This window comes from Ovis canadensis, chromosome 3, assembly GCF_042477335.2.
Source record: "Ovis canadensis isolate MfBH-ARS-UI-01 breed Bighorn chromosome 3, ARS-UI_OviCan_v2, whole genome shotgun sequence".
In the NCBI taxonomy this organism is placed as follows: Eukaryota; Metazoa; Chordata; class Mammalia; order Artiodactyla; family Bovidae; genus Ovis; species Ovis canadensis.
In genome coordinates this window covers 96,836,561-96,980,739 of record NC_091247.1, presented here as the reverse complement: position 1 = coordinate 96,980,739, position 144,179 = coordinate 96,836,561, and the positions used below count along the sequence as shown (strand labels likewise).

Sequence of the window (144,179 nt, the reverse complement as noted above, 5' to 3'; positions counted from 1 at the left end):
AAATTTATTTTAGAGTCAACTGTTATTAGAAACAAGTCATTTGTGAATGATGTATCAACACATCTATATCATAATTGAGAACAGCTGTTTCACAGTGGGGTTTGAAGACGTAGTATCAGTCACCTCTTCTGGAGGCAATGAAAGTTTCCAGAGTAGAAATCCTTAAGGTCTGGGAGATGACTGTCTTTGACTTGAGGTGGGTACTTTATCTTAATTTCTTCTGGTTGGAATACAACCCTCCTTTCTCATACTCACGACTTTTGAGTCTCCATGAATACATTACTGAAATACTCATTTGGATCAGAAAAATGTACTCTCGAGTAGTTCTCCTTCCATGTTCCCATGTCCTGGAGGATCAGAATGGACCTATTCATCTCAGCATCTGTGCTACACAAAAAAGTGTTTGGTGGATTGTACCTTTGGTTCCCTTCTAGCTCTTCCATTTTCACTCAGTCTTTCATGGTATTGCAATGGTCTTTCTTTTCCCAACATTTTATTTTGAAATTTTTTAAAAAGAAAAGTCAACTCACTGCTCAGATTCTATAATTGCTAACATCTGTTTTATCACATATTTCTTCATCTATCAATCCCTCTTATCTATGACACATTTCAAAGCAGATTATAAATACCATTACATATTGCCTCTAAACACTTCAGTATGCCCATCATTAACTAGAATACAAAATTTGCTAATGGGCTTTTTTAAGGTAAAATTTACAAACAATGAACTGCAATAAAGTCAAGTGTACCATTTACTGAATTTGACAAACACAAGCCTCCATATGACCCACACCTCTATGGAGATAAAAAACACGGGGCTACCCTGGTAGCTCAGCTGGTAAAGAATCCGCCTGCAATGTGGGAGACCTGGGTTTGATCCCTGGGTTGGGAAGATCCCCTGGAGAAGGGAACAGTTACCCACTCCAGTATTCTGTCTAGAGAATTCCAAGGACTGTATAGTCCATGGGGTTGCAAAGAGTCAGACACAACTGAGTGACTTTCACTTCACTTCTTCCCAGGCAATTCCCACCTCCATCCCTAAGAGACAGTAATGTTCTGGTTTTTTTCTGCCATAGGGAATTTTTGCTGATCTAGAGCTCTATATAAGTGAAATTATATAGTATTACTCTTTCGTGTAACACAGATAAGACAAAATATAATCTGGCTTCCAGAAAATTGGGATATTTTATCACTCTTGGGAAATTTTAGGCAACACTGGGACAAACAATCTCAAGCCCAGATCAGAGATTTTAGTGGTTAGTCCCAACCCAATATCAAAAAAGCTCCTAGTTCTGATCCCTCCTCACATCATAACTTGCATATCATAATAAGGAACACAGAAAAAAAAAAACAGAGATGAAAGCTTTAAAATTTTTTCCACCATCTAGAAATAGCCATTATTAATATTAGGTAGAGAATCACAACAGTCATATTTCCATGAGAAAGTGGGTAGGATGAAGGACACATTCATGATACAAATAAATCCTATACGCCCCAGGTGGGTGACCCACAAACTGGAAAGTAATTACATTGCAGTTTCGCCCACAGGAGTGAGAGTTCTGAACCACACATTAGGCTCCCAGGCTGGGATTTGGCATTGGGAAAAGGAGCTCCCATAGCATTTGGCTTTGAAGACCAGTGGGACTTGACCACAGGAACTCCACTGGACTGAGGGAAACATAAATACCACTCTTAGAGGGTACACATAAGGTTCAGTGCCCACTGGGATCCAGTGGGGGAAAGTTGCGACTTCATAGGAGCCTGGGCCAAACCTAGTTGCTGGTCTTGGAGGGTCACCTGGGAAGCAGAGGCAAGGGGCAGCTATGGCTCACTGTGGAGACAAGGACATTGGTGGCAGGGGTACTGGGGAGTGCTCATTGGCATAAGCCGTCCTGGAAGCCGCCATTTTGACAAGGTCAAATGCACCAACATTTGCATTGTAGGGGTCTGAGAAAGTGAATGAGCAAATATTTGAAGAGATAATAGCTGAAAATTTCCCTAGTTGGGGAGAGAAAATAGTCACTGAAGTTTAGGAAGTGCAGAGCCCCATATAGGATTCACCCAAGAAAGAATGCACCAAGACAAATATTAATCAAATTGACAAAAATTAAAGACAAAGAGAAAAATATTAAAAGCACCAAGGGAAAGCAATAAATAACATAAAAGGGAGTCTCCATAAGGTTATCAGCTAATTTTTCAGCAGAAATTCTACAGACCAGAAAGGAGTGGCAGGTATATTTAAAGTGATGAAAAGGAAAAATCTATAACCAAGAATGCTCTACCCAGCATAGCTCTCCTCCAGATTTGATAGAGAAATCAAAATCTTTACAGACCAGAAAAGCTAAGAGAATTCAGCACTACCAAACCAGCTTTACAACAAATTCTACAGGAAATTTTCTAGATGGAAAAGACCAAAAGTAGAAACAGGGAAACTACAAATAGAAAAGCTCATCAGTAAAGGCAAACATACAGTAAAGATAGAAAAATCATCTGCACACAAATATTATATCAAAACCAATCATGAGGAAAGTACACATGCAGGGTGTTGGAAATGTATTGGAAATAAGAGACCAGCAACTTAAAACAGTCTTATATGTATATGTATATGTATATGTGTATATATATATATATATATATATATATATATATATATATATTGCTGTATCAAAACCTCATGGAAACTGCGAATAAAAAATCCACAATAGATATACCTACAAAAAAGAAAAAGGAATCAAAACACAACACTAAAGATGGTCATCAAACCATGAGAGAAGAGAACAAAAGAGGAAGGGAAGGAAAAAGCCCTATAAAAACAAACTTAAAACAATTAACAAAATGGTAATAAGAACATACATATTGGTAATATATTGCTAATTACCTTAAATGTAAATGGATTAAATGCTCCACCCAAAAGACACAAATTGGCTGAATGGATACAAAACAAGACCTGAATATATGCTGTCTACAAGAGAGCCACTTCAGATCTAGACTGTGATGGAATGGAAAAAGATATTCCATGCAAATGGAAATCAAAAGAAAGCTAGAGTAGCAATATCAGACAAAATAGATTTTAAAACTATTACAAGAAAGAAGGACATGCATAATGATTAAGGGTTCAATCCAAGAAGAAGATATAACAATTACAAATATACATATACCAAACTAGGAGCACCTCAATATAAAATGCAGCCATAAAGGAGAAATCGACCATAATATAATAATAATGGGGGACTTTAATAATCTACTTTCTTCAACGAACAGATCATCCAAACAGAAAATTAATAGGGAAACAAAGGCCTTAAATGACACATTGGAATCAGTTCAGTTCAGTCGCTCAGTCATGTCCGACTCTTTGCAACCCCATGAATCACAGCACGCCATGCCTCCCTGTCCAACACCAACATCCGGAGGTCACTCAGACTCACGTCCATAGAGTCAGTGATGCCATCCAGCCATCTCATCCTCTGTCATCCTGCCATCTCATCCTCTGTCGTCCCCTTCTCCTCCTACCCCCAATCCCTTCCAGCATCAGAGTCTTTTCCAATGGGTCAACTCTTCACATGAGGTGGCCAAAGTACTGGAGTTTCAGCTTTAGCATCGTTCCTGCCAAAGAAATCCCAGGGCTGGTCTCCTTCAGAATGGACTGGTTGGATCTCCTTGCAGTCCATGGGACTCTAAAGAGTCTTCTCCAACACCACAGTTCAAAAGCATCAATTCTTCGGCGCTCAGCTTTCTTCACAGTCCAGCTCTCACATCCATACATGACCACAGGAAAAACCATAGCCTTGACTAGACAGACCATAGTTGGCAAAGTAATGTCTCTGCTTTTGAATATGCTGTCTAGGTTGGTCATAACTTTCTTTCCAAGGAGTAAGCGTCTTTTAATTTTATGGCTGCAGTCACCATCTGCAGTGATTTGGAGCCCAAAAAAATAAAGTCTGACACTGTTTCCCCATCTATTTCCCGTTGAGCTTTAAGCCAACTGTTCCACTCTCCACTTTCACTTTCATCAAGAGACTTTTTAGTTCCTCTTCACTTTCTGCCATAAGGGTGGTATCATCTGCATATCTGAGGTTACTGATATTTCTCCCGTATATCTTGGTTCCAGCTTGTGCTTCTTCCAGCCCAGTGTTTCTCATGATGTACTCTGCATATAAGTTAAATAAGCAGGATGACAATATACAGCCTTGACCTACTCCTTTTCCTATTTGGAACCAGTTTGTTGTTCCATGTCCAGGTCTAACTGTTGCTTCCTGACCTGCATATGGGTTTCTCAAGAGACAGGTCAGGTGGTCTGGTATTCCCATCTCTTTCAGAATTTTCCACAGTTTCTTGTGATCCACACAGTCAAAGGCTTTGGCATAGTCAAGAAAGCAGGAATAGATGTTTCTCTGGAACTCTCTTGCTTTTCCGATGATCCAGTGGATGTTGGCAATTTGATCTCTGGTTCCTCTGCCTTTTCTAAAACCAGCTTGAACATCTGGAAGTTCACAGTTCACATATTGCTTAAGCCTGGCTTGGAGAATTCTGAGCATTACTTTACTAGCATGTGAGATGAGTGCAATTGTGTGGTAGTTTGAGCATTCTTTGGCATTGCCTTTCTTTGGGATTGGAATGAAAACGGACCTTTTCCAGTCCTGTGGCCACTGCTCAGTTTTCAAAATTTGCTGGCATATTGAGTGCAGCACTTTCACAGCATCATCTTTCAGGATTTGAAATAGCTCACCTGGAATTCCATCACCTCCACTAGCTTTGTTTGTAGTGATGCTTTCTAAGGCCCACTTGACTTCACATTCTAGGATGTCTGGCACTAGGTGAGTGATCACACCATCGTGATTATCTGGGTCATGAAGATCTTTTTTGTAGAGTTCTTCTGTGTATTCTTGCCACCTCTTCTTACTATCTTCTGCTTCTGTTAGGTCCATACCATTTCTGTCCTTTATCGAGCCCATCTTTGCATGAAATGTTCCCTTAGTATCTCTAATTTTCTTGAAGAGATCTCTAGTCTTTCCCATTCTGTTGTTTTCCTCTATTAGAATAGATGAAGCTGTATTTGTAAAGCATTGGATCCAAAAGCAGCAGAATACACTTCCTTCTCAAATACATATAGAATATTATCTGGGATAGATCATATCTTGGGTCACAAATCAAGCCTCAGTAGATTTAAGAGAACTGAAATCCTATCAAGCATCTTTTCTGATCACAACACTATCAGATTAAAAATCAACAAGAAAAAAACTGTATGCTATGTGTGCCGGATGTGCCAAGTCAATTCAGTTGCATGTGACTCTTTAAAACCCCGTGGACTGTAGCCTGCCAGGCTCCTCTGTTCATGGGATTCTTCATGTAAGAATACTGGAATGGGTTGCCGTGCACTCCTCCAGGGGATCCTCCCAGCCAAGGGATCAAACCCGCATTTCTTATGTCTCCCGAATTGGCTGACAAGTCCTTTACCGCTAGCACCGCCTGGGAAGCCAACAATATGCTACTAAGCAACTAGTGGATCCCTGAAGAAATCAGAGGGCAAATAAAAACACCTAGAGAAGAGCGGAAAGAAAAACACAACGATCTAAAACCTATGAGACACAGCAAGAGGAACTCTAACAGACGTTTATAGCAACCCAAGCGCTAACAAGATTGCGTGCATGTAAGTCACTTCAGTCCTGTCCTACTCTGTACAACCCCATGGACTGTAACCTGGCAGGCTCCTCTGTCCAAATACTGGAGTGGGTTGCCATTTCCTTCTCCTGGGGATCAAACCCTGTCTCTTAGGACCCTGCATTGGCAGGCAAGTTCTTTACCACTAGCGCCACCTGGGAAGCCCAACAAGGATGCAGAACATTCTCAAACACTGCTGGGATACATGCCCAATGGTACTGGTACTACGGAAAACAGTTGAGCAGTTTCTTCCCAAGTGGTACTAGCAGTAAAGAATCTGCCTGGCAATGCAATAGACACAGGAAACACGGATTTGATCCCTGGGTTGGGAAAATTCCCTGGAGTAGGAAATGGCAACAAGCTCCAGTAGCCTTGCCTGAAAAACCCCATGGATGGTGGAGCCTGGAGGGCTACAAACCATGGGGCCACAAAGAGTCAGACGTGACTAAGCGACTGAGCACGCGCGCACACACACACACACACACACACACACACTTTAGAAAACAGTTGAGCAGTTTCTTCAGAAAGTAGACATATGTTTACAGGAGGATCCCACATTCCCACTCCTATGTATTTACCTGCGAGACATGGAAACCTGCATGCAAATATTTACAGCAACCTTCATTTATGATCACCAAAAACTGGCAAGTATCCTTCAACAGGGGAAGAGTAAACAAAATGTGGTACATACACCCCATACAATGGAATGCTACACAGAAATTTAAAAAAGCTACTGCTAAATGCAAAATAAACGTCAAGTGCATTATGCTAAATTTATGAAAGCGTCACTCAGTCGTGTCTGACTCTTTGTGATCCCATGGACTATACAGTCCATGGAATTCTCCAGGCCAGAATACTAGAGTATAGCCTTTCCCTTCTCCAGGGGATCTTCCCAACCCAGGGCTTGAACCCAGGTCTCCCCCATTGCAGGCAGATTCTTTACCAGCTGAGCCACAAGCCAAGCCCAAATTAAGGAAGCCAGACTCAAAATCTACACACTGTATAATTCCATTTATTAAGGCAAACTACAGGGGCAATAAATAGATCAGTGGTTGCTGGAGCACTGTTTGGGTGGGAGAGGACCTTAAGAGACAGCATGAGGGAGTTTTTGTAGTGATGTAACTTTTCTAATCCTTGAGATGGTAATTACCTGCATTTATCAAAACTCATAAAACTATATACTAAAAGGGGTGAATTTTGCTGAAACAGAAAGGCAGTTCATAAAGGAAAAATATGTCACATGGAAGAAACTTTATAATAGCCCACTCAACTGATAAGAGGGAAAACTCAGGAAGGGGAAGTGATTAAGTTTTATCTAAGGGAGTAGGAATGAGGTGAGAACCAAACTCTCCTGACCTGTCTAGGATCCTTTCCACTATAGCAATATTTTCCAATGTTGTTTTACTTTGATCCTTAGTAAGAAATACATCATTACCACAAATTTGGCAGCTTAAATCAATACTTATTATCTCACAGTTCTGCAGTTTAGAAGTCCAGCACACCATGACCAGATTATCTGTTCAGGGTCTCACCAGGCCAAAGTGAAAGTGTCAGCTGGCCTGGGCTTTATCTGGAGGCTCTAAGGGACTATCCACTTCCAAGACTAGGCAAGTTACTGGCAGAATTCAGTTCAACACAGTTGTGGGACTGAGGTCATGTCCCTGCTGTCAACCAGAGGTTGTTCTTGGCTTCTGAAGGCTGCCGCATTCCTTGGCTCATGACGCTCTCCACCTTCAAAGCCAGCAGCAACAGACCATGTACTTTTCATGCGTTCACTCTTTCTGACATCCTCTCCTGCCACATCTCTAACTTTTACTCTTGACCAGGACAAAGCTCTGTTTAAAAGTTCGTGATTGCATTTGGCTGGCCAGATAACTCAGGATAATCTACTTTAAAGTCTGCTGATTAGTAACCTTAATTACAACTCCGACATCCTTCTTGCCACGTAACACACTCATAAGCATGACAGCAGGGGCAAAGGCCACAGGGGCAAAAACTGTGCCCACGATATAGATTTTACACAATGACCTAGTATACACACATATAAATGAAACAAAAATACTAACCTTTCATTCAGGTGAACACTCTGGTGCTTTTAATAACAACAGCAACATATTACATTGATGTCATGTCCTATTAATGGGCTGCAACCTGTTTATGTTGAAAAAAGGCCCACATTCCTTTTCTTTTTCATAATTTGTGAAATGAACGTTAAAAAAAATTCTAATTTTTATCACTTGCTTTAATGCACATCTTCTTGAACAACTCTTCATTTTTCCCTAGAAAATGTTATATGCCACACCTTTGAGACAATGATGAATTTTTAAGCACCACTGCTAAAGACTTGACCATTCATGTGCAGGTACTTATCTGCTTGTTACATGCACAGCAGTGGTCCTGGTGTTTTCACAGCCATCCTCTATGACAAGTTTTTGGAAAACATTTATCACAATGATCTTCAACCCATAGTCTCTGCTGCACAGAATGCAGTTGAGAAAGGCATGGAGGAGAGCTCGAGGCGGCATCAACCGGGTTGGGGAGGGGAAGGTGGCCTCCTGGGATGACTTGGAGGCCTAGGCCTCGCTGACTGCTGGGCTGTGCCTGGCAATGGACGAAGGCCACCAGGATGGAGTTCCCGGGGGTGGGACCCAAAGGGCAGAAGGGCCCGACTTATAGACCCTGGCACGGAGTTCAGGTCCCGAGAGAAATAAGAAAATGATCTACCTCTGCGGGGACTTCCCCTTCGAACAGCCAGGCCCTGCATTCCCTTTTAAATTCCTATCTAGAGTAATAAAATAGAAGGCCCATGTAAGGGCTTCAGGGGCCTGTGCAACCCCTGAAATTATATGCAAAGCTCTGGAACTAATCATAACAAAAACACACAAACCCATGATGGGGACAGTCTATAAGATACCTCCCCAGTGCTACTGAAAGCTATCAGTCATGAAGAGAGAACAGACTGAGAAATTGTCATAGACCAGGAGACTGGGGAGACAGGACAAGTAATGTATTGGATTGGATATTAGAATAGGAAAAGGATATTAATGGGAAAATTAAAGAAACCCAAAATGCCTGGACTTAACAGTGATATATGTCAGTTTCTTAGTTTTGACAAATGTACCTGGTAATGTAAGGTGTTAGAAATGGGGAACTAGCTGAGGAGTATACAAGTCTCTACTACCTACGCAGCTTTTCTGTAACATTACAGGATTAAGCATCTGTACATTTTCTAGGGAGATTTAGACTTTGTACCTTTCATTCATGATCCAAAAATACTTAACCTCCGCTGTTCAAAGCTTCCTGCTTTTCTTAACAACTACCTTCTAAGTTCTCTGCCTCCTTCCTCCTATGACACCCACACCTTCCATCAAAACACAAAATTTAGCCAGGGCCTGGGGAAGGAAAGAATAGGGGATTTTTTTAACGGGTTCAGTTTCAGTATGGGAAGATGAAAAATGCTCTGGAGATGGATAATGGTGATTACAATGGGAATATACTTAATACCACAGAATTGTATACTTAAAAATCACTAAAATGACACATTTTATGTTCTGTATACCACAATTTTTAAAATAAAGGAATGGGTACTGATATATGCTATAAAACATCACAAAGATTATCTTAAGTGAAAGAGGCCAGACATAAAATACCACCTATAATTCCCTTAACAATGTTCCAAAATTGACCACAGCAGCAGTTGTATGCATCTATGAATAAACTAAAATCTACTTAAATGTACACTTTAAATGGGTAAACTGTACGGTGGTTGTTTAGTCGCTAAGTCGTGTTTGACTCTTCTGCAACTCTATGGACTATAGCCTGCATCTGGTGGTAAAGAATGAACCTGCTAATGCAGGAGACAAGTCCAATCCCTGGGTCAGGAAGATCCCCTGGAGAAGGAAATGGCAACCCACTCCAGTATTCTTGCCTGGGAAATCCCATGGACAGAGGAGCCTGGTGGGCTAGAGTTGGACATGCCTTAGCAACTAAACAACAACAAATGCTATTAAAATATTTTAACTGATTTTATATCTAGGATTGCATTTATTGACCTCTGAAGACCTTAAGTGACATCCTGTAAATTCTGGAGTCACATTTTGCTGATGTGCTAAAAAAAAAAAAAGATAAATGAAAGACTGAGGTTTACAACAGCTATCAAGAAAGAGCAGAAAGATCTGTGGCTCTCCAGTCATGAGGCAAGAATACAGACAAGATTATAAAACACATAAGGCTAAAGTTGATCAGAAACCTTTATTTGATCCTTATCATTTATTAACCAACCTACACACACCATTTTCTATATTTCTACCATAAGCAGCTGCATCCAGGCCAGAAATGGAAGACCCAAGTAGTGGAAGACCTTGTAGATTAAAGCTAACAGGCTTGTTCAGGCTTAGGTGAACGTAGAACAGAAAAAATGTGGAAGTTCAACATGTTAAAGACTCTTCTTCAAAGCTGAGGCCTGCAGAGGGTCTAGCTGAAGGATGCAGGTCCAGGCTCACCAAACTGCCCAGCTCAGCAATCAATCCAAAGTACCTAAAAATACAAAGAGCGATGCTTAAAGCAAGGTGCTTCAAGAACTGGATGAATGTAGCAAAATGGGCCAAGTGAAAGATGCTTTGGTACTAGCAGTGCTTCTAAGGCCAAAATATTAATTTTGAGAAACACCCATCCAAAAGATCCTTGGGGAAAAAAACATGTCATTATGAGGGTGGGCAGTTGAGTCTAGACAATTCAAATTAGTGGTGGGAAAAGGGCTAAGAAGTTGTGTTACTTGATGAGCATCTGTGGAGACTACACAAGGGGTGAGTGATACAAAATAAGTAAGTTCTCTAAGTAGAGTTTATAGTCTTTTGAAAAAGATGATAAACAAAATCAGCAAGCTTTCTTCTAAAGAACTAAATGAATTATCTGGGGAACTAGCGTAGCTTCTGAAAAATTCTAGCTTCCCACAGTCAAGCTTTCTGCAATTCTGACCTCTGAAGGCCCCCAACATAACATCTGGTTCCACCTCTACCCACACTCATATAAAATTGCAAGGCAAAAACCACCCTCCACACAGATACATACATAAGTTCCAAAGAGCCTTCTTATTCCCACATTCTAAAATAGAATAAAAATTACAAGGCATCTGAAGAATGCCCATCTAGTAAAAGGAAAGTAAAAAGAATAACTTGGGGAAAGAACATGTAAGGAAACAACAAAACAAAGAAGAAATACCTCAAATTTTTTAATAGCCTCTGCTTTTGATAATGGCAAGTTCCTGCTGAGATCAAACTGATACAGCTGATTTAAAATATTTTTAAAAAGAAAATCCTTCAGGCATTAAACAGGCCTCATGAAAAGGCAAATCCAAAACCTAGAGAGGGCAAGAACACAAAGAAAACCTAGCCTCCAAAACTGCTGTGACTTCAGGGGAACCTGCCAACCCAAAAGAGAGCCAAGAAACTGTGTTGTGATTTGATGAAGGCAATGAAGAGTCAAACATGAGAACGTGCCCAACTGGAAAGGTTTGATAATCGCCCCCTCTTCAAAAGCTGGATTCCCAAAAGGCTACACCCTCAGAGTAAGGCTGAACTAGAATTAAATCAGTCCCCTCACAGACCTGACATCACACATTATATCAACACAGTGATCAAGAAATCCTCAAGTCCTGGATTCAAGAAAAAGGTCCTGCACTGATACCTGCCTCTATATGCCTTGCAGAAACAAATAAAAATCTTTGGAGAAAGGTCTCATTATAAAGGCGTCAAGTGATCATCCAACAAGTAACTTTTTCAAATACCAAGACCAAATATACCAAGACAACTAGGCATATAGGGGAAAAAGACCATGATACAGTACCAAGAGAAACAATAAAACCAGAAAAGTAAGTAAACCAGCCTTAAAGGGCTTTGAATATTAGATTGGACATAGACTATAAACACGGAGAAGGCAATGGCACCCGACTCCAGTACTCTTGCCTGGAAAATCCCACAGACGAGGAGCCTGGTAGGCTGCAGTCCATGGGGTCGCTAAGAGTCGGACACGACTGAGCGACTTCACTTTCACTTTTCACTTTCACGCACTGGAGAAGGAAATGGCAACCCACTCATGTTCTTGCCTGGAGAATCCCAGGGACGGGGGAGCCTGGTGGGCTGCCGTCTACAGGGTCGCATAGAGTCAGACACGACTGAAGCGACTCAGCAGCAGCAGCAGCAGCAACTATAAACAAGTGTACATACTATGGGTAAGGAAATGAAAGACAACCTTCAAAACATCCGCAGCAAATACAAACAAAAAATGACAGATATTTCAAAAGTAATGAAATGGAATTCACAAACACTAAAAACTACAGAAACAAGAAGTGAAAATAATAACTCAAGAGAAAAAAATTTAAAGAAGACAAGACCACTGGAGAGAGAATTATAAACTGTAAAGTCAGGAAAATTACACAGAATACATCATGGAGAGACAAAATTATGGTTAACTTTTAGCATATGCTTAATGCAAATCCCAGAGAGAAAGCAGAAAGAACGAGAGAAAGGAGAGAGGAAGAGACTTCTCCAGGAGAGGAAGACCTCAATCCATAGATTTAAAAAGCGGTGTTCTTCAAAAGGAATGATGCTGAAGCTGAAACTCCAGTACTTTGGCCACTTCATGCAAAGAGCTGACTCATTGGAAAAGACTTTAATGCTGGGAGGGATTAGGGGCAGGAGGAGAAGGGGATGACAGAGGATGAGATGGCTGAATGGCATCACTGACTCGATGGACGTGAGTCTGAGTGAACTCCGGGAGTTGGTGATGGACAGGGAGGCCTGGCGTGCTGCGATTCATGGGGTCGCAAAGAGTCAGACACGACTGAGCGACTGAACTGAACTGAACTGAAGCAAACTTAGGAAATTACTCCTGGATACATTGGAGTGAAACTACAGAAAAATCAAAGACAGAGAAAATCTTCAAAACCAGAAAAAGGGGGCAAATTAGCTTCCAAAGAAGCAACAGAGGCCCAAAAAGAGAAGAAGGAGCATTCAGTGTGCTAAAACAAAGAAAGTTTCACCTAGAATTCTATATTCAGCAAAACACCTTTCAATAAAGAAAGTAAATCAGTGAGCCAGAGCAGGTAGGAAAAAAAAACTTTTAAAAAGGTACTTTTAGACCCCCCAAAATACAAAAACAAAAAAACAAAAGCAGAGTTTGCTACCACCAGACCCTTTATGATTTATTTCGGAAAGAAAATGATCACAAATGGAGAAGAAATATAACGAGCAAAGACAGTATAAATATATGGATAGATTCATGTATCGCTGCCTGTACAACACAGCAATAATAATGCCTTATGTGAAGTAACAAAGACAAAACAGTGACAATAACAGCATGAGTGTGGGATGCGGGCCTGGTACATTGAGCTAATGGATTCTAAGATCCTATTGTTTTGAGGATAAAGGGAAAAGTATTAACATTAGGCTCTGATAAATTAAGGATGTATGTAATAACTGGTAGGATAACAAAAAAGAGATTATAATTCCCAAAATAATAGGGAGAATGCTGAATAAATTATACTTAAAAGGCAAAAAACAGAAAAAACATAAAATAAGGACAAATAGCACAAAATAAGATGGTACATTTAACCCATATACATTAATTACATTAAATTAAATGCTCCACTTAAAGACAAAGACTATAAGCCTGAGGGTTTTTTTAAACAATTCACATCATACACACCAAAAATACGTCCGCATGTAGAGAAAGTCTCCCTGAAAACTAACTGGAGACTGGCAGAAAAACTCCTGTACAGTCAAAGCTGTAAGAAAGATCCCCACAGAGTCAGGAAGGGAAGGGAAGAGGCCAGGTCAGGGCCTGTACCCCAGGAGTAGATACAGAAGATAAGGCGGATCGATGGTGGAGCTCCTCCCTGGGTACTGAGCAGTCTGAATCTCAACAAGGGCACCCCAGCTCTGGGGCCTAACACAGGGAGGATGAGTCCTGCTTAGCTGGTCTGAAATCTATGGGGACTGACAAGATGGTTGTAAAAAACCTGGACTCCACTCACGACGAATGTACACACACACGTGCTTACTCCCCAAACATGGCAGAAGCAGCAGACTGGAACCGTGACTACCCAGTGCACCTCAGCCCATGCCAAGCGCCTCCCCCGCCCCCACCTGCTCCAGAGCGCAGCTCCATGCTAGGGCAAAGGCTGCCACAGCTGAGCAAAACACTCGGCCGTGAGGGACAAAGCCAGCTTGGATCTGGCGGGGCATCTGAGAACAAGGGAGCCCATCACTGGTCACAGGGTGGTAAATCAGGGGTGCTCTGGAGTTCTGACTGGTGCTGGGACCACCGCTGCATGCACCCCAGTCCGTGTCAAGCCTCTACTCTGGTCCTCTTGCCCCACAGGACAGCTCTCCACTAGGCAAAGGCTGCCACTGCTGAGGAACATGCACAACTGTGGGGGACAGGGCAGGCTCAAGCCGAGCACAGCGTCCAAACAAGGGAAGGGCACCACTTCTAGCATTCACAGCAGCAGGAGCTCACCAGCAGCCTATAGCTCCGCCTGATGCCAGGACCACCCAACCACAGGCCCCCGCCTCCACGAGGTACCCAATTTAGCCCTTCTGGTTCTAGCACTGCACTCCTTTGGAGCAACCGTGCTGATGCCTGGCGGAAGAAAGAACACACACTCAACATCAACAGAACCAAGCTGGACCTTCCTCTAACGGCTTCTGCTCCAGCAGTTTGGGACCTGACATCACTCATGATAGGGCAGTGCTGGCAACTGATGAGTGAAGAAGACCCAGGTCATACCTCTCTTCGGCTCTGGCCCCTCCTTGTCCGGCCCCACCTTCTACTAAGGCGATAGCTGCCAGCACACTGAGGTAAGATGTGACTCGTGTTCACTTAAAATCCAACTCTCCCATCCAAATCACTGAGCACACAGACTATAGAGATGCTCCCAAATAAGCACTCCCCTTCAGACCAGGATGGGTAACTGTTTCACCTAATTTCACAGAGACAGAGAAATCTTAAGCAAAATGAAAAGAGAGGAATTTCTTTAAAAATGAAAGAATAAGGGAAAAAACCCTGAAAGAACAACTAATGAAACAAAAATAAATAATTTACCAGATAAAGAGTTTAAAGCATTAGTAATAAGAATGCTAACTGAACTAGGGGAAAGAATAGACGAACCGTGAAAATTTTAACAAGGATACATTTCTACTAACAGACAACATTCCAAGACTGAATGAGGAAGGAAAAATAATCTGAATAGCTGGACCACCAGTAGTAAAACTGAACCAGTAATCAAAAAATATGCAGCAAACAGAAGTCCAGGACCAGACAGCTTCAGAGAAATTCTACCAAACATACAGCAAGAGCTTAATACCTATCCTTCTCAAACTATTCCAAAACCTGCAGAAGGAAATACTCCCAAATTCATTCTACAGTAAGACCACCATTATTACCCTGATACCAAAATGAGACAAACTAAAAAAAAAAAAAAAAAAATTACAGCCCAATACCACTGATGAATATCAATACAAATATTCTCAAAAAATATTAGCAAACCAAATCCAACAATATATTAAAAAGAATCATATGCCGTGATCAAGTGGACTTTATTCCAGGATACAAGGACAGTTCAATATTCACATTAACAAAAGAAAAGATTAAAAACCACATGATCATTTTAACAGATGCAGGAAACGCATTTAACAAAATCCAACACTCTTTCATGATAAAAAGTCCCACCAATGTTGTTCCTACCAAACTTGCAAAAATAAAACTCCGATAATACCAAGTATTGGTAAGAATGGGGAGCAATGGGAACTGTCATACACTCCTGGTAGAAATGTGAATCAGGTATACAGGATGTTTGACAGAATCCACAAAAGAAAAGATACATATTCTGTGCTATATTCTTTCATAAGGGAAGGTTTTTAGAAAAGAATACATACACACACATAAACATATCTACATAAAATATCCAGAAGCTTACAAAAGAGATGAAAAACAGTGGCCTGAAAGGAGGGGACCTATATAAGAGATTAAAGGACAGAGAGGTTGAAGGAAGACTGTTCTTAATACTATTTTTCAACTTCTAAACTCAACCTATTAAGCACGGAAGATTTAATTATGATAAGGAGGTATGTTTTCAGCCTTGACACAAAGTTAGAGCCAGAAGTGAGCTAATAACGGGAAAGGAAGGGAAAAGTGCACCAACAGTCCTACCTTACAAAGTGAGTTGTCAACAAAAAATACATATTTTAGTATGTTACGTAAATTGTAAAGGTAACAGAGGAACTAAAAATAATGGTAAACCTGCCAAAAACAAAAAAGAGGGAAAGGATTGATGGGGTGGTATAGGTTTACCAAAACTTCCTTTATCTTCGCTGGAAGTCAAAAGACAACATCTAGAGTTGATAAACCAACAACAAAGCATACTATTCAAAAATAGAAGAAACCACCTGGAAAGCTAAAAATAGAAATAATGACAAGATGAGGGGCAGCAGCTACATTGCATTGTAAGTCATAAGGTAACTATCTGACTTTTAATCATGAACATATACTGACTCGATTTAAAAAAAAAATTCCACTTAGAACATACACATCTAAGGACTTAAGAACATTCACTTTACCAAGTACAAAATAACATAACACTGACTAAATCCCAGGGGGCTAAAATGACCTGCCAAAGGGATTCAACTACTGAGATTACTGAATCCAAAGATGAAAATGAACACATCCACCACTTATTATATGGCCATTTATTAAAAATCCAAGCTAAGCATTAGGCACCGTATAGGCTAAAGTGGAAAACTTCGTAAGTTTTCTACACTCCTATTCCTAGTACTCTCCAATTTATCATCCTGGCACCACAGGTTGGTACTCTTATGTCTTTAAGGCAGAAACTTAAATAAATTGCTCATCTCTTTGAAAAGATGGTAATTAAAAATAAACAGAGTGCTCACTTCAGCAGCACATTTACTAAAATTTAACAATACAGGGAAGATTAGCGTGGCCCCTAAGCAAGGATGACACACAAATTCATGAAGTGTTCCATATTTAAAAATAAAAACAAACAGCTAGTTAGGCTCCAAACATTTCTGACTGAGGAACTGACAGCATGTCAATCACAAGCAGGTGCCCACCTTAGGCAGACAGCCAACAAGTTATTTTTTAGATGAGTATGCAGAAAAGATCTACAAATTAAGAGAATACTCAATAATCTAGGCTTAAAGCTAGCCATAGGAATGTATCTTAAAAGACATTTAAAATAACATATCCATACATTCAAAGCTACAGTTTTTTCAGTAGTCATGCACAGACGAGAGAGTTGGGCCATAAAGAAGGCTGAGTACCGATGAATTGATGCCTTCAAATTGTGGTGCTGGAGAAGACCCTTGCGAGTCCCTTGAACGGCAAGGAGATCAAACCAGTCAATCTTAAAGAAAATCAACCTTGAATACTCATTGGAAGCACTAATGCTGAAGCTCCAATACTCTGGCCATCTGAAGTGAAGGGCCAACTCACTGGAAAAGATCCTGAGGCTGGAAAGATTGAAGGCAACAGGAGAAGGGGGCGACAGAGGATGAGATGGTCAGATAGCATCACCAATTCAATGGACATGAATTCAAGCAAACTCCAGAAGTGGAGGACAGAGGAGCCTGACATGCTATAGTACGTGGGGTCGCAAAGAGGTAGACATGACTTGGTGACTGAGTAATGACAACAACCAAAAGGGCCAGAGACTAGGCTGATTACAGTTGCAAAACAAAGGGGTGTAAAAAAAAAAAAACTGAAATAATTCAAAAAAAGATTTCTGAAAGTGATAAGGCTTCAGTGAGGTAGAGAGAACATCCTGGTACGGTAAAGGTGAGAATGAACTGAAGGTACACAGCTTTCACAAAGCTCTTCAATCAGAATACACACAGGAACTAGAAAGACAATCAAATTTAGGAATTAAGTAAGAGTTAGAGCGCTAAGAAAAGTTAGCTAAAATAAGGAATTTCAAATATTTTCTATTTCTATGAGATTTAGTCAGAAAACAGGAGTTAACCTGAAATTCCTAAGGAAAAAATAACACAGGCCAGAACAGTATCTCACAGCAACAAAATAATTACACAGATTGCTGAAGAAGATACAAGAACAAGAAACAACCCTTTAAATGCTGGCAATCACTTCTGATCTCCAGCATTATGATGAGGGGTAAGATTGATATCTAAGAAGGGCAAAGTAAGGCTCAAACTTTTGAATCTACCTAACTCCACTGGGTTCTTCAGAGTCCCTCCCATTTTCTATGGTTAAGCAGTTTTCAGGAGGAAGTTCTAATTATTCAAGGGCATTTGAATTAGAATTTGTTTTTCCTATCTGAAATAGCAAACAGGGAGAAAAATTATTTCTACATGAAGAAAGAACCAGGCCATTCGTTTTTATAAGGTTTTGAACTCAGATCGTTAGCACAGGAAAGACAGATGGAAACGATTCCCTACTGATAGAGAACTCACCTTCCAGAAAAGCAAATTCATCCACAGCTTCTATTGCATTATCTGAAACACAGAGTAAAGGGACATCTGACTAACTTCAGTCATTTGGGCATCAATCTCTTACAAAAGCACGACCCACACAGTGACCGGCATGAGGCTTTATGCAATGAGGGCATTCATAAAATTTGCCCCTTGCTACCTTGAAATACAAATCTACTCCACCATCAAATCCTACATATCAGCTATCTCTCTACAAGAGTAATAAAAGGGACTTCCCTGGCTGTCCAGTGGTTAATTAAGACTCTGGGCCCCAATGCTAGCAGCAAGGGTTTGATCCCCAGTCAGGGAACTAAAATTTTTTTAAAAGAGTAAGAAAATAAGAAAAGCCTGGGTAATTACTGTTCATGGAGGGAAACATCTTTGCTCTGAAAGTTATCAGAGAAGAGTCTGGCTATGTAGCAGGCCAAGTGAGATTATGGCATATAAGTTTACACATGTTCTAGTGTTACTGGCTACAAGGTGGAGTAAAAAATCGAACACCTACGTGAAAAAAAAGTCACGCCTGGTACATGGCTGAAGGTATAAAGGGATCTAGTCAGCTTTGGCAATGCCCAGACTCCTTTGGTTCTCTATCCCAGCACTTCTCTAGCCACCCAAAGCATACCGATTAGAAAAGCATTTCTGGCACTGCGGCAGCCCAACAGAAAACATCATAGGATGAGACTTGGGGCACCTCTCATCCTATAGTGATGCCATCGCGACTGGCTTAAGGGAAAGCCTCGACGGGCCCAGCCCAGGCCTCCCTTGTCTGCCTCCAGATCCAAGATACCACAGTGACACTCTACCCAAATCTCTCCTCTGAAGAGTTTTCCTCTTCCCTTGTTGAGCACAACAGTAGGCATCTTTTGCAATGGTTTCCACAAACAGTTCCTGTGAAGAAAATAAGCAGGAAAAAAACTGAAAAAGTTATAATAAACGAAAATTTGAAAACAAAACAAAAAAACAGAGAACTGTTTCCATGAGCTCCAGCACAATTCGTGTGCGTGCATCTTTGGTGGGGGTGGGGGCGGGGGTGAAAGGGAGGTTCTCCGGGAAGCTGAAGGTTTTCCCGGACTTGATGAAGGTCTATTCCCCTTCCCCCTCCCACAATTGCTGGAGATGCATCCGCCCCTCCCTCACTCGTGGATCCACCCCACTCACTCACTTGAGACTCCTACAAGTTCTGTTAAACTAGAGATGCAAGTTATAAAGTCGCGTCCAGGCCCTCTTGAAGAGGTAGGTGTGTCAGCAAACCAGTACAACTACTGTATCGACATGGGATCCTTTTCCTGTCTTCTCTTCCTATACTCACCATCTCAGAATCTGCCCTAGCATTTTTCTCACCTCCCGGGCCTCAGAACACCCCGCCCTACGCTCCCGACGCTCCCCAAACCAGGACCAAAGGATCGCTAAGCCCCGCCCTTCGGAGAAGCCCCGAGCCCCGCCCGTCGCCACGCACCGTGCACCCCCCCATCCCCGCCCCATCCCCGCCCCATTGTGCCCCAGCCGCACCGCGGCGCGTGCCAGAATGAAGATGGCTTCCTGTCCCGCGAGAGTCACGTCGGGGTCCGCCTTCACCAAGGCCTTCACTCGCGCCAGAGGCAGCCTCGAGAGACGAGCTCCGGGCGCACTCGTCGGGGCTGGGGGCTGCGGCGTGGCTGCGTCCCCACCGGTGCCCTCCTCCTCCCGGGAAGCCCCGCTTCCAGGCGCCACCGCCGCCATCCCGGCCCTGAGCGTCCTGCGCGCGGCCGCCAACTGTGTGCGCGCAGGCGGCGCCGGCCCCTTTCCCGCGCGCGCTGGAAGCCACGCCCTCTACGGGCGTGTGACTCCGCCCCTCACGCTGCCGAGCACATCAGCGAGTTCTAGGCACCTGTCGAGTCTTTAAGCACAAGTCCCATCTTCTGGGGTCTGGGACTCTGTCTTACTGCGCCTGATGACTCTCACGCGCCATCTTGCCTCCTCTGAGAAACTTGATTGAAAAAGTAAATACAGCAGTAATAGAAATATATAGGAGAAACTTGAACAAATTTATATGCTACTGGAGGAGACTAAAATAGAAGCAATAAAAATGTGGGAGGGAAAAGTGATGGACAATATTTTAACAATTCTTCCCACTTTCTGTGATAAAACCTCATCTGTAACAGAGTCCAATTAGGAGAAAGAAATCACACAATTTGAACAGTTAAGTTTAAAAATTCGTAATTATAATAGGGGATTGACTATTAAGGTGCAAAGAGAACGGTAAAGAACAGAGGAATTAATTACATGTATGCTCCCAAGCTGAGGTAGAAAATCCAAGGATGAAATGAACACGAAAGAGCAGCCCATCCCACCAGAGCTGCGATCAAGGTCTTGTTGCGGAGGACGCAGCCATGACTCCCTGAGCCCCAGAGTCACTTAAGTGCCCTGTGGCTGGACTCGGGCAACTCACCTAGGGTGCTTCGGAAACACGCCTAAGGAGAGGTGCTGCACACTGCTGGCACCTACAAAACACTACACTACAAAAACGTGTTCTCAAAAAAGCACACTGGGACCAAGAAATATCCCCTTTTGTCCTCCAATGCGCTCTACTGATATAGCATAAAATCATAATCAAGTGGGTGAAGAGAAAGCTTCCGATCTTGCCAGCAAGCAGTGAAGGTGGATCTGGTACTAAAAAGCAATCGGTTGATAATGGCACACCAGTTCCGTCACTCGGTCATGTCCGACTCTTGGTGACCCCATATACTGCAGCATGCCAGGCCTCCCTGTCCATTACCAACTCCCAAAGCTTGCTCAAACTCATGTCCATCGAGTCAGTGATGCCATCCAACCATCTGATCCTCTGTCCTCCCCTTCTCCTCCTGCCTTCAGTCTTTCCAAGCAGCAGGGTCTTTTCCTATGAGTCACTTCTTTGCATCAGGTGGCCAAAATATTGGAGCTTCATTTTCAGCATCAGTCCCTCCAGTGAATATTCAGGACTGATTTCCTTCAGAATGGACTGGTTGGATCTCCTCGCAGTCCAAGGGACTCTCAAGAGTCTTCTCCAACACCACAGTTTAAAAGCATCAATTCTTGGGCGCTCAGCCTTCTTTATGATCCAGTTCTCACATCTGTATACGACACACCAACCCGAGTTAAATCGAATCTTGTGTCTATTCTGCACTGACACTGATGCAGCTGTGTGCAGATTGAGAGAACAACAAAAACATCAACAACAAAAACCAAACTGACTGGTCTTACAAGTCTTATGGTCAGTCTCAAGTGAAAATCAGAGCAGCCGGCAATCCCACCACATTCTGCTCACTTGCCTACTCACCAGATGAGAATTTGACACCTTCTCTTTACTTCTCAAATATATCACCCCTTCTCAATCCCTTGGCTCTCTCTGCTGACGACCTCGGTTACTATTTCACAGAGAAAATAGAAGCACTGAGGTTGGAGCTTCTGCCCACTGTCATCACCACGCCTACTCACCAAACAGTACCTACAGCCAGGTACTCTGCGGTCCCAGCTGCTACTAGACTGAAATGTCAGTGCTTCTCTCCAAGGCCATTCTCTCCACCTTTGTCCATCAGATTTCCAACCCTTCTTGCTTTCCCAGGGAAGTCACTGTGGCATCTCTTCTCTCTCTTCCTCTCACTCTCTCTTTCTTTCTCTCTCCTACAACATCTACGTTTCCTCCTTCAGCTGAACCGTTCCTGTTAGTAAGTGTGTGCTTTGCAGCCAAAGATGGAGAAGCTCTATACAGTCAAAAACAAGACCAGGAGCTGACTGTGGTTCAGATCATGAACTCCTTATTACCAAATTCAGACTCAAATTGAAGAAAGTAGGGAAAACCGCTAGACCATTCAGGTATGACCTAAATCAAATCCCTTATGATTATACAGTGGAAATGAGACATAGATTAAGGGCCTACATCTGATAGATAGAGTGCCTGATGAACTATGGAATGAGGTTTGTGACGTTGTACAGTAGACAGGGATCAAAACAATCCCCATGGAAGAGAAATGCAAAAAAGCAAAATGGCTGTCTGGGGAGGCCTTACAAATAGCTGTGAAAAGAAGAGAGGTGAAAAGCAAAGGAGAAAAGGAAAGATATAAGCATCTGAATGCAGAGTTCCAAAGAATAGCAAGAAGAGATAAGAAAGCCTTCTTCAGGGATCAATGCAAAGAAATAGAGGAAAAGAACAGAATGGGAAAGACTCGAGATCTCTTCAAGAAAATTAGAGATACCAAGGGAACATTTCATGCAAAGATGGGCTCGATAAAGGACAGAAATGGTATGGACCTAACAGAAGCAATACCTAATAGTAAGAAGAGGTGGCAAGAATACACAGAAGAACTCTACAGAAAAGATCTTCATGACCTGGATAATCACGATGGTGTGATCACTCAGCTAGAGCCAGATATCCTGGAATGTGAAGCCAAGTGGGCCTTAGAAAGCATCACTACGAACAAAGCTAGTGGAGGTGATGGAATTCCAGTTGAGCTCTTTCCAATCCTGAAAGATGATGCTGTGAAAGTGCTGCACTCAATATGCCAGCAAATTTGGAAAACTCAGCAGTGGCCACAGGACTGGAAAAGGTCAGTTTTCATTCCAATCCCAAAGAAAGGCAAGGCCAAAGAATGCTCAAACTACCACACAACTGCACTCATCTCACATGCTAGTAAAGTAATGCTCAGAATTCTCCAAGCCAGCCTTCAGCAATATGTGAACCGTGAACTTCCTGATGTTCAAGCTTGTTTTAGGAAATGGCAGAGGAACCAGAGATCAAATTTCCAACATCCGCTGGATCATCAAAAAAGCAAGAGAGTTCCAGAAAAACATCTATTTCTGCTTTCTTGACTATGCCAAAGCCTTTGACTATGTGAATCACAATAAACTGTGGAAAATTCTGAAAGAGATGGGAATACCAGACCACCTGACCTGCTTCTTGAGAAATCTGTATACAGGTCAGGAAGCAACAGTTCGAACTGGACATGGAACAAGAGACTGGCTCCAAATAGGAAAGAGAGTACGTCAAGGCTGTATATTGTCACCCTGCTTATTTAACTTCTATGCAGAGTACATCATGAGAAACGCTGGACTGAAAGAAACACGAGCTGGAATCAAGATTTCTGGGAGAAATATCAACAACCTCAGATATGCAGATAACACCACACTTATGGCAGGAAGTGCAGAGGAACTAAAAAGCCTCTTGATGAAAGTGAAAGAGAAGAGTGAAAAAGTTGGCTTCAAGCTCAACATTCAGAAAACGAAGATCTTGGCATCCGGTCCCATCACTTCATGGGAAATAGATGGGGAAATAGTGGAAACAGTGTCAGATTTTGGGCTCCAAAATCACTGCAGATGGTGACTGCAGCCATGAAATTAAAAGACGCTTACTCCTTGGAAGAAAAGTTATGACCAACCTAGATAATATATTCAAAAGCAAAGACATTACTTTGCCAACTAGGCTATGGTTTTTCCAGTGGTCATGAATGGATGTGAGAGCTGGACTGTGAAGAAGGCTGAGCGCCAAAGAATTGATGCTTTTGAACTGTGATGTTGGAGAAGACTCTTGAGAGTCCCTTGGACTGCAAGGAGATCCAACCAGTCCATTCTGAAGGAGATCAGCCCTGGGATTTCTTTGGAAGGAATGATGCTGAGGCTGAAACTCCAGTACTTTGGCCACCTCATGCGAAGAGTCGACTCATTGGAAAAGGCTCTGATGCTGGGAGAGATTGGGGGCAGGAGGAGAAGGGGCCGACAGAGGATGAGATGGCTGGATGGCATCACGGACTCGATGGACGTGAGTCTGAGTGAACTCCGGGAGTTGGTGATGGACAGGGAGGCCTGGCATGCTGCAATTCATGGGGTCACAAAGAATTGGACATAACTGAGCAACTGAAGTGAACTGAACTGAAGTCGCTTCAATCATGTTCAACTCTTTGCAACCCTATGGACTGTATCCCACCAGACTCCTCGGTCCATGGGATTCTCCAGGCAAGAATACTGGAGTGGGTTGCCATGTCCTCCTCCAGGGGATCTTCCCAACCCAGGGATCAAACCCATGTCTCATGTCTCCGCATTGGCAGGTAGGCAGGTTCTTTACCGCTAGCACAACCTGGAAAGCACTCCTATTAGCATACATCTTTACTAAAATATTTGCTCTTGACCCACACACCCCCTCCAACTTCTGCCTCATTTCTTTGCTCTTATTTGAAAAAAAAAAAAAAAGCCTTTTGCAAGCCTACCTATATTCATTATCTCCAATTTCTCTTTTTTCGCTCCCTCTTGCACTTACTCCAGTGAAGTATTTAATACTACCATCCACTGAGATTGCATTTTCAAGATCATCAATGACCAGGGCCACCCCTGGTGTACAGGAACTCAGAAAGATATTTTTTTCAGGGTTTTTGTCTATCTAAACAATTTGATCTTAAAATGTCTTTCAAAAGTTATGGACCCTTGTGAAGTGCTCGTATTCTACATCAGTGAAGATTTAGGATCATCAATAGAGGGTTTGTTTGTTGTATTAACAATGCACATGAAGACTCTTCATAGAGTCAAGGCACCAATTATTCCTGTTGAGGTGCAAGGAAACATCTATTTATGCTGTCTAGGCTAATATTATAACTCTCGCAATGAGAAAAACGGAGCAACACAATAGGAAAAACAATTGCTCAAAATGTCAGAGCTCTCTGAAACCTGTTTGTATTGAAACAATATGGCTTTGGGTTTGGGGGTTTTTGTCCATTGTTTGTGCCTCTGCAGTCCTCTAATACCGTTTCTTTAATGCTGGTTATATCATGACACATGACGCTGCAACATAGACTGTGGCACCTATGCATGCTCTCTCAGAGAGTGTCTCTGTGCTTCATTGGCGATGACCAAAAGATGCAAGCCTCCCCAAGCCTTACATACATGAAAGTATGAATGATAATCCAATTTCTGATTATATTAAATTTTCTGTTTGGCATTTTATAGTATTAACGTATAACAACACATCTTCAAATCACCTTTTCTCTTGAATTCTTTAGGCTATAATCACTGCATTTTAAGACTATGATCATTTTAGTGTTGTCTGCAGTCCTGCTTCCAAACACACAACCATCAAAAGGGAAGAGAGGTAAGGAGACATGAATGGAGCAAGAAAGACAGTCCCAGTAGCACAAGAAATGTCCATTCCTTAGGCACAGTTGAAGACTGACCTGGGAAAGTATACTATCACCATATCATCTGGAGGCAAGAGAGGACATTAGTTGGAAGAGCCTGCTGTCATTGCAAAGCAATAGTCTTAAAAGCCCTCAGAGGAGTTATGCACAGTCACCCTGGAGGACTCGTGTGTGATGTGAAGGCTGAGGAGGGTGTGGGATGAAAGCTCCCAGTGGCAAGGGGCTATGCAGAGTAAAGTATGCCTGCCACTGTCCCATACCTTTGAGTATAAATCAGAGATGACACTACGGTTGGAACACAGATGGGTAAGAGCTGAGGTGTGCACACATAGGCAGCTCAGGTCAAAATGTTGGCACTGATCATCAGTAGTCCAGTGCCCAGTGTCTGATGTGAGAGTCACCCGAAATCAGTGTGTCAGACTGGTGACCCAGTCTCACACAAAATCACATCAGCCAGTAGGAGCAATCCAGCTGTCAGGCTGCCCTCCCAGACCAGGGCCCAGGGCACAAATCTTGGGGTTCCTCAAGGCTATAGGTCAACCCTACATGTGGAGTAAAGGTTGGGAGAGTGCCCCCAGGGGCAGAAAACAAGGATAGGGCTCACACATGTCCCTGTCTAAAGACCAGGGCTGTCATCTGTGCCCAACCTCTGGGTCTACTGTGACTAAATGAGCCCCACTGGAAAGAGATCAGATAACCCCACATATATTTTTTCCATTTGTACTGTTGCCTAAGCTTCTCTCCAAGGATCCTTATTTTCATTCTAGACTTGATGTTACCTGTGTTCACTTTAAGGACAAGATACAAAATTCCTCATCACCAAGAGTTAATTTTTATAGTCTTTGGAGATACCCAACGATTCATCAGGAAGTTTGTTTTTCCAAAGATGCAATTGAGTCACAGAATTTCGAATCTAGAAGGGATTTGAGATATTCATAAAATCATAGACATCCAGATATGAGAGAGCTTTAAGGTCGTTTAGATCAGTTCTTTATTTCTGAATTCCCTCTTTCTAAGCCTCCTCTCTTGGTTTCTATGACATCCAATATCCTAGTTTCCCAGCTCCTCTTTCTAGTCACTCTTTCTCAGTCTCCTTTGTAGGTTACTTTTCCCAGGGTTAACCCTTCATTCTAATTTTCTCACTCTAGGTCCCTAAATGAGCTCATCCAGGACCATGGCTTTAAATACTATCTGTAGACTAAAGATTCCCAAATTTATATTTCCAGCCCCACACTCTCCACTATGTTTCAGGCTTGTGTATCCAGCTATCATTGTTCCTTGCCACTAGTATATTTCTTAAACGTCTCAAACTTGAAATGCTTAAAAATAGACTCTAGATTTTACCTTTCACACATATCAGTAAGTCCCCCGTCCTAGCATTCCAAGCAAATGGTTCTGCTATCCATACAGATGCCAGAGCCTTAAACCCAAGAATCCTTTTTCTTACCTACCTTCTTTTCCTTCAGCCTCACGTCCACTCTATTAATAAATTCTTTCTATTTTGCTCACCTTTTTTCAAATGCCTCTACTTCTTTTCATCTCCAGTGCCAACATTCTTACCCAAGTCATCATCATCTCTCCTCTGGACCATTCCAATAGTGTCCTAACTGGTTTTCCCTATTCTAACATTGGCTCAATCTATGCTCTGCTTAGCAACTGGAGGATTATTCCAAGGTGTAAATTTGAATCTTAAATCAGTCAATGGCTCCCTTGTACTCAGAATAAATTTCAAACTCGTATAACTGCTTCATATGGCTTGGTCACCTCTGAGCTCATCTCATATAGGCCCTCTTGCTCACCATGCTCCAGCATTGCTATTCTTTCATTGCCTTGAACACATAAGGTTTTCCCACCCTCAGGGCCTTCACATACTAAGACCTCTTCCAGGAATGCTCTCCTACTGATTTCTTCTTTAGGTGATGGTTTTAAACACATCTACAAATTCTTAGACTTTAATCTCTTAAAAAGTGGAATCCCACTTTCCCTCCTCTTGCTTCCAATGAATAAAATGCTGCAGAATTAACTCTGTATAACTTGCTACAACTAGCTTGAAAAAGGTGATAAAGCTTCCGACTTCATTCTCCCTATTGGGAGGCTTGTCCTTGGAATGCAGCCATCATTCAAGCAGCCTCGTGGAGAGGCTACAGGAAGGTATTTTTGCTGACTGCCCCAGTTCCGGTCCCTGGCAACAGCCAACATCGATCACTAGACATGTAAATAAGGAAGACTTCAGATAAGTCCAGTCCCCATCCTCCAAGCTGCTCCAGTTGATGCTAGGTAGAGCAGAGACATGCTTTACCAACCCCCACCTAAATGATACATTTGTAAGCAAAACAACTGCTACCATTGTTTTAAGCCACTAAGTTTTGAGGTGGTTTGTTGCATAGCAGTAGATGTCTGAAATACAGCTGAGATGTCCCCTTCTCAGAACTGCCTTCCCTGACTGCCCTAAGTGTCTACTGGTTCCATCCAGCACTAATACATGATTAATCATTATTATTAATGCCCAGCCTAGTGCTTGGTACACAGCAGGTGCTCAGGGAATATTTCTGGAACGAGCAATTAAATGAGTGAATCCTCTTGTCACATTTGAAGTTACCAGTCATTAATAAGATAGAAGCTTATTTAATTATTTGCAGGGTGGTGACATCAAACATCCATTCAGACAGAGGAAAGGGGCTTTGCAGAGGTGCTTCTCTGGTGCTGCTGCATGAGGAGCATGGGAAGACTTGATGGCCACCACTCAGGGGTGGACGTCACTGGGGCCTGGGAAAGCAGAGAGGGAGTCCCAAAGACACCAGCCGTGTTGGCAATGCAGCAGACTGTCTGCCTCATCTGTTATTGAGGAAGCAAGTGACTCCCTTTGTTATCTCATGCACATCTTTCTCAGAGGTGGGCATATTCCCAATTTGGGAAACAGAAGGCAGGTGGATTGAGGCAGAATTTCAGGGAATCATTCTTACAAGAGATGCTGCACTTTGGCCTAGTTGATCATGACAAACTTGCCAGATAATCGAGTTTCAGGCTGGTTCCTGGGGGCCCTGTTCTTTGCTTCCCACCCTGACTTGTGGTTTCCTTGGTGACAGGACAGCTGCTGGGCAGATGGCAGCTTTGGGGCCATCTGACTAGCTTCGAAGCTAACTGACTCTGGCAGTTTTGATTGAAATGAAAAGACTTACGGCTCCTACTTGCTTTCTTAAATTAAACCTTCCCTCCTGGAGTGAGTTTGTTTATAAATGTTGCATTAGATTAGGGGGTTTTCCGGTGACAAGAGAGTTTCTTTACCAGAAAGGTTGACTAATTGGGGCTGCTGGCAGTTTCTGCAGTTGAGCTCAGGCAACACCCTCATCTGTTCCCCAAGTGATGCTTTTCAGGGGTGTCTATCAATCAGGTCTCAATAGGAAAACAGAAACCACACCAGTCATTCTGACAGAGAGAATTTAACCTAGGCAGGTACCGGAGGCTGAAAAGGCAAACGAGGAATGTCAAGATAAACACAGAGGCAGTAAATGCAGCAGGCAGCTGGGACTGGAAAGCAAAAGAGAGAGACTGGGGTCCTAATTAATTAGATGCTTGGCAGAGGGGCCCAGCAGAGCTGGAACCCAGACCTCCAATGAGAGGCAACTGCCTTGTATCTCTGAGGCTGGTGCTGGGAGTGTAGAAAAAAACAGGAAGACACTGCTATTTGAAAGAGCTGTCATTGCTGGAGTTATGCTCAGTGAGGAAGGAGAGAGTCCCTGCTCCTTCCTCCAGCCTTGCTGACAGAGCCTAACCTGGAGTTAGTTGGCCACAGAGAATTGTAGTTTGCAGAGTCGTAGCCCCAGTGCCACAGAGTAGAGTATAAATGGGTGGGTGTAAGCTGACAGACGTTGGTTTCATAACCAGCACAGGAGTCTGAACAAAAGGATCATGGTAGATGACAAGATAGAATACCCAGGTCACAAGTATCCGCATCTTCTCTTTCACTGGTGGATGTCACCCATGTTTACTTAGTTCTTTGCACATCACAGAGACCTTCTTACATTGTCTTATTTAAAGGCAGATGACGGTAACATGGAGAAGTTGCCTATGTGTTCTGGCCCTGAGGAAGGTGGGAGGCTGTCCTGGGCCCAGCGCTGGTCTGCTTCGCCCCCACTTTGTCTCTGAGCTCCTGCCCTCAGGGCCTAGAACAGCCTGGTGCAGCCTAATCTGTGCTTCTTGCATCAAGCTTATTTCTCTAAATCTGGAAGTTTCCAACTTGTTCCTCAGGAGCAGGTGGGAGGGTCACCAAGCAGGACAGTCACCCTGCTCTCCAACCTTGTTTCAGCCAGAATAGCTCCACAGCATTTATCACATTTGGTTTCCAAGTCAGTAAACTTTTGAAGATGAGGTTGTACAGAGAAAAATAGGTGGTAGACCCTTATCCTAGAGGGAGAGCCTTCTAAATGCCAGCACCAAGATGCCAACAAGGCTGACTTCCAATGGTCTTCCCCTCTGAGTTGTCCTCTCTCCCTACCAGCCTTAGGCCGGTATCAGTCCCTGTTTGTGCCCTTCAGAGGCTAACCCTCCCCACAAACCTCTTAAGGGTGACCCTTCAAAGGCATGTTGGTGGGTGGTCCACTAAATGCTCAATGTCTGGGTGGGTGGGTTGCACTCATTTGCAATGTAGGTATAATCTGAGGTCTTCTTTTTTGTTCATATGTTGGTTGATGTGTTTTTCTGCAAGAAGTCTTTTAATCCACCCTAGAGGAAGAGGAAGGGTGGAAAGGGGTGACTCATTAGGAAGGAAGGAATAGTATTTTTCCTTTCCCAAAGGGACCCTGGACCCACACCTGCCACTAACTTTGAAAGTATAAACATGGAGACAGTTGGCCCACACTCCCACCTTCTCTTGCCACTCCCAACCCCACCCAGCAGGCATTGAAGCATATCTCAACCTGCAAGTCTAAATCCTACCTAAAAACCCTCTGCCTTTGGCTACCCCTGAGATGTAGGTGAGCTCACCATAGGCGAGACAGATGGGGGATGAGGCTCATGCAGCTCTGGAAGAGGCTAGAGCATTTAAGCAAGAAATTTTTAGTCCCATGTACCCAAATATGGTCTAAATGGAGAGACTGACCTTGTTTGGCTATATAGGAGTTTTTGCAAAAAGACCAGGTAGTTGGAACATCAAAAGATTACTGTTACTTAAAATCAGACCTCTCCAGTTAAGGAATTTAGCGCTTTCCTATGTATGGAAAGATGCAAAAGTCTGGGCTCACTGAAATAACTAATTTTTAGATTCCACGTATAAGGGATGTCACGATACTTCTTCTCTGTCTGACTTACTTCACTCAGTATGACACTCTGTAGGTCTATCCAGTTGTTCCAAATGGCATGATTTCATTCTTTTAATGGCTAGTTTAAAAGCTTAGGTTGTTTATTTGAGATTCTTCTTGTTTCTTGAGGGAAGATTGTGTTGCTAGAAACTTACCTCTTAGAGCTGCTTCTGCTGCAGCTCGTAAGTTTTGGACCATGTGTTTCCATTTTCATTCATCTCTGTTGCTGTTCAGTCACCAATATATTAATCTCTATATTCATGGAGATAAAATATACTTGGACAAAAATTTTTATCTGCCTCTTCATAAAATAATTTTCTCATATAATTTATAAATATGTAATTTTCATGTATTAGATGGTATTTGGGATATTTACATGATGTATAGGGGAAATGGCTACACTTATTGACAAGCTTAAATGGTAAAATGTCCTGATTTTAATAATCCTTTAAAAAATGGTCTCAATGTCAAAATTTATGCTCTTGTTTTTTATGCCCTTCTTTCCTTAAATAGTACAAATCAATAATAATCTCATTTTTCAATTCTTTATAATTTTCATTATTTGGTAGCACTTTTCTGCCCTAATTTAGTATAAGGATAAATTCAGAACCAAGTGAGCTACATAAAAGTGGAGCTGCTTGCTCCCACTCTTCCCTCCAAAGTGTCTTAGAGTGTTTTTGCTTTTGTGTCCAGGTGCCTGGGTTCTTTGCTTTTATCACCCTTCTATTTGCTATTGGGCTTCATTCTTTTTTGTATCCATTTATATAGTTTTAAAAATCATTCCAAAAAAAAAAAATGCTGAGAGACTGGTGATGATCCTCAGACACAGCATCCCCCTATACCAAAGCTCAACTTGGGCAAATCACTTCTGCTATAATTTGTGGGGGCAAAGTGGAGGCACTGTTTTTGACAAGACTAAATGAAATGGCATATGCTAGAAAGTACCAAACGTCTGGTGATATTCAACTACTTTTGTATTAATTACCCAAAGGCTCCCCTTATCAGTAACAAACTATCCTCCAGATAATTGAAATTTGCCAAATATTTTTAAAAAGCATTGTATTTTGATTTTATATAACCAAGAATGATATATCTGAAAAGTCTCACAGCCCCTTACTGAAGGCAAGGAGCAATGCCTGTTGTGTGTGTTTATTTACTCCAGGAAAAAGAGGGAAGGGCTACAAAGACGATTTCATGAGCTATTAAACATTATCACAACTACCAGAAAACCCTCTGTTGTTGTTCAGTGTGTCAGTCATGTGCAAATCTCTGTGACTCCATGGACTGCAGCACACCAGGTTTCCCTGCCCTTCGCTATCTCTCAGAGTTTGTTCAAACTTATGTCCATGGAGTTGATGATGCCATCCAACCATCTCACCCACTGTTGCCCCATTCTCCTCCTGCCCTCAAACTTTCCCAGCATCAGGGTCTTTCCAATGAATCAGCTATTCATATCAGGTGGCCAAAGTACTGGAGCTTCAGCTTTAGCATCAGTCCTTCCCATGAATATTTAGACTGATTTCCTTTAGAATTGACTGGTTTGATCTCCGTACTGTCCAAGGGACTCTCAAGAGTCTTCTCCAATATCACAATTCAAAAGCATCAGTTCTTCAGCACTCAGCTTTCTTTACGGTCCAACTCTCACATCCGTACATGACTACTGAAAAAACCATAACTTTGAGTAGATGGACCTTTGTTGGAAGAGTAATATCTCCTCTTTTTAATATGCCGTCTAGGTTTGTCAAAGCTTTTCTTCTAAGGAGCAAGCATCTTTTAATTTTGTGGCTGCAGTCACTGTCCGCAGTGTTTTGGAGCCCAAGAAAATGAAGTGTTACTGTTTCCATGGTTTCCCCATCTATTTGCCATGAAGTGATGGGACCACATGCCATTATCTTAGTTTTTTGAATGCTGAGTTTTAAGCTAGATTTTCCACTCTCCTCTTTCACCTTCATCAAGAGGCTCTTTAGTTCCTCTTCACTTTCTGCCATTAGGGTGGTATCATCTGCATATCTGAGGTTATTGATATTTCTCCCAGCAATCTTGATTCCAGCTTGTGCTTTATCCAGCCTGGCATTTCACACAATATGGTCTGCATAAAAGTTAGACAAGCAGGGTGACAGTATACAACCTTGATGTACTTCTTTCCCGATTTTGATCCAGTCCATTGTTCTATGTCTGATTCTAACTATTGCTTCTTGACCTGCATACAGGTTTCTCAGGAGGCAGGTAAGGTTGTCTGGTATTCCCAGCTAATGAAGAATTTTCCACAGTTTTTTGTGATCCACACAGTCAAAGGCTTTAGTGTAGTCAATGAAGCAGAAGTAGATGTTTTTCTGGAATTCTCTTCTGTGACCCTCTGGATGTTGGCAATTTTATCTCTGATTCCTCTGCCTTTTCTGAATCCAGCTTGTACATCTGAAAGTTCTCAGTTCACATACTGTTGAACCCTAGCTTGAAGGATTTTGAGTATTACCTTGCTAGCATGTGAAATGAGCACAATTGTGCAGTAGTTTGAACATTCTTTGGCATTGCCCTCCTTTGGGATTAGAATGAAAATTAACCTTTTCCAGTCCTGTGGCCACTGCTGAGTTTTCTAAACTTATTGGCATATTGAGAGAAGCACTTAAACAGCATCATCTTTTAAGATTTAAAATAGCTTACCTAGAATTCCATCACCTCCACTAGCTTTGTTCACAGTAATGCTTCCTAAGTCCCATTTGACTTCACACTCCAGGATGTCTGGCTCTAGGTGTTATTAAACCACTGGGTTATCTGGGTCATTAAGACCTTTTTTTGTGTAGTTCTTCTGTGTACTTTTTCCACCTCTGGTTAATATCTGCTTCTGTTAGGGCCTTACTGTTTCTGCCCTTTATTGTGCCCATCTTCATATGAAAAGTTCCCTTGGTATCTCTTATTTTCTTGAAGAGGTCTCTAGTCTTTCCCATTCTATTGTTTTCCTCTATTTCTTTGCATTGCTCACTTAAGAAGGCTTTCTTATCTCTCCTTGCTATTCTTTGGAACTCTGCATTCAGATGAGTATATCTTTCCTTTTCTCCTTTGCCTTTTGCTTCTCTTCTTTTCTCAATTATTTGTAAGCCCCTTCGGACAATCATTTTGCCTTCTTGCATTTTTTTTTACTTGGAGATGGTTTTGATCACTGCTATGAGAGTTGACCAGTCTTGAAGGTGAATCAGAGAGTCAAAGTGAATTTGGGGACAGGAATCACAGAAATCAAATGGTAGGGTGGTTTCTGCAGCAACGGCAGTTCTCATATGCAACCAATCACACAGGATGTCTCTAAAGCAGAGTTCCTGACAGCCCAGGGATGGAGTGCCAGTGCGGCCTCCTGGGCTGTCATCTCGTCAGCAGCATCTGAGCAGTGTCGGGGAGAAGTGGGATGGGCTTCTGGACAGGGAACACGGGAGTCTCCAGGCAGCAGGGGCTCCCCAGCGAGCCACCTGGGCTGGCTCAGAAGTAGCAGAACCACAGCATTCTTAAAGACTGCAGGCCTTTCTCAGATGCCACTGGACTGTGCCCCTCCCAGGGACTCCCACTTCATCCTGGCGAGCGGAAAACTATCCCAATAATACTTCATACTGGACATCTCATTCTCTTGGTGAGGGAGTGTTCAGAGCTAATTTCAGTACTGTGACATTTCTTGCATCCAAATGTCGTGAAGCAAATTCATACTTGCTTCAAGCATCCCTGGTGGCTCAGACAGTTAAGAATCTGCTGCAATGCAGGAGATCCAGGTTAAATCCCCAGGTAGGGAAGATCCCTAGAGAAGGGAATGGCAACCCACTCCAGTACTCTTGCCTGAAGAATTCCATAGACAGAAGAAGGCTACAGTCCATGGGGTTGCAAAGAGTCAGACACAACTGAGTGACCAACACTTTCATACATAATGTATATAAATTAAATAATACACATGTAGAAATGCCATTTTCCTGATGTTTTTGCTTTGTGAATGAAGCATGGAGAAATGGCCTGATGGCAACATATAAGGCCTAGAAATTTGTAGAAATTTGCCAAGGAAAGCATTGCTTCATCCTGTTTGACCATGACGGCAGAGCTGGTCCTCTGGGGAAATTCTCGCACCCCAGGGTGAGGATATTCCTGGAATAACTGAGTAAACAAAAAGTGGAATCTTACAAATATACCTTCTCCAGTCCCAAGGGTCAGCAGGCAGCTGCAGATGATTCTGGCGTTTCCCACTGCTTATTTAAAAAGAAAACATTTTTATAATAAAACAAAGAGTTACAGGTTTGTCCTTCAGGGGACCCGAAGTCCCAGTACAGTCAAAGGTACCAATTCCTGTCTATTTCCCTGTTCCAGTTGGCACCATTAACGTCTGCATTCCCCAGAAATGGTTTTGCAGCCTGGAGAACAGAGACCATGATTGGAGAAAGAAACGTGTTTATCACTAAATGATGGAAAGCAAAAGGTCACATCATCTAGTGATAACGCAGAGAGGGAGACCTCCTTCCTGCCCCCGCTGCCTGTGGGTGGGACCCTGTGGGCCAGATTTTTGAGGTTTTCTGCAGTGACCGCCACCGTGCCAGGGTTTTCAGGTACCCACACCAGCAGCAAATGGTGCTTACAAATAACAGACAAAAAATGTTCAAGCTGGGTGAGCAGTTTAAATCTCCTCATTTTACAGAGTAGGATGGCAGGCCAGGAAAGGTGGATGAGTCATCCACACAGCCTATAGTGGCAAATGTAACCCTTGTCCATAGTAGCGCTCTTAGCAGCCTGGAGCAGTGGGTGCCATGTGAAGTTGTTGACATGGATTTCAAGAACATGAAGAAACAGACCAACAGAAACTGTTGTCCAAGAAAAAAACAAAGGCCACCTATAATTCTACCACCAAGAAACTCGTAAGTAACATGTCAGTCTAGAACATATCCACAGTCACTCTGCCAGTGTTCTCACACCTCTCTCTTTGTCTCTTCCTTGCTCTGCACCAGAGAATAGAGTTTTTAGTCACTTCTGGAAGGGTTACAGCATTGCCCATCTACTAGGCCACAGAGGAAGACTCGATAAATTCCAAAGACCGAATATCAACCAGACCATGTTCTCAGACCATAATGCCAAAAAATTGGAAATCAGTCACAAAAGAGCGGGAGTTAGGAGTTAGAGGTATGACGCAGGGAGCCCAAAGCCAGTGCCCTGTGACAACTTAGAGGGATGGGAGGGGGAGGGAGGTGGGAGGGGGCTTCAAGAAGGAAGGGACATATGTACACCTAATGCCAACTCATGTTGATGTATGGCAGAAACCATCACAATATTGTAAAGTAATTATTCCCTAGTTAAATATATATATACAGACATATTTTATCTTATAAATTTCAATACTGGAAACTAAATGAGAGCACTAGAATTTGTAAGGTTAAAAAATGCATATGCCATATTAGAGTTCCAATGAAATGGCAATGCATTAAAATTTGTGGAGCTTAGTAGATAGAGCTGAATTTCTAACTTCAAATATAAGCTAAACCGTTCACTTAAGAAGCTGAAACAGGAGCAACAAAGCAAGCTCACGAAATAAGAAGGAAAGAAAAATAAACAGTGAAAATCAATGAATGGGGAAAAAAAGACAAAAAATAACAAAATTCATAAGCTAATTCTTTGAAAAGATAAATGAAGCAAAATTCTGGCAAAACTGGTTAAGGAAAGAGGGGAGAAAGAGACATTATATATTAACATATATATATATATATATATATATACAATGAAAATGGGGAAAATTACAGACATACAAAAATAAAAGAATAATGCAATAACCACTTTGAAGCAGTCTTGCTAAGACACCAAATTTACATTTGATCAAGAATTGAGGTTAAACTACCAATTTACAGGAATACAGAGGACAGAGCACTCTAGAGATGCAGTCATAGGTAACCCTAGGCAATGTGATTTCTTCATAAGAGAGGGAAAACAGAGTTGGAAAGGAACAGAAGGTTATGAGAGATTAGAAAACAGGCAACCAAGCCCAATATGTAGATTTTGTTTGGACTCTGAATTTTTTTATTGTAATGATATTTATGAGACAGTTGGAAGTTTAAACACTGGGCATTTCTTGACATTGAGAAATTGTGAATATTTGGGGAGGAGATGATGGCATTTATGGGTAGACTGAAAAAAATACTGGAGCATTTGTAGTTGTCATGATAAAAAGTCTGAGCTTTGCTTCAAAATAATATGAAAGGGGATGAGAATGGAGGTATAGACAAAATAAAATTGGCCTCGTGCCTCATTGAAGCACAGAGGATTCAGTATTCTGTATACGTTTACATGTGTAAGTGAAAAAAGGAAGAAAACTGCCCACCTTTTTTGTGAAGTTAATGTAATTTTTCAGTTCAGTTCAGTTCAGTCGCTCAGTCGTGTCCGACTCTTTGCGACCTCATGAATTGCAACACGCCAGGCCTCCCTGTCCATCACCAACTCCCAGAGTTCACTCAAACATTCAAAAGGTCAATTCTATCCCTCAAATCAGTAATTTCATTGCAACTCTAAACAAAATTTAAGCTGTTTTTTTTTTCCAGGGATTTGATAACTTACTCTAAAATTTATATGGAGGAATAAAGGACCAGGAACAGCACAAATTTGGAAAAGAAAAGAAGAAAGACTTGCCCTGCTAGACAAAGCACTCTAGAAAGTCCTGGTAATAGAAAATGTCTGTTAGTGGTTCAGGGACAAGCAAAACAGATCAATGGGGCAGAAAAGAGTCCTCAGAAACATACCCTTTAATATATTCAGAAGAAGAGTTATAAATCAGTGAGAAAGAGCAGGCTTACTAAGGACACAAAGGAAAAAAAAAACACTGTACTTTACCTGATATTACATGGAATATATATATATTATAATATCAGATTTTACAATAACCCTTTTTTAAAAAGTAAATCTATTAATAACTTTAATAGAAGACAATATTAATGGGATAAGGGTGAGAAAGGTCAAAGTTACAAACCATAAAGCAAAAAAGAATTGATGGGTTTGGTTTTTCCAAAAGAAAGGATTCCTAGTCAACAAATACAGTGGACAAAATTACTAATAGATTGGGAGAAGTTACATTCAATACCTGAAGCCAATGAAGGACTGATAATCTAGATTAAATAAGAGACTTCAGCAAATCAGCAAAAGAAAAGGAAGAACCCTGGTTGAAAAATCAGCAAAGAAAATGACCAGGCAGTTAACTAAAGGAAACATAACAAGAGATGCTGAAAGTCATAGTGGGGAAATGTAAATTAAAACAATCATATTATCTCACTTTATACTAAGCACATTAATAAAATGAAGAGAACAAGATAAGTCGCCACTAGAGTTATTAGTGGCTGGGGGTAGCCTTTTAGGAGAGTAATTTGGTAAGACAGGATCAAATTAAGCAAACGCACAACATATGATCCGGCTCTCCTGATCCTGGGTAGGTACACGCCCAGAAAAATAATCACAAACTTAATTAATGTGCAAAGCTGCTTGTCGCAGTGATGTTTGTGTAGCTGGGCTGGGTCAATCCACAAGTCTATTACTGGAAGCACAGGTGGGAAAGCACACAATAGGATTTTCATGCAGTACCTGAAAGTAATGACTTAAATGCGCACAATAGAAGCAGCCACGAGCTGTTGTTGTTGTTTTTTAAGTAAAAGGTGATTTTTTTAGCCAACAGCATTTTGCAAATTAAAAATTATGCACATAAGACACACAAATAAGTTGCACATCAATATAATAACATGATTGCCACTTGTGAGAGAAAAATGGGCAAAAGGATAAAAGATAATAAGAAAATAAAAAAGCAAGAAAGGTCCTTGCAAAGACTAGACAATGTCTTGAATGATGGGGGTGGAGGGGTGGGGTGGTAGGCATTTAAGTAATCTAACCTTCTGCCCCTGGTGCCCAAACCAAAGAAAATGCAGCAACAAACAAGCAAGAGAGAGGTAAGACAAGCTGGCAGAGGCTGGAAAAGCTATTTTCAAGCCAGACACAACCTGGGTAGAGTCCATTTGTTTGAAGGAAACAGACTTCCCCAGTGGTGAGGAACCCTACGGAGGAGGTGGGAGTTGTGTAGGGAGCAGCCTGAGGGGAATCTGTCAGTACGGGCGGCCCAGGGGCTTACAGGGTCTCTGAGTGCAGAAACTTGACATAACGTTCTTCTCAGCATCTTCGGTTCAGTTCAGTTCAGTCGCTCAGTCGTGTCCAGTTCTTTGTAACCCCATGGACTGCAGCACGCCAGGCTTCCCCATCCATCACCAGCTCCCAGAGCTTGCTCAAACTCATGTCCATCGAGTCAGTGATGCCATCCAATCATCTCATCCTCTGTCGTCCCCTTCTCCTCCTGCCTTCAATCTTTCCCAGCATCAGGGTCTTTTCTAATGAGTCAGTTCTTTGCCAAAGTATTGGAGTTTCATTTTCAGCATCAGTCCTTCAAAGAATATTCAGGACTGATTTCCTTTAGGATTGACTGGTTTGATCTCCTTTCAGTCCAAAGGAGTCTCAAGAGTCTTTTCCAACACCACAGTTCAAAAACATCAATTCTTCAGCGCTCAGCTTTCTTTATGGTCCAACTCTCACATCCATACATGACTACTAGAAAAACCATAGCTTTGACCAGACGGACCTTTTTTGGCAAAGTGATATCTCTGCCTTTTACTATGCTGTCTAGGTTGGCCATAGCTTTTCTTCCAAGGAGCAAGCATCTTTTAATTTGATGGCTGTAGTCACCATCTGCAGTGATTTTGGAGCCCCCCAAAATAAAGTCTGTTACTATTTCCATTGTTTCCCCATCTATTTGACATGAAGTGATGGAACCACATGCCATGACCTTAGTTTTTGAATGTTGAACTTTAAGCCAACTTTTTCACCCTCCTCTTTTACTTTCATCAAGGGGCTCTTCAGTTCCTCTTTGCTTTCTGCCATAAGTATGGTGTCATCTGCATATCTAAGGTTATTGATATTTCTCCTGGCAATCTTGATTCCAGCTTGTGCTACATCCGGCCCAGCATTTCACATGATGTACTCTGCATAGAAGTTAAACAAGCAGGGTAACAATATACACAGCTTTGAAGTACTTCTTTCCTGATTTTGAGCAGGTCCATTGTTCCATGTCTGGTTCTAACTGTTGCTTCCTGACCTGCATACAGGTTTCTCAGGAGGCAGGTAAGATGGTTTGGTATTCTCATCTCTTGAAGAATTTTCCACGGTTTGTTGTAATCCAGTCAAAGGCTTTAGTATAGTCAATGAAGCAGAAGTAAATGTTTTCCTGGAATTCTCTTGCTTTTTCTATGATCAAATGGATGTTGGCAATTTGATCTTTGATTCCTTTGCCCTTTCTAAATCCAGCTTGTCCATCTGAAAGTTCTCAGTTCATGTACTGTTGAAGCCTAGCTTGGAGAATTTTGAGCATGACCTTGTTATCATGTGAAATGAGTGCAATTGTGCAGTAGTTTGAGCATTTTGGGGCATTGCCCTTCTTTGGGATTGGAATGAGAACAACTTTTCCAGTCTTGTGGCCACTGCTGAGTTTTCCAAATTTGCTGGCATATTGAGAGAAGCACTTAAACAGTATCATCTTTTAGGATTTGAAATAGCTCAACTGGCACTCCATCACCTCCACTAGCTTTGTTCATAGTAATGCTTTCTAAGGCCCACTTGACTTCACACTCCAGGATATCTGGTTCTAGGTGAGGGATCACACCATTGTGATTATCTGGGTCATGAAGACCTTTTTTGTACAGTTCTTCTGTGTATTCTTGCCACCTCTTAATATTTTGTTTCTGTTAGGTCCGTACTGTTTCTGCTATTTATTGTACCCATTTTTGCATGAAATGTTCCCTTGGTAGCTCTAATTTTCTTGAAGAGATCTCTAGTCTTTCTCATTCAATTATTTTCCTCTATTTCTTTGCATTGTTCACTTAGCAAGGCTTTTCTTATCTCTCCTTGCTGTTCTTTGGAGCTCTGCATTCAGATGGGTCTATCTTTCCTTTTCTTCTTTGCCATTCACTTCTCTTCTTTTCTCCCCTAATTGTCAGGCCTCCTCAGACAACCACTTTGCCTTTTTGTATTTCTTTTTCTTGGGGATGGTTTTGATCACTGCGTCCTGTACAATGTTATGAACCTCCATCCATAGATCCTCAGACACTCTATCAGATCTAATCTCTTGAATCTATTTGCCTCACAAGTAGGGTCAATGGAAGACACTGCAGAAAATTGGAAAGAAGTCAGGTGTTTCTAACCACCTCCCACCCCAGCTCTAGGGTTCTAGCTTCTGACCCAGCCATTAGGATAGAGGTGGAGTTATTTGATGTTGCTAAACTCTGGGTTGCTCCTCTACACTGTGGAACTGCTCAGCTCTACTAGTACCTCTGTAACCAAGTCCCTGTGCTAAAATCTGTTTGAATTCACCATAGTAGATTGTCTTCCTGACCAGATCCTGGTACAAGTTAGGCAAACCCCTATTCTGTTATTTTAAGTCATGCAATCACAAATACCCTTAAAGATAAATCTTGGTCTCCAACTATGTCTATTTCCTCTCACAAATTTCTAGAAAAGTGTACAGAACATTGTTTTTTTTTAAATGGATATTGCCTATTCCTCTCCTAAATGACTGCACTTTGCACTTCTATCAATACTATATAAGTATGCTCCTATAAGCTCATCAATTTGAAGTCAGAAAAATAAGGTCTAATTTTAATTTCTTTTCCTTCACCACTAGCAAGTTTGAATTTTGTGTTCTGCCTATCTCTATCATTCTGTTAGCCTTTATCTGCTCCTTCTTCAGGTATTGTCAAGCAAGGCCATGTCAATATCAGTGGGTATCACTAAGAACTTGTAAGAAGTTTATTTACCAAGTTTGTATTTTGCTTATTAAGGAAAGGGTTTTAAAAGATAAGGAAAGGATAGAAGCAAGTGCTTTTTAGAGTTCATGTAAGTAAGGGCTTTATGTCTTGAATGTGAATCATATATACCTACAGAGTTTAGCCAGAGTCCCTGAGGGTTCTGCTTCATCTCAGCCAAACTGCTTAAAACAGCAGACTGCTGCACCAGCCATGGTTTCAGCAATGGTTGAAATCCAGGGGCTCAAACACAGACTAGGAAAGATCTAGCTTCCCATTCCATTGGCACTGTGTTTCTGGAGTGAGAAATATCTGGGGTCAAGGCAAAGTGTTGGTCACATGCCTGTCAAGCACGTATAGTCAAAATCAAAACACTCAGCAATTACTCAGATGGGTTCAGTTCAGTTCAGTTCCATCGCTCAGTCATGTCTGACTCTTTGCGCCCCCATGAATTGCATCACGCCAGGCCTCCCTGTCCATCACCAACTCTCAGAGTTCACTCAGACTCACGTCCATCAAGTCCGTGATGCCATCCAGCCATCTCATCCTCGGTCGTCCCCTTCTCCTCCTGCCCCCAATCCCTCCCAGCATCAGAGTCTTTTCCAATGAGTCAACTCTTCGCATGAGGTGGACAAAGTACTGGAGTTTCAGCTTTAGCATCATTCCCTCCAAAGAAATCCCAGGGTTGATCTCCTTCAGAATGGACTGGTTGGATCTCCTTGCAGTCCAAGGGACTCAAGAGTCTTCTCCAACACCACAGTTCAAAAGCATCAATTCTTCGGTGCTCAGCCTTCTTCACAGTCCAGCTCTCACATCCATACATGACCACTGGAAAAACCATAGCCTTGACTAGACGGATCTTAGTCTGCAAAGTAATGTCTCTGCTTTTGAATATGCTGTCTAGGTTGGTCATAACTTTTCTTCCAAGGAGTAACATGATTGAAAGATGACTACACTCTTAAAAAGTCTCACGAATCACACGTGGAATATTTGAAAAATGTTAAAATTTATTAATAATAGTTAACATCACACAGTTAATCCCACTAGTTCTTTATTGTACATGACAACATCTTCACTAGACTGAGTGCTCCAGGGTTTGAGATGATCTGCTACTGAGTACATTGCAGTCATAGATTGAGAGTCAATACATTTACACAGGCGAAGCAGCGCCAGCAAGGAACTATCACCTAACTGTGGGAACACAACCATTCAAAACGCATTTTCCAGCGTTCCATTTCAGAAGCCACACACACAGCTCTACCTTTTAAAAATGTGCAATTTCATAGATGGTGCCTAATGTTTCAAGTTTAAAAGTTAAAGTTCACTTCTATTTCTTGGGCATCCCTTAGTGATACACAAATCCAGACACTGTTCTCACTACAAGTTTGATAAATGTGCAAGATTTGGGTGCTTTGAGTTGTGTTGTTCCATTTTTGTTTTGATCCTTGTATCCTACTCAACATTGTTAAAAGGCCTTCCCCTCTTTATTATGCAGTATATGGGTTTAATAAAAATATTAAAATGATTTAATATTTTAGGGCAGAAGTGGGCTCGCAGATTCAGGATTAACTGCACTCTAAAAAGTAGGGTAAGGAAGGTTTTAGGTCCCTTTCCCTCTCCATCCAAGCGGTTTGAAATAAATACTTCTTGTAAAAACAGCTTAGCCTAGAAGTCTGTGGACAATACCTCTTATAGAACACTTACAAAACAAACCCAAGGTGAAATTTGCTAGAAGGGTACAAATCCACCAAACATGTTGTCCCTGAAGTTTTGTATGTTTGATTAATAGTTTGGTTTTGGTTTGCTATCAACAATTAGACCATTTTGCAAATATTTTTGGTGACTTCCTTTATCTTGTTAGAGAGGTTTAAAATACTACTAACTGCCTTAAGACTGAAGATTGCTAAGCAGTTTATTTGAAATGATTCCTGTTTCCTTTGTTAACATCTCATGTAATATTGTGCCAGAAAAGTTTCTAGACTGAGCAATCAGTTGGTGTGGTTTCTTCAGTCCACAGTCCCAACCCCCTTCATGCTATCCCCAGACACCTTCCAAGTTTCTGAGTCTGCAGGGAAAGGAGGAGCTGCTTGACCGTTCCCTTACTTTAATGATGTTTTCCTTCTCTTCCTGTAGATGAATGAGGTATTTCTAGTAACCGATTAGCATATCTTCATCTTCCATCCTTTAACTACATTGATCTATTGAGACCCTGTGTATTTATAGACATAACAAATTAACATATAAATACATTACATACAAAGGATCATACAGTGTCAAGATGAAGGAGCAGATATACTTCATGAACTAAATACATTTCAAATATAAATTAAAATGAAAATACAGTGTTTCCACTTCTGCAGGAAAAAATTTTAAAACAGACCAAAAAGTCTTCCCGCCCCCAAAGGTCCACTGCTTATTGATGACCTGTGAACCTACTCCCAGGACTCTAGGCTTTGGTTTTGCTTGATCAGACTCAGGATGCTTTGATTCCAGGAACAGCATCCACTGGAACCCACCTGGCAAATGCTTAGAGATGAGGTTGAAGAGGGGCTGCCACATGGCTATCCATGGGCTTCCCCTCCATTGCTGCCCCTCCTCCCTGCCTATGGGAGAATCAGGCTCAAGTCAGTGGAGACCTCTCAGCTCTCTGAGAGGAGAAATAGCACCAACTTTCAAGCTGGGGGATGCTTTCCACCTAGAAATGTCATGGTCAGGCTTCAAGGTGAAGCAAACAAATTTTTTATTTTTGTCCCCATCCTGTAGGATTATACAGGGGCATGGAATTTGGCCAGGGGGATTACTAAAGATTAAATCTTTTTTTCGAGTTTTAAAAAAAAATCAATGGTAACGGTTGTGAAAAGTGTGAACAAATCCTTACTTCAAATTGTATTTATCTCAGGAGGGCCAAGGCTTGGGTACCAAACTCTACAATGAGTAGACAGAGAGACAAACTCTAGTCCAGTGAAGTGCTCTCTGCCAAGGAAAAGCCAAGGGGTCTGCTTCTGACACAAGGGGAATGGCATCTTATAATTTAAAGCAGGAAAGAAGGGAAACCAGAGAGTCCTTCCAATTGCAGGGGCTCTACCGTTGTCCAGCCTCTCGGATGCGGCAGGCCACAGCAGTGATGAGAGCTGCCCCCTTCCCACTGCCATCTTCTGACTCCAGGAAGGACACATCACATTTTGGAGCCAAGTCCTTCACCGTCTCATGCATGACTTTGGCAAAGCTGAAAAAGTTGGGAGGAAGACAGAACAAAATGTCTTAGTCACGACAGATTTGTGTCCTAAAAGATAGTGCCCTAAGAAGTGATGCTGGAAACCTAGGAATAATTGAGATGGAGAAGAGGATGATAGCTACCATGTATTAAACACTATGTATTGTTTTTCAGAAAACTGAGGTTTGGAGAGACTAGCAACATGCCCAAGTTCTATGTTACAGTGGGCAAGAGAAGCTAAGTGAGAAGCTAAGATTCAACTCTAGGACAAAAGCCTGAGATTATGGCCAGCTGTGTTCTTAAAAGAGCAGTCACTTATGCATGCCTTGCAGAAGTGCCTGTTCATCAGCTCTAGAGGCGAGGACCAAGTCCCATACATGTGGTATTCAACTCATGTCAGACTCATGTCTAACCCAAAATTTCATTAAAGGCAAAAGGAGCAGACTTAGGAGGGTGTTGCTGGGAGATGACAAGAATCAAAGATTCTTCCTGATATGGGACTAGAGAAAGAGACCATTTGTCATTATTTACCCACTAGAGCAGGGTTGCGTTGCTCCTCCCCATTGGCAGAGCTGAGAATAGAGGTCCTAACCTCAAGCCCCGGTGCTAGTGGCTGGACTTCTGTCCCACTCCCAAACCCTCACTTGGGACTGAGGTTCCTATTTTCACAATGACACTGAACATCAATAAGAGAAATTTAGAACTCCTCAGGGTCCACTCTTTGCACTAACTGTAGACTCTGGGCAAGCGTCTCAACGCCTTGAAACAATCATGGTGACACGGATGGCAATTCAATCAATGAGTCTCTCCATCCTACCTTCTGCTGAGCAAGGGGCACAGCTCTGTTCTTTTAAGTTTTAGTCGAAGAGCTTCTATGGAAAAGGGACTGAGGCATATCCTGATTTTAAAACAATTTGTTCAAAATATATGCAAGTGAGAGAAGAAAGGAGAAGAGAAATAGTGATGAGAGGACAAAAGGGGGAAGAGATGGACAAAGACAGAAAAAAGAGTAAAAAGAAAAAGGAATTCAGTATTTCCATACTAGAGATGAGGGTGGCAAACTGCTTCTATAGAGGGCTAGACAATTGATACTTTGAGCTTTGCGGGTCATATAGTCTGCTGTTAATAGCCAAAAGCAGCCATAGCCAACACATAAACAAGTGGGCATGGCTGTGTTTCAATATAAGTTTATTAAAAAAAAAAAACAGTTGCGGCTATAATCTGCCAACTCCTACCCTAGACGATAGAAAAAAATGCTCCAGATTTCCCGCATACATTTACTAGAACATTGGCAGAAGCACTGTTTGAAATAGTCAAAATCTAGAAATAACCCAAATATTCATCATTAGGATAAATTATAGCTTAGACACTCAGAGGTTACAGCCCTGAAAATTAATGAACTATGATCGCAGACTTCAGTGTTGATGCATCTAAAAACCACATGCAATGTGAGAAAAACCAGTCACAAAAGAAAAGATGCCATCTTATTTCCCTTACGGTAAATTCAAAATTGAGTAAAACTGGGACTTCCCTGGTGGTCCTACGGCTAAGACTGTGCTTCCAATGCAGGGGGCTCAGGTTCAATCCCTGGTCTAGGAACTAAGATCCCATACGCTGCTCAGTGCAGCCAAAAAACATTAAGTAAAAATAAACACTATAGATACATACATACAATATGGGAGAAAAAAGGTGATAAACTTAATCACCTCAGCACTTACTCTTGGTGGGAAAATGAAGGGTGCAACTGGGAGGAGCTCACAGGGGGCTTCCAAGCTGGATGGTAAAACACAGACCTACACAGTTATTAGGAGAAGGAAATGGCAACCCACTCCAGTGTTCTTGCCTGGAGAATCCTGGGGACGGGGGAACCTAGTGGGCTTCCATCTATGGGGTCGCACAGAGTCAGACAGGACTGAAGCGACTTAGCAGCAGCAGCAGACACAGTTATTAATCATTAAAACTATAATACATGCACTATATACACTCTTTGCAACGTCTGATAATTTGCCATAAAATAAAGATTGAGAGAAAGGAAAGCAGGGAAAGAATGAAGAGATGTGGGGAGACAGATGGGCAGAGAGAGTAGAGGTCAGGCACTCACTGAGGATGTAGCTTGTAGAGGGTCCCGTCCACACCCACTGTCACTTTGAGGGTGTCCAGCCCACGGTTTTCTCGTATTTTGTCCACTACAGCAGCCATGCCTGCGCCACAGAGCTGGGCTGCCCGTCGAGCCACCACGGTGCACACCTCCTTGACGATGATGCTGTCATCGCAGGTGCTCTCGAGGCCTAAGTGGTGCAGGATGGCACGGACCTGCAGCAGGGCCAGGCAGTCACTGGGGCAAGAGGAGACAGCCAATGGTCAGTGACGTACCAAGAGGGCCTGATGGCTTGCCACTCCAGGATCCTACCTCCTTCATCTGAAGCAGTTCTGGGGGACCCGGACTTCCAAGGGCTGGGGGTCAAAGCTACCGTCCGTGAGAGGTGGTTCCATTTTTAAACTCAATTCAGGACCTAGCGCTTATCACACTGGCCCACATGGACAGGAACACAAAGAAACAGCTCCCTCTGCCACTTTATCTAGGCAAGGTGCACACTGCTGCTGCAAAACTGATACTCAAAAGGAAATTCTCTGGCCATGATTCCACTTATTTGGAAATAGCAAAGACAGTGCTGATGCTAATACATGACAGTTTTCAGTTGCAAAGCCCTTTCCTGTCCAATCTCTCATTGTTCACAGGCCAGCAGGACAAGCCTCAACAGCCAACATTAGATGCCTCTTCTACTCCTCCTCCCCGACTCTGGGTGGTCTCAAATCGACCTGTGCTCTATTTATAGAAGAAGAAAATAGACATGTAAACTGGAACAGTATTCTGTTCACTGGGGGCCCCCCTCATGTAGGCTGTCTAGTTCCTGTTTTTCAATATGCCTGAGAGTAATATTAATGACAGCATTAATTTTCAGAAGGCTCTGAAACTCAGCATTCTAATTTAGAGCAGACTTCTCTTCTCCACCATTAAACTGGAGGAAGAAAGCCTTGCTTTAATGAGCCACCACAGGATGCCACTTAATCCTGGTTGCCTTATTACTGCACCAGCGGTTAAGAAGATCCTTCTTGCCAAGCACAGGGGCTTCAGTGAGTTATCTTCCACCGTGCATTCCCATTTGCATTCTGTGAGCAGCTATCTTTCTTTCTACCTTTGAAATTGGTCTAAAACCAGCAATACTGCTTTGCACAGGTTCATCCAGCTTAGCATGATTTTTCACAAGAATATATATTTTCCCTTAAAATGCCAACTGTTCATAAAGTACTTTAAAACAACACTATATAGAGACAAACATGTTAGCTACTAAACTGCCCTGTATGTAAGCCACACCCTGATCATACCTGAACTGTGAAAATCCCAGCTTGTCTGTCCATGAAAAGGACACACGGCCCATCCTACTCCAGGCCCTAAATTCTCACCTCTCAATCTGAGACAGGAACTTGGTTTCAAAGATTCCCCTTGTCTTGAGCCGCTCTGAGATGCGGCCACGGAAAAGCAGCCCACGCTTGGTGAAATCGATGAGGATGTTACGAACAATCTCGCCCAAGTACATGCCGCTGATCATTTTCTCAAACCTGCAATGCAGGTAATGTTCATGGAGGTTAAAAAAGAAGTGTAGGATGTGCTGAGACAGACCAGCCTTCACTACATCAGAAGGTAGAGAGCATACAGCTTCCCATTGGTGGAACAGGAAATGCTATTTGACTCACTTAGGCAGGATTCCTGGCATCCACACGTACTGACTCATAGCGTTCAGTAAAGTATGTCCTGAGGCCCAAGGGATTCCCTGAATTGACTCCATTTAATGGGTTCATTTTCCTTCCAAGGCTTATTCTTGACTTCTCAAGAAGGAACTCACACCAGACCCCACCCCACTTCCAGAAGAGTAGGATGCTGAATCTTAATCCCTGATGTTGCTGAGAATTTAGCATGCTTTCCCGTCAACCTAATCATTTATTGCTTAAATAACTAGTGCCAGCTGAGAACCAAACTGGCCAAGAAAACCAAATGTGACTACTCAATAGCTTGAGGGCCTCCTGGCTCGGCCTAGTGCCTTTAAAAATATCAGCATTCTAGATTTCTACCAAGACTCCATCATCATTTAATCTTATCTTACTCCAGCCTGTTTTCTTTCATTAATGTTGTCTGGCTGGTTCCTGGAGGCACTTTAATCTGTGGCCTCTACTATAGACAAATGTTTGCAAAGGATATTCTGCAGAGGTACAGTCCCTGGTTAATCCAATTAGGAAAAACTACATTCAACCTCTTCCTAATGGGACCCCACCACACCAAGGGCTTGGTGATGCTGGAGCTGCCCCCTTGTCCAGTATGACAATAGAGGATGCTATATACTGGATGGATGGAGAAAGGCTTGCTCCTATTCGCTTCCTGGTCCTACCTGCCTCGCCCCAGCAATGCTTCTTCATTCTGATGGCAATAGGTGGTTCAACTGTCTGTTTTCCTCAAGTCCCACACCTAGGTTTTAACACTTTCTCTCACCTGCCCAGTCCTCACAGTAGGAGCTGCTTCCTACATGTATACTAACTTCTGTGCTACTCAGCAACCCTCTTTGATCTTTTCATCCCTCTAAAACCTTGATCAACTCCAATTCTCCTTGCAACATAGCTGTTGTGATTTTTGTTTTCCCAACTGGACTTCAAGACCATCACAGTTCAACAGGGCAAAAAGGACTTAACCCAGAACTTCCCAGATGTATCTGACAAGAAGCCCTTGCCAAAGAAACCTCTTCTGTTAACATCTCAAGAGAATGAGCATCCTGGGATTTGCTGTTGTGGGTGACTCATCACTGTTCAGTTCTGAGATAAACATACCAGAGCCCACACGCAGCTGGGCACCTACCTCTGTCTGCCAGGGTTAAGGGAAAGTTCATCCACAGCTGCATCAAATTCTGTGCGCAAGTCATCGAGGCATCCGTTGTCCCCGAAGGCCCCCCACTCCATGTTGACACACATCCGCCCCTCTTCCCCTTCCACCAGCTCAACATTCCGCATCTCCTCCATGTAACAGGCATTGCTGCCTGTGCCTGCCAATCAAGAGAGGTCAGTCAGGGCCTCCCTCAGCACCATCCCCCCCACCAACCCTAGGCTATGTGAACCCGCAGGGGAAGGACAGCCCAAGTCCTCACCAACAATGAGGCCGACTTCACAGTGAGGGTCTTCATAGCCACAGGTCATCATAGTCCCAACCGTATCGTTCACCACGGCAACCACGTCCAGGTCAAACTCCTGAGAACAACAGCAGATCCCAATCCCCAAATGAGCCACAATAATCTCCCTCAGACACTTGCAGGGGAGATTTAGATGTGTATAAAACTTATTGGTGGCTCAGAGGTTAAAGCGCCTGCCTGCAATGCAGGAGACCTGAGTTCGATCCCTGGGTTGGGAAGATGCCCTGGAGAAGGAAATGGCAACCCACTCCAGTATTTTTGCCTGGAGAATCCCATGGATGGAGGAGCCTGGTGGGCTACAGTCCACGTAGTCGCAAAGAGTTGGACACGACTGAGCGAACGAACTGAACTGAACTGAACTGAACTGAAAGCTTACACAGCAGGGCTTATTTGCTCTGCTCAAATGTCACCTTCTCAGAGACCTTCCCTGGTTATACTACTTGAAAGAATGTGCTTCCCCAGCCCCACTCACTCTGTCCTCACCCAACTTCATTTTCCTTCATAGCACAAAAGCACCTGATGTTAGCTCACGGTTTGTTTATAGAACGTGAGCTTGTGGCCATTCCTGAATCCCCAGCTGCCCAGAGGAAGGCTTGACAGACCATGGACACTCACAGACTGCCGAAGGACTAGAATAATTGTCCCTGTGACCGGCACAACAGCTCCCCCAGCTTTTGTACACAGAGACCCCTTCCGGCCTCGTGCTATGCCTCCCCTACCTCTCGCCGGTGGATGGCTTCCTTCAGCAGCATAACTACGTCCTCACCCTCGCAGCCAGACGCCTTGAAGCCTTTAGTCCACTTCAGGAGGATGCTCTAGGAATCACACATGGGCAGGGAGCGGGATATCAGAGAAGGACTCTTGGCTCATTCTCTAGTTGTCAACCTCACAGGTTATCAGAGGCCCTTTGAAAACCGAGCATCTCATCCACAAGTTCTGCTAAACCTGTCTCACCTACTAGAAGGGCCTACTGTGCACCAGGCACTGGGCGAAGCACATCACACGTGCTACACCATTTAACCTCCACAGCAACTGTGTGAAATGTCTGTCATTATCGTGCCCATTTTACAGGTAACTCTGGCCCTGGAGCAAACTGCCCAAGGCCTGCAGCTTGGAATGGAGGAGGCCCTCACCCGCAGGCTCACCAACTCCAATGCACGGGCTCATAAGCACCACACGACTGCCCCTGCCAAGGAGCTAGGCTCTAAATGCTCGTTGCCCTCACCAGGAAAAACAGTTTGCCCTGAACATCACATAGAGGGGTCAGTTTGTGCTTCTGAATTTTCAGACTCCACTACAAAGTGAACGAGTACCCTCTGCGGAGTTATACAGGGCCTTTCAGGAGCAGATATACGATGGCTCTGAATATGGGGGGCTGTTTCATATACTGCTCCCTGGATCCCTCTGTGCTGCTTCAGGCCATCAGGGAATAGGCATCCAGGACCCCCACACCACTCTTGAGAGGCCGGAACCCAAAAGAAGGCCACGTGCTCACTATCTACCCACTGGCATGGTTTCTCCAGGACTTGCTTGGTTTCTCACGGCCCAGGAGTTTAACATCACGAGTCCCACTGTGTTCGGATCCCGGGAAACTCAGAAAAACAAAGTTCAATCTCAGTAGTGACCTAGTTTACACACTTATATCCAAACCACTCTGATTTTCTTGTTTACAAATTAGCTTGACGTCTCTGATGAAATTTTGTATTTGGCATTTTCAAGCATTTGGAATGTTGAAATAACATTACTGCAAGTGGTCCTTAGATAATATGGCATGCAGAGGCCCCAACAGCTGGGGAGAGCTGCCCGTGGCCACCAGCTAAGCCAGGCAGCTTGAGGCCTCTGGGCTTCACAACCTGCTGATTTCCCCATCAACAGACTGATCTCAGCAGAGCAGAACCCAACTTACAGACAGAACAACAGACAGAACCCAGCTTCTGCTTCTCTTGTTCTTAGCTTTCACAGTTCTAGACTGAATACCTGATGCTTACAGAAACTTAGAACATATGGCATAAATGCAATACAATGACCTGGAATTTTGCAATTCAGGCACAAAAAGAAACAGTTGACATGTCTTGGGGGTCACCAGATAAATATATAAGCATATATATGTCTATAAGCATATATATATACATGCCATACTTGAAAAATATACCTGAAAAGTATGTTAAAAATATTTCAGTAGAAGAAGTATACCTGAAAAGTCTGTTAAAAAAATTTCAGTAGAAGAAGTCTAGAAGCATATAAACTGGAATTTTTTTAATCTTCCTATTAATCACATTTTATACATTTCTGTATTATAGAGTTTATACTTTTCTTAAAAATATTTTTCTGGTCTTACCACCAGTGTTTTCCCAAATCATTGAGATTCCTTCCAAAAAACTAGTCGCTAATATGAGGCAGTAAATGACTCATGACTTAAATATTTCCCAACTGTTGAATGACTTAGTATGTTTCTAATGACTGTTATAATAAGCAATGTTTCCTTAAATATCACATAAGTACTTATATACATGTTTGATAAGTACTTTTGGTAAACTGATGCAAATGAGAAGGCTTTGAAAACCAATGCATTAATACTGAAAAAAATAATATGTTGAGACAAAGAAGCTGGAAAAACTAAAAGCAATCCTAGACTAACACTGGACAAATGTTAACAGATGTTGGGAAATACTGGATTCGGCAGGGTTTTTACCAGGACTTCCTAACACCTGACCTGTCCTAGCAGTGCACATGGTAAATTTAACTCGCAGAGGGGAGGACTAGGAGGCATTTGCAAAACTCACTGAGTCACATAAGGGCTGCTGTAAGAGCACGAGATCTTTATCCCCTTCTTCATTCACCCAAGGCAAGCTGACAGGGAATAAAAAGCAAAGGGGACACTAGGGAAATATCACGACATCCAAACAGGAGATGGAGTGAAATGTCCCGAGCCCAAAACAGGGGCCTCAGGAACAGCTGAGCATAACTGGCAGCATGGACCCATGTGTCAAGAAACTGGAATGAAATCATGGCTTAGACACTCGCAGGCTATATGACCTGCAAGATACTTGGCCTCTCTGTAGGCCTTGTTTTCCTTTCTGCAAAATGGGCACACAGACACCTACCTTATATGGTTGCTGTGAGGGTTAAATGAGGAAACCTAGCAGAGTACCTTGCACAAAATACTTTTAAAAAATGTTAGTTGCTGATATTATTAGCATCGTCATCATCATCCCAAAGATTGTTACCTACTTGACTCTCACCAGCTCTGACTTGCTCATTCCCATCAACAAGCCCTTCCCCATGACTGATCACTAATGCCCTTCTTTTCTTCCTCTTGGGTCAGCTTTCTCCCTTGCTCAAAACTCTGGCTGGTTCAGAGTTAGTAAAGCCCATGGGAGACCCCTCCAGGAAAGCACTGTTACCTCGTCTAGGCTGTTCTGCTGGCAGGGGAAGGAGAACGTGAAACCTAGAGGCAGGGACACACCCTTCATGCCCATGTACTCCAGGAAGTCCGCAATGCACTGGACGATGTGGTCAAAGAGCTGTAAGGAGAAGTTGGGCTCTGAGCAGGGTGGTAGGTGGGCCAGGGCAGGCTGCACCAGCAGGGCCTGAACACCAGCTCTGGGCCTCTACCCAAGAGAAAAGCCAGCTCAGGCACATACTTAAGTAAAGGCCAGCCAGAGCCTTAGCCCACCTACTCCTCCCCAGGACCACGGGTGAAAACAGAGAAAGCACTGCCCTCCCGGGTGAGGAGGGGTTGTCTCGGAGCCCTCCCAGAGGTGCCCTGTCTTACCTCGTCCCCTGTGCCGTGCATGACCTCCTGCGGGATCGAGTAGATCTTGTTGTGCATCTCCACCCCGCGGCGCTTCCCGTTCCGCACACGCACCAGCAGGACCCGGAAATTGGTGCCCCCAAGGTCCAAGGCCAGGAAGTCTCCTTTCTCTGGAAAATAAGCCCGGGAAGATAATTCACTGGGGCTAAAGAGAGTGACAGTCACCTTCCCCTAATGGGGAGCTCTCCCAGGATAACCCTGGACAACCTCAGGATAATAGACAGTGGTTTAGTCACTAAGTTGTGTCCGATTCTTGTAACCCCATGAACTGTAGCCCGCCAGGCTCCTCTGTCCATGAGATTTCCCAGGCAAGAATACTGGAGTGGGTTGCCATTTCCTTCTCCATGATAGACAGTAAGTTCCACCTAATGATAAAGAAAATAAGAACCCTGGGATTAGACACTTCCTGGCTCCTTTGTGGTTCTCAAATGAATTCAAGTTGCAGGATCCCAGGAATTACAATGAGCTCCAGAACATAGGAAAGAAATCGTGATATGGTACACTCCAGAACATCCAAATATGCCACCTGTACAAAATCAAAGGCCACCTTACATAAGGCTCCAGAATAGAGAAGAGAAAAGGAACAACAGTCCAACTCTCCAAAGAAAACTGAAGGGAAGTCTTTCTAAATGAGAAAAACCTCCTTTGTAGGACAGTCACAATGCACTGCATGCCTCAGTCAGTTTCCATGCAACCCTCAGGCAGCTGCAAGAGGGAGGCACTGCACTCCCCTCTATAGAGGAGCGAGACCTGGCTGAACTAGGGTGCAGCAATACAACCTGTCCCGTAGCACAAAGCACCATAAACAATATGTAAGCAAATGGGCATGGTTGTGTGCTAATAAAACTTTATTTGTAAAAATAGGCAGTGGGCTAGATTTAGACCATGGATTTTAGTTTGCCAACCCCTGACCTTATATGAGCTAACCCTGGAACCAAAATTCCTATATTTGAATCCAGCTCCACCATCTCCTAGTTGGGCAGGTTTCTTAATTTCCCTGTGCCTAGGTTTGGTGTAAAACATAATAGCTTATTAACAAGCAAAATTAACTACTAGTGTCTGTTAACAGTTGAAGATTAAATGAATTAATACGTGTGGAATGCTTAGAGAAGCGTTTGACACATAGTAAGCAAGTATTTACTACGATCCCTGTTCAGTTTTAGCAAAGGAGTACCTTGGTTGAGCTCACTGAACACCAGAATTTCCCAGGACTACAGCTGAAGAAACACATTTGACAGTCTGACCTGAACACCTAATGCTAAGGCTAAGGGAATCCTCTTGGAGTGACTGAGCCCCCGCGGTGAGCTAGATGGCAGCCCTGCTGCATACCTGTGCCGTCAGGGGTGGCACACACGTAGGTGGGCAGCATCTTGACAGGAGCAATGGCGTGAGTCTCCTTGCTCAGACCTCGCTCCATTTCTATCTTCATCCTCTTCTTGACCTCCAGCAGCTGCTCACGGCTCAGCTTCAGAGACTCCAGGGTCTTCTGGCGGGCTCGGTGCTGATCGGCCAGCCGATAGGCCACTGCCGTCACCATGGCTGCCCCCTTGCCACTGCCATCCTCAGAGCGGAGGAAGCGGACGTCACAGTCAGGCACCAGGCGCCGCACGGTCTTGTGAAGACGCTTGGCAAACCTGCAGTCACAGAGACGGGCTAAGAGTTGGGTGCCCACAGGTAGGGTCAGTGGTACAAATGTTTAGGGCAGTAGCTCACCACCTCAGCCCAAATGACACCCTAAACACTCTCTTCCTACTCTTTCCCAGGTTAGGGGTCACTGTATAAAAGCTCAAAATATTTAAATGTAACCACCATGTGAAAAGAAAAGGACCCTTCTGGGAAGCCACCATCTCCTGCAGACACTCACAGAAGACTCCCTTCTCATAGGCCCCAGCTCCTCTGCCCAACTTATCAGCCTCAGGTGACTCTGACACCAACTACTATTCATGTTTCATCAATTCAGCAGATGCTGCCTAGGAAAGATCCAAAAACAAAAACGTCAAAATGCTCTAGATTTTGGCCTCTCTTTGGCTGCTTTCTGCCAAGAAGCCCAGAGGTGTCTGAACAGCTAAGGATTTGTGTGGTGGCTGCTTGGAGCCACAGTCTCCGAGGCCTTACTACTCCAAGTGTGGTCCATGGGCCGGCAGCATCACTGGGTGCTATTAGAGTCACAGGATCTCAGGCTAAACTCAGACCTTCTGAACCAGAAGCTGCCTCTTAACTAGATCCTCTAGTAATCTGTGTGCACTTTAAAGTTTCTGAAGCACTGGACCAGGAGCCTAGGGCATGGAAGGGCTGAGGCCCTCCACATTCCCCTTCAGTTAATGCAGGGCCATTGACCGGGAGTTCTTATTTGGTGAAAATGATGAGCTAAGTGGGTACCATAGAAAAAAATATCTTTCAAGTTAAAGGATCAAAACATAGACGGCAGGGCAGGATTAATTCAATACCTAGGTGAGCCAGAGAAGCTGGAACTAAGAAAGCACAAAAAAAGAGCCCCCAGAAGCCAGGAGAGCTCCGAGGAAAGCCTCCACCCATGCCGAGGACAACACAGCTCCCGCCTGCCCAGTGGGGAGCTTCCATTCCACAAAGAACCTGGACGCCATGGCCCATCTCCACCACCCCCACAGTGCGACGCAGAGTTCCTGCAGAGTCAGGCCTCTGAGGGCCCGCGTGCTGACTCACTGAGGGTGCTTCTTGTAGACGGAGCCGTCAACCCCGACGGTGGAGCGCAGCCGGTCCACGCCTTTGTTCTCCTTGATGCGCCGCAGCACGGCCGCCAGCGTAGCCGCACACAGGCTGGCCGAGCGTGTGGACACGATCTGGCAGACCCGATGAGTAGCCACACAGTCCTCATCCGTCGGGTTCAGCCCCAGCCGCACCAGGATCTCACGGGCCTTCCGGATGCCATCCTTCTCCCTGGGGAACAGAAACAGCGTGTGAGCAGGCGTCTACTCACCGTGGCCAGTGGGAGGGAAGATGTGTGCCCACAAGGAAAGCCCTCGGCCCCAGCAAATGCCATGTCCCAGGGAAGGCAGACACCTGCCTCACTGCTCTGCCCACCTATGGAACAAGGAGGCGAAGAAAGCACAAACTGAGGTCTTCTTCCCCACCCCTCCACCCCACCCCCGGTCCCCCCACCCTCCCCACTCCCCCCTACCCCCCACCCCCGCCAACACACAGTACTTCAGGTCCCCCTGTTTCCCCAGTGAGATCAACCAAGTTTCCTTATGCACACACTGTGGGAGGACAAGGCCCTGCTCCTGGGGCTTTACACACCAAGCTGCGTGTGTATCAGTTTGCTTGTCTCAGGATAGTGGGAATGTTGTCCCTGCCACCAACTATCTCTGACCACAGGAACCCAGCTGTGGAGCCCACCCTATTTTCTCTCTATCAAGCAGTCTGTTGCACTTCACCATGGAGTTGGCAGTGCTTTAACTTGCATCTAAAGATGTTGGTCAAGGGTTGATGCTTTGAGATTAGCCCTCTTTTCAGGGGGAATTAAGTGTCCACAAATATCAAGCACTGTCATTTCCTCCAAGTTTAACAAGGAGGTACAGTTCATTCAAGTATCCCACTAAAAACAAAGTCATTTGGACTGTCTCACTGCTCCTGTTAGCACCAAAATCATCTCCTCTCCACCATCTGGTGCCTGAAACGAGGCCTTCTCAAGTGACAAGTGGAAGTCTCAAAAACAGGACACCACTGCTTCCCTGGTGGCTCAGTGGTAAGGAATCCACCTGCCAATGCAGGAGACACAGGTTCAATCCCTGGTCTGGGTAGATGCCACATGCCACAGAGGCTCTAAGCCCGTGTGCCACTGCTATTGAACCTGGGCTCTAGAGCCCGGGAACCACAGCTACTTTGCCCACGTGCTACTGAAGCCAGTGAGTCCACGCTCCACAAGAGAAGCTACCACATTGAAAAGCCACCCCTACTCACTGAAACTAGAGGAAAGTCTGCACAGCAATGAAGATACAGCACAGCCAAAAATAAATAAACAAAGCTGCAGTTAAAAACAAAACAAACAAACAGGAAACCAAGTCCAACTTTTTGGATATCATTGATTGAAAAACAAAAATCAAGCCATGCTCACTCCTACTCCCGCTGCTCGGTGAAAATGCAGGCTTCAACTCTAACTTTTGGAACTAATGGGCCGTCCAAAGACCTCTTTTTCTGTTATGAAGCAGGAGTCAGGATAGAGCCCTTTCTGAAAATCGCCAGTATGGAATGATTGTCTGAGGAGGTCTTACAGATAGCTGAGAAGTGAAAGACAAAGGAGAAAAGGAAAGATACATCCAACTAAATGAGTTCCAGAGAATACCAAGGAGAAGAAAGTCTTCTTGAGAATACCAAGGAGAAGAGGAAAGACCAATGCAAAGAAATAGAGAAAAACAATAGACTGGGAAAGACTAGAGATCTCCTCAAGAAAACTGGAGATATCATGGGAACATTTCATGCAAAGATGGGCACAGTAAAGGACACAAATGGCAAGGACCTAAAAGAAATAGCAGAGATTTTAAAAAGATGGCAGGACTTCACTTAAGAGTTGGGCAAATGTCTTAATGATCCAGATAACCACGATGGTGTGGTCACTCACCTAGAGCCAGACATCCTTGAGGTGAAGTCAAGTAGGTCTTAGGAAGCATCACTACAATTAGTGGTGGTGATGGAATTCCAGCTGAGCTATTTCAAATCCTAAAAGATGATGCTGTTAAAGTGCTGGGCTCAATATGCCAGCAAACCTGGAAAACTCAGCAGTGGCCACAGGACTGGAAAAGGTCAGTTTTCATTCCAATCCCAAAGAAGGGCAATGCCAAAGAATGTTCAGACTATCATACAATTGTGTTCATTTCACATGCTAGCAAGATAAGGCTCAAAATCCTTCAAACTAGGTTCAACAGTATGTGAGCCAAGAACTTCCAAATGTACAACCTGGATTTAGGAAAGGGAGCGGAATCAGAGATCAAATTGCCATCTGTTGAATCATAGAAAATGCAAGGAAATTCCAGAAAAATATGTACTTTTGCTTCATTGACTATGCTAACGCCTTTGTGTGGATCACAACAAACTGTGGAAATTCTTAAAGAGATGGGAATATCAGACCACCTACCTGCCTCCTGAGAAACCTGTATGCAGGTCAAGAAGGAACAGTTAGAACTGGACATAGAACAACAGACTGGTTCAAAGCTGGGAAAAGAGTACGTCAAGACTGTATATTGTCACCCTGTTTATTTTACTTCTATGCAGAGTACATTATGTGAAATGCCAGGCTGGATGAATCACAAGCTGAAGTCAAGATTGCCAGGAGAAATGTCAATAACCTCAGATATGCAGATGGTCCCATCCTAATGGCAGAGAGCAAAGAGGAACTAAAGAGCCTCTTGATGAAGGTGAAAGAGGAGAGTGGAAAAGCTGGCTTAAAACCCAACATTCAAACAACAAAGATCATAACATCCAGTCCCATCATTTCATGGCAAATAGATGGGCAAAGAAATGAAAACAGTGGCAGATTTTATTTTCTTGGGCTCCAAAATCACTGCAGATGGTGACCGCAGCCATCAAATTGAAAGACACTTGCTCCTTGGTAGAAAAACTATCACAAACCCAGACAGCCTATTAAAAGCAGAAATATGACTTTGCAGACAAAGGTCCATATAATCAAACCTATGGTTTTTCCAGTAGTCATGTACAGATGTGACAGTTGGATCATAAAGAAGGCTGAGTGCTGAAGAATTGATGCTTTCAAATTGTGGTGCTGGATAAGACTCTTCAGAGTTCCTTGGATTGCAAGATCAAACCAGTCGATCCTAAAGGAAATCAGTCCTGAATAGTCATTGGAAGGACTGATGCTGAAGCTCCAATACTTTGGCCACCTGATGTGAAGAGTCAATTCATGGGAAAAGCCCCTGATTCTGAGAAAGACTGAGGGCAGGAGAGGAAGGGGGCATCAGCGGATGAGAAGGTTGGATGGCATCACTGAATCAATGGACATGAGTTTGAGCAAACTCCAGGAGATGGTGAAAGACGGGGAAGTCTGCATGCTGCAGTCCATGGAGTCGCAGAGGGTCAGACACCACTTAGCGACTAAACAACAACAGGGAATGAAATGCCAGGGCTTCAGGAAAAGAGAAGTAGATGAAAATGAATCATTGAAGGGTCCACAGGGAGCCTCTAGCATAAAGCTGAGGTCCCTGTGCCAGGCAGGAACTCGAGTGCAAAAGTGAAAGTCCTTGCATGGGGGCCAGCTCTCCCCAGCACCATGAGTCACTCTGGTCGTCGGCACATTCAAAACAGACACAAGGGGAAAATATCTGGCAAGTGACATCAAGCCATAGGCCTGCCTTGTGAGGCCAAGGCCTCACGCTGGGTGAGACCTTCCTGCTGTCCACATCTGAAGGGTCAACAGCCTGAGCTTCTTCCTCATTCCCCAGCCATCTGTCCACCCTTCTGAGGTCCCAGCAAACAGAGAAGGACCCAAAGCTTACCCTTCAATATCTGAAACATCTTTGGTCTCAAAATGGCCTGTGGCAAGAAGTTCAGGGCTGAGCTTCCCCCCAAAGAGCAGCTCCTCCTTGGCCATCTTCACCAGGATAAGCCTCACCAGTTCCCCCATGTACATTCCACTGATCATCTTCTCAAATCTGCAGAGAGAGATACAGCAAAAAAATAAGTCTCCGCTGCCAGTAAATCTGACACGTCCTTGTGGAAGCGGCATGCACACACGGCGCCTATGCAGAACGAAGTGCGAACTTGTGTGGCACTGACTAGGAGGGAGATGTGTAGAGAAGTGACAGCTGGGCACAAATGGGCTTGGCGGCACTGGGAGCTTAGGCTGTCTCTGCAGGCAGGTGGGCCTTGAACTATGGAGAAGGAGGGTCCTTTAGCAGCCAAATCAAACATCCAGGGAGTGTGGGACACTCTACCAAAGCTTGAATTTGAGATGAAGTGGGTTATGTGGTAGGGTAACAATTTTTAATAAACTTTTTCTCTGGCAAGGAAATGCTCTTTTAAAATGAATTCTTATGCAAAACTTCAGTATTTATCTCAAGCAGAAAAAAAAAAAAAAACCCCACAGGTCACTCTAATTAAATTTGGGAGCACAGGGCTAGCAACTCATCACCTCAAACTTCCTTCCCCTTGCAGGCCATTTGTGGCTTCCTGAGAAAACAGAACAACGTGGGATGGAAGGGGGGTTGGGCAAGAATAGGGACAAATGAGAAGGAGCTCTTAAGTGTCACATGGTTTGGGGAATCTGGAAGTGAGACATGTTGGCAGTTTCTGAGCAGGAAGGTGACAAGATAGCGGAGAGGGAAGTAGGGTAATTTATTTTTTCAACACTAGGTGGCACTGTTTTCTTTATAAGACAGTTTCTGGCTTAGATATATGACAGGCGAAACCAAGCCCTTGCAATTCTTTCTAGCCAAAAAAATTTAAAAAAAGGTCCTTTCATGGTATCTTGGAAAGGATCTAGGTCCCACACAGGGCCTTCAGAGAAGGCCCAGAGCCAAGGTGTGGAAGAAATTCCAAAGTCACCTGGTGCAAACTACAAGAGAAGAAGCCGGGCCCTCAGGAAGTGACTTGCCCAAGACCCAAAAACAGGTATGGCAGAACTAGAGCTGAGTGGAGAGCTGGCAAAGCTGCTTGAGCAGGAGGTATGTTGAAAATGTTTAAGCACCAGCACAGGCACGCTGCCGGAGAGGCAGCCCAGCTTCGGCAGCGAGGAACTCACGTGTCTACTTCTGTACCTTCAACATAGCTGGTTCTGTGAGAGATAATGGAGGGAGCCAGTGGGGCTCTGAAGTGTGAGTGGTAAAGGTTTTTATCTCAGGTTTTAAAAGCACTTTGTTTCAGTCAGTGTTTGGAACATGTTTATTTAGAAACATAACGAAAGTGAGAAAAAAGTTCGTATTCAAGCCCAGCAATAACTGCAGGGACAGCTGATGCACTGGCAATATGGCCTCCCAGCCTTTTTTGTTTGTTTGTTTGTTTGTTGAGCAGTTTTTTTAGTCCATGAATTTCTCACCAGCCGTGGCAGACACAGCCAGTACGCTGTGAATGGACTCACTCACTTTTCAACATGTGAAAGAAGCTTGTGACTTAAATAAGCTGTGCTTTGAGGAAGCAAAGACACCTCCCTGTAGAACGAAGGATTCTCCTATAAAGCTGGTTTATAAGGTTGGATTTTCCTCTCCAAGCAGGGGTAAGTACCAGATTTCCTACATCAGTCACAGCACCAATAAGACCATAGAGGGCCTAGGAATTCCCTGGCAGTACAGTTGTTGGGACTCCGAGCTTTCTGGGCTGAGGGCCCTGGTTCAGTCCCTGGCCAGGGAACTAAGATCCCACAAAAAAAGGGCCAGAGAGGACTTAATTGCTCAAAATGTTTTGTAATTGCCTTTAGAGCTTGCGGCAATCCCTGTTTCAAGATCTTTAATAAGGACATTAGGCAAATGTTTGTGAGATTGAAATAATGTTTTGTAAGAGTCAGAAGTAACCAAAATCTAAGTCTGACCAGATTGGAGAACATAACATCCAGGGGCCGTTAAAAAAAGTTAGAGCCCCTCCTCCAGTCCACTCAAGGGCCCTGGTTGGCCCACAGGTCCAGAGAAGGCAGCCAAAGGGGCTCCTTAACCAACTTTTCTACAGGCCTGAGTCTGCCTACAGCTATAGCAAGAGGCCCTGGGACTCTTGCAACTCAGCCTAGCTCATAATAGGCAGCAATTAGGAGCCAACTCTCAGCCTCATGCCCTGGGCAGTGACAGAGGTGGAAGCTATGAAATGAGGTTTCAGATCCCTTATCTTTGCTATCTCAACATGGCTTTTCTTATGTGGTGCACAAATGGTTTCTGTGGACAACGTACAGACTGAAGGCAGAGAGAAAGAGCAGGGCAGCATGCTTAGAATACGATCTTCTAAAATGACCACTCTTGAGAGTCAAATTAGTAGCCATAATGTGGTTTTTCCACTTGTTCTATCGTTTGCAGACAGCTCTCAGCAACTGACAGTCACAGTATATGTAATAAGCACATTTCCATAAGCAGTGGGTGCCTTGGTAACTTTAGGGGCTATATGTGAAGTAAAAATAAGAACCACCCCCTCGTCCTGGCCAGCTGCCACCTCAGCTCCTGAGTCCAACCCTTGAGCCCACTGCACACAGGGGGCCGCTCACAGTTGCTTCCCGGGGTTCAGAGAGCCCATGTCGATCTCCTGATCAAACTCCGTACGGATGTCATCAAGCGCGCCGTCATCCCCAAAGGCCCCCCACTCCATATTGATACACATCCGGCCCTCATCGCCTTCCACCGTGTCAATGTGGCGCATCTCTTCCATGTAGCAAGCGTTGCTGCCCGTGCCTGCACAAAACAAGAGAATGCTCAGCACCCACTCACGCTGTCCTCCCCCAGCCCCCGGCCCCCATCTCCCTCTTAAAACTCTGTCCTCAGACAGTGTGAATGGGATTCCTCCCTGGAGGCTCCTGGGGCATCTCGACATACTACCCACTACCACCCACAACTCCTCAAGTCCAGGCTTAGCCCTCAAAAGTGACCACACCATTATCTTCTAACAGGAAGGACAAAGGAAGATCCAGGCCATGGACTCCTCCTCTCTTTGCAGCCCACACCCGCCCCACCATCCATTGGCCAGCACTGTGTTCACACACCCACAATGCTCACACGCAGTGTTCACGTACCCACAATAAGACCAATCTCACAGTTCTGGTCATCATAGCCACAGGTCATCATGGTCCCAACGGTATCATTCACTACAGCCACAATATCAATATCAAAGTCCTGCAGGGATAAAAGGGGGACTCTAACTTTCACTGTTACAGAAAGACTACAGATGTGAAGATAAAGAGTAATAAGACACACGGCTCAAGTGCAGGGCTAGAGCTGGAAGTTGGGTCCAGATCCAGTCTAACGACAGCATCTCACTTCCCACCCCACTGGTCTTCATCACAGAGGACTTCCCTCACAGCAGGCCTGCAGTCTAGTTCGCATTACTACGCGAAGAAGAGCCTGTCTTGTTATCACTGTCTTCTTCTCATTCTCTTTCTTCTTTCCTTTCTCTATCTCTCCCTCCCTCCCAGTAGGTCTTGCCCTTCTGTGACTAGACCTTTATCATGTCCTTTCTCTGCCCTATTCCACCCTGATGCCAACATAAATCCCAAACTTCTTATTTGAAAATGAGGGTTTTCGCGCTGCCTTTGAGCCCCCGCCGCGCCTGCACGTGGCGCCGGGGGTCAGGCTGCAGCGCCAGAGGACATGCTCGCGCATAACTGGGGTCGTCTGCCCCCGCGGCTGCGGCCCTTTTAACCGCGAGCGACACGGTCGCAAAAAAAAAAAAAAAAAATGAGGGTTTTGCTTTCACCAAGGCTAAGATTAGTTGTCCATCATGCTAACCTAAAGACCCCAAAGGCATCTGATCATATATCAGATCACTGGTGTGCTAATTGCCACTCAATATATAGACGGGTCACTGTGCAGCATACCTTAAACTTACGCTTTATGGGGAGCTAACTCTCAATAAAATTGAGAAAAAAAACCCAAAGATTTTGGGGTGACATAACAGAGAAGAAAAGAAAACCCCTCCTTAAGACCCACAAAAAATGCTCATGCCAGTTTGAGGACAGACAAGGCAAGACTTCAGAGTGGACTCAAAAGAATGCAAAGGGCCTCCAGACCCCAAGCCCTGGGATCTCGCTCTGCTGCCCCTACTCACCCCTCTCCTCTGGATGGCCTTCCGGATCAAAGTAACCACATCTTTCCCTTCCACACCACTGGACTTGAACCCCTTGGTCCATGAGACCAGGAAACTCTGGAAAAGGACCAAGAAATATTGATTTCCCATAGAACTCAGTCCGTACTCCTCATCATTAGGAGACCTCTGCCATGGGGCTAAACTAAAGCCATGACTGAATTTATACAGGTCTTCCTATTAGCCTACGAAGGAGAAACTATGTTAGAGACCAAGTAAGGAGGTTAAATGCATGATTTACTATCCCCAAGAAGCAGGCTGTAGAACTGCCAGAAAAAGATTCTTGTATCCTAACATTGCAAACTTTCAAGGATGTTTATTATGACACTTTAGAACAAAGGAGTCCCTGACTAATTTCTCACTCTCGTTTCCCTAAGAGGGATAAGGATAATGAGCAATGTATGTCGGCCTGCATTTAGTCATCTGAGGGGACAGGGATTAAGACTCCCCACTTCTCCAATACCTCTTTACCATCCCTCTCACATACACCTACACACGCTCTCCTAGAAGGACAGATCTCCCAATACTCAAACATTGCCCATGCAATCCATCAGAGCAAGCTCCATCACCATAGTAGCAAGTGGCTCAGAGTTCTTTCCAGTCCTCCCAGTCCAAAGAATGAAGCAACAAAAATGTCTGAAGGATTCATCTTACCTCATCTAGTTTTGTTTGGAGGCAGGGGAAGGAGAAGGTAAAACCCAAAGGGAGCTTCTTATCTTTGATTTGTAGCTTATCCATGAAGTTGGCCAGGCATTCAGCAATGTGATCAAACAGCTGAGGGCACACAACACAGGAAGATAAGCAGGGAGGCAGAAAGGCATAGAGATTAAGAGCATGGACTTTGGGCTCAGAAAGGAACTAGCTTGGCTGAGTACATGCAAGATATGTATCCCTTCTGAAGTTTTAGTTTGTTCATCTATAAAATAGGGGTGATAACTGGACCTGCTCACAAGTTACCAAAAGGATTAAATGAGTCAACACATATAAGGACTTAACACTAGTTAGAAGAGTCGGACACAACTGAGCGACTTCACTTTCACCTTTCACTTTCATGCACTAGAGAAGGAAATGGTAACCCACTCCAGTGTTCTTGCCTGGAGAATCCCAGGGACGGGGGAACCTGGTGGGCTGCACAGAGTCAGACATGACTGAAGCGACTTAGCCGCAGCAGCAGCAGCAGTGATTATTAAATTCTGTCTTCCACTTAGACCATTTATCCAAACCACAATGGGGTTATCAATATAACCACATTAGGCAGGGAAAAATCGCAGTCAAAGCTAATCAGAAAGTCATTGCAAGCCCTAGCAACAGAGTACCCTTTAGTGGCTCTGTCAGAACCTCCCTTGATAAGGATGCACAGCTGATTATCTTACCAGAAATGGCAACCCATCTGACTGCCAACAAGTATTTTAGCAACCCGGTCTCTTGTGACTGGAGGAGGGGATGGGACATTCTCTGCCGGCATTCTATAAATGAACTTAACAAAAGTAACTTTTAGATCTTTCCTCCATTCTAGAAAACCAGTCTTCTGGGGGCAATTCCAAGAAGTTATCTTTGTTTTCTAACTTCAATATGAGAACCTAAGTGAGTTCACAAAGATCACTGAAAAAGAAACAAGGTTTGTGGATGGGCAGCCTCACAATATAACTATTGTAAGCAGGATCCAAAGCTCCTAAGAAAACTTGTAAGCCTAAGAAATTATCCACTTTCAATTTGTCCCAAAGCCCGTAGCCCCTTGGCTTCCTTTTTCCCCATTCAAAATCCTCAAAGAGAAATGGGTGACCCCTTTGACACAGAGGCTGAGGCTAGGAACGACCTGGTGCCAAAAGTAAGCGAAAATCCAAAAGACTGAGCAGATTCCGAGAGCCAGGTTGACCAGATGGCAAAATCTAAAAGCCAACAGAAGTAAAAGGAAACAATGTTTCTTTTCTTTTCCAGGCAGAAGCAAGGAAGAGCCCACTAGTCCAGGGACTCCCAAAGTGTAGTCCACAGCATCATCATCAAGTCCAGATTTAAACCTCCTGAATCACAAGGTGGTTGTAGAGCCTTCAAAGTAATCCTAAAGCGGTGGTTTGAGAACCATTGCACTAAACCACCAAAAGTATTTGCATTTACAAAGGGATTGAGAGGCTTGGGATGACAGGGTAGGTGAGGAGGTGGCACTGGCCGCCCAGATGTCTGGGGTATGCTCAGTCAGTGGGAGAATCTAGGAAGACAAGGCCAGCCCCTTCTAGAAGGGGACTGGCTCTAACTGAACTTCCCAGTGGATCCTGTCTCTGTCTGAGCATGTGTAAAATTAACCTCAGGTAATGCTGAAACACTCAATTTCCAAGCCAAAACTTTCTCAAGAGTACGTGCTGGGTAATGACAGGGCTCTCTCACTAAGAGGATCCCCAGTGCCTAAGTGCCAACTCCCTTGAGCAGAGATCAAGGATTTTAATGTGGAAATAGGGTTTCTGGATGGATATTCAGCAAGTTCTGTTCTGTTGGCAAGCTGATCAGTGACACAATTTACAATAGGGTTAAACAAATTCCCAGTACCTTCTTCCTGGTACTATAATCAAAATTATCTTTAGTACAATAGTTTGACCCAAAAAAAGGAAGTTACAGAAGCTGTGCAAAGAGATAAGGCCAATCATCAGAGATAGGGGGAGGGTTTGAAGAAAGAGAAATGGTTTCCCCTCTCCCAGCCCTGATCATTGCTCTTTCCAATTGCACTACCAACAGGGGTAGGCAGGAAAAAAAAGAAAGAGGAAGTGAAGAGGCATTAGATAATGTGTTACCCAATACAGTAGCCACTAGCCATCTGTAGCTATTTCAATTAATTAGAATTTTTTGTCACTTCCTCAATCACACTGCTGCTGCTGCTGCTGCTGCTGCTGCTGCTAAATCGCTTCAGTCGTGTCCAACTCTGTGCAACCCCACAGATGGCAGCCCACCAGGCTCCCTCGTCCCTGGGATTCTCCAGGCAAGAACACTGGAGTGGATTGCCATTTCCTTCTCCAATGCATGAAAGGGAAAAGTGAAAGTGAAGTTGCTCAGTCGGTCCGACTCTTAGCGACCTCGTGGACTGCAGCCCACCAGGCTCCTCTGTCCATGGGATTTTCCAGGCAAGAGCACTAGTCATTTTCAAGTGCTCAATCCTGCAAGTAGCTAGCGGCTGCCTCACAGTATAGGGCAGGTACTGAACAGTTCTACCACATGCAAAGTTCTATTGGACAGTGTTGGGTTAGAGCCTGCAGCTCTTTAAAAGAGGGGAGGAGGAGACCATATGCTTCCTTTGAAGGAAGACTATCTCCTTTTCTGTTAGCTGATGATCTAAGGATAAGATACTGGGAGAAAGAGCTAACACTTTTCTGCCATAAAAAGGCTCAAAGGGCATTATTTTATGAAGGGAGAAAGGCTTTCTTTCCGTTATTGGTCTGAGAATCTGCTCACTCCCCTTCTCACAGGAAACACTAAAAAATCTAAACTGGCTGCTATTATAATCTGAAATTCACTGTTCCCAAGTGGAAGTTCATGGGCCATGAGACAGACTTTGTCCAGGACTCATACTATCCAGGTTCACAGATCTCCAAAAACCGTTGCAAGTTTTGAGTATGGTGATTTGGTCATGGTTTTAACTAAATTTTATTCTTTAAATCCATTGTTTTCCTATAATTAAAGGTTGATAGATAATATCTTAAGAAGAAAAAAAGAAAAGGAAAAGAGAGGGGGGAAAAGCACTAATAATTCTACCACCAAAATAGCCACTATGACTTTCCTTCCAATCTTTTTACCAAGTGTTTTCTGCAGTTTTTTTTAAATATAAATTTATTTATTTTAATTGGAGGCTAATTACTTTACAATATTGTACTGGTTTTGCCATACATGACATGAATCTGCCACAGGTGTACATGTGTTCCCCATCCTGAACTCCCCTCCCACCTCCCTCCCCATCCCATCCCACTGGCTCATCCCAGTTTTCTGCAGTTTTTACGATGATAGCATTCTTTCCCTTCCTTGGGATGAATGAGCACCTGTATTTTCTAGTTTTCATTGTTTCATTTTTATATAGAATTTTTTTAAATCTACTGGAAGCATTTATATTGCAATTGAGTCATAATTTCTTTCAGGTGGGTTTCATAGATTCTTTGGACTAACACATTTTGTTTCTGTATTTTGGAGCCAGGTGACCACCTCAGTGGAGCTCAAATCCTACAGTCCCAGAGACTCCCTTGCCCAACCCCAGCATTAAAACAAGGAAAGCAGGTTTTCCCTCAGGGCCGTCCCCAAGGACACACAAAGGGTCTAAAACTCTCTCCCCTACATGTCCTGCTCATCGTCCGAAGTTCCCTTCCCAGGAGGTGGTCTGCTGTGGTGGGAAGAACAGTGCATTAGAAGGGAGAAGCTTCTACCTCTTCCAAGCTCTAAGGTTCAAGAGATGACCATGCAAGATGGGCCCCTTGCTTAGATATCACCTCCTCCGTTCACACTTTTGTTGAGTACATATTAGGTATAATAAACACAGCAGGAATAGCCAGCACTCAAGAGTGATCCCTATAGCTGTGCAAGTATCCAGGAATGTCTTTGGTGATTCTTCTCCATGAACTGAGAGCAGCTAGAGTAGGAGGAGAAAGAACATCCCAAGGAAGCTTGTGCAGAGCAGGTGAAAGGGGATACCATTGTCCTTGGATGCCGAAAAACAGAGAACAATGGCTGGACCTGTGGCCATCACCCACCAACCAACCAGATACTTCTGCTGTGGTGGCAAATGAGTGCCCTCTGTAGGAAGGCTCTACTGAGGGAACTGTTGAGAGGGAGAGCCCCCAAGAAGAGTCAGCACTAGCCCCTTTGGGGAGTGCTTTCTACTCTGGAAGCAGGGGCAGATAGTAGAGACCCTAGACCACCATACTGCCTAATTCCAGGAAGCACCATTCCCACAGACCACATCACGGGGTCTGAAAAGCAGATGGAGCCTCCTAGGGCCGGACAAACACAGGCTCTGGTCGTTTGGACCTGGCTTTGTCCCTTGCCTCTGGCCCCTCCCTCCCCTGAAATGGCAACTGGGCTCAATCCTTCAAAGCCCAGTTCCACATCTAAAAGTGGACAGAATAGAAGCACCCAGCCTTAGGGCTAGCGTGAGGAGAAAAGGAGAAAATCCACACAAACGTGTGTTACTTCTGGTGGGCCGATGTGTGTGTCTTGGTGGTCCAGTCGGATCTGAAGAACTGAAAGGAGAGACCAGGACGTTGATTCCCAGCAAGCATCCATAGCTGAGTACATAGTAGCTGCTCAACACACGTTCGGACACTATCATGATGGCAAGTCCGTCCTTGCTTGTTCTCTTCTAGCTATTACTGAGACGACTTAGATTTCTTACTTACATTTCTTACTTACTTACTTACTTCTTACTTTACTTACATTTCTTCTCCATCTACTCTTTCTATTTTATGTGGCGAGTACAAAACATGACTTGGGGTCACAGAGATGTGGGGATGACTTAGCACAATTTGGGGCCAGTGTGGAAGTACACAGAGCCCACTGCAGTGCCAGGTAGAAGAGACAGCCCAAAGCTGGGTTTTTTTCCAACAGGCTCCCATCCCTGTGTGTAAAACTTCTTCTGTTTTAGAATGTCAAAAAGAGGGAGAGCAAATAACCTAAAAGGTTAAGAAGCATGTTCCATTTCACGTTTTGCTATGCTAACAACGGCGGGTCAGAACAATCACCGTGACAGGTGGCAGCGTCAAGCCACAATTACGTATTCTCCTGACTTGCTATTCAATGACACCACTAACCACAGGTATCTGGGTGTACTGGCCCAGCCTCCTGACATCAGACTCCTCTATCACCAGTGCATGCAAGCAGAGCTCAGATGAGACAGAAAGTGAAAATCCCTCCCACTAAAGCGCATCCAGACCCTGGGGTCTCGTGCACATGCTCTCTGGCCACAGGGACCTCTCCTGATGGAGGCCCCCACCTAGCCTCCAGGTGTTGAGGGGCATCACCCGGCAAAGAGGGGAGTCAAGGTCTCCTCCCTCCAAGACCACAGAGAAGGAGCATTGTCTGCTCCTGTAGGGCCCAGAGCCCCAGTGGGCGTCATACCTGGGTGCCACTGCCTCGCATGATGTCCTCGGGGATGGCATAGATCTGGTTCTCCATCTCAACCTTCTGGAGTCCATTGTCTGTTACTCTTACCCAAAGCACACGGAAGTTGGTCCCTCCAAGGTCCAGAGCCAGGAACTCTCCATGTTCTGCAGAGAGAAGGGCCACTATTAGTTCAGGAAAGACAAGGTGCAACTATTTCACAGAGACCAAAACTTAAAACCCAAGAATCCTGCCATAAACACTGGTCATCTCTGGATGATATGTGGGTGAAAAAAGTGGGTCTTACTTTTTCCTACACACTTTTATGTATTGCCTTATTCTTTTCCTTAATGCTAAGCACTTGTATATTACTTTTAGGATACACATGAAGAATCAGTTTCCTATCCAATGATGGGGTGCCCACCCCCTCACAAAAGCTGACTATTTCCCAAGGGCTTTCACCCAAGTCCCCACTGAGCTCACAGGGCCCATCAAGTCCTACATCAAGAGACCAGGCCTTGGTTTTCTTCTTCATGCCCCCAGGACACCCAATACACTGCTACAAGCTTGTGGCCCCCCTGGGCCTTTTGCCAAATTGTGATCTTTGCACAAAATGTAGTCTTTAATGTTTGTACACAGTGACGGCAAAATCCCTCGGCAGGAATGAGAGTCACACGAGGGAGTGGAATGGGATCCAGCCAACTATAAGTTAAGAGGCCTCGTAAATAAGTCTAGCAGGTGCCCCCTGCCAAAAAAAAAAAATCCCAGGCTTACTCAAGTGTGAGAGAATGCTGACCTAAGAGTATATGAGACAAGAGTCTGGCCACTCAGACAAGCCACAGAGCGGGGGCGAGAGGGGAGCGAGGGAGAATCCACAGACACAAGTGGGTCAAGAGCTCCACGTGTCACGGGAAGGCACAGTCCAGTCCCTCCAGGAAATTAGCAGAGCAGAACAGGAAACATCCGGATTCCAGATGATGACAGGGGGTGCGGGGACACACACCACTGTGCGGTGCAGAATGGAAGTGCTGAAGAGGCGTGGAGGCCCGAGCCGGGGCTGGGGCTCAGAGGGCAGGCCAGGACCGGGACACGGTGGACTTGTCCCCCGAGCAGTCTCCTCAACCAGGCCTGCTCCAGCAGTCTGCCAGTGCCCCGCCACACACCTTCTGGAAGGATACGTGGTTATTTCCGGGATGGGGATTCACTTACTGGCATGTTCGTCAATACTCAGCCCCTCTCCTGATGGGAGACTTGCCACTGAAGTAAGGGAGAATGGATCAGAGGGTCCGGGAAGCACCCTGGCTAAGAAAACCAAGGGTTTATTCTGACCCACACGCTCTGAGCAGCAAGGAGTGTTTGGTCCTGAGGAAAGCCAACCTCTGCCCAGCTCCTTGAGGGCACTCACCAACACAGCCCCTCCCATCCAGAGGGGCCGCCTGAAGTGGACATCATGCCCCCGAGATTACATGGGCCTTACCTCCACACAACCCTGGTCTGCTGGTAACAATACATGGGGAGACTGGCTCTGGCGCCCACATTACCCACACCAGAACTCCAGCCACTCTGGGGACATGGCAGATGCCTGAGCCTCTGAGCTTCAGCTGCCTCATCTCCAGAGCAGGAGCTTCCTACCTGATGTGGTAAGGTGAGGGGAAAACCAAGTAACACGCCTCAAGTAGCCAGCACAATACCAAGAACTCAGAACACACTCAATAAGGACTAGAAACCTTCCATGCAGGCTCTTGGCAAACACAGCCTGACACTCACACTTGAGTCCCCCAGGCCCAGCATCAGGGCTGCCTCTCAGAATGAAAAAAAGTAAAAGCAACATCCTGAGGCAAGACTGAAGAAATTTGTCTAAGAAAAGCCACCAGAATCTTTGCCAGTGACTTCAGCACACCTCCTCAGGGAGTACTAATTTTCTGTCCCTTTCCAAGGCATCTCGCGGTCCCCCAGCCCTTCAGCCACCGCTGCTAGATAACTAGGGCAACCTCAACCCCATCTAGAGAGACTGCTCCCCTTGGGCTGTGGCTGACTTTTCCAGGCATACCAGTTCTGAGCCTCCCCTGGTAGTGGGACGTCAGCCAGTTTGTAGGGAGAACTATGTGAGGCTCTCATGGGGGATGAAAAGGAAAATCAAAGATGAATCGCCTGCCTCAGCATTCTGCAGCCCAGGATGCATGAATCTGCTGAATCGGCGACCGTGGGGGATTGAGGCGGCCGAGGCTGCCCCTGGCTGGTCACGATTCAAGGCTAGCCCAGCTGGATTCGCTGGAGGGGACAGCTCCATCAGGAATGGTGGGTTTGCAGTATTTGCTGATGGACTGTAGGGAAATCACAAATAATAAAGTACTGCTGATAAATCCATTCCCAAGAAGGAATGTCATTCTTTTCAGACTCCGCCAGATCAGACAATCCTCTTCACCTCTCCTGCCTGATGCCCCTCCGCAAACACGCATAATCACAACTAACACAGCCGAAGACTTCAGTCCTTCCAGAGTCCAGTATCTCTGAGACAGGCCCAGCATCATGACGCCTGGAGCTAAATTGTAAGGTGACCCCTTGAGACAGTGAATGGACCCCTTCCCTAGTGCTCACCTCCCCACTAGGCATGAGCTGCTTACCCCGAGCAGTAGCAGGCTTTGTTCTGAATTCCAGCTCGCTGCTTCAGTACCTGTATGGACTCTCTGAGCACGTCACCTCGCCTGCAGAACGGGGCTCATAATGCTGACTCTCCCAGGGCTCATAAGCTTATACAAAATACAGAACACATTATAACGGGATATACAGGTCCAGAGTGAGCCGTCGATCGGCAGTTACTGCTGTCAGCGTCATTGCTTCTTCGATTATGTAGCTCCTCTCTCCTAGCTCTCAGCCCCTCTAATTCTTGCCTACTTCTATCCGATTCCGGGCCCAAGTCCTACCACCACTGTTTGCCTTCCAGGACATCCTAGAAGTCCGGAGCAGAGGGTATGTGATGTGGTATGAAAGGGGACGGTATCTGCGGGTCTGAGACAGTCAGACTGGCTGGGCAGAAGCAAGGCTCTGGAGCAGAAGAAGCTACAGGAGAAACCTATAGCTGGTTTCTGTTTTCTTTTGAAGGTTTTTTGCAAGCTGCTTTATTTACAATGTCAACTTTAAAAGTCACTGAACTAAAATTAACTGGACGATAAACTAGGCAGAAATTGCTTTACAAAAAGGGAAAGCCCCAAATGCCACTTTCTATAGGGAACCCATAGTTCAATTTTATTCAGAGCAAAGAAAAGAAACTTTCAATCCTGCTAGAAGAAACTGGGCCTTAAGTTTGGGAACTGTACTGAAACGACACGTGCAATGAGGACAACATTCTGCTAATACAGTTGACTTGCTGCTGCATTTGCTGACTGTTTTTCTAATATTAACACTGATACACAAAGCAGTGCTACTAGTATTTGGAATAATCCTTACAGTGTTACAGCGTTAGACACGAAATTTCACTTCTCCTCACACCACTGGTTCTCTTTGCGTACCTGGGCTTCCTCTTCTTCAGTAAAATCATTTTTGATATTGAATGTCTTTCGAATCTCCTCAAGAGTTTTGCCCTTGATCATATTAGCAACAGTCTTGCAGGTAACATCAAGCAAACCTTTGATGTCTAAGTAGTTTGCTGCCAATATAAGCTCAAAGAGTGTCCCTTGGTCAACTTTCAGGAATTCTTGATCCCAAGCAAGTATATCATCTGTTCGTTTCTCTTTGTTCTCATCATCCTCAGGAGGAAGAGGATCATCCTTGTGGTGGGTGCACCACTGAATGGCCTTTTTTAATATTGCTGCATTAACATTTGGTAAGGGGACTGGACCATCATCTCCTTCATCATCCATTCCCAAATCTTCCAACACAGTCTTGATGGTCACAGACTGTTGTGCAATTTCAACATCAACTTCAAATATCTCTCCATCAGAACCCTCCAGCTTAATTGAAGGCATGGTGTTAGGTCTCAAGGAGATGGCGGGCCGGAGGCTGAAGTGAGCAGGGCGACGTCGTCAAACAGCAAAACTGCAAAGCGGAGAACAAGGCCACTACAGCCTAGCTGCTTTCTTCCGTACACAGCCACAGGGCGTAGGGCCCAGTGAGGCCCAGCAAGATTATTCTGCTGAATGATTATATTTGGTGTAGAGGCAACGGATTAAGAAAACATCTCATATTTCATTTGCTTATTGATGGTTCATTTGTTAAACCAAATATTTAAGATCCTAAGATCAGAGGTAAGATTTACTTTACTGTTAAGCAAGTTGTTATGTCTAGAAAACAATTTTAACATCTGATTTTTAAAATGTTCAAACAGTACAAACGTGGGAAAAAATGAAAAGCAGATATCTCTTTTCTTCTCCACATCCCCAAAGTAACCATTATTAATGTTTCTTGAGCGTGGGCTCAGTCATTTCAGTCATGTCTGACTCTTTGGGACCCTGTGGACTGGAGCCCACTGCGCTCCTCTGGGGATTTTCCAGGCAAGAATACTGAGTGAGTTGCCATTTCCTTCTCCAAGTTAGGTTAGACATTTTGAATTACTGACTGGCAGTGTAAATTCTTTTTTCTGTGAATTTTCTACTCACATGTCCTGCCTCTTATATATTCTTTATTTTATTAATAACTTAAAAGAGCTCTTTGTATATTAAGAAGAATAGTTTCATTGGTTGCATATCTGCAAATTTTTTCCAGTTGGATGTTTGCATTCACTCTCCTTTATAAGTCTCCCTCTCCAGTTACCTCTAAATGGTGTCACCACCACTACAAAAAAATCAAAGAAGCAAGGTTCTACTATAGGTTTATTTGAAAGGTCAAATTCATCTTAAACTTTCTTATGTGACTTTTTTGAAAAACTGAAGCCCGGAACCTTGCCTTCACCTCTGGTCTCTGGGACACAGCTTGGACTTCCCTACTTGCATCTGAATTACTGTGGTAATAAAACAGTGAAAAGACAGAGGCAGGTGTGGAGGAGATTCAGTTAATTTAAGGCCCAACATGTCGATGTTTTTAATAGAAGAGAAATTTGTTAAATGATGTTTATAAACATAATCTCATTAATCATCAATGACCCCCATTTCCAGATAAGAAAACCAAGGCTCAAGTCAAGAAAAACTAAAACCAACATTTAAATTCAGGTCTAGTTTTCCAGCAAAGTTTTCTGTTGTAGTGAGCAAGGAGGCTGCTCATGAGAAAATTATAAATCCTCAAATAAGGAATTATTCACTACTGGGGCTCCCCTGGAGGTCCAATAGTTAGGGCTCTGAGTTTTTGCTGCTGAGGGCCTGGGTTCAATCTCTGGTTGGAGAACTAAGATCCCACCAGCTTCCTGGCATGGCCAAAAAAGCAGGCGGTGGGCAGGGGTGGGAGGATGGGATTCTTCATTATCAATGCCAAAAGCAGAGGTTGCCACAGGCTCTAAGCTGGCCTGGGTGGCAAAGGAAGTGAGAGTGTGGCTCAGAAGTTGAGTTACTTGGTTAAGATCATTCAGGGGGAAAGGCCTGCTGGATTTGACCCCAAGTTCATCTGACCCCAAGACCCATGCCAGTTCCTCCGCACCTCACCCATCTTTCTCATGGTGCTACTTCCTTGAAGCTGAGGATTACCTGATGCAGAGTCCAGGAAGGAAGCAAAAAGCCACAGTGTTGAAAAAGAAAGCAAAAACACCCTTATCTCTATCAGTAACTTGGCCCATCCCTCTGGGCCTAATGATCTCAGAACTGAGTGGGAGGTGGCAGACGGACATCCACTGGCGAGCGGTGACACACCCCTGTCCTTACAGGAACCCAGGACCTACTAAAGCTTTCTGAGGCAGGTGTTTTCGCTAGCCGCAAATTGGTGCTGTCTCATACAATTATACCAAACCCCTGTTCCCAACTTATTGGATACTCCCCAAGCCCTCTCTGATGAAGAGCCTCCTAATTAAGAACATGCCCCTCCAAAAACAGACAAAAGAAGAGGTAACAACCCTCTATCAGAAGAAAATAACTCACAGTGAAGAGGAACAGGCCAGGCTTCCCTGCTCCTGAGCCCTGGTCCAGTGGCTGAGTCTGTCTTGCAATGCAAGGCATGTAGGTTCGATCCCTAGTCAGGGAACTAAGATCCCACATGCCATGGGGCAACCAAGCCCGTGCACCCCAGAACCCAAGCACCGCAGCTGGGGAGCCGGCACGCCACAATTACTGAAGCCCAAGAGCCACAACTAGTGAGTCCATGCGTCACAGTGAAAGGTCCTGCATGACGCAATTGAGACCTGATGTGGACAAATCAATCAACCAAAAAAAAAAAAAAAAGGAACTAGCAATAGAGTATCAGGTCCTGCCACCCTCCATCAAACTGCCCAGTGCTTTAAGATTCAAGTTGTTCCCTCTGGCAGAGTTTGTTTGCTGACTCATTCCCCATCCTGGACTACAACTGTGCCCACTTTCAGTGAGTGTTAAGTCACTCAGTCATGTCCGACTCTTCGTAACCTCACGGACTGTGGCCCACTAGGCTCTTCTGTCCATTGGATTTCCTAGACAAGAATATTGGAGTGGGTTACCATTTCCTTCTGCAGGGGCTCTTCCTGACTCAGGGATCAAACCCAGGTCTCCTGCACTGCAGATGGATTCTTTACCATCTGAGCCACCAGGGAAGCCCCACTTTCAGTGAGGTTCTTATCAAACACATAAGGTCAGCAAGATAAAGGGATTTCAATTTCTCCTGGGAACTCACCCATCCTAGGGAAAGGCTGAAGAGGACTAAAAACGGCATTTGAGTAACTAACGGCCTGAATGTGATACTCACCATCATCTTGGCTGATGGGACATCAGTAATGTGTTTGAGCAGGCCATATCTCCTGCATTGTTCAAGTCACCCACTCCCAATGTCCACGTAATTTGTGGGGGGTGAGTTGACTTTCCCAACAGTTTATTTTCAATCACTAGGTACTTGCCACTAATTAAAATAGGTCACCACCTGCCCCTCCCATAGGGAGCTCAGAGCAGTTTGCCAACAGTGCATAAAGGGTGGCTTGCAAATAGAACAGGTCTGGTTTTGTTCTGAATTTTTAAGTAGCAGTACCCTTTTGTCCAAGGCAACTGTGTTCAAAAGTGGCAATGCCCTGCCTTGTGAAGGCTGAAAACTGGGCCCACCTCCTGACCCTGGGGCTTCCTCAGATGACTAAATGGACTTCTTCAGAACCACAAGCTCCAGAAGCCTTCTTTAAATAAGTAGCTTCAATGCAGCGTTCCCAGAGCTCTGAGGATCCTAGAAGGTGGCATGGTGCCGTGACGGTCTACTCTAAGAATGTATGGCATGGACTCCAATTGAGATGACAACTCAATTTCCAGGTCTTGGATATGTAAGCTGGCAAAACTAACTTTGCCAGACAAACGTTTCAAGACCTGTATTTCCTACATACCTGGAAACACCACAGTCATTACTACATCTGGCAGTCTCTTTTTAAGTTCCAAGATTTCAGATACTCCATTATAGCACACCAACAGGATGCTGAATGCAAAAATGTACAAATAGAGAGACATAAACCTGCTCCAATTAAAGGGGCCTGGAGCACATAACACCTTACAAGTGCCCCCCAGAACTCCCAAAACACCATCAGGAAGCACCACTCTGGTACTTTTATACTCAGGAAATGTTTCTTAAGGAAGTCAGAGCTGTTACAGTAGTTCCACAGATATGAAACCACTCTTCAAAGGATTAAAATATGATTGCTACAATACTGTGTAGGCATTGAGTGTGTAAAGGTTTTCAGGCAGGCCAACCTGGGTTCAAATCCCATTTTAACATTTAGCCATATTATTAGCCATGTAATTCAGCAAATTATTAGAAATCTAACATTGGGATTTCACCATCTGTTAAAAAGGGATAGTAATAATATCCTATCTAGCCAGGACCTCCCCATCTCTCCCTAGGACACAGGGACAAAGACACACAGACACATATAGTTTTCGGTCAAGGATCAATGCAATGAAGGCGTAAGGTGTTTGGCATAATGCCTGGCACATGTAAATGTTTAATAAACTCTACTTATATGATTATATGACTATATGGAGGCTAATGAATACAATCTTCATTTTATATTGTAGGTACCATATAAATCCACTTATTAAGCTGCATGTATGAAAGCTATCGATCTACGTCTTCACTACACAGCTGTTGATACAATGCTGAGTAACCAAGATAAGAGCTCCTTACAGGGTTCCATGCCAGCTTCCAGGCACCCTATCACGTCTAGTCTCTCTTTATCACAGCATGTGCTTGCATTATATAACCCCATATCATTGAGTAATCATTTCGTCTGTTCAAGCCTTATGTCCCCAGGATAATTTTCACTCTTCAAAGATGGGACACAAGGTAGTTCAGCACACTGCTGCCCCACAGAGGACCAGACGCAGTGGGGACTCTATTAAATGAACTGAATAGCTAGGCCTAAGTTACTAACACAAGAATGAATGCATTGTGCTAGCAGTGTTGGGGGCAGATAAGCGCAAATGCAGCACTAGCGATACGCCTAATGGCCCAGGCTTTGAAACACAGCTGGCTGGTTCAAATCCCAATGCTTCAATCTGCTCACCATGCAACTTAGATTAGTTGCCTAATCTAACCTAGTTTCTTCATCATCATCATCATCATTCCCTGCTCTGGAGGGAATTAAGTCTAGCTAGAGGATGGCTTAGACAGTAAAGAATTGGCCTGCCATGAGTTTGACCCCTGGATCAGGAAGACCCCGTGGAAAAGGGAATGGCTATGCACTCCAGTATTCTTGAAGCTTCCCTGGTGGCTCAGATGGTAAAGAATCTGCCTGCAATGCGGGAGACCCAGGTTTGATCCTTCGGTTGGGAAGATCCCCTGGAGAAGGATTCTATGGACAGAGGAATCGGGCAGGCTACAATCTATGGGTTTGCAAAGATTCAGAAACAACTGAACAACTAACACTTTCAATTTTTCAGAGGGTAGAGATATACTCGAATAAGCAATTCACAACTCAGGTAAGTGGGGAAGTATCAAAAGATCAATACAGCAAAACCTTCATCTTACTCCGCCTTGTTGTTTGGTTGCTAAGTCATGTTCGACTCTGCAACTCCATGGAGAGCAGCAGCCCAGGCCTCCCTGCCCCCTCTATCTCCCAGACTTTGCCCAAGTTCATGTCCATTGAGTCAGTGATGCTATCCAACCATCTCATCCACTCTGCCTTAAGACATCCTTGTATCTAAACAAACTTGCCAAGACAAGGAGGGCAATAAAGACACACAACAAAGATTGCTTGTTTCTAAGTTGGAATGCTGGGGTAAAAAGAACTTGCTGAAAATGTAAATTACTTAACAAATAATTAATTGGAATGCTGGAATACTTGTAGATTTTTAGTTGGGTTCTACTTGAGCTTCTGATTATAATGGTACAAAGCAAATCCATGTTTATGGTCAATTTTAAAAGCTAATAATTTGAAATGCTTTAGAAACTTCTGTTCAGCAACTTGAGCCAACGTAAACATGTATCTGTGGCCTTGGAGTCAAGACTACCTGTGCTTTAAGTCCAATTCTGTCACTAACTGGACTCAGGTGACTCTGTCAATCTCTTTTAGCCTTAGCTGTCTTATTTTTAAATTGGGAATATCTCTCTTGTAGACTTTACATGGAGCATAAAATGATTGTTTACATAAACAGATATCATGGGTGATCATTAAATGATATCAATTATTCTTGCATTTCCTCTCAAGATGAAACTGCTCCTGAAAACCATATCCCTGTGAGGCATGTAGTAGGTCCCAATTGGGCTGTATTTGGGGCTATTATCTCAGTCACATGCATGGCCAAGCTTAGGTTAGGGCTGCCTACTGTGAGCTCAAGATGGTGAGATTCCTGGCAGATACAAATAAATAAACACTTTCTCTATTCAACTCTGCACTGCCAAAAGCAAAACAGGTAGGGGGAGTTACGGACAATAATTATTGGGGCAAGTGGAACTCTCATACAGCATTTGTGGGAGTATAAAAGAGTTTAACCACTTTGGAAACCAAAATTCAAACTATTTTGGTCCAGGAGTTTCTTATGAATTAAACACATCCCAAACCCTATGATCCAGAAATTCCACTCTTAATTGTTTACTCAAGAAAAGGAAGAAAATGGAAACATTTCCACACAGAGGCTTGTGCAATAATGTTTATAGTAGCTTTCATCACCTTAGGGGAAAATTGGAAACAGCCTAGGTGTCCATAGAATTCATGTCATATAGGACTCCAATCACCCTAGAGAATCAGCAACCAAAAAGGAACTACTGATATACACAACATGGATAAAGCCTGCATTATGATGGGTAAACGAAGCCTTGTATAAAGAGTAACTACTGTATGATTGTATATAAGGGAAGTTCTAAAACAAGAAAAACTAGTAATACATGTGGATTTAAAACAGGGACTGCTTCTGGGGGTTGGGGACAGAAGCTGCCTGGGAAAGTGCACCAGGGAACTTCTGGGCTGATGGTAATGTTTTCTATCCTGATAGATGTTGTATTAAATAGGTGTATGTATCTGTCAGTTCATCATATGATATTTAAGGTTTGCATCTCGTATGAAATTTTACATCAAAAGATAAAAGAGTACCATTCACCTCTAGTTAATAATAAGCACACCGAGGTTTTAGGGTTGAAATGAACTGATTTCTGCAATGCACTCTGCAATGCCTCAAGTAAAGCAAGCTAGACTGAGGGACAAAAGGATAGAGGAATGTGATAAAACAGATTTGGTTAAAATATAAATGTAGACTCTAGGTAGTCTGTATATGGATGTTCATTATATTGTTCTTTCAACTTCCTAAAACTGTCTTAGAGAAAAAAAAAAAAATCAGGAGCATTTTTCATATATATATCCTGTTGACACCAAATTTAGTCACCAAGCAAGATATTTTTGCTATTATTTAGTTGCTAAGTTGTGTGACCTCATGGACTGCAGCGTGACAGGCTCCTCTGTCCATGGGATTTCCCAGGCAAGAATACTGGAGTGTGTTGCCATTTTTTCCATCAAGTGATCTTCCCAACCAACCCAAGGATCAAACCCTCATCTCCTGCACTGGCAGACAGATTCTTTGCTACTGAGTCACCAGGGGCAGACCACAATCCACAGGGTTCCAAAAGAGTCAGACACAACTTAGCAACTAAAACAACAAAGATATCCTTGGATCATTTATAAATATTTCATTTTTATCTGTCCCAACTATGTTTCTTTGCACTGCATGGTCTACACAACCTATGAAGCACAGATACTTTTGAGTCAGTCAGCCGCCACGGGGTTCTGGCTGTTGACATTCCCTTCCTTCTCACAGAGAACTCAAACAATAATTTAGAGGTTCTTTTTTCTTGTGTGTAATGGAGGCCTCCATCATAAATGAATGGCCTGACACTTCCTGAAGTCTCTCCCACATTCTCTTACCAGGCCTCTGATTACCATTACATAGCTGAGACCTGACTTATGAAAGCTGGAACTCAGTCCATGCTCCAAAATGCAGGACCACCAATGATGGGGATGAACCCTCACACCTGCTCCCTGAGCAACAAAAATCAGTGCTGGGTGTGCACCTTGCTGTCTCGGCTACATATGACTGGGTTTACAACACACCGAGAAAGTTACATGACTGACTCCCCCTTAATTCTGAGAGCCAACCCTCTGATGCTTCTTTTTACAAATGAGAAAATGGAGGATTGTGATATAAATGAACTACTCGAAAGCATACAACTTGAATTCACAGTCTTTTAAACCTAGAATTCTAATCTTTGCCCCTTACCACACACTGCCCTGAAACCACCTCTCACCCCTGGCAAGAAATAGCCAATTTTACAAAGGCCTGACCAGGACAAAACTGGGTGAGGAGCATTTAAGATAGTGGCTTTCACACTGCAAGCTGAAAAAAGATTAGTTAAGTCCTGACTACAGACAGTTCTAAAGTAGATAAGATAATAGAACTGTGTCATATTTAAGAATAAACATTAATTCCTGAAACTCGTTTCAGTTGTCTATCAACATTCCTATGCATGAGTTTCTTGCTGTGAGTATATAGTCCAGAAAAGTTAGAGAGCCACTGACTACGTCCCTCTAGATCACAGCTTTAGATCTGAGGTTTAATTTCCCAGATTAGAAAAGTAACACTGGAAAGGGCTGATCAAGGTGCTGAAGAAGGCTAGCCTGGATCAGGCACCACTTGCGCAAGGCCTCTAGCCCTCTGCAGCAGAGAAGCACAGTCACCACCAGCAGCAACAGTGTCTGGATTGCAGCCTTGACCAGCAAGCAGGTGTGCAAGCCAAGCCTCACCGGCTGCGTGACACATCCGGAGAAAGGCAGTGGTCCTGCACACAGCTCTCCCTCGTTTCTTCTCTCAGCACTTTACAAAGAAGAATCTTCATTTTGACAAGTTTTATTGACTGAAGAGTTAGCAGTCCTGTCTACCACCTTCCAGAACTCACAGCCCCCGATTAACAAAACATAAAACCCAAAGCCTTGATGTTGACCATGTTCAGTTATATTTCCTCATGCTCCCCTCCCCAGTTCAATTTTCTTTCTCTCCAGAAGCAACCCTATCATTTATCCGATGCACATTTTCCAGTTTATACCCTAACAATTTTAGGATGTGTGCATGAGCAACATATAGCATTGCTTGGAGGGATTTTTTTTAATTACATTCAACTACTGTGAGGTACATGTCCTGCTGTTTTCATTCATTTTCTTTCAGATGTATCCATATTTATACACTTTTGGTAATATGCTACATAGTATCCCATCACACACAGTCTATAAATGGTCCCCAATACACTGTTATTTACAAGCAGCACTGCCATGAACATTCTTAGACATGTCTCCTCGAGTTCATATGGAAATTTGTTTAAGGTATAGTTGGAAGTAGAATTACTGAGTTGTCATATACACATATATGTAGTCAGTGCCAGCCTCACAGTCCAGGCAAACCCTACCAATAACTTAATACATGTCCTTAAGACTTTACACACCTGTACACACACACACATACATATATATGATCTTAACATGAATTTAGATAAAACTGTCTCATGGTTTACGCTGGGTTACAGAGGACTGTTTTCTGCATTAATTGACCAGTGTCCAACTGATGGACATTATGGGTCTTTCCTTCACTACAGTAATTCAAGGAACTTCACACCGTGACACAGTAGTTCCAGGATGTGTAGAACAGACCGGAACTATCGGATCTACCTCTTATTTTTACAAGGGAAAAAAGGCTGGGGTGAGAAGCTGGCCCACGGACACCTCAGGAAGTGAGAAATGATGGGGCTGGGGGCCCCATTTCCTACAGTCTGGTCTCCAGTACTCTAGGAGTCACCTGCTCTGCTTAAGTGAATAAAAGATTCCAGTACACAGTTGGGGCTTCCCTTGTGGCTCAGACTGTAAAGAACCTGCCTACAATGCAGGAGCCACAGGTTCAAACCCTGGGTTGGGAAGATTCCCTGGAGTAGGGAATGGCAACCCACTCCAGTATTCTTGCCTGGAGAATTCCATGGACAGAGGAGCCTGGCGAGTTACAGTCCACTGGGTCACAAAGAGCTGGACATGACTGAGCAACTAACATAGTACACAGTATTCCTTTTACATGTTAGGCGCTGGCTCCATTAGCACGGCAGAATCTGTGACCACACAGTATAGCGATGGGTTCAAACTCTAAGAGGCAAGGGGAGATCTCCATGCTCCAGTCTCAGGAAAGCAACAAGAACAGAAAAAGCTGGTCGCATACCTAGTTCTCCAAAATAAGCTTATTCACCTGCCTATAATCCAGGCCACACATCCACCCCAACTCCATTTTAAAAAACTTTAACTGAGCATGTGCGGCGTGCTCTGTTGCTGAGTGGACAGGCTCACGCGTGCACGTACGCACATAATGGAACAAGCGCCGCAACCCCGATGCCTCGCCTTTGGCATTTATGAGTTTGAATCCTGACTTAGCTTCTCATTAGCTGTGTGACCGTAGACAAATTATCTGACCATTCAGGCTCCCAACTCATCTTAAAAAAAAAAAAAAAAAAAAGTAGGTAAAATTTGTACTTATCTTATAGGGTTTTGTGAAAAGTAAATAAATTACTACCTTAAGTGCTCAGAAAAACCCCAGTATTTATGATACTTGCTTAGTGCTAGTGCCTGAAACAAAGACAAGGTCCCTGGACTAAAAGAGCTAGCAAATTTATCAGAAGGTCAAATAAAAACAGTAAAAGCGGGTGTGGCTGCCAGTCAGAGGAAGTGGCAGGCAGAGGAAATGCACCGTTCCAGAGGGCACACAAGAGACACAGGAGAACTGGAGGAGGCTCCTCAACTCAAGGAGCTCTCTGAAAGGCTGAGACACACTCACTCACAACACTCCTGGACAAGGCCACACCCTCAGCGCCGGGCCCCAGGGCTTTAGCAAACACGTATCTCTTTCAGGGACTGTAGAAAGGTGAGCCTCAGGGACACAGACATGATGGAAACACTGAAAGCATGGCCAAGGCCTGTCCTGTGCCTTTCCCCACCTCTGGACCTTCTCTGCAAATACGGATCTTCACCAACCATCACCTTCCTGGCCTCATCTCCTCTCACATGGAGACTCTGTACTTCCTAGTTCCTCCACTACCCTGGCAGCTGCTTCCAGGCTCTTTCTCTCACCCTCTATATGCAGGTAGCCATCACGCATCCTTCACTCCTCATGGCCCCAGAGACACTTTAAAATGGAGGGCTGTCATGAAGATTAACTGAAAACAAACTGTGTGCCAAGTTTGTCTGCAGAAAGTACTGGCCCAACTTCGTTCCATTCCCTTCTCTGAGGATGCTGCCACCCTGGGACAGCTGTGCTCCACACCCTGGTATGATCTTTGAATTCTCTCTGGTCTCTGCCCACTACATTCCACCAGGGCCATGCCCCGTGCTCTACTAACCACCCATCACCCCACACGCACATACACTCTACATAAACTGCTGACAATGTGCCTTCCCAAGACAGCTCTGCTCACACCTCTCAAAAACTTTCAGCTACTCCCCAATGTGTATCACTGAAGCCAGACTCCGTGTCTCAGGTGTGCGTGCATGGTTTCCGAATCTAGCCTGAACCCACCTTCCAACTTCAGTCTCCCCATGACCCTCGTCTCCAGTTTAGTTAAATCACGTTTGGGGAGGTGCATCATGAAATACAGACTGTATCCAAATAAGGGGATAAAACAAAGCTTGACAAGTTCTAATTGCACAATTTCAGAGACTTTCATACCTTACTATGTACCATGTCTCTTTTACATTATCCCAGGTTTATTTGGATTTCTAGTAGTCTTTATTCATGGAGTTCAAGAAACAATCTAGAACAATCTGCACCACAATGATTCTCCAGCAAGCCTGTGGAATGTACCAGTCAGGTGGGCTCAAGAGTGACTGCCATGGAGTATGGCCGTAAGCATTTTAGGCATATTTGCTGTTTATGACCCTCTGTATGCAGTCTCTGTGAAGGTATAAAGTGAAAGTGAAGTCACTCAGTCGTGTCCGACTCTTTGCGACCCCATGGACCATAACCTACCAGGCTCTTCTGTCCATGGGATTTTCCAGGCAAGAGTACTGGAGTGGGGTGCCATTACTGAGCCATGGATGGAATCAAATGGCCGATAGCAGTACCCCAGCAGGAAAGATAAAGATTTACTTCTCCCTTGACTGCCAGGCTGCCTCCTTTCCCAGTCTTCCCCTCTATCCCATGCCACAGACTTCCATTCAAATCCCTACATGCTTGAATTAGCCAGCGTTGGCTTCTGAGGCTTAAATCCAAAGTACCATCACTGATGTATATAGTTCTTTGGGTCCCTGAGCAAAGTCATCCAAGTCCCCCCCAGGCAAAGGAGCTCCCAGACCCCTCCCCGTGGGTACAGTACCTGTCCCGTCTGGAGTAGACCTCACAAAAGTAGGCAGCATTTTTACTGAAGCGGTGGGGTGAGTGGTGGCTCCAAGCCCTTTCTCCATCTCCTTACGAAACCGCTTAGCAATCTCCAGAAGAGTATCATCAGAAAGACGCATGTGGTAGAGATACTGGTCAACCTGAAAAAGAGGAAAGTGATATATATACTAAATTAATTATGGTATTCATTTATGTCATGGAACATCATTCAGCTTCTCAAAAGGGTAAAATCTATTAGGTACAGAAGATTATTAAAGACTGTTGAACCAGAATCTGTGACAGGACTTTGTTTAAAAAAAAAAAAAAACTAAAAATTAAAATTAAAAAAATGGTCTAATTTCATTTCTGGAGAATGGTGAAGACCAGGAGAAAGGCCAACTAGGGGGGAGGCCCATCTCTTGTCCTGTGCACTCAAGGCCAGTTGTGCCAACCCTATTGCCCCTCACCATAGGCCAAGCAGCCATCACCTCCTCCCTAGACTAATAAGCGTCCCTGATTCTACTTTTCCTTCTGCCAGCCATTTTCCATCCCCAGACAGAGTCTACACTATTCCCATGCTTAAACCCTTTCTGCGACCTCCCATTGGCACCAAATCTGAAACCCTCCCAAGGCCCTACCATACAGCCTGGCCTCGCCCACTGCTCATCTTACCGCTGCCTCTGCACTCCTTGTGCAGACCAGCCTTGGCTCAGTCCCCCAGCACACCAACCGTGCCCTTCCCTGCCTGCAAGACTGTTCACACAGGCCACTCAGCACCTCACTCTGCTCTTCATCTACAGACCCCTTACCAATCCTTCAGCTCTCTCTGCACAGAGGCCTTCTCGGATCTTCCTAATAAAACAATCAGCCTTCCCTGCTTTTTCTATGAACTCAGACTTTTCCCTTCACATCACCAACCTCAATTTGGTAACATACATTAGTGTCCAAATCATAAGCACCAAGGGCAAGAACCATGACTATTTGTTCACGCTTGCACCCCTGAAGCCCAGCACAGTGCGTGACACATTGACAGAGGCTTGATACACATCGTAAAGCAAAGGTCCTCCCCCATCCTCAGAGGCAGAGGCGGCTCTCCCTAGTCATTTGATTTATCTTGTTTTCAACATAAATTTCTTTGAACTTTTCCCAGATTTAACACTGGGAGAAGGAGAAACAACAGGAGTCCCCCTCAGACAGCCTGCTTCTTGAAGGCTCTCGTCTGCTCTGGCTCTGGATATTCCCAGTTTTCTTCTATCAGAAAAAGATCTGATAGAAATCCATACAAGGAGGCACTCAAGTTTCCACAATATCCCTGTTCTCAGCAGGAACGTCCAGGCCAGGTGGGTTGCTGGCCATGGAGATGGGGGTAGAATCAGGACCCTTAGACCAGGCTACAGCTATGCCCTCAAGGTATGAGGGTGGTGGGCCTGGTACTCCCAGCCTCATCAGCAAACTGCGGGGTGAAGTGACCTTGTTCTTTCCAGCTCCCAGACTTCAGGATTCCCAAGGGAATCCTGACTGGCTTGGTTTGGCTGATGACCACCACCGTTACTCCTGTGGGACACAGAAGTAAACGCCCACCTGTCCTTTGCCCAACTCTGACCAAGAGGCATAAACATTTATAATTAGCTTTCCCTGACAAATGTGCTCATTAGTATTAACAGACTGTTCTATTTTCTGACACTTTTTTTTTTCAGATCTTCTTAGAACCAAACTTTTTTGGTTCTAAGTTAAAACCAAAGGTTTTAAACAAATTTTGAAGCTTGAGATTCCCAGAGGAACAGCAAAAGTTGTTTAATACTTTAAGGAAAGAACAGACCCATTGCCCTCTTTTGGGTTGGGGGGTGGGAAGAATTAGACAGAGAGCGAGAGAAACAGTCCTCTTACTCACAAGTTCTCTCTTGCAGGCCACATCCTAACTCCCTGTGGGGTTTGGGGTCCATCCCTCTCTCCTGAGGAATTATGAGATTGGCCCTTCTCAGATCATTTCAAACATCCTGACCACTACTAATCTTTCATCATTCTTCTAAAATCCCACAAGCTGAAAGATCAGAGACTGGATAAAATGCTGAAAGAAGCTGTAAGCAAGACAAAGAAGAGACTGTGGTTAATCAGCCCACCCCTCTTCGTAACTGCATGGTTAAAATAGAACAAAATTGACAGACACAATCCTCACGTGGGATGGAAAAGGACGAAGCAGGGCTAGAGTAGTGAAAGCCCCTCAGCCACTTCTCCACTCCCTCCCCAGCCAGCAGAGGGACTAGGCTTGTCATAGAGAGTTTGAAATATGCAGAAATGAGGATATCCCCAAGTTCCCTTGCTGCCAGCATTTATTAGAGAGCTACCGTAGACATCTAACTCCTTTGGTCTAAATCAGAAAGGCTTCAATCATCCACTCTATTTCCTACTTTCAGGTTCATGGCACCTCAGGTTCATGGCAAACCCCCTTTTTGCCTTAGCCTCCCAGGTCTGTGGGGCACTAGCCCCCTTCCCTGAGCAGGGTCACTGATCTGGGCTTCCTACAATACTGGGGAGCCAGGGTGTTCCTGAGGAGGTTGGCCTCCCCTACAACGACACGTGAGGCTCCCAGGAGGAAAAAGCATATAGTCTCAGACAAGTCCTCTCTCTCCCTATTGGCACAATGGGAGACAAAACGCAGGAGACTCTGGGCCCAGAGCAACTATAATCACCACAGAGGCCTCCTGCTTCAGACTCAGTGACGCCTGGCTTGGCCGAGGAACACATTAGGGCTTAATGCATCTCAGTGCTAATGTACAAGTCCCAGCCACCAGACCAAAGGCTAAAGCCAAGCCACATCCAAGTCCAGCCTCACAGGCAACAGTAATAACAGCAAACCCTTCAGCTAAACCTGTTCTCAAGGTCTTATACCCATTAACTCATTGAATCCTCACTACAACCCTTTGAGGTGTTATTTTCTCCATTCAACTGAAAGGGGAAGGCAACATGCCCCAAATCACACAGAGGCAAAAGATTAAGCCAGGACTGGACGGGGCAGCCCACCGTGCTTTTGTCCACTCTACTAGATGAATGCCCCTCTCTGCTGAACAGCAAAGTCAATACGGCTCAAATGGTACTACAATGCGTGCAGGCTGGCCACATCCACTAAAGGCCATCTTCTGAACCAGTCATCCCACCACACAGACACGCACAGGGCTGCCCTGGCGGGTCAGAGGGCTGCAGACATATCTCTGGACATTATCATGATTTTGACACGTGACTAAGTTGGAGCTCCTGCATTACTGCTGCTGCTGCTGCTGCTGCTGCTGCAAAGTCGCTTCAGTCGTGTCCAACTCTGTGCGACCCCATAGACGGCAGCCCACCAGGCTCCCCAGTCTCTGGGATTACTACTTTCCCAAAAAGAAGCGAGGCCCAGAAGCCTCGCTGCCACCCACTCCTGCTTCCATAGATGGCTCCAGATGTTCTGTTGTGGGAAAGCTGAGCCTGTGGTGCTGCCCAATTAAGGAGCTGCCCTATCACTTCTTGGAGTGTGACCTCATGTACACACAAGACCAAGTTAGGATGGCATAATTCTACTGTGGTCATGCTTAATTTAACTTTGATGTTTAAGCTGCTATAAGGCTTGTTGGAAATCTAGTCAACACTCCTCATCCTTAACTCTCAAAAGGACCTAACAAGTTAAAGGGTCAGCCTTTACTCAAATCATATTGCCCTTTACCCAAGAGATTATAATCATTCTTCAGTGTTCAGTAACAGATGAAAATGGTCATGATGATCACCATTACAGTAGCTAAACATTTACCAAGTATTTCTTACCTCCCCAAACCCATCCTATAAGTTTACTGACATGAAGTTCATTGTTCTCTTGTAAAACTTCTATATCCCTGTTTTATAGCTCACTTGGTGAGAAGCACAGGTGTCTGGCTCTGAAGCTAGGCCCTTCGGCCTCTCACCCTCACTTTTCCTGTGGACCCTCCTCATCTGGGTGCGGACTCTCTGCTCTGCAGCTTCTTGGATGACCTCAGTACTTGATTTATCATCAAAGTACTTTGATTTACATTTCCATCAGATGAGACCAAGAAAAAGCATACGGGACAGCTATGAAAAATGCAACTACAGCACCTTGGCCCAAACTTCCTCTCTTTGGGCCATAATGATGGACATGAAGATGTATCCACCCTGAGTTTCTTAGGGCCACTGAGGAAGGAATGATTAATCACCTGATGTTATAACTTCCTAAACACACCACTGAGGCCCACCAGCCTTGGCCAGCACTGCTGCATTGAGTTGAGGGTAGCCAAGGGAAGCAGGAGTCGGAAGCAAGAAGCAGCCTCCATACGAAGACCTTTCTCCTGGATTGGGAAGGGAGTAAATCCAGAATCCCGCCAACTGTCACTCACAGTGCAACCCGAAGGAGGGAACACAAGCAAGGCCCAAAGTCATAGGAGAATGTCATTTAGGAGTTCCCAAATGTACACAGCACAGTAACGCTATGGCTAAAAAATACTAACTCTTAGAAAGAACCTTGGGGTAATGACAATTCAAAATCCCATTGAACGTAGACAGCATTTGAGTTTATCTCCTTTGTCCCTCTCACCCCAATAGGCATCAGGCTATTAAATCTGAATGCTTCCAAGCATGACAGGCTCCTCACTTCTCAAAACTGGTTAGCTTCTACTGTTGGTCAGTTCTAGTTGTTAGAAATTTCTTCTCTGCGATAAATCTACTTTCTGATAACGTCTGTCGATGCTCTGCCCCTTGGGATAAGAGTTTCCGAACTTGGCTAAGAATCTCAAAGACCCATTCCAGACTAATCAAACTGACACCTTTTTTACTGTCTGGGTGCTCCCCTCTCCTTGGATTGGTATCTACCTTACCAATAATGTGATAATAATGGACTGTGTTCTAGTCAACACTGTTCAAGGTCATTTGTTACCACTTGCTGCCTGGGATCTTTGAAAGTCGGTAGTTAGGACATTAGGCTAAACTGTGAAACAATTCTTCATCAATCCTGGGTGTTGAGAGTTGCAAAGACAAATCTGAACTTGTTGGGGAAAAAGTTTCAGTTATTGGAAGCTATCACAGTAGAATCATTGAGGTTGGCCCTTATTTAGTAGCTGGTGGTGGGGAACTATAGGCTGTGGCATCAGAAAAATCAGGGTTCAAATCCCGGCTCTAGCATTTGTACAGGCACCTGAGTCCCAGTTTCCTCCTTATGAAACGGGAGGACTAACACTCACAGCAGAGTCACTAGCATAAACGGCGTGGCAAATGTAAAGCTATCTATTAATATCTAACCTTTTTGTCTATCCCCTTTCCTCTTTTTCTCCCAGACTCCCCTGTGCCAAGTGGAACCTTCAGAGGATCAAAGACATTTCTTAACCCTACTTAGCCACACTGGGATTAGCAAAACAGGAGCTGTGTCCCCAAATTCTTCCTTCTCTTTTTGTGGTGTGTGTGTGGCCGAACACCCTGGATCACTTCTCTTTAAATCTCTATTAGGAAAAAAGATGGAAGGGATGGGGTGTTCCAGGCTGGGGATAAAGAGGCGGGCCAGAAGCAAAGCTTGGTTGCGGTATGAGAAAGTCACTTGCTTAACCAGAGGCAAGGGTGTGTATTAAACACAGATAGTAGCTTTAGACACATCTATTTAGCAATCTCAAGATTAGAAATTCCTCATTGGGCAATTGTGGTCAATTTCTTTCTTCGCATAACACACTAGTCTATGACTGCCTCCTCTCTAGAACTGTGAGTTCAGGCAAGAGAAGTTCTAAAGAGAAATTGAAAACAAGCAGGACCCTGTGGAGCCTTCCCAGGTACAAAAGCCTTTCCAAGTCCCCTGTTCATATTTGCAGGAAAAAAGGCATCGACCTCCTAGACTTCTCCAGAGTTCTAAAGAACAGATTCAAATAGTTACTAACTAGGGAAGGGAGGGAATTTGGAAATGAAGGAGGAGCAGCCTAGAAATAACAGTGCAGCAATAAAGCAGGGTCCTGGTTCCTCCTCAAGGGATACACATAACAATTATCTCTTGAGTTCTCCTGAGTTTTTTCTGCAAGAACTAAGGCCCCCATCTAGGTGGAGAATAGTAACTTCAGGCTTAGCTAAAGATAAGTAAAAGAGAGAGTGAAAAAGTTGGCTTTAAACTCAACATTCAAAAAACTAAAATAATGGCATCTGGTCCCATCACTTCATGGCAAATAGATGGGGAAACAATGGAAACAGTGACGGACTATTTTCTTGGGCTCCAAAATCACTGCAGATGGTGACCATGGCCATGAAATTAAAAGACGCTTACTTCTTGGGAGAAAAGCTATGACAAACCTAGACAACATATTAAAAAGCAGAGACATTACTTTGCCAACAAAGGTCCATCTAGTCAAAGCAATGGTTTTTCCAGCAGTCACTGTATGGATGTGAGAGTTGGACACATAAAGAAAGCTAAGTCTCAAAGAATTGATGCTTTTGAACTGTGGTGTTGGACAAGACTCTTGAGAGTCTCTTGGACTGAAAGAAGATCAAACCAGACAATCCTAAAGGAAATCAGTCCTGAATATTCATTGGAAGGATTGATGCTGAAGCTGAAGCTCCAATACTTTGGCCACCTGATGCAAAGGACTGACTCATTAGAAAAGACCCTGATGCTGAAAAAGAATGAAGGCGAGAGGAGAAGGAGACGACAGAGGATGAGATAGTTGGATGGCATCACCGACTCAATGGACAAGAGTCTGAGTAAGTTCCAGGAGATGGTGAAGGACAGGGAAACCTGGTATGCTGCAGTCCATGGGGTCGCTAAGAGTCGGACACGACTGAGCAACTGAACAACACAGCCAAATGGAAAGCTCATCTCCTTAAGTGCCCACAGCTTCCTCCAGACTAGCACTAAAAGGAGAAGCTGTGTCATAGCCACAATGCAAGGAATAGAGGGAGCAGAAGATCGCTGTTGCAGAGGCTCCACTTCAAAGTGTGAAATGGCTCAGGTGTGGCAGACACAGCCCCAGTTAGGTATGAGGAAGCCCAGAAAGGAAAGTCCTGGAACTGAGAGCCAGAAAGGAAACTCACAGAAACTGAGGTCAGGGGAACAGCCTTGACCAAGGTCGCAGAGCTGAAACTAGAATCTGGATCACTCAGATCCCTTACTATAGTGTCAGAAATAGTAAATGACAATCCTACCCCAAGCGTCCTCAGGAACCGTTCCACTGTCATCTTGCAGGCCAATTTCAACTGAGTGACCTTCCCTGAGACCAACCTAACAGGTCTCAGAGAGGAAATGGTCCTCATCAAACTACTTACATCCAGAAAAGAACAATATTCCAACGTTGACGGTTTGTTACATAAAGTGCCATAAATCCTACCTTGAATACCTTAAGAGGTCTCAACACCTTAAATTTCAACATCTAAATCTGTAAGATTCTTTTCTATCACTCAATTGCTGAATCCCTGACCCAAGCTTCTCCCATTTTAAGCCTTTGTTGAAAATCAATTACATGCAAAGCACTATAGTATACAAGAATATAATTTTAAAAGAAATCAATTGCAGAGATAGTGGTGATAGTTGTACAATAATGTGATGTCCTTAATGCTGCTGAATTATACACTCTAAATATATATACAGTGGGTCTTTGAACTACACACAGGTTGGGGTGCTGATCCTCCACTGGAGGCACTCCTTATATATAGTTCACATCCACAGATTCAACCATGAATAATGCAGTGATACAGTACTATAGCACATTATTATTGAAAAAATCCACAAATAAGTGGACCCGTACAGTTCAAACCCATGCTGTTCAAGGTTCAACTGACGCGCACACACACACAAATGTTTTTTAAATTTTTTTAAAGAAATCAAGCTTCCTATTCTCTAGGACTTCATTGTAGACTCAGTGTTTCTGAAAAGAATGGAAGATGGGTGTTAATGTAAAATGGCCCATGCGAAGTGTCACAGGTATGAGTAAGTGGCCTGTGAGACTAGCATTCAGAGGAGATTGCTTCTGGGCTGCTGCTGCTGCTGCTGCTGCTGCTGCTGCTGCTAAGTCGCTTCAGTCGTTTCCGACTCTGTGCGACCCCACAGATGGCAGCCCACCAGGCTCCGCCGTCCCTGGGATTCTCCAGGCCAGAACACTGGAATGGGTTGCCATTTCCTTCTCCAGTGCATAAAAGTGAAAAGTGAAAGTGAAGTTGCTCAGTTGTGTCCGACTCCTAGCAACCCCATGGACTGCAGCCTACCAGGCTCCTCTGTCCATGGGATTTGCCAGGCAAGAGTACTGGAGTGGGGTGCCATTGCCTTTTCTGGACTTAATCCTAGTTACCTTTAATCAAGCAGTCACAGGAAGGGAGAATCATAAAGATCATCCCATTGCATGAAATTGCTGTGTTGTTCACTGGCCAGTCCATTCCCTACAGGCAACTTACAGGGAATTTAGTGTCAGGAAGTCTTGCTGCCCAGAGTCACTGTACTTCCTGATACAGGCCAATGAAATTAAAACAACTGACTTAAGAAGAGTCGGTTTTGGTTGTTGTTGAGGTTTTTTTTGGTTTTGTTTTTGGTTTTGTTTTTGGGTTTTTTTTTTTTGGGGGGGGGGTGGTTTGCTTTGGCTATTAGGAAGCTCAGGGCTCTGTACTCAACTTTAATCAACTAAGTTTTAATCATTCCTGCCTGTTCCGTGACTCTTATTCTAGAAGTCCTTTCAATGAAAGTTAAACCGTATCATCTAATCCTTTTAGTAAGCAGGCAGAAAATAAACAATACATGAACAAGCAAATGCTCATCAGTCATTCCTACAGGATACACCATCGTGGTAGAAGGGCAAATTCAAGTGACCAAATTGGATAAGAAAGCAACTCCATAAGCATAGTTGGCCTGGGGACACAGGGACACCCTGAGGTACTGCTGTACTGCCAAACTGCTTTCTCCAGCCTTTGGGTATTTCTGATTTAGTACCTAGAATCTTCTCTCCAAGAGCTGCTGGATGAACACTAGCTAATTCCCATGTTTTAGATTCTTCTAGCCCCCAAGCAAACCAACTGACTGAATTTCAACTTTCCTGGCACTTCTGTATTTGTCCCAAAGATACAATCAGGTGTATATATATTAAATAATATCTAAGGACAGACTCCAGGGCTCTATAACCTAGTCTCCTAGGAAGAAAGTTAGGAAGGACCACACCCCACTGAAGTGAAGGACTTTGGCTAATTTCATCTACTTTAACTCAACTACAGTGAAAACAGGGCTGGAGGGGCAGGGGCAGGGTATTCTACAGCAATGAGAATGTGCCACCTGTCACTCCATGCCTATGGAGATGAATCTCACAATATAAAGTTGAGTAAAAGAAGCCAGATACAGAAGGGAACAGATCATATCATATGAGTCCATTTATAATAAGTACAGAAACAGATCTACGCCAGTAGAAGTCAGGATAGTGATTACATTTAGTGGGGGATATACTTGCTGTTGGGACTTCCCAGCTGCCGCTAGTGGTAAAGAGCCTGTCTGCCAATGCAGGAGATGTAAGAAACTCCGGTTCAAACCCTGGGTCCAATCCTTAGGTTGGGAAGATCCCCTGGAGGAGGGCATGGCAACCCACTCTAGTATTCTTGCCTGGAGAATCCCATGGACAGAGGAGCCTGGTGGGCTACAGTCCATACCATTCCACAGAGTCGGACACAGCTAAAGCAACTTAGCATGGAGTATGAAAGTGAAAGTGAGGTCGCTCATTCGTGTCCGACTCTTTGCGACCCCGTGGACTGTAGCCCACCAGGCTCTGCTGTCCATTAGGTTCCGCTGTCCATGGGATTCTCCAGGCAAGAATGCTGGAGTGGGTTGCCATTTCCTTCTCCAGGGGATCTTCCCAACCCAGGGATCGAACCCAGGTCTCCTGCATTGCAGGCAGATGCTTTAACCTCTGAGCATGGAGTATACGTAGTTGTTATTAGGGATTCCTAGGTGGTGCTAGTGGTGAAGAACCTGCCTGCCAATGCAGGAGACACACGAGATGCGGGTTCAGTTCCTGGGTTGGGAATATCCCTTGGAGAAGGAAATGGCAACCCACTCCAGTATTCCTGCCTGGAGAATCCCATGGACAGAGGAGCCTGGTACAGTCCATAGGGTCGCAAAGAGCCCAACATGACTGAAGTGACTTAGCGCATACACACACACACACACACACGCATGCTTGCTGGTAATAATTTGTTACTGGACCTAGGTGGTGGTTACTTAGTGTTCTCAGTTCTCTATGCAAATTATACTTCACTTTAAAAATAAAGGAAGGAAAACTGACAAGGTTCTGACTAGGTCCTAGTCTTTGGCACATGGTAGGGCGAAAGAGGTCAAATCGGAGGGGAAAGTCATAACTTAAATGTAGCCACACACAGCCTTCCGGTGACTCTATGTGCTAATATATGCTTACAACTTAGTTTTGAAAGAATTTCATGTTTTCACATTATTCCTTTGCCAGTGTTTTACTGCAAATCATTGACAAGGAAACCAAGGTCTGAAGAAGTTTCCCCAAACCATAGGCCAAGTTCCTAACAGGTCCCGTAACATCCAGGCCAGATGAATGCCCTGACCTGGGGCACAGGTGTGCGCTCATCCAGGGAAAGCTAGGTAACTGCTATCTGTGACCTCATTAATACTAATGTCTTCACAGACTCCTCCTGGGAGGACCAAGTTTGTACAAACAGCAGCAGGTTTACCCTGTAAAGTTGCCAAGCCAAGGCCAGATGTTCCCGATAAGATAACAACAACAAAAAAAGGATAAGTTGGGGAGGAAAAGACACAGTAGATTCTGGATTCTTTAAGGCTCCTGTCCTCTGAAATGCAGCTAACCAAAAGCTACAGATCTGCCTTGACGCTTTTTAGATGGGACAAAGCAGACCCCCACTAGGGTCATCATGCCACCTCAGGGAGATGGCAGCTGACACCTCACAGCCTGGAGGGCAGGGTGAGTGTGGAGCCAGGCTCACAGGCCACTCCTCCAGGATCCTGCTGCGCCTGAGCCACAGGGTTTCCTGTTCTTCCAGTTCTTGCTCTCAGCTGCATCAAGTTACAGCCAGACAGACTGCAGGCAACAGCACCTGTCAGGGGGCCAGGAGACAGGCCTTTGGATCCCTGTCCTGGGACCCTCCTATCCTCAGACTATAGGACATCAGTTCAAAGGAATAACTTGTCCCAGGTGTGCATGACCCTGCAACAGTTCTTTTTCCCACACATACTGACTGCTAAATTGAGTGTGCCAGGCACTTAGGATACTGGGATAAAGGAGATCCTTCTGCCTGCAAGTGCTCAGACTATCAGTAGGAGGCAAATATGTCAACAACTAATTACAAACTGAGGCAGTAAGGACAGATGGTAAGCAGTTTCTTTCACTACAATAAGATGTAGATTCACAATCACTTAAATCGCACACATCAATACAATTCTGAGTTGTGTTTTTTTTTTTCTTGAAAAGGTTAGAGATGTGTGTTGACCCTGTACCTAGAATGTTCTCCTACTCTGGCCTAACAAATTCCCAGTTGTTCTTCAGGGGCCCAATACAAATGGCCCCTCCACAGATATCTTCCCCAAGTTCCCAGCTGGTTATACCACCTTTTGACTAAAAAGCGTCTCTTGCTGTCACTGGTCCCAGAGGACTGCAGGCACTGACTGCAGGTTCTCAACTTCGTGTCTGTGATACCAGCCTTATTTCAGTATTGAGATACAGCAGGCGCTCCAGACACAACTGTTATGGGGACACAGAGGCGCAAAGGGAACACCAAGGAGCAGAGTCAGAGAGTAACAAGCGCTGGCCACCGCAGACTGCCCTGGTGCTCAGAGCCTGGCCTTGTTCTTCAGGCCTGGGCCCACGCTGCATGTGATCCTGGCCGCAGAGCTTCCTCTCCGTCTACCTGGCTGCCCTGGCCTGTCCCCCAGATCCCTTACTCTGCCTCCTCTGGACAGCCCTATCCCAGGGACCAGACTCTGCGCCTGAGCCCAAATTCCCACAGGGGGATCTAAACTCCCCATTCCTGTGTGCTGCCCACTGTCACTTGCTGGATCAAACCCCTCTGGGTCTGTCCCTTTGTACCATGTCCAGCCCCAGACCTTCCCACCCACCCTTGTCACACCCACCATAAGCAGGGCAACCACATATCCCAGTTTGCCCAGGATAATCCGCCCGGTGTGGTAGCAGCGTAACTGTTAACAATGTCCCCTTTTACTCTCAAGTGATACAGTCTGGACAAAAAAAAAATATGGGGTTATCATAGGAATAGGCCACAGAGCAAATTCTGCTTGTGGTTCTTGGGGAGCCTACATCTGAATGATGGGAAGAGCTCACGCTCACTGCTGAAAGGAAACAGGATGGGGCAGAGCATGGAACTGGGTTCCTGGCTGGTCCCTTAGTACAAGACACCAGCTTTCCTCACCTGTAAAATGAAGGGTTTGGACAAATGAGCTCAAAGGTCTCTTTCAATGGACACCAGCTTCATAACCCCATGAAACTGAAAGACAATTGGCCGTCCTTAGTTGTCCCAGGCAGCCCCATGCTGGGGCCAGAGGCCAGGGCTCCTGAATCAGACCGCCTGGGTTTGAATGCTGGCTTGCCCTTGAGCAAGGCACTGCCCTTTCTGTGTCTTGATGTCTTCCTCTGACTAATAGGCAGCAATAATGGCTATCCTGGAGGCTGCCTGAGGTGGCTTGAGTTGTGGTCAAGTTCCTAGACAGAGTCCAGCACTTAGTAAGTGGTGCACGTTTGCTATTTTAAGGCCTTTGGGAATTAAGGGGAAAAGCGAACTGATAGGAAATGGCTGGAAGACTTCATTAGAAGCGGTTGAAACAGGAAAATTTGGGAGGAAAAAGTCCTTCAAAGGGGAAAAAGGAAAAGTGACAGCTTCAAATTCCCTTATTTAGCCCAAATTAAAGCTGTTCAATAGCTTATCTGGCTTCATTCCTTTTTCAGACAATATGGAGATGCCAGAAGGAAGAAGTTGGGAATAAAGCCTTCCAAGAACATAGACCATATCCAAGCCTCCAGGACAGGGCTGCTAAGCTGAGGAGAGAGAAGTAGGCTGGGTGGGTAGGTACCAAGGTTTCTCAGAGCCAGGTCCTCAGACTTGACTCACTCTCTTCATTAACTCCAAGATTATTCTGCCAACAAAGGTCCATATAGTCAAGGCTATAGTCTTCCCAGTGGTCAGGTACGGTTGTTGAGAGCTGGACCATAAAGAAGGCAGAGTGCCAAAGAATTGATGCCTTCGAACTGTGGTGCTGGAGAAGACACTTGTGAGTCCCTAGGGCAGCAAGAAGATCAAACCAGTCAAACAAAATCTTTTATTTTAAAAGGAAATCAACCCTGAATACTCATTGGAAGGACCGATGCTAAAGCTGAAGCTCCAGTATTTTGGTCATCTGATGCGAATAGCCAACTCATTGGAAAAGTCCCTGATGCTGGGAAAGATTGACAGCAGAAGAAGAGGACATCAGAGGATGAGATGGCTGGATGGCATCACTGATGCAATGGACAAGAACTTGGGCACACTTAGGGAGATGGTGAGGAAAGGGGGGCCTGACGTGCTACAGTCCATGGGGTCCCAAAGAGTCACACATGACTGGGCGACTGAACAACGACAACAGCGCCGCTCCAGGGAAGGACTATTAAGGAAGTGCTTAGAGATCCACAGACAACAGTGCAAAAAGCATGGCACTTCCGGGGGAAAGGAGATTTTCTAGCCATGACAAGAGGCTGTACAGGAATGAGACAAGTAGATCATGGGTCCCACACAGAGGGTCCTCTCTGGCTTTGTCAAGAACCCCAGGCACCCTAATGTCAGAAGAGGCCAAACTAGACAGCCCCAAATCTGTATATGAAGGGCAAAGATCTCTTTGCTGAGAACCAAGATGTCCAGGGACTCTATACTCAATGTGCCAAAAAAAAAAAAAAAAAGGGGAGAATGACCATTCACTTCACTGAAACTCCAGGGTTAGTGCGGCTGAAACCTACTTTGACCCAGCTGTATGACTCAATAGCACAAGGCACCTCAAGTGGTTCCCCCAGTGGGAAGGCAGAGTCTGCGGCAGACTGAGGAAGTGTGAGCAAGCATCTCACAAGCCAACTTCAGCATGCGTGGCCTCAGCAACTGCCCTTGGAACCTCTGCAATTCTGCCCTCCAGGGGAGGTACCAATAGAAAGGGGACCAGGCTTCTACAAGGAAAAGAGGTTTGAACTAATGCTATGACTATTCAGTGCAACTGTGTCTCTCATGACTTCCCAAGGAGAACGCTTCAACTAAGGCGCACCAAAACAGCCCAGGCATCCCAAAGACCCACCCACCCAATGGGGTTGCTACTTCCTCCCCAGAGGATCAGGAGGAAAGCAAGTTAGAAGAAGAGTTCAAAAGTGAGTCTCCTCTGCCCAGGGAAAGAGAAGGTTTTAGGAGTCGGAGGGAACAGTGAGGACGCTTCCTTATTCCTCACCTTTAGGAACTTTCCAGCCTTCTATCCTCCCTGTCCTCTGCTCTAATCTGACATCAGACAGAGAACATAAATGGGCCAGAACCCACCTGCCCTGAAAGCTCTTAGAAACAGGGCCTCTTTTGCTCCCACCCAGATGGGCAGCACAGTTGGGTATCTGAGAATGTCTTATGTACTCATATTTGACAGCTGTCTAGGAAATCCCACAGAGGAACCTGGCGGGGGCTACAGTCCATGGGGTAGCAATAAGTAGGACACAACTCAGTCACTAAACCACCACCAATATCTGACATATTAAGTGTTGACTTAATGGCACAACTCTAAGGACTTCACATATATTCACTCTCTTAAATCCTTACAAAGAACCTATTAAGGTGTTATCCACTCTGAAGAAACTGAGGTCTAGAGAGGTTAAATAACTGGCCCAAGTTCACACTGCTGGTTTGTGGGGAGCCAGGATTCAACCCCAGGAAGCCTGGCTCTACTTCACCACGGAGACCCTCCCAGAGACTGCTGGACTGTCCCTCAGTGGGCACCAACAGCCCCTTTCCTCTGTCCCCAGCAATAGCAGTTTCACCACCTCACAGGCCTGTCTTGCTCAGAAGCCTGGCAATGCCTGGCCTACAGGGAAACCCCAACAAAAGTCAGGGTGAGATTCTCCGGGGGTCAGCTGAGCAAACTTCTCTCCCACGGCTTTCTGGAGTGCTTACCTTGCCCACAGTTTTCTGGTTGAAGACAGAAAAACAGTAACTCAGGTAACCCACACTTCAGCCAGGGGCCATGGACAATTACTGTGGTCTGCAGACCTCACTGTAAATTCACCTTTTGTAAAAGGCCACGTCCCCCCATGACTATCCCATGACATGGGACACTAAGAGCGAAGAACTATGGTCCTCATCACAGCTGCTACTAAGTAGTATGACCATTTGGCGATGCACTATAATACTAAAATGAGGGATAGACTACTCTATTTGATGCAGCTTCTCCTGATGTAGCTTCTCAATCCATAGATACTTGAGGGCAAAAAAGTCTTTTTTTTTTTTTTTTTGGCGGGGGAGGGGAACCTGTCCTGGGCATTGTAGGATGTTTAGCACCATCCTTTGCCTCTGCTTACTAGATGCAATAACACATCTTCATCCACCTGCTTATAACAACCAAAAATGTCTCCAGACAACACCAAAGTACACCTGGGGGGCAAAATCACTAATAGTTGAAAACCATTGCTCTAAAGGAGTAGTTTAAAAACAAATAAACAAAAACACAGTCTTTGCCCCTGTAAATTGGACTAGGAGAAAAACTCTTGCTCTTTATGATAGACTAGGTAGCCCCTCACAAGATTATCCAGCCCAAAATGTCAACAGCGCTGAGGCTGAGAGAATTGCTTTAAAAGTAAGCAGAAATAGCCACCTGTGATCTATGGCATGAGATATTAACTCACAGCCAATGAACTCTGATTTGCTTCACCAGGTCTCCAACCCAACTGCTTTGGAAAGTCGAAGATAACATGCAGTGTTGGAAAGCAAACCAAACTTGCTGACTTCAAAACTTAACAGTGATAAAGAGGAACCAGTTATCAGGAGTCATCTTTTAAACCGGAAGTATCTGAACAAATGAAGCCAGTTTTCTGGGGTTCCTGAGCTCTTTTAATGTACCAGATGTCCTTACTAAGGCTGCTAGTTTTTGAGAAACCTGTTAGGGCTTGTGCTGTTTTGAGGCCCCCTGGAAAATGGCCCCTGCCTGCCTTCAAACTCTTCAGGGTGATAGAAAAGTTCAACTTTGAAAAGTGATACATAAAAATATATATTGGCTTTGTCTGAGGAGGCTCAGAGAGAATATTAATTCATTCAGGAGTAAAGAAAAAAGTGCTTCTTGGCCACTCTCTGAAATATAAATTTGACAATACAAAACAAATGGATGATGAGTAAAAGCTACAAAGTAACATTGTAAAAATTTTTTCCAAAAAAAATTTAAATAAATTTAAAAAGCATATTAAAAAAGTTACAAAACATTCCTGTTAGCATCACCTGTCTTCTGAGCAGGAAAGGGGCTTAGTATTAAGCTACTAAGTACTAAGTTAGAGTTGAACAAATGGGCCAAATTGTACCTACCTGTCAATGTCAGTTAACTCAGCCAAAAATAATGTCGTGTGTGCCTGGGCTAAGTTGTTTCAGTCCTGTCCAAGATTCCACGGACAGAGGAGCCCGCCAGGCTCCTCCAGGCTCCTCTGTCCACAAGATTCTCCAGGCAAGAATACTGGCATGGGCTGCCATTCCCTTCTCCAGGGGATCTTCCCGACCCAGGGGTCGAACTCACATCTCCTGTGTCTCCTGCTTTGCAAGCAGATTCTTTACTGCTGAGCCATTAAAGTTTAATCAATCCTTTTACTCCCACACTTTCATCCCCTATCTGAAGATTAATGACACAGAGTAGGTGCTCAAAACTACCAGTCAACTCCCCATCCCATGGGAATAACTCCCACAACCCTTCAGCAGATGTAAAGTATCTATTCCTGGAGCCTTATCTCACCAGAGAGCTGAAAGGTATCTTAGTTTCAATTTTTGACATACTATCTAGAGGGCCTTGTACACACAGCAGATTCTCAAAAAAACATTAAACTCTCATCTATTGGGGGTTCCGTTAAACCTTTCTGCTTCCAAGATATTTCCCCCTCTCATTAAGTTCAGAATTGAAAGCTACCCTTCATTAATCTAGTGAAGAGCCTAAATTAACTATCTGTATTCCAAGACTGCGTGTCACCAGTCTATGCGTATTGAAATAACTGGTTAGTGACTAAATGCATTCTTCATTTCACTCCCATGGTAAATCCTGATTCTCATCCTTAGGAGACCAAAAAACCCTGTATCTTATATATTAATTATAGTTCAATTAATTAAAAGAATCCTCTAAGTCCCCAGACAGGACACAAACCTTTGACTGCTAGAAGACAGGAAACACTTGTCTCTCTCCTTCCAACTCTGGGCCCCCCTTTCTCAGGATGAGCCTCACACCATGCCTCAGGCCTTGATGAGGGAATAGCTCACGATCCAATGGTCCGCCCTTCCACTCCCCCTTCAGTCCAGTGCCAGCACTTTCCCCAGCTGCCTCTCACCCTCCTCCTCTTCCTGCAGCAGTTACTCAGGTTCTTTTTCCTGAAAGGTCTACTCCTTTCTTGCATTCACTGAGCACCTCACTAGTGGCTACAAACAGGCTATAAAGGTGAACAGCTAGGATTCTCCATTCTCGGAAACTACCAACTCCAGTGTACAATGGGATGACACAAACGCCACACAAAAGCATCTAGTGTGAACAGGTGTGACACGTAAGGGGAATGGAGATGCAAGTCTCTGGGGAATGGAAGATAGAGAAGATGAGGCTGATGTGGGAGCTGGGGTCAGAGGGCAATCAGTGCACAGTCTTTTTTCTAAGTATAATTGATTTACAATGTTGCGTTAGTTTCTGGTATACAGCAAAGTAATTCAGATAAATATATATGCTTTTTCACATTCTCTTCCTTCATGGTTTATTATAGGATATTGTTTAAAGCATTTTTAAAAACGTATTCATTTATTTATTTTTGGTCATGCTGGCTGTCTGATACTGCACAGGTTTTTCTCCAGTTTCCCGGGGCAGCATGCGGCCTTCTCATCGCTGTGGCTGCTCCTGTGGCGTGCAGTCTTCGGTAGCTGCAGTACACGGGCTCAGCAGTTGCGGCTCCCGGGCCCTAGAGCACAGGCTCAATAGTTGTGGTGAATGAGCCTAGTTGCTCCGCCACATGTGGGGTCTTCGGGGATCGGGGATCAAACCCATGTCCTCTCCATTGGCAGGTGGATTGTTTACCACTGAGCCACGAGAGAACCCCTATTACAGAATATTGAACATAGTTCCTGTGCTATACAATGGGACCTTGTTTATCTATTTCATATATAGCTTGTATCTGCTAACCACAAACTCCTAGTTTCCTCTTCCCCACTCCTTCTCCCCTTTGGTAACCGTAAGTCTGTTTTCTGTCTGTGAGTCTGTTTGTTTCACAAGTCCATTTCTGTCATATTTTAGATTCCACATATAAAGTGAGGGCTTCCCTGGTGGCTCAGAGGTTAAAGCGTCTGCCTCCAATGCGGGAGACCGGGGTTCGATCCCTGGGTCAGGAAGATCCCCTGGAGAAGGAAATGGCAACCCACTCCAGTACTCTTGCCTAGAGAATCCCATGGATGGAGAAGTCCATGGGGTCGCAAAGAGTCGGACACGACTGAGCGACTTCACCTTACCTTACCTTACATATAAAGTGATAGTACAAGCGCTTAAAAGGCTTCTGAAATGATCTAGTCCAACTCTAGAAAGAGACTAGAAACAAACCCCACGAGGCCTCTGAAGCAACCCAGGAACCAGCTGACAAAGGTATAGCAATCAGAAAAGAAATTCAATTAAATGAGTCCAGGGATTCCAACCAGAAAAGTCAGAGAGTACTGGTGCCATTAATCTGACCAAGAAGAGAGTTAGCTGCATTCCTGGACATGCTGGATGAAGGTGCTGCCAGCGTCCAAAAGTGAACACAGACATAGACCAGGATGGAGTCTTCTAACAGTCCCAGAAGCAGGGAGTGTGGTCATGAGCAAGGGCCTCTGGAACCCAACTGGCTTGGCTTCAATTCCCTGCTCTCACAAAAAAGTTAGTGACCTTGAACAAGCCACATGTGCCTCAATTGCTTACCAGTAAAACAGCGATGCTGATAATAGTATCTACTTCATGGTGTTCCTGTGAATGTTAATGAGCAGCTGTAAAGAGTAAATGCTAATAACAAGTGTAAAGAGCTTAAAACTGCCTGGTACACAGTAGATGCTATATGTGTTTGCTCTTGAGTTTCAAACTGTCAAATCAGCAAAAGTGAGCAAATAACCCTTACTCTCCCTGGTGGCTCAGAGGTTAAAGCGTCTGCCTGTGATGCGGGAGACTCAGGTTCAATCCCTGGGTAGGGAAGATCCCCTGGAGAAGGAAATGGCAACCCACTCCAGTACTCTTGCCTGGAGAATCCCATGGAAGGAGGAGCCTGGTAGGCTACAGTCCACGGGGTCACAAAGAGTCAGACACAACTGAGCAACTTCACTTCACTTCACTTCACTCCTAACAGCACAAAACACTGGACTTGTCTATCAGGAGACAAGTGATTCCGATGGAGCTAATTTTGGGCAGATGAACCTAAACTTTCCCTGCCTCAGACTATAACCCAGAATATATAAAATGATAGAGATTTCAGAAGAGTTCAAATGAAGGCCTTTTCAAAAAACTCTAAAATTCAAGCTTCAACCTTCTCTCCTAATTCTTCCTTCAAGGATCAACTTTTAAGAGTTTAAGAGTCACTGCTCTATGTTCCCAGGTGGCACTAGCGATAAAGAACCTTCCTGCCATTGCTGGAGACATAAGAAACATGGTTTAAAAGATGTTTACAAAATATTCTTTCTGATTCTCTTCCTATTTCCCAAATGTAGCTGGAATCAAACAGCTTTGCTCACCTAAGTTCAGTTCAGTTAGGTTGCTCAGTCGTGTTCAACTCTTTGCGACCCCAGGAACTATAGCATGCTAGGCTTCCCTGTCCATCACCAACTCCCAGAGCTTGCTCAAACTCATATCCATTGAGTCGGTGATGCCATCCAACTATCTCATCCTCTGTCATCCCCTTCTCCTCCTGCCTTCAATCTTTCCCAGCATCAGGGTCTTTTCCAATGAGTCAGTTCTTTGCATCAGGTGGCCAAAGTATTGCAGTTTTAGCTTCAGCATCAGTTCTTCCAATGAATATTCAGGACTGATTTCCTTTAGGATTGACTGGTTGGAACTCCTTGCAGTCCAAGAGACTCTCAAGAGTCTTGTCCAACACCACAGTTCAAAAGCATCAATTCTTCAGCACTCAGCTTGCTTTATAGTCCAACTCTCACATCCATACACGACTACTGGAAAAACCATAGCTTTGACTAGACGGATCTTTGTTGGCAAAGTAATGTCTCTGCTTTTTAATATGCTGTCTCGGTTGGTCATAGCTTTTTTTCCAAGGAGCAAGCATCTTTTAATTTAATGGCTGCAGTCACCATCTGCAGTGATTTTGGAACCCAAGAAAATAAAGTCTCTCACTGTTTCCACTGTTTCCCCATCTATTTGCCATGAAGTGATGGGACTGGATGCCATGATCTTAGTTTTCTGAATGTTGAGTTTTAAGCCAACATTTTCACTCTCATCTTTTTTCTCCAACTTTTTTACTGCTCACCTAATCTGGGAGACTGAACAACAGACTGGTTCCAAACAGGGAAAGGAGTACGTCAAGGCTGTATATTGTCACCCTGCTTATTTAATTTATATGCAGAGTACATCATGAGAAACCCTGGGCTGGTAGAAGCACAAGCTGGAATCAAGATTGCCGGGAGAAATATCAATAACCTTAGATATACAGATGACACCACCCTTATGGCAGAAACTGAGGAACTAAAAAGCCTCTTGATGAAAGTGAAAGAGGAGAGTACTTTAGGGCCACTTCAAGAGAAGAGCTGACTCATTGGAAAAGACCCTGATGCTGGGAGGGATTGGGGGCAGGAGGAAAACGGGACAACAGAGGATGAGATGGTTGGACGGCATCACCTACTCGATGGACATGAGTTTGGGTAAACTCTGGGAGTTGGTGATGGACACGGAGGCCTGGCGTGCTGCAATTCATGGGGTCGCAAAGAAGTCAGACACAACTGAGAGACTGAACTGAACTGAACTGAACTGAACTGAAACTCCAGCTTCCGCAACTGCTGAGTTAAGGCCTGACTCAATTATGCCCCCACTGGTAATTTAGAGGAAATACACCCAAGCGTCCCTGAGGCACTTCACTCACTGAAAGGTAGCTGCAAGTGCAGAGAATCTCACAATAAAGAACTTTTTACGTTGTTGTGCTTAATCATCACAACTTCCTAAAGTGGAGAAACTAGACGTTTATCACTCTTGTTTTACAAATTAAAAAAAAAAAAAGGTTGGCGGTCCAAAGAACCACAGTGACTTGCTCAGGGTCCTGTGGTTAATAAACCACAAAACAGAGATTAGAACTCATTTCTACATAACCTGGGTAATTCTCTTTACAACCTGGGACTAAAGGGATGACCACTCCCCATTCCAGGCCAGTAAGGTTCCAGTCCTAGCTTTCATCCTCTCGCTTGGGGGAGGGCAAATTTGTGGACCTAGGTTCCATCCTCTGAACAAGGAGTGAGTAAATTTAGAAGTCCTGGGGCAATACTTCACCCAAATGAGAAGACAGCCTCTGAATTAATAACCCTCCAGCTTAAAGGAAATCAACCTTGAATATTCATCAAAAGGCAGGCTGCTGAACCTGAAGCTCCAACACCTTTGGCCACCTGATGCAGAGTCAACTCATCAGCAAGACCCTGATGCTAGGAAAGTCTAAAGGCAAAAGCGGTGGCAGAGAATGAGACGGTAAGATAGCATCACCAATTCGTGCATGCTTAGTTGTTCAGTCGTGTCCAACTCTGCTACCCCATGGACTGTAGCCCATGAGGTTACAACCAGGCTCCTCTGTCCATGAAATTTTCCAGGTAAGAATACTGGAGCAGGTTACCATTTCCTCCTCCAGGGGGTCTTCCCGACTCAGGTAATTTAGTGGAATTACCTAAATTTAGAGAAATCACGCATCTTTTGCGTCTCCCGCATTGGCAGGCATATTCTTTACCACTGAGCCACCTGGGAAGCCCCAGCATCACCAACTTAATGGACATGAATTTGAGCAAACTCTGGGAGACAGTGAAGGACAGAGGAGCCTGGCATCCTGAAGTTGCAGAGTCGGACACGACAACAGCAAGCTTTGAATTCTAGGACTTGCCAAGAAATGACAGTCTTCCACAAGGGTTAACTCACTTCTTGGGCAAATAAGCCGAAAGCTAAGGTCCTGCCTCTGACAGACAGGTACTCAACTAAACGAGATGCCGTCTGCTCCCTATTCCAGTTTGAGGCTGGGAAACTTCGTGTTATATTGGAATTCATCTGCCACGGCTCTGAAAACACTGTGACGGCAACCCACCATCCTCTCCTTCGCTCTCAGGATCAACCAGAAAGAGAGTATGAGCAGGTCGTCCCACAGAAAGATAATGTCAAAACATTTTCCCCAAAATGTGTTCCCACTAAGACAGAAATTTCAAGTATGTAATTGAGCAACGTTCCGTCATTGACTCACAGATCTGGACACCCTCCACCCCCGCCCACCCCTTCGTCTCAAATCCTAGCTGAGGCCCAGGGCAGGAGCCAATCCCGCAATCTCGAGCATTTCAGAAACTCAATTCTCCCCCAGAGAGCGCCTGGGGCCCTGGCTAGCCCCACCCCCACTCCATACCCAGAGGCACAGAGAGCGAGGCTCCCCGGCGTAAAAGATCTGGCCCGAAAAAGAGCTCGGATCTGAGGGCACTGCTGAGAGAGAAAGTGGGCAGACTGGTCGAGGCCTACAACTGAAAAAGGCTCGTTTCCAGCAAGACAAAAATCCCCAGGAAGACGGCAAAGGAACGAGGGGGTTGTGGAGTTGGTCCTCTTGGAGAAACTTTTGGGAACATCAAAAGTAATATCCAAAGTCCGGCCCCCATTTGGAGGCAGGACCGGGGGTGGGATACTCGAGGCGGGGCGGTCCGGGGCCAGACGCTAGGGAGGAGGGGAGGAGGGGGTGGACGGCCCTAGCGGAGCCTCGGTTCCGGGCGCCTCAGTTCCGGAAAAGGGGCGCGGCGGGCGAAGTTCCTCTGCCCATTTCCCAGCTTCTTCCCGTGTGGTCTTTTCCCACGAGGCCGTGAGGAACGCTAGAGGGACTCGTAGGTCCCCGAAATGCCGTCTTTTAGCGCTGGAGGAGCCCAGGCAGCCGAGTCTGCTCCCCCGACCCCGCCACGATTCTCCCCACGTGCTCCGGCCGGAACACAGGCTGCGAACGGGGGGTTCCTCCCACGTGGAACCAGCAGTCACAGACTACGTGCAGGGTGGCCCGCCCCTCCAGGGGCGGGGGGTGGGGGGAAGCGCGAGCGCGAGTGCGCTCGGGAGAGCAGAGAGGCAGAGGCGCGCGGTGCACGAGCCCCGGAGCCTCGCAGGCGCGCACACGCCTGCCGGTGCCTAGCGGACGTGGCTCCTCCAGCCCAGGGCTTTTCCCCGCCGTCCTGGTATTTTCCGCGTCCGCGGCCCAGAATGGGGAGAAAGCGGGTCCCCGCACGGTCTAAGAGGAGATTCCTAGTCGGCCGGGACCCCGGAGAGAGAGCCGCGTACAAAGTAAGGTTCTCAGAGGCGAGCCAGGCGCCCCTTGCTTACCTTCTGCACTTGGTCGTGGTTGAGCTCCGTAAAGAAGTAGGCGAGCAGATGTGAGGCAATCATCCTGCCAACTCCCGACGGAACAGAGCTGGGAAACCGAGGCCGGAGCGCGTGCGGGGTAGGAGAGTGCGGCGATCGGACCGCTTTGTACCTGGACTTGGCGGCCCAGCCGGGATTGGTGAGTCCGGGAGGCACACAAAGAAAGCACACGATGGCGCGCCCGGCTGGAGGGTTTCGGGTCTCTAAAAACAGGTTTTGGTAGTCGCAACTGCTGAAAGACCAAGAATCACTCCAGGCGACGTGTTGGGATGTCCCAGTGTCAAAGTACTAACTTCAGCCACAAGATCACTAAGGCTCAACTTGAGAAAGAATCGAAGTCCGGCTTCACTAGGGCGACCGGAACTCTCTGGCTCATACGTGGGCTGCGTTCGCCCGCGGATCTTCTCGGCTAGGTGTCACGGCGGTGCTAGCGGCGGGCTGGGACTCCTGTGCTGGAGTTTCGTGCAACAATGTGGCTTATTGAGGGATTGCCGGCTCGCGGGCCGCCGGGTCAGTGACGCGCGCACGCCCATTGGCTGCGCGGGGAGGGTGTGTGCGCCTACGGGCCGCCCCCCGCCGCGGCGCAGCCAGTCGGAGCTTACGGCCCGCGGGCGCGGCCGCTCAGACAGGGAGTGGGCCAGCTGAAGGGGCGCGCCTGGGGCTGGGGGCGGGGCCAGGAGCCGAGGATGAGACGTGTGGTCCGTGGCAAGAGGCTGCGGCGGAAAGGCGCATGAGCCAACGCCGCGTCAGGCTCAGCTATGGGTGGGGGGTGCATGATCACAGACCCGGGGTGTGGGGTGACTGGAAAGACGGGTCAGCGGACCTGCACACGCCCTGGGCGGGGAGAAAGACACTGTCTGGCATCTCGGGGTCATGTGAGGGGCCCCTGCTACCCGGTCACATTTCTGAAGCATCTTAGTTCTCACCTATTGTGGCTCCAGGCGTCCGCGCAATGCTGACGCAAAGTTAGCCGCCACAACTACTGCTTTACTTTATGCCAAGCTTCACAAAATTGAATGGATGTGAGTTTTACTGACCTTGTTTTACAGATGAGGATACAGAGCCCTTAAGAAACTTGCCCAAGTTCTTACAGTTAGTGAGTGGCAGATAAAGGAAGGAACCCACGTCCTCTGACTTTGAGGCCCTATTCTTTTCCCAATTAGTTACCCCATCCTGCCATTCTAAGAGCCAGAAAGTGGAAAGCAGAAAAGAACTTTTGTCTGCAACTGTGGGACTGATGCGTGAGTGAAACTGGGTGGGTGGTAAGTGTGTAACCAAATGACCCTGGCCATGTGTGGAGTGGGGTGGCTTAGGGATTCTGAGACAAATAGGAGCCACAGCTAATGTCCAGCATCAAACTTTTTTTTCCTTTTTCTAGAAATTTTATTGAAATATATTTGATTTACCATGTTGTGTAGATTTCTGCTGTATGGCAAAGTGATGCTGTTATACATGTATATTCTTTTTCCTATTCTTTTCCATTATGCTTTATCACAAGATATTGAATACAGTTCCCTGTGTTATACAGTTGGACTTCATTGTTTATCCATACTATATATAACAGTCTGCATCTGCTAATCCTGAACTCCCAATACTTCCCTCCCCTTGCCCTCCTGCTTAGCAACCACAAGTCTATTCTTTTATCTGTGAGTCTGTTTCTGTTTCATTTGTCTCATATTTCAGCTTCCACATATAAGTGATATTAGATGGTATTTGTGATATTAGATGGTATTGATCTTTTTCTCTCTCTCTTTCTCTTTCTGACTTATTTCACTTAGTATGATAATCTCTAGGTCTATCCATGTTACTGCAAATGGCATTATTTCATTCTTTTTATGGCTGAGTAATCCATTATATACACATACCATGTCTTCTTTATCCATTCATTTGTAGATGGGTGTTTAAATTGTTTCCATATTTGGGCTGTTGTAAATAGGGGTGCATGTATCTTTTCGAACCACAGTTTTGTCTGGGTATGTGCCCAGGAGTGGGACTGCTGGGTCATATGCTGGCACCAGACTTTGATTCATGCTGGAAGCCACCAAGAGTGACTACAGCGTATGGGAGATCAGTGATTGTGGAGAACAGCAAGCCTGAGGTTGGAAAGATCACAGAGGAGGAAAGATGAGGGTTTGCAGTGTTCTGCTGAGGAGTTTGTCCTTCTCTGATAAACAGGGGAGTGCTATCTGCAATCTATAATAATAATAAAACAGAAGTATTAAATGTTCATTCTTGGGAAATAAGAATAGACAAACATATACAAATATACAAATTTCTGTATGCAAATATACAGAAAAAGCAAAAACATCGATGATCTAGCCTCTCAGCAAAACTTCTCAGAAGCTATGTACTCTTGCCAACTAACTACACGTTCTCACCCTTCCCTCCCTATACTCCAGTCAGGCTCAGGTCCAAAACTGTTTTGGTCATCATCACCACAATGACGTACATATTGTCAAATCTTCTGTTCCTATCTCTTTTTTTTTAATCATTTAAAATGTTTTATTGACATGTATTTGATTTGTGGGCTTCCCTGGTGACTCAGTGGTAAAGAGTCTGCCTGCCAGTGGAGGAGACATGGGTTCAATCCCTGGGTCAGGAAGATCCTCTGGAGAAGGAAATGGCAACCCTCTCCGGTATTCTTGCCTGGGAAATCCCATGGGCAGTGGAGCCTGGTGGGCTGCAGTCCATGGAGTCACAAAGAGTTGGCTATGACTTAGCAACTAAACAACAGCAGCACAATAGATTTACAGTGCCGTGTTAGTTTCCAGTGTACAGCACAGTGGCTCTATATGTACATGTATGTGCTGCTGCTGCTGCTGCTAAGTCACTTCAGTCGTGTCTGACTCTGTGCGACCCCATGGACTGCAGCCTACCAGGCTCCTCCGTCCATGGGCTTTTCCAGGCAAGAGTACTGGAGTAGGGTGCCATTGCCTTCTCCCTATATATATGTATATAGATATACATACATATCTATAAAACTATTGTGTATATATTCAATTCTATATATATATGTATATTTTTCAGATTCTTTAATAGGTTATTCCAAAATATGGAGTATTTGGAATACTGTGCCATACAGTAGGTCCTTGGTTATCCAGTCCTATCTCTTTTATACCCTTGTCTTACTGCCCCTCTCAGGGATGTTGGGCACAACTGACCAAATCCCTCATCTGGACACATCTTCCTCTGCTGAGCCAGGGAAGCTTTACCTTTCTGGTTTCCCTCGAACCTCACTCCAGGTTCCTTAGCCCCCACTTTCTCTACTGGTAAATGCTGGCCTATTCAAGGGCTGTCCTTCACCCTCTTCTGTGGTCTAGTGTCACTCTCTCCCTGGTGTTCCCTGCCAGCCCCATGACTATTATATCATTTACGTGCTGATGACTCAGTAATGTAGATCTGCCGTGAGGCCCTCTCCCGGAGTTCCAGATGAATTTCTCCAACTGCCATTTGTCATCTCCCAGTGAAGTGACTAGCATCTCTCATCTAACATGTCCAAAGCCGAACTCAACTTGTCTTTTCAAATCTCTTCCTTTCCCAGTTGTCTCAGCATATTGCATCATCATCCGCCCTAAATCATCCTTGATTCCTTCCTAACTACTCACCTTCATCTACAGCCAATCTGTCAGCGAGCAGTCAATCCGACCCATAGCCAAGCCACCAACAACTCAGCCAGAGCCAATATCAACGTTTTCCTGCCTTGCTCCCTGCTCCCATTCATGCCTCTCTCCACCCAAGCCCTAAAGTCAGTTCTTCACTCAGGGGCCAAAGTGACCTATAAAATACAAACCATTCTATGTACTGTGAACTACAAGAAGGCAGGATCTGTACCTGTGTTGTTTTCTCATGTCCACAGGGCCTAGAACAGTGCCTGTCACATGATAGGCATGTAATAAATATTTGACAAATGAATACAAAAAATTTAGAGATAACCATTGTCCACATTTTGTATAACAATTCACACACCCAACATCTCTCACCAGACTGCAATAGTCTCATAACTGGGTTTCCCTCTTTAGATATAGAAATGCCACAGATAAATAGGTTTAGCCATCCAACAGAGATTCTTAGAGACGTGATGTGACCTTATTTGCTTTTTTAGAGCAATAATTGCCCTCCATGTGGATACAGGGGAAGGAGGTCAGAGACCAGAGGCAGAACGAAAGCTGTAAGATAGCATGAGGACCTGAACCAAGGTAAAGGTAGGTTATGGAGTCAGGCAATAAGGTTAGGTGTTTTGAAGACTGAGGTAGTATTGATGGCTTTGGTGAGGAGTGGGAGATGAAGAGGAGGATGCCTGCTGCCTAGAAATACTGTCCAGTAGTACAGTGTTACAAAACCTTTTGGCCTCAGGCAGGTGGGACTACACCCAGTCAGCCAGTCAGTCAGTTCAGTTGCTCAGTCGTGTCCAGCTCTTTGCAACCCCATGGACTGCAGCACACCAGGCCTCCCTGTCCATCACCAACTCCTGGAGCTTGCTCAAACTCATGTCCATCGAGTCGGTGATGCCATCCAACCAACTCATCCTCTGTCGTCCCCTTCAATCTTTCCCAGCATCAGGGTCTTTTCCAGTTCTTCCCATCAGGTGGCCAAATTATTGCAGTTTCAGCTTCAGCATCAGTCCTTCCAGTGAATATTAGGGCTGATTTCCTTAAAGATGGACTGGTTGGATCTCCTTGCAGTCCAAGAGACTCTCAAGAGTCTTCTCCAACACCACTGTTCAAAAGCATCAATTCTTCAGCACTCAGCTTTCTTTATAGTTCAACTGTCACATCCATACGTGACTACTGGAAAAACCATTACTTTGACTAGACAGACCTTTGTTGGCAAAGTAATATCTCTGCTTTTTAATATGCTGTCTAGGTTGGTCATAGCTTTTCTTCCAAGGAGCAAGCGTCTTTAATTTCATGGCTGCAGTCACTGTCTGCCCAGTAGGTCATGTCATCTATGATTCTTTCTCCACACAGTAATTGTAGAGCCTCTTTCCCACACCCCTCTTTGGTCCCATTTCATGTGGACCAGATAACAAGGTACTTCAAGTGCCTGTTATCTCACAAAGTTCCCAATCCTGGGAGGTGGTTGGAGTGGGTATTGGTACAAGCCCCCCACATACATGACAAAATAAAGAGTATTGCTCACTCCAGGCCAGGACTTAAATCTTCGACTTTTCTGGCTCCAGACTCTACACCTGGAATTTATTATTGATTGATCCTCAGATCCCACCCCCGCACACAAACACACCCAAATGTTGAGGAGTCATGGCACATCCACATAATTTACATTCCATAACCCAAAGAGAAATAAATCAGCAAATACGTTTTAAACAAACCCTTGCTTTGTTCAGGACAGTCTGTTCAGTGCTGTGAGAAATACAAAAGACTTCTTACCTCTGAGGGATTAACTGTTCAAAGATATAAAAACATTATTACAGAATGGAAAAGTCTATCACTAAGAGCAAAATGGGCTTCCCTCATAGCTCAGTTGGTAAAGAATCCGCCTGCAGTGCAGGAGACCCCGATTTGATTCCTGGGTTGGGAAGATCCTCTGAAGAAGGGATAGGCTACCTACTCCAGTATTCTTGGGCTTCCCTTGTGGCTCAGCTGGTAAAGAATCTGCCTGCAATGCGGGAGACCTGGATTCAATCCCTGGGTCGGGAAGATTACCCTGGAGAAGGGAGAGGCTACCCACTCCAGTATTCTGGCTTGGAGAATTTAATGGACTGTATGGTCCATGGGATAGCCAAGAGTCAGACATGACTGAGTGACCTTCACTTTCACTTTCAAGAGCAAAACGTGTGTGTTTGTATGTGATGGAGTTTTGGAGGAGGAAGAGACAGAGCAATAGGCCAAAGTCAGCCAAGGCATGTCTGAAAGATTCAATGCCAGCTTTTACACAAGGCTGCCTCTTGCCTCACACAGGGCTGAACTGAGCCTGACTTGAGCCTGACCATTAGGCTTCAGGGAGCTGCCCTGGGAAGAGGCCACTTTGGCAAGAGGCTACTCTATTTGCCAAATATTCCTTTTACTAGTTGGGATTTATCAAGTTTGCAACTCATTGTGAGTGATGGGATTACTTAGAGAATTTTAAGACTGAGAGCCAGCCTGCCCTGAATATAAATGTTTAGGACTACTTACATTGTGTTGTCTTTAATGTTGGGCCCTAATGATATGCATAAATTTCTTATGTTTCATAGTTCAATTGTAATGTATGAATTTGAGAGATTGGGGAAAAGAGTCATTTAAAAGCAGTTACAATTTAAAAATTGAAGCCACAGGGTTCACAATAATCTAATTTTATCTGTCACAGTTGCAAACTGAACACCATCAAGCTAACTTAAGCAGAAAAAGAGTTTATTAAAGAATCTGTAGTCCCTTTCAGGATCTTCAGGAGGACCAGAGAATCAAATTCAGAGGCTAGCCAGCTAAGCATAATGTACAAATTATACCATCAAACTCTGCTGGTGAATATGCTATTACTGTGGCTACTGGGCTCAGGCCTCTTTGCCCAACACCTGATGTTAACCATAGGGTTTTACAGCTGGTATATGGCGCAGCCACCTTTGATGATTAGACATCTATCTGTCAGCATCCTTGCTAGAAGGAATTTTGCATGACACCCCTTTCTTTATGGTATTTGCCTCTGAACTGACATCTTACAAGTGATTGCCAGAACCTGAGCCACATATTAATGCCCTAGATTCAAGGGAAGCTGGGGAAACGGGCCCACAGTGTCAGGAGTCACAACTTGGAGAAGTCCTAAATTAAGAAGGGTGTTCAAAGGGGCTGGGCAGGCCCAAAGCTTGGCAACACATTCACCACACCCAATAGTCACTAAATGTGGAGCATTGCAAAGTTTAAAACAATCTACAGATTCAATGCAATCCCTATCAAATACCAATGGCATTTTTCACAGAAATAGAATGAAAAATTCTAAAAGTTTCTAAAATTCTAAAACTATGGAAACGCAAAAGACCTTAAGTAACCAAAGTGATCCTGAGAAAGAACAAAACTGGAGGTATCACACTCCCTGATTTCAAACTGTACCACAAGCTACAGCAGTCCTCAAAATAGTATGGTGCTGGCACAGAAATAGAACATAGATCAATGGAATAGAATAGAGAGCCCAGACATAAACCCATGAGGTGGCCAAAGTATTGGAGCTTCAGCTTTAGCATCAGTCCTTCCAATGAACACTCAAGACTGATCTCCTTTAGGATGGACTGGTTGGATCTCCTTGCAATCCAAGGGACTCTCAAGAGTCATCTCCAACACCACAGTTCAAAAGCATCAATTCTTCGGCGCTCAGCTTTCTTCACAGTCCAACTCTCACATCCATACATGACCACTGGAAAAACCATAGCTTTGACTAGACGGACCTTTGTTGGCGAAGTAATGTCTCTGCTTTTTAATATGCTGTCTAGGTTGGTCATAACTTTTCTTCCAAGGAGTAAGCATCTTTTAATTTCATGGCTGCAATCACCATCTGCAGTGATTTTGGAGCCCCAGAAAAGTAAACTCTGACATTGTTTCCACTGTTTCCCCATCTATTTCCCATGAAGTGATGGGACCAGATGCCATGATCTTCATTTTCTGAATGTTGAGCTTTAAGCCAACTTTTTCACTCTCCTCTTTCACTTTCATCAAGAGACTTTTTAGTTCCTCTTCACTTTCTGCCATAAGGGTGGTGTCATCTGTATATCTGAGGTTATTGATATTTCTCCCGGCAATCTTGATTCCAGCTTGTGCTTCTTCCAGCCCAGCGTTTCTCATGATGTACTCTGCATAGAAGTTAAATAAGCAGGGTGACAATATACAGCCTTGATGTACTCCTTTTCCTATTTGGAACCAGTCTGTTGTTCCATGTCCAGTTCTAACTGTTGCTTGCTGACCTGCATACAGGTTTCTCAAGAGGCAGGTCAGGTGGTCTGGTATTCCCATCTCTTTCAGAATTTTCCACAGTGTATTGTGATCCACACAGTCAAAGGCTTTGGCATAGTCAATAAAGCAGAAATAGATGTTTCTCTGGAACTCTGTTGTTTTTTTGATGATCCAGTGGATGTTGGCAATTTGATCTCTGGTTCCTCTGCCTTTTCTAAAACCAGCTTGAACATCTGGAATTTTACGGTTCACATATTGCTGAAGCCTGGCTTGGAGAATTTTGAGCATTACTAGCCTGTGAGATGAGTGCAATTGTGCGGTAGTTTGAGCATTCTTTGGCATTGCCTTTCTTTGGGATTGGAATGAAAATTGACTTTTTCCAGTCCCGTGGCCACTGCTGAGTTTTCCACATTTGCTGGTGCACCAGCTGCAACGAACCACGCAGAAGCATGGCCGAGACGGGCTACCCCTCTCCCAAGGTCAGGGGCAGCAACCAAGAGTGCTGGGCTGCGACAGCACAGGAGCGGCCTAGAGGAGCTACCGCGCATCCGAGGTCAGGGGCAGTGGCAGAAAGGAGCTCCATGTTCAAGGTTAGGAGGGGCAGCCGTGGGGAGATACCCCTCGTCCAAGGTCCACAGATATAGTCAATGTCAACAGTAAATGGGGAAAAGACCACTATGAAGTATTGCCAGAAAGCCCTCCTGCAGTGCCATTCTAAATGTGGGGGCTATTGTGTCTGATCCCCTTATCCTGAAGGCCACGGGGTTTTATCCCCCAGTTTGCCTGAGAAGAGCACGGCAGCATGCTGAAACTGACATGGGAGCACTGTGTGGTCTCAAGCCTTTCTGAGCTCTGCCTTTCTCATCTGCAAAGTGGAGATCATGAGACACGATATGCGAAGACTTTAGTTCAGAATTCATGGTGGATCTTGAATACCAGTTACCTAAGCACATCACTCATAATATCAAGTTTTCTATCTGATAAGAACTCAGTGATAAAAGAAAATTTCACATGTCAGAAACAGCAAGTGCGAAGTCTTGGAGTCATGGAAAGGATTGGTTTGTTCTGAATGGCATGCAATGCTCTGGTCTAGAGAGCAGATTTCAGTGGGGATTGGCAGGAGGGAAGCTGGGCAGGTAGGCAAGGAAGGCTCAGACAAGAAGGAAGGAATAGAATCCCGTCAGCACTCAAAAGCATAGCGCTAAGGCTGGAAGCAATGTGGAGGACAGATTGGTGGGAAGTAAGACCAGAGTCCTGGGGAAAGATGCTGAATGCCACTACTAGGCTTATGACAGAAGATAAAGATGTGAAATTAGTGAGAAAAGCATGAAGTAGCCCAAACAGGACATGATCAGTGATTGAATGTGAGGGATGGAGACAGGAAAAACTCTTAAGACAGTGATTCTCAGCCTTGGACTGCTCTTGGAAAGACTGGTGACTGTGTAAAGAGCTTCTTCACATTAACAAGAAAATGAAATCAAGAACGCTTAGGTAAAGGATGCAAACAAGTTCATGGGAAAGGAACAAATGACTATTTGGCGTTTGAAAAGATGATTAACATCACTCAGAGTAGTGACATGCAAATTTTAAATATATTGTTGTACCATTTTTTCACCCATCAGTTCAGTAGAAATCAAATAATGAGAACACCCCTTACCACAGGGACAGAGGTACTCTTTCTTTTTTGGGGGGAGGGGAGCGGCGTGGACCGCAGCATGAGGGATTGTGGTTCCCCGACCAGGGATCAAACCCAAACCCCCTGCATTGGAAGCACAGAATCTTAACTACTGGACTAGCGGGGAAGTCTAGGAGGTGCTCTTTCTTCCAGCACATTTGCTGACATGGGAACACAGCCTCCATGAGGTCAGTTTAACACAGTCCCTCAATTACAAGCGCTCCTACCCACTGATCTTGAGATCCCATTTTTCTTACAGACATAACTACATATGCATGTAAGTTTATACATTCGGGCATAATTTGTCATAGTAAGGCCGGGACCAACCTGAGCCCTATCAGTTGTGGACTGGCTCAGTTCAATTCAATTCAGTCGCTCAGTCGTGTCCACTCTTTGCGACCCCATGAATCCCAGCACGCCAGGCCTCCCTGTCCATCACCAACTCCTGGAATTCACTCAGACTCACGTCCATCAAGTCAGTGATGCCATCCAGCCATCTCATCCTCTGCCGTCCCCTTCTCCTCCTGCCCCCAATCCCTCCCAGCATCAAAGTCTTTTCCAATGAGTCAACTCTTCGCATGAGGTGGCCAAAGTACTGGAGTTTCAGCTTTAGCATCATTCCTTCCAAAGAAATCCCAGGGCTGATCTCCTTCAGAATGGACTGGTTGGATCTCCTTGCAGTCCAAGGAACTCTCAAGAGTCTTCTCCAACACCACAGTTCAAAAGCATCAATTCTTCGGCGCTCAGCTTTCTTCACAGTCCAACTCTCACATCCATACATGACTACTGGAAAAGTGGACTGGTTAGGTAAATTAATGGAGAAGGAAATGGCAACCCACTCCAGGACTCTTGCCTGGAAAATTCCATGGACTGAGGAGCCTGGTAGGCTACAGTCCATGGGGTCACAAGGAGTCGGACACGACTGAGCAACTTCACTTTCACTTTCACTAGGTAAATTAAAGCACATCCATACAATGGAATTACTTAGTCATCACATAATAAAAAACAAAGAGGTTAGGTATTAATATCAAATGATCTATGAGATACAGTTAAGTCAAAAACTCAAGACATAGAGCAGTATACGTACAAAATTATCATTAGTGTATAAAAAAGAACCAAATATAAACATATACCTGTGTAGTACAGTCATAAACTTTCCTCTAGGTAGAGGACCTAGATAACTGGGAGACAGGCATGGGAGAGAAACTGTATTGTATAGTCTTTGTGTGTGTTTGTGTAGTCCTTTGCACCAGGTGCAAGAATTATCTATTCACACACACACAAAGATAGAAATAAGAAACGTACCTATGAGTGTAAAGGCAGCGCAATAGAATGGAAATCACTTGGGGTTAGACACCTGAATCCACCAACTGTGAAGTTTCAGGTTTTAAAAAAATGATGCTCAGCCCACACAGCAGTCCAATTATATAAGAAGCTTGCAGGGACGGGGGAGGGAACCCAGGCATCAACATTTTTTAAAGTTCCATGAGTGATTCCAATGTGCAACCAAAAAAAAAAAAAAAGCATGGTATAAGCAAACCTGGGTGTTTTGGCTTCAGTGCTGCAGAATCAGCTGAGCCTGCATCAGTCTTGGCGTTGAACTCTGACTCCTCCACTCACTAAGCACAGCTTGACCCATTTGCACTTCTCTGATCTTTATATCTGTTCCTGATCCAGCATCATCTAGTCCTTATCTTTGTAGCTGCCTTATCCCTGTCCTCTAGACAGCAGGAGCTCAGTTTATTTATAAACTTGCCAAAAATCCAAGTAAACTTCCTAACGTCCTAATCACTTCAATGATGGGAAATGTGGTGGTGGTTTAGTCACTAAGTCATGTCTGATTCTTTGCCACCCCATGGACTGTAGCCCACCAGGCTCCTCTGTCCATGGGATTTCCCAGGCAAGAGTACTGGAGTGGGTTTCCATTATGGGAAATCTATCCCTTTTAATTATGAAGGCAACTGTCCCAGCAGGAATGAGGAAGGGCCCTGCCTCTCTCTGTGCCACTCTCCCCTGATGACTTCAGTTCAGATGATTTCAGGTGCAAGGAACAAAACACTCTGGCTCTAACAATAAAAATACTTGTTTCTAATAAAAATCTGCCTGGTGGTGGGCTGGGCTCCAGGCTGGGTGCATCAGGGCTTTTGTCCCACTTCTGGGAGAATCTCTTGGTTTTGCCTTTCTCTCTGAGTTTGTTTCATCTTCATGCTACAACATATCCAGATTTCATCCACAAACTACAAAATCCAGAGAAAGAGAAAGGACTTGTCTCCTCCTGGGTCTCTTTCTTATAAGGGAATAAAACATATCCTGAAACTCCCCAGTAGCCTTCTTTTCCCTTAATTTCATTAGTCAAATTGCCATATACTCATTCTAAACTCAGTTATCTTGAAAGAAGAGTAAGATTATCATGGCTGATTTACATCAGTGGTTCTCTACTATGGGGGTGATTTTGCCTCCTAGCAGACATTTGACAATATCTGAAGACATTTTGGGTTGTTTCAGCTAGGATTGGAAATACTACTAGCAAAGATGCTGCCCAACATCCTGTAATCACACAAAAGTCCCCACAACAAAGAATTATCCAATCCAATATGTCAAGAGTACCAAGACTGAGACACTGGGCTTAGATCAATCAGGGCCCATCCCTGGAGCTGATGACAGGGTTACCTTCCCCTAGTCATTTGGTGGATCCCAAACAATATCAGGTTTCTTAGGGAAAAGAATGGATGTGATAGGCAGCCAACAATGTCCCCTATATGACTGCTTCAAAGGTCTTGGGATCCAGCATCTGCTTCCTTCAAAGTAATCCAAACAGGAAATTTATAAACTGATGGCCTAATCACAACAGATTATATAGATCTGTAGTCCCAGAAGCCAGAAAGGCTAACATTTGTGATTTAATATTTATATTTTTGCGGAACTAGTAGGCTGGCACTCAAAATAGCCACAGGACCCTTGCACATTGGTCAATCCAAGAACATTAAAACTTTGCTTCTCTAAATCATATGAGAGAAGACAGTGTGACATCATTTGATAGGATTTTAGCTATTAGAGAAAACGTGTGGCTGGCTGCTCCCACTCGCCACACTGGTTGGTGTCTCAAGGAGACATGGGAGTTCAGGGAGTCGAGATTAAAGTATCAGCTAAAACATCCAGAACAATACATCACTGTTCTTTGTTTTTTAGCTGAGACAGTTATTTATCCAGTATCTCTTGGGCCTGAAAACAAAACCATTAATTACAAAGACCAACCTTTTAGGACACAGAGCAGGGTTGATATACCATCCTGGAAACTGTGTGTGTCTGTGTAGATTTCTGATTACTAAACCTCTGGAAATATCTTGAGAACTAACTCATGCCTACAGAATGGGCACACGCTTCTGGCGTCATCAGGACTCAGCCACCACCAGTGGATGGCGGCTGTTTTCCACGTCATCATGACTCTCTCCCAGAGCTCTGTTCTATAACTTACTGTTATTAAACCTAAAACTTCATCCACCCCATGGCTCACATCCCCACAAATTAGAGTCACTCTCTGTGGTAGTCATTAATTCTAGTCACAAAATAGTTCTAGTTCTCCAAGTTCATGGTAGGATTGCATAACCTCATCCCTTTAAATTTAGATGTGATCGGGTGATTTGCTTTCAGTTCAGTTCAGTTCAGTCCCTCAGTCGTGTCCAACTCTTTGGACCCCATGAATCCCAGCACACCAGGCCTCCCTGTCCATCACCAACTCCCGGAGTTCACTCAGACTCACGTCCATCAAGTCAGTGATGCCATCCAGCCATCTCATCCTCTGTCATCCCCTTCTCCTCCTACCCCCAATCCCTCCCAGCATCAGAGTCTTTTGCAATGAGTCAACTCTTCGCATGAGGTGGCCAAAGTACTGGAGTTTCAGCTTTAGCATCATTCCTTCCAAAGAAATCCCAGGGTTGATCTTCAGAATGGACTGGTTGAATCTCCTTGCAGTCCAAGGAACTCTCAAGAGTCTTCTCCAACACCACAGTTCAAAAGCATCAATTCTTCGGCGCTCAGCTTTCTTCACAGTCCTTCTCTCACATCCATACATGACCACAGGAAAAACCATAGCCTTGACTAGACGGACCTTAGTCGGCAAAGTAATGCATCTGCTTTTGAATATGCTATCTAGGTTGGTCATAACTTTTCTTCCAAGGAGTAAGCATCTTTTAATTTCATGGCAGCAGTCACCATCTGCAGTGATTTTGGAGCCCAAAAAAATAAAGTCTGACACTGTTTCAACTGTTTCCCCATCTATTTCCCATGAAGTGATGGCACTGGATGCCATGATCCTCGTTTTCTGAATGTTGAGCTTTAAGCCAACTTTTTCACTCTCCTCTTTCACTTTCATCAAAAGGCTTTTTAGTTCCTCTTCACTTTCTGCCATAAGGGTGGTGTCATCTGCATAGCTGAGGTGATTGATATTTCTCCTGGCAATCTTGATTCCAGCTTGTGTTTCTTCCAGCCCAGCGTTTCTCATGATGTACTCTGCGTATAAGTTAAATAAGCAGGGTGACAATATGCAGCCTTGATGTACTCCTTTTCCTATTTGAAACCAGTCTGTTGTTCCATGTCCAGTTCTAACTGTTGCTTCCTGACCTGCATACAGATTTCTCAAGAGGCAGGTAAGGTGGTCTGGTATTCCCATCTCTTTCAGAATTTTCCACAGTTTATTGTGATCCATATAGTCAAAGGCTTTGACATAGTCAATAAAGCAGAAATAGATATTTTTCTGGAACTCTCTTGCTTTTTCCATGATCCAGGGATGTTGGCAATTTGATCTCTAGTTCCTCTGCCTTTTCTAAAACCAGCTTGAACATCAGGAAGTTCTCAGTTCACGTATTGCTGAAGCCTGACTTGGAGAATTTTGAGCATTACTTTACTAGCATGTGAGATGAGTACAATTGTGTAGTAGTTTGAGCATTCTTTGGCATTGCCTTTCTTTGGGATTGGAATGAAAATTGACCTTTTCCAGTCCTGTGGCCACTGCTGAGTTTTCCAAACTTGCTTTGGTCAATGAAAAATTCAGCAAGTGTACACCAAATATTGAACTTTGGCTATATCATAGAAACATAAAGACAGCTTCTGTCAACCTGGATCCCTAAGTGAAGATGACATGAAACAGAGGTAATGTCAACCTGTAATGTTGGGGTTAGGGAGTGTAACCTGCTTTATCCTGACTGATACTGTTCCCCAAATATTGGCTTCCCTCCAGCCGTTTCCTCCTACACCTTTTCCATGGATTACTCCCAAGTTTGCTGTCCTCCACCTAATTTTCTACCCCTCTTTTCATATCTCAGTATCTACAGTGTGCCTTGTGGAGCCCCATTTTGTACCAGGAAATTCTCCTGCATCCTCAACTTCCCAACAGAATGCGTCCTTTACTGCTGGACCTTACCTGAATCCTTGCTGTCTTCTAGAGGCGTCTCTTCCCACACACTTCAGACCTGAGGGTGGGTAAGTGACACTGAAATTCCCATGGCTGGCGATGGCTCTGTCTTTGAGTAAAAGTCCCACACCATTAAGACTCATGGCCTCCTGCTGGGTCACCCCCAGTCTTTCATTTTATTGACATCCTTCCCTTTTGGGCTCCTGGAATATAGTCTTCTTATCTTCTCCACATCCTGCAGAATTCTGGGAGACTTCAACGGTCCTAAGGACAACTACCAAACACCCGGGCCTCATAGCTTCCAGACCTCATAGTTTCCAGTCCTTACCAAATCCAGTGACCTCTATCTTCTTTGTATTCTGATCACTTTCTCTGAGGCTACATCCTGAACCCTCTCAAACTTGTTTCACTTCTGCAGTAAAAGCAATGAGGACCGCCACAGATAGACAAGGAAATGGCTCAGTAAGTTGAGTTGTACTGGATCCTAAGCAACATTCCTCTTCCCAAACTATATCCTAGAGCAGAGGTTCTCAAATTTTAATGATTTCCTCCCATTACCTGTGTGTCTTGTTAAAAGGCAGACTCTATTAAGCAGGTCTGGCGTGAGACCTGAGATTCTGCATTTCTAACAAGCTCCCAGGTGATAGCCATGCTGGTTCATGGACCTTACTTTGAGTCACAAGGAGCTAAGTGTCCATGAGACCTGGCTGCCCTGTTCTTCCTATTCTTCCTATGAGAAAAGCTCACCAGTGCCTCTTTGAGTTCTAATCAACCCCTGTATAACCTGCCCCCCAAAATGGAGACCTGTCTTAAGGGCTCCAGTGAACTGCCTGGAGTTTCACATTTTGACTTTTAATGTGTTGTTGTTTTAATATTTATTTATTTTTAATTGCTGATTGGTTTACAATGTTGGTTTGATTTCTGTCATACATCAGCACGGATTAATCATAGGTGTACATATGTCCCCTCCCTCTTGAGTCTCCCTCCTACCTTCTGCTCTTTCCCCTACCTGGGTTATAAGGAGCCCGGGTTTGAGTTCCCTGAGTCATACAGCAAATTCCCACTGGCTCTCTATTTACATATGTTAGTGTATATGAGTCCATGCTACTCTCTCCATTTATCTCACCCTCTCCTTCTCCCCCATCCTTACCCCAGTGTTCATTGCAGCAAGACTTGGAAGCAACCTAGATGTCCATCAACAGATGAATGGATAAAGAAGCTGTGGTATGTATATACAATGGAATACTACTCAACCATAAAAAGGAATGCATTTCAGTCAGTTCTAATGGGGTGGATGAACCTAGAGCCTATTATACAGAGTGAAGTAAGTCAGAAAGAGAAAAAGAGATATCATATATTAACTCATATACGTGGAATCTAGAAGGATGATACTGATGAATTTATGTGCAGAGCAGCAATGGAGATGCAGATATAGAGAACAGATTTATGACTTTTAATTTTTAAAAAAATCTCAAATGATTCACAGTTCTTCAATGCATAGCATACTCACATCAGCTCATGAAAAGTCCCATTACTTGCAGTTTATTTCTTTTCATTTTCACTTTTTAAACCCTTCCATCTTGGTACTTGCACCTTTTTTCTCCCCAGCTTTTGTCGTAGGCCATCACTCTAGTATGTTTGCTATAGGTCATTAAATGCGCATGCATTCAACCTTGGAAGGTGAGTTGTGTATGCTTATGTTTTTAAACTACATAAATGATGTGCACTTTACAAAGAAAAAAGCTCGAGATCTTCCTGGGAGATCTTGCTGTGGGCTTTTCCTGCTGAGGTGGCTGGGATTCGTGTTCCCCTTATTTATATAGGAAACGAATGACCCCCTTATTATGTGAATCAGCTCCAGAGAATCTCTATTTCTTGTGACCAAAATAACTCAAGGAGCACCCTACCTCACAGGGAGGTTGGGAGCTTAGCGGAGAGCAGGATGTGGTGTCTAGACATCCCTAACCCATTGCTCCTTAAGTGTCAGACCCTCTCTTGTTGTAGTTGGCAAAGAGCTAGATGGTGAATGATTTAGGCCACGGTTAAGAATTGTCTCCATATGGCCTAGTTAGCTTTGCTGTAAATCAGCAACGCCCCTAACACTAGCCTAAAATACTGTTGTAACCCCTTTGACATAATAATAGAAGTTATAGCGTTTAAATCATGATTAGACAGACCAGAGATAGATCCAGAAACAGATCCACAGACTAATAAGTTAAAGGTGGTTTTTCAAGTTGGTGAGGAAAGGATGGATTAACTAGTATATAAATGGTGTTGGAATATCAGGGTGATGATCAGTGAAGAAAAATTAATTTGGATTCTTAGCTTAGTGCTTACAACAAAATTAATTCCAGATAAAACAAACATCTATATGTTAAAAAATTATTAGAAAGTATTGTGGGAAAAATTTTGCAGTAACCTCCAGTTAAACCTTTTCTAAGCATCACACAAAACCCAGATGCCTTAAAAGAAAGATGAATTTAGCTACATTAAAAAAATTTTAATTCCTCAAGTCAAACTTGCTATACACAAACTTCTTTAAAAATCAGTAAGAAGAGCATTATCTTATTTGAAAAATGGGAAAGAATATGAAGAGTTCATAGAAAAGAAAACATAAATGCTCTAAATATATGGAAACATAGTTGAGATCACTTATAATAAAAAATGCAAATTAGAGTTACAATGATGATACACTTTTCAGATCAAATCAATTGACAACTTTGAAAGATTTTAGAAACTATACTAACAAAGACGTATGGGGACAGGCACTCTTGTAAATTACTTCAGACAGCAATTTGACATTATATCAAATTAGAAATGAACATACCCTTTGACTTCTAGGAAAGCATTCACTAATATATTTGAATATGTATGAAAGTATACATCATGTTATTGATGCAAATTATGATTTGCCTAAATAAGGGAATACTACAAAGAGCTATAAAAAGTTGCAAAGATTTTGGATTATTTACAGAACATGTTCAGAGTGCAAAAAAAGCTGCAGAACAATGTAAGAGTGCGGGGATGGGGAGGGAGTGAAAATACATGTATATTTATAAGCACATAGAAGATCTCCAGAAGGTTATGCCGGAACTTCACAGAGAAGAAGTAAGGGCAGTGTGAGCCGGAGAGGGAGACTTACCATTCTGTGTTTACCTTTTCACACCCACTGAATTTTATATCATGTACATCATTATAAAATGTAATTAAAATTTTAAATGATAAATTATCAAATGCTTCCCATTTTTTCAGCAGAAACTTTGATGTCCATTGAGTTATGATGTCCATTGACTGTAGATACAAAGAAACAGGAAAGGAAGTTTAAAAAGGAAGTAGAAAAAAAGAAATAGAAATTTTAAAAAAATGTTTTTAAGGAAGTAGAAAGAGACTATAGAGAGGGTTCTGTTTTTATTCTGGGATTTGGTTTCTCTAGGCATTTAGTGAGAAAGTAATACCTGCTTTTTTAAATCCACAAGAGCGTGAGGAATAGCTCTCTCTCCCTGATCAGAGACAGCTACAATGTAGCCTTACAGAGTGGGTGTCAGGTCACAAAGCTGACATCCTGTTGGTGAAAGCAGTGTTGGCCAGTGAGGGCAAGCAAGAGGTGGGGGCCCTCCAGCCAAGACTGTCAGCAAGCCCTGAGGGAAGCACTCAGCACAGCAGTCATCCCCAAGGAAAGGGCCAGAATGTTCCTGCAATGCAGGGGCCAAAAAGAGAGGGCAGCCTTCTGGGTATGGAGCACACCAAAAAGACAAATAAATAGTAAAGGCAGAACACAGCAGCTTGAAGGGACAGAGATATCAGGGTACAGAATGGAGGTGTAAGAGGAGGAGAAAAGGCAGATTCTGCATGGCTGAATGATCTGCTGCTGTCATCTTGAAATTCTTAATAACTTTATCTTTGTGTTTAATTCCTACATTACAGGTTGACATTACCTCTGTTTCATGTCATCTTCACTTAGGGATCCAGGTTGACAGAAGCTGTCTCTGTGTTTCCATGATAAAGCCAATGTTCAATTTTTGGTGTACACTTGCTGAATTTTTCATTGACCAAAGCAAGTCACCTGATGACATCTAAATTTAAAGGGATGAGGTTATGCAATCCTACCATGATCTTGGAGAACTAGAACTATTTTGTGACTAGAACTAATGACTACCACAGAGAGTGACTCTAATTTGTGGGGATGTGAGCCATGGGGTGGATGAAGTTTTAGGTTTAATAACAGTAAGTTACAGAACAGAGCTCTGGGAGAGAGTCATGTTGACGTGGAAAACAGCCGCCACGCACTGGTGGTGGCTGAGTCCTGATGGCGCCAGAAGCGTGTGCCCATTCTGTAGGCATGAGTTAGTTCTCAAGATATTTCCAGAGGTTTATTAATCAGAAATCTACACAGACACACACAGTTTCCAGGATGGTATATCAACCCTGCTCTGTATCCTAAAAGGTTGGTCTTTGTAATTAATGGTTTTGTTTTCAGGCCCAAGAGATATTGGATAAATAACTGTCTCAGCTAAAATACAAAGAACGGGGATATACCCATGTCTCTTCATTTGTATCTGGTGATCATCGCAAGCGACAAGGCCTAGTGTTGTGCAGGTTGAGTTCACATTCAGCGTCATAATGGTATGTTAGTACTTATCCCCATTTAGAGAATGATCAGTACACATTCTAAGAGCTTTGACAGATGGGACTCTCAGAGAAGGACCCGGCATGTCACATCCTCATGCTTCTAGTTCCCTCGGTATCGGAGTCGTGCTGCCCCTGAATTCTTCATCACCCAGACTGTAAGACCCTGTCCCCCTTACCCTGTGGGCTTTCATTCATTCAGCCATCCCTTCGACAGGAATTTATTGAGTACCTGCTATATCAAGCACTGTATTAAGCCCACAGAGACAGTGGTTATCATGTCAAATATGATTTCTACCTTCATGGAACTTACCCCCTTCTCCAGACAGAGAAACAGTGAAAACTGAGATATGTATATAATACAAATTATGATACATGCTATGAGGGAAGAGTGTGGTGCTCTGTGACTGAGAAGCCGACAGCCCGTTCTGAACTGGGTGATAATGAAAGAGGGCTGCCTGGGTGCACAGCCTCAGCAGACATTGCATAATGTGCATGGCATCTCAGATGCCACCAGGCAGAGTGGAGCCAAAGAGCCTTCCAGGAGGGGGAACAGAGATCAAAGGCAACAGAACAGGAAACAGTTTGGCAAGGACAAGTCCCTGTGGGAAGTACAGAGCAGGGGCAGCATGAAGGACGGGGTGTGAGATGAGGCTCTGGACGGCTACAAGAGGAAATTTTGTCCGAGTTCTACGGGGTACTAAGCAAGCGAGTGACATGATTCAACATATGGGGTTGGCCAAAAGGTTTCTTCAGTTTTTAAGTAAAAATGAAAGACAAATTTTTCATTTTCACTAGGAACTTTATTAAACAAGTTCACTGTTTTGTTCCACTACTTTCTGCCATCTTCAAGCAACTTCATAATTCCATCTTCCCATGACTTTTTCTTTTTGACCAAACTATTCCAGGTACCTTTTAGTCTTCCAGGGAATTGAAATTTTTTCCATCAAGAAAAATTTGTAAAGACAGAAACAAAGGGAAACCTGAAGGTGCAATGGCAGAGGAATCAGAACTCCCCAGCCAAGCTGTGACAGCTTTTGTGTGGTCATCAAATAAACATGTAGTCTTGCATTATCCTGACGGAAGATTGTGCATTTGCTGTTGACCAATTCTGGGTTCAGCCTCCACTTTAGCCCTCTAGCCTCAAAGGAGGCTGAGGATCTACCTTCCTTTAGAGCACTGGTCTGGGCTGTTGCTGTAACTCACCATCATCTGAAGCTGACAGAGTGAGAACCTCCATTCCGGTGAGATTGTAAAGTGTCCAGACCAGTGACTTAGAAAGACATTCCAGCTGTGAAGATTACTCTCTCCAACTACATCATAAAATCTTCCACCAGGGTGTATTGCTCTGTTTTACAACTCTTTTTCTGCCAAGTTCTATATGCATTTTATTTCTCTCAAACTTGAAAAAAATCTTAAGAAATGTTTTGAACATTCCTTATACATCTCTTAATTATAAGTTCAGGATTTGAGTCTAAGTAAATAAAACTGATCAAGTCTTACCATATTTCAAGCTAACAAGGACCTGAGAGTTTGAAGTAAGACGAAACAAAGTAGCTTGAGGAAGTGATCAGAGAAGGATCATTTGAACTTCCCTTTAGGAGACAACTTCAGATACACAGTGGTCAAAAGAACACCAGTGATAGAAGGTTTGACCTTTTGGGTCAACGGGAAAAGTCACCTGTGTATTATAGGTGCAATGGGAGAAAGAGTAATACAATGGGAGAAAGAGATATAAGTGAAGGGAAATTAATCACCCCATTAGCTGATCATTATCAGAGGCTTGTCCTGTTAGGGGACAAGTCTAACACATTCTCTGGCATCTCTGCGTACCTTGGGATCAGAGCTCTACTTCCCTTTATTCCAGCTATCTTTTCAAGGATGTCTCTATAGCAAACAGCCTTGAGGACAGAGATGGCGTCTCCCTCCAGAGCATGAGGCAAATTTGTTTACTGTCCAGTATGATCAAGATAGTGTCTCCCTAAAGGGAACATTTGTATGTTGTTGGTAAATAAAGGTAGCCACTATGAAAAACAGAATGGAGTTTCCTTTTTAAAAAAGCTTAAAATAGATCTACCTCAATTCAGCCCAGCGATTCCACTACTGGGTATACATCTGGGAAAAAAAGGAAAACTCTAATTTGCAAAGATATGGGCACCCCAGCATTCACAGCAGCACTATTTACAATAGCCAAGATACAGAAATAACCAAAGTGTCCATTAACAGATGATTGGCTTAAGATGTGATGTATATATACATATAGTGGAATATCACTCAGGCTTTAAAAAGAATGCAATATTGCCTTTTGCAGCAACATGGATGGTCCCAGAGAATATCCTACTTAGTTGAAGTAAGCCAGACAGACAAATGATATCACTTATATGTGGGATCTGAAAATATACAAATAAATCCACATACACAGAAACAGGCTCATAGACACAGAAAACAACTTATGGTTACCAAAGGGGAGAGGGAGGGAGGGAAAATTAAGAGTATGGGATTAACAGATACAAATCACCATACATAAAATAGGTAAGCAACAAGGATATTTTGTATGACACAGGGAATTATGTTCAATATCTTGCAATAAAGTACAATGGACCAGTTTGAAAAAAAATAATTGAATCACTTTGCTGTCCACTTGAAAATAACACAATATTGTAAATTAACTATACTTCAACACAATTTTTTTTAATTTAAAAAATAAAAAAGATATTGTCTCTCTTTGGGACAAAGTTCAGGCAGGCTTGCTATTCATTATAAAAGATCGTTGTGTCTGACTATTTGTAACCCCATGGGCTATATCCTGCCAAACTCCTCTGTCCATGCAATTCTCCTGGCAAGAATACTGAAGTGTGTTGCCATTTCCTCCTCCAGGGGATCTCCTCACCCATGGATTGAACCCACATCTCTTGCATTGTAGGCAGATGCTTTACTGCTGAACCACCGGGAAAGCCCCATAAGAGATCCAAGTTCCCCAAACTTGGGGTTCCTCTGTTAAAATGTACCCACTACATGCGCAGACATTGCTTTGAAGGCATTGCTTGGCTTTTTCATGTCATCCTGTGGAAACTGGGTTTTGATTGAAGGTGAAGGTGAAGTCGCTCAGTTGTGTCCGACTCTTTGCGACCCCGTGGACTGTAGCCTACCAGGCTTATCCTTCCATGGGATTCTCCAGGCAAGAATACTGGAGTGGGTTACCATTTCCTTCCCCAGGGGATCTTCCCAACTCAGGGATCGAACCCGGGTCTCCTGCATTTGGAGGCAGACGCTTTAACCTCTGAGCCACCAGGGAAGCCCTGGTTTTGATTAACCAACGCAAAAAGGATACAATTGTAGCTACTACTATTGCTGTGAGTAATAAGCTGTCCTTTGTCTCTGACCCAGGAATCTTGTGTCTTCTGCCAGCATCCATGAGGCAGTCTTATAGCTTTCAAGTCAGGTAAAATCTCAAACCCTTAAGTATTCTTGACTATTGGGCACCTATAAGGGCAATTTTAGCACAGGACATAACAGCAGTGTTAGCAATATCAAGAACTATGTTGGGTCTTTCAAATAAAACTTTCCTGACGGCCCAGATGTAGTTCTTTTACTTCTTCAGGTTATCAGACTGCATGAACAAATACACAATAGTGCACTTTTCATGAGACTAAATTCAAAAACTTCCTTCAAAAGTTCTTCCAAAACGTTCCACCGCTGAACAAAGTTTTGGGGACAAGAAATAATGACCACCTGGAACAGTGGCCATACAACTGGATGAGATGTTTTAAGTTCTCCTCCCTGATGGCAGCCAAGAACCTCAGCCCACCGCCACATCAAGGCTCTCCTTCCTCCTGAATGAATGAAACTGGACTCTCCTCCACCACTCCCACGCCCATTGCTTATTCCTCCGACACCCTTCAAATCCACCTGCTCCTTTCATCTCTATTGCCCCCTCCATAGTCCACACTCTCATCTATTTCTAACCTTCCTCTCAGCTTTCACCCTCTTCCCTTCCAACATGGTCCTATATGGACATCAGAGTTTACAACTCCTCAAATGCTCATCACCTTCACCAAGGGCTTTCAAACCAGGCAAACCTGATATATTTGATATATTGTATCCATTTGATATATTGGACCTCTGTTAAGATTGTTTTCAGGAGAAAAAAAGAAAGAGTTCCACTGCTTCAACATTTTTGAAAAGTGCTAGCCTGAAAGATAAACTTCAAAACTTTAGCTTTTCATTCAAAGCCCTTGTCTCCTAATCCACCCTCAGAAGCCCTACACTTTAGTTCAGTTCAGTTCAGTTCAGTCACTCAGTCATGTCTGACCCTTTGCGACCTCATGAACTGCAGCACACTAGGCTTCCCTGTCCACCATGAACTCCCGGAGTTTACCCAAACTTATGTCCATTGAGTCGGTGATGCCATCCAACCATCTCATCCTCTGTTGTCCCCTTCTCCTGCCTTCAATCTTTCCCAACATCAGAGTCTTTCCAAATGAGTCAGCTCTTCGCATCAGGTGGCCAAAATGTTGGAATTTCAGCTTTAACATCAGTCCTTCCAATGAACACCCAGGACTGATTTCCCTTAGGATGGACTGGTTGAATCTCCTTGCAGTCCAAGGGACTCTCAGGAGTCTTCTCCAACACTGCTGTTCAAAAGCATCAATTCTTAGGCTCTCAGCTTTCTTTATAGTCCAACTCTCATATCCATACATGACTACTGGAAAAACCATAGCTTTGACTAGACGGACCTTTGTTGACAAAGTAATGTCTCTGCTTTTTAATATGCTGTGTATGTTGGTCATAACTTTCCTTCCAAGGAGTAAGCGTCTTTTAATTTCATGGCTGCAGTCACCATCTGCAGTGATTTTGGAGCCCAGAAAAATAAAGTCTGACACTGTTTCTACTGTTTCCCCATCTATTTCCCATGAAGTGATGGGACTGGATGCCATGATCTTCATTTTCTGAATGTTGAGCTTTACGCCAACTTTCCATTGTCCTCTTTCACTTTCATCAAGAGGCTCTTTAGTTCTTCTTCACTTTCTGCCATAAGGGTGGTATCATCTGCGTATCTGAGGTTATTGATATTTCTCCCAGCAATCTTGATTCCAACTTGTGCTTCCTCTAGCCTGGCGTTTCTCATGATGTACTCTGCATATAAGTTAAACAAGCGGGGTGATGATATACAGCCTTGATGTACTCCTTTTCCTTTTTGGAACCAATCTATTGTTCCATGTCCAGTTCTAACTGTTGCTTCCTGACCTGCCTACAGGTTTCTCAAGAGGCAGGTCAGGTGGTCTGGCATTCCCATCTCTTGAAGAATTTTCCACAGTTTATTGTGATCCACACAGTTTATTGTGATCCACACACTTTAGTAAATGTGCCTATATCCATATTACCTGAAGTCTTTTTTTAAACCACACTGTCAGTTTCATCAAGCTTCACTACACGTGGGATCAAGTTCAGACTACTTAAGTTTGTATTTATCACTCCCCCTGTTTCACCCTGTCCTAGTCTCCTCCCTGAAACAAACTCTAAGATGCAGTTCAGTCACCACCTTTTTGTCTAGCCCAAGTTCTGTGTCATCCTATACAACAACCTCAACCATGAGGCTGATTCATGCTATGTCTAGATTCAAAGCTTCTTGATGTTATGGTTGACTTCATAGACCCTTATCAAATTTTGTATCCTACAAACAGATGTGTGTGTGTTAGTCACTCAGTCACGTCCAACTCTTTGCAACCCCATGGACTGCAACCCCATGTAGCCCACCAGGCCCCTCTGTCCATGGAATTCTCCAGGCAAGAATACTGGACTGGATTGCCATTCCTTCTCCAGGGAATCTTCCCAACCCAGGGATTGAACCCAGGTCTCCTGCATTACAGGCAAATCCTTTAGCAACTGAGCCACCAGGGAAGTCCAAACAGATAATTCCTCTATATACCTTTCCATCAGAGCACTTACTACCTCGTATTACAAAGCAACTGTCTTTGCTTCTATATCTACCTCACTCTAAGAGACGATATTTGCTAAATGAAAACGTGAGTTTTTGCAACTGCTCCGCTGCAATTGTTAGTTTTCTGTGTTAACTTGACTAGGCTATGGTATCCTGATGCTTAGTTAAACTCTCTTTTAAATGTAATTACATTTAAATTAATAGACTTTGAGTAAAGAAGATTATTGTTTATGCTGCTGCTGCTGCTGCTGCTGCTAAGTCGCTTCAGTCATGTCTGACTGACTCTGTGCGACCCCATAGACAGCAGTCCACCAGGCTCCCCCGTCCCTGGGATTCTCCAGGCAAGAACACTGGAGTGTGTTGCCATTTCCTTCTCCAGTGCATGAAAGTGAAAAGTGAAACTGAAGTTGCCCAGTCATGTCCGACTCTTCGCGACCGCATGGACTGCAGCCCACCAGGCTCCTCCACCCATGGGAGTTTATAGTCATTCGATTAATTGAAGCCCCAAAGAGAAAAATACCAATCCCCCCAGAGGAAGACTAGAAGTGAAGGAGTGAAGGCAGCAGGTGACTCGGACAATTCAGTTGGAGATTGGGAGGGCAGCTCTGCCAAAGTCTTTGACTGTGTGGATCACAACAAACTGGAAAATTCTTAAGAGTCAGGAATACCAGACCACCTTACTTGCCTCCTGAGAAACCTGTATGCAGGTCAAGAAGCAACAGTTAGAACCAGACATGGAAAAATGGGCTAGTTGAAAATTGGGAAAAGAGTATGTGAAGGCTGTGTATTGTCACCCTGCTTATTTAACTTACATGCAGAGTGAAGGTGAAGGTGAAGTCGCTCAGTCATGTCCGACTCTTTGCAACCCCGTGGACTGTAACCTACTAGGCTTCTCCGTCCATGGGAGTCTCCAGGCAAGAATACTGGAGTAGATTGCCATTTCCTTCTCCAGGGTATCTTCCCGACCCAGGGATCAAAGCCGGGTCTCCCGCATTGGGGGCAGACGCTTTAACCTCTGAGCCACCAAACAATGCAGAGTACATCCTGTGAAATGCCAGGCTGGATGAAGCACAAGCTGAATCAAGATTGCTGGGGAAAATATCGATAACCTCAGATATGCAGATGACACCTTCCTGATGGCAGAAAGCTAAGAGGAACTAAAAAGTCTCTTGATGAAAGTGAAAGAGAAGAGTGAAAAAAACTGGCTTAAAACTCAACATTCAGAAAACTAAGATCATGGCATCTGGTCCCATCACCTCGTGGCAAATAGATGGGGGCTAGGAAATGGAAACAGTGGCACACTTTATTTTTTTGGGCTCCAAAATCACTGCAGATGGTGACTGCAGCCATGAAATTAAAAGACGCTTACTCCTTGGAAGGAAAGTTATGACCAACCTACACAGCATGTTAAAAAGCAGAGACATTACTTTGCCAACAACAAGGTCCATCTAGTCAAGGCTATGGTTTTTCCAGTAGTCATGCATGGATGTGAGAGTTGGACGATAAAGAAAGCTGAGTGCTGAAGAATTGATGCTTTTGAACAGTGGTGTTGGAGAAGACTCTTGAGAGTCCCTTGGACTGCAAGGAGATCCAACCAGTCTATCCTAAAGGAGATCACTAGTGATGAATGGCATCACCAACTTAATAGACATGGGTTTGGGTAAACTCCAAGAGTTGGTATGGACACGGAGGCCTGGCATGCTTCAGTACATGGAGTCACAAAGAGTCAGACACGACTGAGCAACTGAACTGAACTGAACTGAACTGTGGTGTTGAAGAGACTCTTGAGAGTCCCTTGGACAGCAAGGAGATCCAACCAGTCAATCCTAAAGAAAATCAGCCCTCAATATTCATTGGAAGGACTGATGCTGAAGCTAAAGCTCCAATACTTTGACCGCTTGATGCAAAGAGCCGACTCATTGGAAAAGACCCTGATGCTGGGAAGGATCGAGGACAAGAGGAGAAGGGGGCAACAGAAGGTGAGATGGTTGGATGGCATCGCCGACTCGGTGGACATGAGTTTGAGCAAACCCCAGGAGATAGTGAAGGACAGGGAAACCTCGAGTGCTGCAGTCCATGGGGTCACAAAGAGTCAGACGCAACTGAGTGGCTGAACAACAGCAAGAGCAGTGGGAGCAAAAGCAGAAAGGTAAGGGAATTGAAATTGGGGGCATGCGAGTGACAGAAATGATGGGTTGTAGAAGCTTAAGCTAGGTGGGAAGGACAAAGGAGTCAACCAGAACAGGGAGATGGATGGCGAGAAAACACAAGGATGACAGGACTAGAGATGTCAATGAGACTGAAGACACAGGGGTGCAGATGCAGGCCTGTGAGTAAGAGGAGAGCAGCGCCTGAGGTGCTGAATGGGTAGGGGGCAATCATGCTGCTTCTGAGCACGGCATGGTCTACACTTAGTCACAGAAATGCACACGCAAATAAAAGGGTAGAAACTTCTGTTAGTAAGGGTTCCCCAAGGAAGCAGACCCAGTAGGATGTCTGTGGATAGAGGAATTTATTTTAAGGAATTGGCTCATGTGATTGTTAGGACTGGCAAATTTGAAATCTGTAGAACAGAGGCCCAGGGAAGAGTTGATGTTCCATTCCATATACATTGTTTCAAATTTTTGCTATAGTAAGAAGTATTGGAATAAACATTCTTATCTAAAATAGATCAATTTTTCTAACTCTTTCATGAATATACAACTTATATCTTAAGACGACACACTGTCTTTTTCCAAAACATATATCTCTGGACTGTGACTCAACCAAATGAATGTTGAAATTGCAGAGCTTGATTCTAGGTGAAGAGGAATCATATGGGCCATGATCCTAAATTGATCAAGCTATCTTTCCCCCCACATTCTCTCTTGACTTGCCATGATGTTTTTCATTTGCAATTCAATGTCACTCTAAATACAAAAAATGAAAAAATTTAACATATTAGTATGAACTTTACTGTTCATCTTTATGTGCAGTGCCGATTTAAATGTGAGCATTTAATTCATGTAACTCATAGAGCATTTAACACAATGCTCTTGTAACACAGGAGCATTTAATTCATGTAACTCATATGCAGAATCACTAAGATGAGAGAATCTGTATTTTGTAGTTGGTACATGCTACAGAATGTGTATTTCATCTTATCAGAAGAAAACTAACTCACCTGTTTTAACTTCACTTCTTAATGTATACAATTCCACCTACCTTAGGCTTTCTGATGAGTAAGAGAAGACTGGAAGAAGAAACTATGGGTTGACCAATCTTTGCTTTCTATGTCATCATTTTCAGAGTAAGTGGCGGGCAGTCAGAAAGGATGTGAAAGGGTTCCTCAGTTGTTTCTGTTTCTTAAAATGCCTTCTTTTCTGCATTTGAAGCAAGTTCTAGTTGAAATGGAAAATATGGCCTCTGGGGCTATAAAATAAAATTATGTGCCCATCGTGCCTCATGAATGCCATATGAATGGGCAGCAAGGAATGGTGGACACATGTTGTGAGTATCTTCTCTGTTCATGTTCATGCTCCATCATCTCATTGGACATCACTTACTAAACACAAGTTCAAAGATAAAATTAGTAAGAATTTCAAGACGGCAACAGCAGATCATTAAGCCAAGTACAGGGCCCCTCTGAGCAAGGAGCCCTGTTGTGACCATCCAGATCACGTGTCCAAAACATCAGTGTCAGCGAAGGGACAAAAAGACATGGTTCTCAAAAAAGCTGGTTCCTGAAAAACAAAGAAGATAGCAGAGGAGTAAGATATTAGGAAAAATTTTGGAGAGCAATGGTAAGTTTTGCTTCCTGCTTAATTAAAAAAAAAAAAAGGAATTCTGGAAAATACAGTGACTCTCTGTTTATAGGGTACAGAATTTAACACATTAATAGATCTATTGAATATATCATTAGATCAGGAAACCTCAAGTCCAGATATAGGTCTGTCGACTTTATGAGTAAGGTAGTGCAAGATGGCACAGAACTTGAGCTGGGCAGGAACACAATGATCTGGGTCTCTAGAATCTCGAGGACTAGGAATAGGAACCACAGAGCACACTGCTAAGACAGGCAGGTACTGTTCCTAAGGAGAAAGGGTTTTAGAAGAAGATAAAGAAAAATCTGGGGGGAAGAGCAACAAAATGCTAGAAGACTTTTGACAATGTGCCCCAGCTCCTCAGATGGCAGCTGGTGAATGAACCGCCCAGTGCTCTCCAGAGAGAATCAGATTTCCAAAAGGCAGGGGAAGGTTTTGTTGTTTGTTGTTTGTTTATTTTTAAAGAAACCCAGGCTATAAGGAGGTTTGTTTACCATAACCAGTGGTTTCAGAGACATGCTGGAATGGGTCTTGAATTCTGAGTGTGAAAGACATTTGAAGCTTGTAGAGACTAGCTAGGCTTGGGTCCAAAAGGAAGTCTTATATTTCTAAAGTTATTATCTTTCTAAAATTCAACTGCCAATACTTTTGCCTGGCTCACAATGCTTCCTCACAATTGTTCTTGTTCAGTCGCTAAGTTGTGTCTGACTCTTTGTGACCCCGTGGGCTGCAGCACACCAGGCTCCTCTGCCCTTCACTGTCTCCTGGAGTTTTCTCAAATTCCTGTCCACTGAGTCGATGATGCCATCCAACCATCTCATCCTCTGCCACCCCCTACTCCTCCTGTAGGATGACTTCTCAGCCCTCTGGCTGGGGCTCACATTTTCACTTTGCACTAGGCCTACAAATTGTGCAGCCGACCCTGCTATTTCCTCTGACTGGGATGCCCTCCCCCTCTTCTTTCCCTGTTTAACACAAAATAATAATAATAATAATTGTAACTATTATTTACTGAACTCTTTACTATATACTAGACACTTAAGGGGAGAAGGCAATGGCACCCCACTCCAGTACTCTTGCCTGGAAAATCCCATGGATGGAGGAGCCTGGTAGGCTGCAGTCCACAGGGTCGCTAGGAGTTGGACTTGACTGAGCGACTTCCCTTTCACTTTTCACTTTTTTGCATTGGAGAAGGAAATGGCAACCCACTCCAGTGTTCTTGCCTGGAGAATCCCAGGGACGGGGGAGCCTGGTGGGCTGCTGTCTATGGGGTCACACAGAGTCAGACATGACTGAAGCGACTTAGCAGCAGCAGCAGCAGCAGACACTTTAGGAAGGAAGATAAGATCCACAGGGATAATTGTATTTCTAGGTAAGAGTTTCAGAGTAAATTAAGTGCAGGTAAAGCATAGATTGTTTCCAGCGGAGGGATCTGAGAGTCAAAAGTGTTGGAACTGTTGGCCCTGAGGGATTTATAGCAAATTCAATGCACCCCTGGCCTCTTTGTTCTCAGCCAGGAGGCGCAGGTGGGAGGCTCTGTCCTTGGATAATGAGAACAAGCAGGGAACAACAGCAGAAAAACCAGCAAGGAACATACTGTAACACCCTAGAACTAGTTGACATCTGAGGACCTCCTTTGGGTTCCTTCCAAACCTTCCTTAACCCAGAGTAAGAAGCAACTAAATTTGAACAAGCGCTGTGAAGTCTGTCCCTCCCAGACACTTCTCTGACTGTAAATAAAATCCTGGCTAATTATTCAACAACAAGGTTTCACCTACACTGCCATTATGTCAGAGAAGAGGACCTCTCTAGGGCTTGGAGAAACAATCCATGGGACCCCACCCAATAGGGTGGGCTAAAAGATGACTGAGGCAGCTGACTTTTTCTTACCAGTTCACCAAGAGCAAAGAGTACTGGCCCAGTTTTGTTGTTCTCGTTCAGTAGCTCAGTCATGTCCAGGTCTTTGTGACCCCATGGACTGCTGCACGCCTGGCTTCCCTTCTTTCACTAACTCCCAGAGTTTGCCCAAACTTATGTCCATTGAGTTGGTGCTGCCATCCAACCATCTCATCCTCTCTCACTCCCTTTTCATCCTGCCCTCAATCTTTCCCAGCATCAGGGTCTTTTCCAATGTGTTGGCTCTTCCCATCAGGTGGCCAAAATATTGGAGCTTCAGCTTTAGCATCAGTCTTTCCAATGAATATTAAGGGTTGATTTCCTTTAGGATTAACTGGTTTGATCTCGTTACTGTCCAAAGGACTCAAGACTCTTATCCAGCACCACAATTTGAAAGCATCAGTTCAGCACTCAGCCTTCTTTATGGTCCAGTTCTCACATCCATCCATGACTACTGGAAAAACTATAGCTTTGACTATATAGACATTTGTCAGCAAAGTGATGTCTCTGCTTTTCAATATGCTGTCTAGGTTTGTCATAGCTTTCCTTCCAAGGAGCAAGCGTCTTTTAATTGCATGGCTGCAGTTACCATCTGCAGCAATTTTGGAGCTTAAGAAAATAAAGTCTGTCACTGTTTCCATTGTTTCCCCATCTATTTGCTATGAGGTAATGGGACCAGATGCCATAATATTAGCTTTTTTGAACGTTGAGTTTAAGTCAGCTTTTTTCACTTTAAACCAGTGGTTTTCAGGCTTCAACTTTCAGGCTTATTAAAACAGAGCTGGGCTCTAGCCCCAGTGTTTCAGCTGCAAACCTGAGCTGGGGCCTAAGAATTTGCGTTTCTAACAAGTTCCCAGGCAAGGCAAATGCTGCTGGTCTGGAGATCACATTTTGAGGGTCACAGCTTTAAATCCAGAGCAGAGTAGGCTAAGGGCTTTTGAAAAGAGGACTTCATAAGCACAATCCCTAGAATGGCTGTCATCCAGCTCCTGCCCTATCTCCTTCTGCAAATACCCCAACTTTCAGACACACCTGACCTCTCATAGTTCCCCAAGACCTCCCCACTATTTCACATGTCTACGTCTCTGTTTTCTTAAATGCGGAACCATATAAAAAGTAAAACAAGAATTCTGCTGTAATTCCGCTACCCGAGAGATAACTGACACTGACATCTGGTTGTAGCCTGGTTAGAATCAATGAGTTGCCAGCAAGTACCTTTGGTCAAAGATCACAAATAAATCTTTCAAGTGCCTGTTTTTCAATGCTCAAGTATAGAGCAGCAGCACGTTGCCTCAGGGAAGGTGGCACAAGGCTTTCTTCCACTCATTTCTTTCACTTCACAAGGACCGCTCTTCTGATGAAGGTTTGCCCATTTTAGGAATCAAATCCCATTCCTGTGTAGCAGTTTATAAAACACATTGGAATATGTTGTTTTATTTGTATTGCTTGCTGAAAGAGGGTCTGTAACTTGTTCAAGGTTGAATAAGTGTAAGTCCAGACAGAAATCCTGGTCTCCCAGCTCCGGGCTCTCCTCTTCCCACATGGCGAAGTTTTCTACCAAGGTGTCATATTTGTGACCACCGTGTGTTGTCCATTTCCCAAGGTCGTCTCCTGACAATTACAGTCACACCGTCTGCCGCTTCTAGCAGCTTTTTCTCTTACATAGGTATAACTTCCCCAGCTCTGCCCCTCACAGTCCCCAGCCAAATACCCCAAGGCAGAAACTGCAGGGAGCTCAAAACCCTCCCTTCCAAGTCACACTCTCCCGGTCACCTCTGTGCCCTGTTGCCAGTCCCCCTCACCCCACCACCCTTTTCCCTCCTCACTCTGATTGGTGGTCACAAAGGAAATAGACTCTTCGATGGTGAAGGGTAGTGGGAAATTATGGAAGCCATCTGGCCCAGGAGATGCTGGAGCTGGAGGCCTCAAAGTTACCCACTTATTCACTGGATAAACTGGGACAAGACTCCTATTTCTTTGTAGGTTCTTGTATCCATTCAAGGTGGATGATAATAGGGTACAAGACTGAGAAATTGAGCAGCAGGTTTCAGCAACTCTCATTAACAGCCGATGAAAATAGCAAGGTCTCTAAAGCCCAAGGTGAAAGGATAAGCCTCTAATGGGGGAGAGGCTTTGGAGTCACAGGGGAAAAAACTGGTAGAGAAGGTAGTTGAAGCCGAAGGTAACAGTTATCCACAAATTCTAAGCTCTCCTAAAGTTGTTTGGGCCCAGATTATCTAAGGATATTAAAATCTCATAGATTTCCTCCCTGTTCTACTTGCACTTGTCCCCACTCCTTCCCCCTCAGCCTCCTTCTTGCAAACAGAAGAGACAGATAGATACACACAGAGACACATAGAGATAGGCCTCCTGTGTGCACACATACATTACTGCTAAAGACCCCTCTTTTAAACCAATGATTCTCAAACTCTTTTATACATTAAAAGCACTCCTCTGCTCTTCAGCCACCTCATGGAAAAAGACACTGTCACAGCTGCCTGTGCGTGACCCCAATGTCTCGTCCACTGACGAGGATAGCTGTGGGCTCATTGCTCCACCACTGCGGTAGAGTGACCTGCACAGAGGTAGCCACAAGAACTCAAGACACAGGGACCGTGTCTAGCCCAAGTCATAGCTTAGTTATCCTCTCCCCATGTCCAGGTATTGTTCTAAAACAGCTTTACTGGTTTAAACAGTCTCTTACCATACGATCCAACAGTCCTCTGTGTGTGTGCATGCTAAGTCATTTCAGTCATGT

At 44.3% G+C, this 144,179-nt stretch overlaps 2 protein-coding genes, 1 long non-coding RNA gene, 3 other non-coding genes and 1 pseudogene across 7 annotated transcripts; 4 read left to right on the top strand and 3 right to left on the bottom strand.

The window, feature by feature from the left end:
• Window positions 1-9,890: 9,890 nt before the first annotated feature.
• On the bottom strand, window positions 9,891-20,132 carry POLE4 (DNA polymerase epsilon 4, accessory subunit). Its single transcript, XM_069583728.1, has 4 exons — window positions 19,674-20,132; window positions 18,968-19,052; window positions 18,144-18,185; window positions 9,891-10,194 (listed from the first exon to the last, which is right to left on the bottom strand). Exons 1-4 carry the CDS (start codon window positions 19,881-19,883, stop codon window positions 10,181-10,183), a joined length of 351 nt encoding a protein of 116 aa, XP_069439829.1. The 5' UTR covers window positions 19,884-20,132; the 3' UTR covers window positions 9,891-10,180.
• LOC138438409 (U6 spliceosomal RNA) lies at window positions 16,600-16,705 on the top strand. The gene has a single exon (XR_011256345.1). It is a non-coding gene; the product is annotated as a U6 spliceosomal RNA (small nuclear RNA).
• A 22,283-nt stretch (window positions 20,133-42,415) lies between the features above and the next one.
• HK2 (hexokinase 2) lies at window positions 42,416-110,698 on the bottom strand. Its single transcript, XM_069580558.1, has 18 exons — window positions 110,155-110,698; window positions 86,413-86,575; window positions 70,531-70,679; window positions 65,101-65,220; window positions 64,411-64,506; window positions 63,380-63,479; window positions 62,858-63,041; window positions 60,174-60,329; window positions 56,371-56,604; window positions 55,018-55,322; window positions 53,650-53,798; window positions 53,279-53,398; window positions 50,594-50,689; window positions 49,833-49,932; window positions 49,547-49,730; window positions 48,106-48,261; window positions 46,742-46,975; window positions 42,416-44,652 (listed from the first exon to the last, which is right to left on the bottom strand). Exons 1-18 carry the CDS (start codon window positions 110,215-110,217, stop codon window positions 44,508-44,510), a joined length of 2,754 nt encoding a protein of 917 aa, XP_069436659.1. The 5' UTR covers window positions 110,218-110,698; the 3' UTR covers window positions 42,416-44,507.
• LOC138438501 (small nucleolar RNA SNORA76) lies at window positions 63,887-64,019 on the top strand. Its single transcript, XR_011256426.1, has one exon. It is a non-coding gene; the product is annotated as a small nucleolar RNA SNORA76 (small nucleolar RNA).
• Window positions 73,616-76,624, bottom strand: LOC138435647 (S-phase kinase-associated protein 1 pseudogene; annotated as a pseudogene).
• Window positions 105,745-105,816, top strand: TRNAH-GUG (transfer RNA histidin (anticodon GUG)). Its single transcript has one exon. It is a non-coding gene; the product is annotated as a tRNA-His (tRNA).
• On the top strand, window positions 109,879-131,820 carry LOC138435648 (uncharacterized). 2 transcript variants are annotated; one of them, XR_011255163.1, is made up of 4 exons: window positions 109,883-110,332; window positions 125,067-125,223; window positions 126,311-126,379; window positions 129,633-131,820. It is a non-coding gene; the product is annotated as an uncharacterized lncRNA (long non-coding RNA). The 2 variants fall into 2 exon arrangements; XR_011255162.1 differs by lacking the exon at window positions 129,633-131,820 and having other exon boundaries at window positions 109,879-110,332; window positions 126,311-128,381.
• Window positions 131,821-144,179: the final 12,359 nt, after the last annotated feature.

Excerpts from the sequence above, each read along its gene's own strand:
- HK2 (XM_069580558.1), bottom strand. The coding sequence starts at position 110,217 with ATGATTGCCTCACATCTGCTCGCCTACTTCTTTACGGAGCTCAACCAC. Across the intron at positions 53,399-53,649 it reads TGCACGGCACAGGGGACGAG|CTCTTTGACCACATCGTCCA; the intron begins GTAAGACAGGGC and ends TTCTCCTTACAG. Across the intron at positions 49,933-50,593 it reads AAGCCATCCACCGGCGAGAG|GAGTTTGACCTGGACGTGGT; the intron begins GTAGGGGAGGCA and ends TGTTGTTCTCAG.
- POLE4 (XM_069583728.1), bottom strand. The coding sequence starts at position 19,883 with ATGGCGGCGGTGGCGCCTGGAAGCGGGGCTTCCCGGGAGGAGGAGGGC. Across the intron at positions 19,053-19,673 it reads TCATTCTGGCACGCGCCGCG|GAACTGTTTGTGGAAACCAT; the intron begins GTGCGGCTGGGG and ends TTTTCTTCACAG. Across the intron at positions 18,186-18,967 it reads TCTTCAGAGGAGAGATTTGG|ATAATGCAATAGAAGCTGTG; the intron begins GTAGAGTGTCAC and ends TCTGTGTTTCAG.